General features: G+C 37.7%; 4 protein-coding genes across 4 annotated transcripts; 1 reads left to right on the forward strand and 3 right to left on the reverse strand.

Moving 5' to 3' along the window:
* Positions 1-30,449: 30,449 nt before the first annotated feature.
* Positions 30,450-80,722, forward strand: LOC142528373 (uncharacterized). Its single transcript, XM_075633415.1, has 6 exons — positions 30,450-30,522; positions 67,663-67,970; positions 68,054-68,271; positions 70,230-70,343; positions 70,449-70,735; positions 80,322-80,722. The coding sequence occupies exons 1-6, from the start codon at positions 30,450-30,452 to the stop codon at positions 80,720-80,722; spliced, it is 1,401 nt and encodes a 466-aa protein (XP_075489530.1).
* A 20,139-nt stretch (positions 80,723-100,861) lies between these two features.
* LOC142528374 (uncharacterized) lies at positions 100,862-101,354 on the reverse strand. The gene is made up of 2 exons (XM_075633416.1): positions 100,941-101,354; positions 100,862-100,876 (listed from the first exon to the last, which is right to left on the reverse strand). The coding sequence occupies exons 1-2, from the start codon at positions 101,352-101,354 to the stop codon at positions 100,862-100,864; spliced, it is 429 nt and encodes a 142-aa protein (XP_075489531.1).
* Positions 101,355-125,442: 24,088 nt separating this feature from the next.
* LOC142528375 (uncharacterized) lies at positions 125,443-129,657 on the reverse strand. The gene is made up of 4 exons (XM_075633417.1): positions 129,476-129,657; positions 129,069-129,160; positions 126,123-127,409; positions 125,443-125,972 (listed from the first exon to the last, which is right to left on the reverse strand). The coding sequence occupies exons 1-4, from the start codon at positions 129,655-129,657 to the stop codon at positions 125,443-125,445; spliced, it is 2,091 nt and encodes a 696-aa protein (XP_075489532.1).
* A 12-nt stretch (positions 129,658-129,669) lies between these two features.
* LOC142528376 (uncharacterized) lies at positions 129,670-130,119 on the reverse strand. Its single transcript, XM_075633418.1, has one exon. The coding sequence runs from the start codon at positions 130,117-130,119 to the stop codon at positions 129,670-129,672; it is 450 nt and encodes a 149-aa protein (XP_075489533.1).
* Positions 130,120-144,179: the final 14,060 nt, after the last annotated feature.

Raw genomic sequence — 144,179 nt, forward strand, 5'->3', positions numbered from 1 at the left:
TAGGATATCCATACCCGAAGGTAAGTGGTGAATCCCCGACTACAATGCATCGACTCTTATATGTTTCGACAGAACACCAAACCTTGCTACCTGATGACCCCATATGAGTCGATAAACAACTCAAAGTGCAATGCTAGCATATAGAGTGTAAGGTCCAAAATTAAGACGACGTAATCCAACTGCATGCGAATCTAGGAAATTATGAAAAATTGAGTAATTAATTGATTTTAGCTGCTAATTAATTATGTGACGTACTTGTTTATATGCTAAATGAGATTTATTTGTCATCATGCATAAAAAAATGTATTTTTAGGAATATTCAAGTGACGATCGAGGAACGGGGACCGAGGGCTGAAGAAAACGTAAAATATTTATATTAAATAATTATTTTTAATTATTTAAAAGATGGTCGATGCTTTTTAGTATTTTTATGAAATTAAGGGTTTTGAGGTGATTTTATACGCCGGGGCGTAAATTTTATCGGTGTTGGTTTTTCAACTAAAATACGAGCTTTTTGGCAACCCGGCTAATAAATTCACAAATTTATTTAAACAAAAACCTTGTTAATATTTTATTTAATTCTAATTAAAGGCTAATGGGCTTAATTGTTGGCTTAATGGGCCTAAAGCCATGTTAGCAAATAATTAGTATATAATACATGATTTAGTCTCCCCAAAACCCTACACTTTTTGCATCAAGGGATCGGCCACACACTTTTTAAAATCTGAAAACACTCCCATACACACACGGCACTCACCACACCAAGCTAGAAGAGGTTTTCGAAGGCATCAAGCCAAGAGCAAGCCATCGTGGCGTCCCGTTCTTCGTCGTCAACGGTTTTTCGTGCGTATAAAACGCAAAGGCACACCCTAATCTCCCTTTACTCATCCATCATATCATATTAATGCTTAAATTATTGGATGCATGAATAACATGAAAGAAAAACAAGTGCCACTTTTCTAAATTTTCGTTTTGGATCATAGCATGATATGTTAAGCAAGGTTTTTGATTCTTAAAACATGATTGTATGTTGTTTAAGGACTGCCATGATCTAGGCCATGATTTACAAGGGTTTACACGTGAGTTAGGGTCCTGTAAGCGCACCAAACACGCTGGAATTTGAAGAGCACCAAATAAAACGTAAGTTGCTGTCATGGGAAGAACATGGGTTCGATTAGGGGTCCTCACGGCCGGGCTTGGTGCGACTCTTGTCCAGGGGCTAGCCAGGGGCGTGGGGGAGACCAAGGAAGAGCCCTAGCCATGCTAGGACTCGAGAGGAGAGGCGGCGAAGAGTCCATCGTAGGAAGGACTCTACCCGAGAAGCATGGCAGTTCGCGTGCAGGAGGTGCGCGGCTGCAGGGAAGGGAAGGGCTCGTTCCAAGCTTGCTGGGCAGGGTTAGGGCGAGTCCTTAGGATCCTGGGTAAGTGATAGGTACGCTGGTTCGTGGCTAGAGTGTCGGCTAGGGTCCTTATTGCATCAAACATAGAGTCCATGCAGGATATAACTCTCGGCCAGCTTATGGGCAGTAGAGGGGACCTTAGTTTTTGGTTTTGGGGAGGGTTTCTTGTTAGAGTTAGAGTCCAGTAGGCTAAATTATTGTGTTGGGCAAGTTTTGGCTCGACATGGTTCGGGGGTAACTCGTGAAAATCAGAAGTTGGCTCGGGGTCGAAGTTTAGGTGTCAAAATAGGGTTTTAAGTAAAGAAAAAATTGGAAAACGGCTCACGGGGGTCGAGTCGGGGTCCATAAGGGCTAAAATAATATAAAAAGACTAAATTTAGAATTTAAGAATTTTATATTAAAGTTTGGTATTTTTCGGGATTAAAACACTGTTAAAACAATTAAGAAAAGATAATTGAAAAAGTCTAACATTAAGCCAAATAAAATTATGAAAAAAATTCACGTAAGCTTAAATAATTATTTGGGACATGTTAGAGTCATGAAATCAAGGAAAAAGTCGAAAACGTAAAATGTCGAGTCCAGGGGTAAAACGGTCTTTTTACACCTAGAAATTAGTTAAGGTCATGGCAGTGCCCTAAATGCTATTTTATGAAAATATGATTATTTTTAAATGTTTATGAATTGTTCATGATTGAATGATGATTTTTAAATGTCTATTTGATTTTTATGATTGGGGGAAGACATTTAAAATACATGTTGCATGCTTGGTTTCAAAAATGAAAAACGTAATGATATTCATGATTTTTCTAAAGTGATGTGAATGAAAAATGTTGAAGGATGTGAAATAATTGTGACTAATTCGTTAATGTTGGCGACGTCGTGAGGGTTATGGTCCCAGTGGGAGCCCGACGATCGTGTTTCCATCATTGCGAATATGTGGTAACGGATATGTGGTAACGGTTTTGTGGTAACGGAAGAATGGGAATATCGTGAGGGGAAAAGGCCCCAGAGGGAGCCCATTTATGGGAAGAGGCCCCAGAGGGAGCCCCGACGAGCGTATTTCAATTCGAATCATGATAGGCCAGGGCCCAGTTGACCGGTGAGAGTGTTGCTGGTGTCCCCCGTCGCCCAGTACTGTGGTTTTATGTAGATGGATCCATCGACCCTCATGAGCATGATCAGGAAAGTCACAATTAACGATCTGAATTCAACAAAAGGAAAAGGAAAAGGAAAAGGAAAAGGAAAAATGTTTATGATCATGAAAAATGTTTTATGTCATGTCATGTTGAGGAAAAAGGGAAAAGGTTAAGGTTTATGGTTGCATGTCATGAAAAAGTATTTTATGAAAATGTTTATGTTTAAAGTTTATGCATCATGAAAATATTTGTGAAAATGTTTATGTTTATGCATCTTCATGAAAACGATATTTTAAGTACACATATTTTTCACCGTTATATGTTGACTGTATTACGTATTACTCGTTATCAAGATTATGGTGTGTTGAGTATTTAGACTCACTAGGTGTGATGGATGCAGGTGGTATTGAGGGAGGACTTGATGAGTGATTTGACTGGACTGAAGGCGCACACAACCCGAGGACCAGCGCTTCTACTTTTTCCGCATTATGACTTTTGACTCATGCTTTATGATTAAAGATTTTTAAGATTACTTATGTATGCTTTTGAGAGATTTTTGAGAGGTTTAGTATGGGTTTTACTTTTCAAATTATTGCTTTTTAGGTTTAGTAAAATGTTTGACGATTTTATGCTTTAAAATATTTTTCTTTGGATTTTTAAATAGCAGTTGGATGTTTATTTTTAAAATGATGTCAAAAATATTTTATGGTTCGGCCGATGCTAAGTGAGGAAAAAAAAAAATTTTCTAGTACTTTTAAAGCGATAAAAAGAGCAGGACGTCTCAGTTGGTATCAGAGCAAAGGTCCTGCAAAGGGTTGTGCCACCATCAGCGCCGGGAATATCAGTCGTCAAGCCTCAAGTTGTAAGATTTACTTGCTTTATGTGATTTTATATGATTTAACCTGCATGACGTTATGGATATTATGTTTATGATACATGTTTAATAGCTTTTTGAGTAGTATTGCCTTGCATGCTTAAAATGCTAATTAAGTCAGGATGTGTTACATGATTAGAGAACTTAGATTTAAATGCATGTTGGTTACGTTAGAATTTGGAAAACATTCAGATAAAATGCCTCCTAGACGCGTACCCGTTATCGAGAATCAGGCAGAGAACAGTGTTAATCGCAGAGGGAATAGTCAAAGAAATGCACCACCACCACCACCTCCTCCAGGGGATCCTGCTACTCGTGCATTAGAGGGTATGGCTCGTCTCTTCGAGCAACAGTTACAGCAGCAGCAGATACAGCAGCAACAGCTACAGATGCAGCAGCAGCAGCCACAGCAGCCACCTAGGCCACAACATGATATTTATGAGCAGTTCCAGAGGCTAGGGCCGAAGGAATTTTCTGGCACCACCGATCCATTTGCTGCAGAGAGTTGGATCCGATCACTCGAGGTACATTTTCGCTATCTGAACATGGGAGACGCCGACCGTGTGAGGTGCACTACTTATCTGCTTAGGGATGACGCTTCTTTATGGTGGGAAGGAGCCGAGCATGGTGTTGACCTTGCTACACTCACTTGGGCACAGTTCAAGACGAAATTCTATGAGAAATACTTTACTGCTGACGTCAGAAGCCGGATAAAGAGGGAATTTATGACTCTCCGCCAGGGAGACGTACCTGTTGCCGATTTTGTGAAGAAGTTTGATAGGGGTTGCCACTTTGTACCCCTTATTGCTGGAGACGCGGAAGAAAAACTTAGGCATTTCAAGGATGGCCTAAGACCTACCATTCGGGATAAAGTCATGATGATGCGTCCGAAGAATTATGCTATGGCAGTTACTTATGCATATCAGGCTGAGCAGTCCTTAAAGGACATTGTCTTTGAGATTCAGCGCAAGAGGCAGCACTATCAGAATAACAATCAACCCAACAAGAAGCCAAATACGGGTCCTCCTAGACCTCAAGGGCCTCAAAAGCCCCAAGGTCAAGTCAAGAAGCCAGCGCCACCAAAGCCACAGAATCCGGGAGCACCAAAGCCTGCTGAGAGGCAACCATGCAAGGAGTGCAACCGTCTACATCTTGGCAAATGCGAGTTGGGATCATATAAATGTTTCTACTGCAAGGAGGCCGGTCACAAAGCTATTGATTGCCCAAAGAGGAAGCCGAGGAAGAGGCAGACACTACACTCATCACGGGGAGGATCATCATTCTAGGCGTAGCTACCTATGCTTTGCTAGATTCAGGAGCTACACACTCTTTCATATCAGAAACCTTCATCAAAAGACTGAATGTTACTCCTCAAGATATGGGTTTGGGTTTCAAAGTTTCGATTCCATCCGGTGATCAGATGCTCACGTCTAAGATTGTTAAGAATCTGGAGCTTCGTTTATTCAAAGATGTTGTTCGGGCAGATCTTATTGTGCTTCCTATGCCCGAATTCGATATTATACTTGGGATGGATTGGCTATCTGCGAATGGAGCTTCGATTGATTTCCGTCAGCGATCAGTATCTATCAGGCCACCCAGTGGTAAATCTTTTGTTTTCGAGGCGGCAAGAAACCAGCAAATGCCGCACATTATCTCTTGTCTATGTGCGAGGAAGCTTATTAAGCATGGATGTCAGGCGTATTTAGCATATGTCACTACTACACATGAATCCATCAGCCAGAAGCTAGAAGATGTTGATATTGTGAGGGATTTTCCTAGCGTCTTTCCCGAAGACGTTTCTGGCATTCCGCCCGATCGTGAGGTGGAGTTCTCTATTGACCTTATGCCGGGCACTGTTCCTATATCTAAAGCACCTTATCGTCTAGCACCCGCTGAAATGAAAGAATTGAAAGATCAAATTCAAGAATTGCTAGACAAAGGTTTTATTCGCCCTAGTTACTCTCCATGGGGCGCACCGGTTTTGTTTGTGAAAAAGAAAGATGGTAGTATGCGTCTTTGCATCGATTATCGAGAGCTCAATAGGGTCACTATAAAAAATAAGTATCCACTGCCAAGAATTGAGGATTTATTTGACCAGTTGCAAGGAGCTTCGATATTTTCTAAAATTGATCTGCGATCTGGATACCATCAGTTGAAAGTCAAGGAGTCTGACGTGCACAAGACAGCATTTCGCACAAGATATGGGCACTATGAGTTTATGGTCATGCCATTCGGGTTGACCAATGCGCCAGCGATCTTCATGGATCTCATGAATCGTGTATTTCAGCCGTATCTGGATCAGTTTATTATTGTCTTCATTGATGACATATTGATCTATTCCAAGAGCAGAGAGGAGCATAGTCGCCATTTGAGGACAGCACTGCAAGTTTTACAAGACAGAAAGCTTTATGCAAAATTCAGCAAGTGCAAGTTTTGGCTTGATAGAGTGGCGTTCTTAGGCCACATCATTTCAAGGGATGGCGTGGAAGTTGATCCGAGTAAAGTTGAGGCAGTAAAAGAGTGGCCAGTACCGAAGAGTGTCACCGAGATTCGCAGTTTCTTGGGACTAGCTGGCTATTATCGCAAATTCATCAAGGGGTTCTCATCTATTGCAGTGCCTTTGACATCTTTGACGAAGAAAAATGCTAAGTTTATTTGGGGATCCGAGTGTCAAGACAGTTTTGACAAGTTGAAGCAAGCCTTGATATCAGCACCAGTGTTATCCATGCCATCAGGGCAAGGGGAGTATGTTCTTTATACCGACGCTTCTAAGCTAGGTTTAGGTGCAGTTCTGATGCAAAACGACCGAGTTATCGCCTATGCATCAAGACAGTTGAAAATTCATGAAAAAAACTACCCTACTCATGATCTTGAGCTTGCAGCAGTAGTCTTTGCATTAAAGATTTGGAGACACTACCTTTATGGGGAGAAGTGCAAAATATTCACTGATCATAAAAGCTTGAAATACTTCTTCACCCAAAAGGAGTTGAATATGAGACAGCGCAGATGGCTTGAATTGGTAAAGGACTATGATTGTGACATTAGCTACCATCCGGGGAAAGCTAATGTAGTGGCAGACGCATTGAGTAGAAAAGCAGCGGTTATCATTCAATTATCACTCCAAAGACCGTTGCAGTCCGAGATACAGCGGTTTGAGCTTGTCGTGTATGCTAGGGGCGAGGCCCCTAATCTTGCCACATGATCAGTGCAGTCGACTTTGAGAGACAGAATTCGGGATGGACAGCCTACTGATGAGCAGTTGCAAAAGTGGAGAGCAAGAGATGAAGCCAAGGGCCGGAATTTATATTCAGTAGTGGATGGCTTAGTCCGTTATCGAGACCGTCTATGGGTTCCTAGTGACGATTCTTTCAGAGATCTTATTATGAAGGAAGCCCACGACACACCATATTCCATTCATCCGGGCAGTACAAAGATGTATAGAGATTTGCAGTTGTTATATTGGTGGCCAGGCATGAAGAGAGACATCTTGAGATATGTATCCGAGTGTTTGACTTGTCAGCAAGTCAAAGCAGAGCATCAGAGACCAGCGGGAAAATTGAAGCCACTCCCTATTCCCGAGTGAAAATGGGAAAATATCACCATGGACTTTGTTGTGGGATTGCCAAAGACAGTTAAAGGATTTAATGCCATTTGGGTGATAGTGGATCGTCTTACGAAATCAGCGCATTTTCTACCTATTAAGACGACATTCACCATGATTCAGTATGCCGACTTGTATATTCGGGAGATAGTTCGGCTGCATGGGATTCCTGTATCCATCGTTTCTGACCGGGATCCGAGGTTCACGTCGTCTTTTTGGAAAAGTCTGCATGCAGCGATGGGGACCAAGTTATTGTTCAGTACAGCGTTCCACCCTCAAACCGATGGTCAGTCAGAAAGGGTTATTCAGATTTTGGAAGATCTACTGCGAGCATGCGTCATTGATTTCCAAGGCAGTTGGGAACAAAAATTACCTCTAGTGGAGTTCACTTACAATAACAGCTATCAATCATCAATAGGAATGGCTCCTTTTGAGGCACTCTATGGAAGAAAATATAGATCTCCTATTCATTGGGACGAGGTTGGGGAAAGAAGAGACATTGGTCCAGATGTGATTGAAGAAACAGCTGAGCTTGTAGTCAAGATTCGTGATAGAATGAAGACTGCACAAAGCCGACAAAAGAGTTATGCGGACAAAAGACGAAGGGACTTGGAGTTTGCAGTAGGCGACCACGTGTTTGTGAAGATAGCACCCATGAAGGGTGTTATGCGTTTTGGCAAGAAGGGCAAGCTTGGTCCTAGATTTATTGGCCCATTCGAGATTTTGGAGAGGATTGGGACACTAGCTTATAGAGTGGCATTGCCACCCGCACTTTCTGGAGTTCACAATGTGTTCCATATTTCGATGCTGCGGAAGTACATGTCTAATCCGTCGCATGTGCTTAATTATGAACCTCTTCAACTAACTCCAAATTTGTCGTATGAAGAAAGACCTGTCCAGATTCTGGCTAGACAAGAAAGACGATTGCGTAACAAAGTAATTCCAATGGTCAAGGTCAAGTGGCTGAATCACTCGGAAGAGGAAGCTACTTGGGAAACTGAGAGGGACTTGAAGAGTCGCTATCCGGATCTATTCGGTAAGTTCTAATTTCGAGGACGAAATTTTATTTAAGGGGGGAGGAATTGTAAGGTCCAAAATTAAGACGACGTAATCCAACTGCATGCGAATCTAGGAAATTATGAAAAATTGAGTAATTAATTGATTTTAGCTGCTAATTAATTATGTGACGTACTTGTTTATATGCTAAATGAGATTTATTTGTCATCATGCATAAAAAAATGTATTTTTAGGAATATTCAAGTGACGATCGAGGAACGGGGACCGAGGGCTGAAGAAAACGTAAAATATTTATATTAAATAATTATTTTTAATTATTTAAAAGATGGTCGATGCTTTTTAGTATTTTTATGAAATTAAGGGTTTTGAGGTGATTTTATACGCCGGGGCGTAAATTTTATCGGTGTTGATTTTTCAACTAAAATACGAACTTTTTGGCAACCCGACTAATAAATTCACAAATTTATTTAAACAAAAACCTTGTTAATATTTTATTTAATTCTAATTAAAGGCTAATGGGCTTAATTGTTGGCTTAATGGGCCTAAAGCCATGTTAGCAAATAATTAGTATATAATACATGATTTAGTCTCCCCAAAACCCTACACTTTTTGCATCAAGGGATCGGCCACACACTTTTTAAAATCTGAAAACACTCCCATACACACACGGCACTCACCACACCAAGCTAGAAGAGGTTTTCGAAGGCATAAAGCCAAGAGCAAGCCATCGTCGCGTCCCGTTCTTCGTCGTCAACGGTTTTTCGTGCGTATAAAACGCAAAGGCAAACCCTAATCTCCCTTTACTCATCCATCATATCATATTAATGCTTAAATTATTGGATGCATGAATAACATGAAAGAAAAACAAGTGCCACTTTTCTAAATTTTCGTTTTGGATCATAGCATGATATGTTAAGCAAGGTTTTTGATTCTTAAAACATGATTGTATGTTGTTTAAGGACTGCCATGATCTAGGCCATGATTTACAAGGGTTTACACGTGAGTTAGGGTCCTGTAAGCGCACCATACACGCTGGAATTTGAAGAGCACCAAATAAAACGTAAGTTGCTGTCATGGGAAGAACATGGGTTCGATTAGGGGTCCTCACGGCCGGGCTTGGTGCGACTCTTGTCCAGGGGCTAGCCAGGGGCGTGGGGGAGACCAAGGAAGATCCCTAGCCATGATAGGACTCGAGAGGAGAGGCGGCGAAGAGTCCATCGTAGGAAGGACTCTACCCGAGAAGCATGGCAGTTCGCGTGCAGGAGGTGCGCGGCTGCAGGGAAGGGAAGGGCTCGTTCCAAGCTTGCTGGGCAGGGTTAGGGCGAGTCCTTAGGATCCTGGGTAAGTGCTAGGTACGCTGGTTCGTGGCTAGAGTGTCGGCTAGGGTCCTTATTGCATCAAACATAGAGTCCATGCAGGATATAACTCTCGGCCAGCTTATGGGCAGTAGAGGGGACCTTCGTTTTTGGTTTTGGGGAGGGTTTCTTGTTAAAGTTAGAGTCCAGTAGGCTAAATTATTGTGTTGGGCATGTTTTGGCTCGACATGGTTCGGGGGTAACTCGTGAAAATCAGAAGTTGGCTCGGGGTCGAAGTTTAGGTGTCAAAATAGGGTTTTAAGTAAAGAAAAAATTGGAAAACGGCTCACGGGGGTCGAGTCGGGGTCCATAAGGGCTAAAATAATATAAAAAGACTAAATTTAGAATTTAAGAATTTTATATTAAAGTTTGGTATTTTTCGGGATTAAAACACTTTTAAAACAATTAAGAAAAGATAATTGAAAAAGTCTAACATTTAAGCCAAATAAAATTATGAAAAAAATTCACGTAAGCTTAAATAATTATTTGGGACATGTTAGAGTCATGAAATCAAGGAAAAAGTCGAAAACGTAAAATGTCGAGTCCAGGGGTAAAACGGTCTTTTTACACCTAGAAATTAGTTAAGGTCATGGCAGTGCCCTAAATGCTATTTTATGAAAATATGATTATTTTTAAATGTTTATGAATTGTTCATGATTGAATGATGATTTTTAAATGTCTATTTGATTTTTATGATTGAGGGAAGACATTTAAAATACATGTTGCATGCTTGGTTTCAAAAATGAAAAACGTAATGATATTCATGATTTTTATAAAGTGATGTGAATGAAAAATGTTGAAGGATGTGAAATAATTGTGACTAATTCGTTAATGTTGGCGACGTCGTGAGGGTTATGGTCCCAGTGGGAGCCCGACGATCGTGTTTCCATCATTGCGAATATGTGGTAACGGATATGTGGTAACGGTTTTGTGGTAACGGAAGAATGGAAATATCGTGAGGGGAAAAGGCCCCAGAGGGAGCCCATTTATGGGAAGAGGCCCCAGAGGGAGCCCCGACGAGCGTATTTCTATTCGAATCATGATAGGCCAGGGCCCAGTTGACCGGTGAGAGTGTTGCTGGTGTCCCCCGCCGCCCAGTACTGTGGTTTTATGTAGATGGATCCATCGACCCTCATGAGCATGATCAGGAAAGTCACAATTAACGATCTGAATTCAACAAAAGGAAAAGGAAAAGGAAAAGGAAAAGGAAAAATGTTTATGATCATGAAAAATGTTTTATGTCATGTCATGTTGAGGAAAAAGGGAAAAGGTTAAGGTTTATGGTTGCATGTCATGAAAAAGTATTTTATGAAAATGTTTATGTTTATAGTTTATGCATCATGAAAATATTTGTGAAAATGTTTATGTTTATGCATCTTCATGAAAACGATATTTTAAGTACACATATTTTTCACCGTTATATGTTGACTGTATTACGTATTACTCGTTATCAAAATTATGGTGTGTTGAGTCTTTAGACTCACTAGGTGTGATGGATGCAGGTGGTATTGAGGGAGGACTTGATGAGTGATTTGACTGGACTGAAGGCGCACACAACCCGAGGACCAGCGCTTCTACTTTTTCCGCATTATGACTTTTGACTCATGCTTTATGATTAAAGATTTTTAAGATTACTTATGTATGCTTTTGAGAGATTTTTGAGAGGTTTAGTATGGGCTTTACTTTTCAAATTATTGCTTTTTAGGTTTAGTAAAATGTTTGACGATTTTATGCTTTAAAATATTTTTCTTTGGATTTTTAAATAGCAGTTGGATGTTTATTTTTAAAATGATGTCAAAAATATTTTATGGTTCGGCCGATGCTAAGTGAGGAAAAAAAAAAAATTTTCTAGTACTTTTAAAGCGATAAAAAGAGCAGGACGTCTCATAGAGTCTCAATGTTGTCCCGGGTCATAAGGAATAATGGTGTACAACCGTAAACTACGACGTTTCCACTCGATAACTGAGAACCACTTGGAAAGTCCTTTATGGGGGGTTTTTCAGTGCACTCTACAAGGAGCACCTATCTGTATGCTCGGACATCACAATGTCCCCTACCAATGAAACATGATACTCATATCGCAGATACTAGTCTCAAGTTCGAGCGGCCTGTATCCTTCTTGGCGGCGGCTGAATCGACTAGGAACTGTTTAGAATATAGAGTATTCCAAATATGAGTTTCATGATACTCATCATATGAGTATCTCATATTCTTTTTATTATTTGTATATTCAAGGACTTTATCTATGCAACTAGCATGGGTATACAGATAAAGATGTGCCAAAACAATAATTTCAAATATTATTAAAATAAAGATTGTTTATACATAGATTTTCAACGGTAACCCTCGGCCAACACTTGGCTCGACGGGCACCTACTTTAACAAAACCATGCCTAAAACACATCCTATCATCTCTTAAATCACATTTTCTAGCCCACTAAGACCCATGAAAACGAGACCACCTGCTGATGCTATTTTCAGCACAAGCCAAGTTCGAATCCTAATGCGACTAACCTTCAATATTTCGCATCCTAGCTCAAGCCCGAGCGGACCAGCCCCTAACCAACTTCACTTAGACAAATAAAGGGCCCTACTGGACCCAAAAAAAACCAATGAATCAGCCCCATGCACGCTGGAAATCACATCTTCTCGCTAGACATCCAAAACGCTCAAACCCGATTTCACCTCAATTCGACTCTCGTGCGACCCTAGAGTCATGACCAGCAGTGTTCAAGCTTTTCCAGATCATGACTCAGACCCATCAGAGACAAGTCCAAGGCTTGGAGTTGCCCTCACACCGTCGGCTTCACCTTTGGTCTGAAACACAACCCAAAACAAGCCACAACTCCACCCAAACTCTCGGCCCTTACCACCCACGGCCAAGACATGAATCCAGCATGTTTCCCCTTAAGTATTACGTGATTCAGACTTCTAGTGACAGCAGTTGATAGTCCCCTTGCAGAAAATTACAACAAACGTGAGTTGGATGTTCAATAATGCAAGGACTTGAAACAAAACCGAAAAATCTCCATGAATAATGTTGAACCGAGAATTCCACATACAAATAAACACATAAAAACATATATATAGCGTATATGATGCAGAAACAAAAGTACGTGGCATGCCCTGATGTATTAGACTCTAGGAGATCAAAGAACGAGCGCCGGAATGATTTCTTTTGCAAGAACAAGAAGTGACCGAGGAAACCTTCAGCTGTAGGAGGTTGGAAATGGATGGAACCAAGAGAATAATGAGGATTGAAGAGGGTGTCGGTTGGTGTGGAGGGTAATTGGTGTAGGGTAGCCTTAATTAGTTATTAATCAACTAGTTAATGGTCCCTAAATGGTTTAATTAAAAGCTTAAAAGAGTTTTAAGCCCAACGAGCTTAAAAGTTGACCCATTAATTTCAAACGCACTCTCGAAAAATATTTCGTGTTGAAATATTTTTGAAAACATTAGCCTAACCTTTAAAAAGTCCCCCGATTTGATAAAATTTGCACGTCTTTAAAAATAAAAATCATGCGAGTAAAATACCCCAAAAATCTAATTTTTGCAAAACACACTTAAAAATACATTACATTAATTAATAAAAAATAATCTTGTAATAAAATAATTTTCCTGAAAATTCTCTGGTCTCCGTTCCTCGTTTGAGCGTGAAATGAAACTTAAAAATCTTTAATGCATGAACCTTTAAAATTTCATGAATTAAATCCTACCATGAAATAAATATGCATAAAAATAATTAAACACAAATTAATAAAATAAGCATGCATTTTATGCTTTGAAAGAATTTAATAAAATACCAAAGAAATTTAATAATTTGCATGCATGTGGTACACGTCGACTTTCCGATTTTTGGAACGTTATAGCTATGATGTTTTATGATTTTTAAAAAAAAGAAAAAATATTTTGATTGATGCAAATTGACTATGACAAATGATATATTATATGTGGGGGGGGGGGGGGGGGGGGGGGAAGATTCCTTGTCTATTGAGTTGATTTAGTGAAATCGAGTCCATCATTGGCGGATTTGCCAGTGGTGTGTGAGTTTGCTGATGTCTTCCCAGATGAGATTCCTGGATTGCCTCCGATGCGAAAGATAGACTTCAGTATTGAGTTGATGCCAGGTACAGTTCCGATTTCGAAGGCTCCGTACAGAATGGCACCGATTGAGTTGAAAGAATTGAAAGAACAGTTGGAGGATCTACTGGCCAAAGGGTATATCAGACCGAGTGTGTCTCCTTGGGGTGCTCCAATACTTTTTGTGAGTAAGAAAGACGGTTCGATGAGACTCTGTATCGATTACCGGCAATTGAACAAGGCAACGGTAAAGAATAAATATCCCTTGCCTCGCATTGATGATTTGTTTGATCAGTTGCAGGGTTCATCGGTATATTCCAAGATCGATATGAGATCTTGATACCATCAGCTGAGAGTCAGGGATTCTGATATCTCGAAGACTGCATTCAGAACCAGGTATGGACATTATGAGTTTATTGTCATGCCGTTTGGGTTGACGAATGCACCGGCTGTATTTATGGGGTTAATGAACCGTGTCTTTCAGAAGTATCATGACGAGTTTGTGATCATTTTTATTGATGATATTATGATTTAATCAAAGAATATGATTGAGCATGCTGATCATCTGAGAACTGTGTTGAAAATTCTGAGGGCTGAGAAACTGTATGCTAAACTGTCGAAATGCGAGTTTTGGTTGAGACAGGTTGTATTTCTGGGGCATATTATATCTGAAAACGGTATATCAATTGATCCCAGTAAGGTTGAGACAGTGATTTCTTGGCCGAGACCGACATCAATGCCCGAGATTCGCAGTTTTATGGGTTTGGCAGGATATTATCGTCGATTCATCAAAGATTTTTCTAGTATTGCCCAACCGATTACACAGTTGACTCAGAAAAATGCTCCATTTGTTTGGTCTGAGGAATATGAGACCAGCTTTCTTGAATTGAAGAAAAGACTGACCAGTGCACCGATACTGACTATCCCATCAGGTACTGGTGATTTTGTGGTTTATTGTGATGCATCTCATCAAGGATTTGGTTGTATTCTGATGCAGCGAGGTCATGTTATTGCTTATGCCTCGAGACAGCTGAAACCACATGAGACTCGTTACCAAATTCATGATCTTGAATTGGCGGCCATTGTCTTTGCATTGAAGATATGGAGACACTACCTATATGGGGAGAAGTTCGAAATCTTTTCTGATCATAAAAGCTTGAAATATCTGTTTTCACAGTCAGAGTTGAATATGAGACAGCGAAGATGGCTTGATTTATTGAAAGATTTTGATTGTGAAATCAAGTATTATCCAGGAAAATTCAATGCAGTAGCAGATGCACTAAGTCGAAAGGTATGTTCTTTATCCTTATCGACGATTGGTGTTTCAAATTTGATAGAAGATTGCTGCTTGTCGGGAATAGCTTTTGAAGCAGATTGTCAGCCTATGAGATTATGTACGATTCGAGCTGAACCGGCATTGATATTGAGAATCAAAGAGTGACAGAAAGCTTACCAGAATGTACAGAATTCGATCGCTAGGGTCAGAGCTGGACATCACTCGGAATATCATGTTCGTGACGGTGTTCTGTATGTGAATAATCGTATTGTTGTGCCAAATGTTTCGGAATTGAGACAACAAATACTGACAGAAGCGCACATCAGTCGTTTTAGCATTCATCCTGGTGGCAGAAAAATGTATAATGATTTGAAGACACAGTATTGGTGGAAACAAATGAAATCTGATGTTACTGAATTTGTAGCCAAGTGTCTGAATTGCCAACAGGTGAAAGCTGAAAGGAAGAAACCCGGAGGATTGTTACAGAGTTTGTCCATTCCTGAATGGAAATGGGATCACCTTTCCATGGATTTTGTGACACAGTTACCGAGATCCTCCAGAGGTTGTGATGTGATTTGGGTCGTGATTGATTGATTGACCAAATCTGCATGCTTTATTCCATACAAAATGACATACAGATATGACCAGATGGCCGATATATATGTCCGAGAAGTGGGCAGATTGCACGGAGTGCCGAAGTCGATTGTTTCAGAATGTGATCCTCGGTTTACTTCGCACTTCTGGCAAAGTTTGCAGCAGGCTCTAGGTACAAAGTTACATCTGAGTACCGCATATCATCCACAAACTGACGGACAGTCAGAGCAGACGATTCAGACATTGGAAGATATGCTGAGAGCTGTAGTGCTTGACTTTAGCACTAACTGTGTTAGGATCGGTTAACGTATCAAAAGTATTTAGAAGGGGGGGGGTTGAATAAACACTCACAATTAAAATTGATCTTTTCAAATTTTGAGTTCAGTTTGGTGACAAACAGATTCTCGGAATCTTGTTGATCAATATCAATCAGTTAAACTGAATCAGTTGCGGAAGGTAACTGATTGAAAGATAGAATACAAAAATAAAATGCGCAAGGGTTGTTTCTGGATGTTCGGAGATTTCAATTACTCCTACGTCACCCCTTCTATCTCATGGATATGATATCCACTAAAAGACTTTGATCAAATACAAGAGTTGTACTAACCCACTTCAGTTTGGACTTAACACTGCCTAAAACTGAAACTCTTAGTATAAAAGAATGTTCTCAGTGCTTAACTGATCTTAACACTATCAAATTTCAATGATTATTACAACTTGCTTGTAAGCTCAAATTGTAGCCTTAACTGCTACGAATAAATCAAATAAGAGTGAGCTGAGATTTTGAAAGAGTGACAGCAAGCTTTTGATTAAAGTAATCTCGTTGTTGTTTTCAGCTGCTCTTCTGTCATATTTATATGCTTCTTTTCCAACGGTAACTTGAGATAAATTTAAATCTATGTATCCGTTGATTTCCACTTCATTATTCTTTGGACTTTGTTTGCGGCGTCTTAATTGCTTTAGCTGGAATGCGTTGTTCTAGGTAGTCTTGGTTGTGGTGCGGCGTTTCATATTCAGATGTAATCTGTTATGTCTCTTTGTCGGTTGAAAGTTCTTTTCCCGGTATATCTTCAGCTGAGAGATACTTAACTTTAAGGCATTCGGCTGGATGTATTAACTGATCGGTTTCCAACTGATCAGACTGTCGATTTATGTTATTAAGTCCAGTTGCTGAGTTCAGTTGGTTCGTATTTTCAGTTTGTTGATCAGTTTGTCAAACTCCAGAATTTAGTTTCCAACAATTTCCCCTTTATAGTGTTTGACAAAATTAAGTAACTGAACCCTTTGTAGATAAGAGATTGATCAACTGAATTTCACGATTGATTGGACTCTTTGTAGATAAAATAAGAAACTGATCAACTGAATCAATAACTTGATGAGTACAGTGAAGACTGCTACTGAAATGAGAATTTCTTCTGTTGTTCTAGCATTCCTTTGATTTCTTCCCCATTTTTGTCAAACAACTCCATCTTCTCAGATAATTTTCGAACATCAGTTGAAAGAATTTTGACATCTGCTGAAATACTTGAGACAGCAGTTTGCAAACAGGTCTGCAGCAATTCCATTTTATTAGAAACAGAAGTTTCTAATCGTTGAACTCGTTGTCTAACTATATCCTGAGTTGTAAATAGGCTTTGAGCTAGACCTTTCTTCATCTCATCTACAGTTTTGGTGAGAGAATCCATGTTTGCTTGAATTGCTTTCAGTTTTGCAGAGTCATATTCAATTGAAGAATCCAATTTGACAGTGTGAGATAATTGTGTAGAGTGAATCTTCTTGATGTCAGTGATTATCTGCTGCATATTGTGCAGCATATCTTGGATCTCTTCAAGAACAAGATCCATTTCTGTGGATTGAGGAGGAGGTGACTGATGAGGGAATTCCGGTCCCTTTGTGGTTTGATCAAATATAACCAACTCTTGTTTAGTTGCTACTGTTTCAGCAACATTCTGAACTGAAGTGATTGTTGCAGCAATGTCTTCTGGAACTTGAGGCGGAGAAAGTGGATGTTGATCAGCAGATGAGCTGCCTGGAGGAATAATAGAGTCTGATGAAGCCAAAATTGGTTCCTCTAGAGGATGATCTTGGGGATCAATTGGCACAACAGTTGGAATAGTTTGTTCAGCAGATGAATCTAGCTGAACTGGTGCTTCTGAAGAGATATGAGGCTCTGGATTGATTTGATCAACGGGATGATCAACTTTATCAGAAATGGGTTCACTCAATTGGGATTCTTGCACCACTATCTGAATAATTTCATCAATGTTTGCGAAATATAATTCTGCTTCAGTGTACATTTGATGTTCACCAGTTGGTGATTGAGATACATCCTGAACTGGCTCTTCAGTTGGAATAATAGCCTGTTCTGAGGATGACTCTTTCTGCTTTGTGGGAGGTTCTTCAACTATTTGCTTTTCATCATCTTCTGAATCTCCTTTATAAAGGACTAACTCTTGATCCATTTCCCAAAAATTTATCTGAGATAGCAATCCCATCAGATCGGTGTCTAGCTGAGTGATCACCGCATGATCAGCATACGCAGTAGGATTTGTTGGAACGTAGTTAGCCTTCAGTTTGTCAATAATTTGTGTTAACTTCTTTGCTCTCATCTGATCGAACAAATATGTTTTTCTCTCCATAGCTTGGGCAATGGTGGCAGCTTTGACTATCTTGAGGACAGAAGCTTCCAGTTTGATGAACTTGTTCAGCTGAGATTTCTTTCGCAGTTGCTTGGCAAAAATATGTGTACGATAGGCTGTCCAAGCATCATATAGTTGAAGTTTTGATGCTACAAAATCATTAACCTAGTCCCAAACAAGGTCAATGTGGGTGTGAATGGGATTGGATGGCCTTGGTTCTTCGGTCAATTTTCCTTTTCCTTTGTCAGAACTGAGGATGTGTGGAATTTCCAGACCAGTTCGAGTAGTATCCACTCGTTCTATAATACTAATGCCCTTGGGTCGGGTAGGTGCCAGAGGAGTGGGACGAGTAATATTAATCAGAGGGGCTTTGATCCTAACTGTTTCTTTCTTTGTACCAATTGATTTTTCTGGTGGGATGATCTTCAGAGGGACTGCTTCAATTGGCTGCTGAGCATCTGAAGATATTGGCTTGTCAGTAGGAATAGATTCCTCTGTAGTTATTGGTTTAATCCTCTGGGTTCTCGGTTTCTTGGTGATCTTTGGGGAAGGAGTTTTCTCTGGATCGGATTCTTCCATAATTAATTTTCTTTTTGCTGACTTCAGTTGAACCAATGTCTTGGCCTTTTTTACTGATTTAGGAGCCGCCTGTTGAATCCCAATCTCCTGTTTTATCTTTACAAACTGATCAGGAGAGATGTCCAATTTTGTCTTGGGTGACATAGTATTCTTCGCATTAAAGACTTTGAATTTTGATGATTTTTCTGTATTATCTGCTACTAACCCCTTCACTTTCAGCAGATAGCTCAGTTGCACTGCAAAACCTTTGGACTGTTTGGATGATAGAAACATATTCTTTAAAATATTGAATATAAGATGCTTCCAGTTAAATTTATGTTCAGCCATAATGATAGAAATAGCTTGAAATTTTTCCAATGTAAATGCAGCAAAAGATCCAGCTTTCGCCAAAATCACTTTGGCGACTATATCAGCAAGTAACTGAACTTCGTGCTTCAGTTCCTTCTTTGGGTCGGAAACATTGATTTTCCGTCCTTCAGCAGAAAGTGAGGTTTGCATCTTTTCAATATCAGATGCCTTAACATCAGATAAGTGTGCTAGTCCATCAGATGGTAAAGAAAAGATTTCTCCAAAGGAAAATCTTCGGAAATGGCCAGCAGCTGACCATTGATAGTAAAAGCGATGTTTCCATCAGAATTGATCGGACCGTTAGAGTGGATTTCCTGAAGTTCTTTGGGGTAGATCTCTTGTGATGATTGTCCCAAGAATGTCCTTAACCCAGTAGTTTCGAGTTTTTGAAAAACGTTCTTGTCATCAGCGTCGCCAAAAGATAGAATGGATCCGAAGTTGATAGCCATTGCATTCAGCATATAAGCGGGAATTTGATTCGCCATTTTGATAGATAAAATGATCTGCAATTTGTAAACGAGAGCTCTGGAATTAGTGTTCTCTTATAAACTGATTGTACGCGTAAGAAGAAAAACTGAATTGAAGCGGGCTTAGTACAGTTGTTCGTGACTGTTTAAATTCGGGACACGTGTTAGCACATTAAAAATTTGAGTAAAAATGTGTGTACGTGTGCTATAAGCGTGTGTACAATTTAAATGGTTCAAATGCTTCCACGTTTTCAAAATAGGATTCATCATTAGATAGTAGACAGTCACGTCATTTGATTTGGAATATAATTCGTTTTAATCAGTTAACTTATATGAGAAGATTAGTGAAATTCCCAACTGAAATATCAGTTGAAAGACTGTGTCATTTCAGTTTGAGAATTTACTAACATTTGTCTTCTCAGTTAACCTCTTAAAACCATTATTCCCCCTTAATTAGTGCATAAGATAATTAAAGCGAATAAATTCAAAGATTAGAAAGATTATCGGTCTGCTGAAATGTTGACGACTCTTCACTTTCCTTGTTATTCTGCTATAAATAGACATAACACGGTTAGTTTCAGTTATATTCGTGAAAAATATTCAAAACTAAAGAATGGCAGATGCGAGTAGCTCGAGTGCTTCGCCATTTTCTCTAGAAGCTAGGAAGACTGTCATAGAAGACGAATTCTTCTATAAGAGTCTTCCCTACTGGGAAAGGTTACAGGATCTAGAGTTCCTGTATAATTCTGGAGAGGCTACTACTCCCAAGCTGATGGCAGAGTTGAGAGAAGTGCGGGAGCACTTGAACATAGCTGTATGGGTGGACGTCTTCAAGGAAGGTCATATCTATCAGCTGATGCTTCAAAAGGAACTGGAGCTCCTTAATCACATAGCTTCTTCTCACAGCTTTTGCAAAACATCTTCCTCAGCTCTATCTTTTTGGTTGAGAATGTGGATAGATGATATAGAGGAAAAATATGAAAATGTAATTCAGGCAAATATTTATTGTTGAATGAAGTATTTATTTTGGCTTATCTTTGTTTTTCTTTTTCCTGCAAATAATAAATTATGATCATAAACAAATGAACTGATGAAAGACTAACTGATATAAGTTGATTAAGAATTGAAATCAGTTAATTGTTGAGTTGTAAATGGTAGACTGATATCAGTTGACAATGAACAACTGATAGTTAAGAGGCCTCGGTAAATGAGAAAAACGCTTCGGTTGACTAGAGTCTCTTCAGTTTCTTTATCATTCAAATTCTATCTATCTATAAATAAGATGATAGAATGTGAGACAACAACAGTTCAAAATGTCGGATTCAAGTGACTCTGATGCATGCAACAGTACACACATTCATGTTACTGAACAATCGAATCCACGTTTAGAAGAGATGAAGAGAAGGATGGAGGAATATGTTTTCAAAAAGGTGATGTCAACATGGTTTAAGATTCATGAGTTGCAGGGAGTGAGTAGAAGTGGTGCGATTCCTACTTTTGCTCAGGAAGCAACAGCAAGAAAGTATCTTGAACGTTTTGAAGTTAGGCATGTTACAGATTTGATTGAGGACAAATGTTTGTTGGAGGCTATGTTATGGAAGGAGTGGCATGTGGTTGATAAGATTTCTAAAACTAGGGCATTTTCTAGAATTCGGATTTATGAGATGAATGATTGGGTTAGGGATTGGCTAGATACAGTTGGTTCTATGATTTCAGCTGTAAACTGGGAACGGTGGTATTCTTAATGAATTATTATTTTCAATTTGTTGTGTTCTTATTTTCTGCGGATAATTCTATTAGTGAAAGTAACATTAGTAATAATTTTAAGACAAATCAATTAAACCAAGAATATTGCGAAAGTAAGAAAACTTAGTCTCGGGTAATGGTTTGGTAAAGATTTTGGCTGCTTGTTGTTCAGTTGATATATACTCCAGTCTAATGTCCTTCTTCAAAGCATGATCTCTGATGAAGTGGTGTCTGACATCTATATGCTTTGTTCTTGAGTGGAGAACTGGATTATAAGTGATGGCAATTGTACTCGTGTTGTCACAAAATATGGGCGAATTATTTGTAATTACTCCATAACCTTTCAGTTGTTGCTGGATCCAGATCAGTTGTGCACAGCAACTACCAGCAGCAAGGTATTCTTCTTCAGTTGTTGAGGTAGTTATAGATGTCTGCTTCTTGCTGAACCAAGAGATCAGTCTGTCTCCTAGAAACTGACAAGATCCACTTGTACTTTTTCGATCAAGCTTACATCCTGCATAATCTGCATCTGAATATCCAAGTAAATTGAAAGTAGAGTCTTTAGAATACCATAACCCAACATTTTGTGTGCCCTTAAGATATCTCAAAATTCTTTTAGCAGCTGAGAAATGTGATTGCTTAGGATTTGCTTGAAATCTAGAACACATACACACAGCAAATACAATATCAGGGCGACTGGCAGTTAGGTATAATAATGACCCAATTAAACCTCGGTATAGTGTCGCCTCAACTGATATTCCCCCTTGATCAGTGTCCAATTTAACTAATGAGCTCATGGGAGTATTTGCAGCTGAACATGATTCCATGCCAAATTTCTTCAACAGCTCCTTTGTATATTTGGTCTGACTGATGAATATGCCAGTCTCCAGTTGCTTCACTTGCAGTCCAAAGAAGAATGTCAGTTCACACATCATGCTCATTTCGAACTTTCCTGCATCAACTTAGCAAATTTCTCGCATAATTTGGGGTCAGTTGACCCAAATATGATATCATCAACATAAATTTGAACTAATAAAATGTGATTATTCTTAGTAAATTTGAACAAGGTCTTATCAACTGATCCAACATCAAAATCATGATCAGTTAAAAATTTTGAAAGAGTTTTGTACCAAGCTCTGGGAGCTTGTTTAAGACCATATAATGCTTTGTTCAAATGATACACATGATCAGGAAAGATGTGATTTACAAAACCTGGGGGTTGTTCAACATATACTTCCTCTTGCAATTGGCCATTTAGGAATGCACTTTTTACGTCCATCTGAATGACCTTGAAATTCTTGTATGATGCATAGGCAAGAAACATTTTGATTGCTTCCAGTTTTGCAACTGGAGCATATGTCTCATCATAGTCAATTCCTTCTTCTTGTCTATATCCTTGTGCTACTAATCTTGCTTTGTTGCGTCCAACCGAACCATCTTCGTTCAGTTTGTTCCTGAAAACCCATTTTGTACCTATGACAGTTTTTGAAATTGGTCTTGGAACTAAGTTCCAGACATTGTTATGAGTAAACTGATTTAGCTCTTCTTGCATTGCATATATCCAGTTAGGATCAGCAAGAGCTTCATCAGTTTTCTTTGGTTCTATTTGTGAAACAAAAGCTGAATAGATAAATAGATTTAGCATTTGATTGCGAGTTCTTACTGGATCAGATGGATTTCCTATTACCAATTCAGGTGGGTGTGATTTTCTCCATCTGTTCTCAGTATTTGTTGTATCAGCAATTTCTTCAGCTGGTAACTGAATATCATCAGTTTGCTCTATCAACTGATCATTAGGAATGGCTTCTGGTTCAGTTGATTGATCTGACACTTCTGGTTCGGGTGTTTGAAGAGTGTTTTGATTAATATGATTGTCTTCTTCATTATCATCCTCCAAACTGATATCTTTCAGTCGATCAACTAGCTCAACTTGATCAGTTGTCTTATTAGTTAGTTCAGTTTCATCGAAGTCAACATGAGCAGATTCTTCAACATTTAGGGTTTTCTTGTTAAAGACTCTGTAAGCTATACTAACTGATGAGTATCCAAGAAATATTCCCTCTGTAGATTTCGCATCAAACGCTTTTAAATAATTTTTACCATTTTCAAGGATAAAACATCTGCACCCGAATATTTTGAAATAAGTGATTATACTTTTTCTTCCATGCCAGATCTCATATGGTGTTTTCATATGATTCTTATTAATCATTGATCTGTTCTGAGTATAACACGCAGTGTTTACTGCCTCTGCCCAAAACCTTTGAGAAATACCAGAATCAGCAAGCATTGTTCTAGCAGCTTCTTTAAGGGTCCGATTTCTTCTCTCAGCTACACCATTTTGCTGAGGAGTTCTAGCTGCTGAGAGCTCATGCCTGATTCCAGCATTTTCTAGAAAATTTGAAAGAGTTTGATTGATAAATTCAGTTCCTCGATCTGATCTGATTCGATCAATTCCAACTGATTTTTCATTTAAAAGTCTTTTGAAAAGCTTGATCAGTTGTGCAGCAGCTTGGTCTTTTGATTTGAGAAAGATAACCCAAGTAAATCTTGAAAAATCATCAACAATCACCAAGGTGTATTTCATTCCCCCTAAACTCATGACTGTATAGGACCGAAGAGATCCATGTGCAATAGTTCTAAGCATCGGGATGAAGATTTACAGCCCTTGTTTTTTAAAGACGATTTTAATTGTTTTCCAAACTGACATGCTGAGCAAAGTTTTTCTTTTGAAAATTCTATTTTGGGCAAACCAGTTACAAGTTCATGTTTACTCAGATAGACAATGGATTTAAAATTTAGGTGACTTAGTCTATTGTGCCACAACCAGTTTTTAGATGATTTGGAAGCAATAAAACAAACTGGTGCATTAGTTTGATCATTCCAACTGACTTTATATGTGTTTCCACAACGTTTGCCAGTAAGTATGATTTCATCAGTTGAAGTTTTAACTAAGCATGAGTTTTTGTCAAAATGTACTGAAAATCCACTGTCGCATAATTGACTGATGCTGATCAAGTTATACTTCAGGTTTTCTACTAGTAGAACATCTTTAAAAGTAAAATTACCATGGATAAGCTTACCCTTACCCACAGTTCTACCTTTGAAATTGTCCCCGAAACTGATATTTGGACCACTGTATTTGATCAGTTGAGATAGCACACTTGCATCTCCTGTCATATGTCGCGAGCATCCACTGTCCAAATACCATATTGAGTTCTTGTTTGTACCTGTTACCTGCAGTCACACACATAATATAATTTGGTACCCATATCTATTTGGGTCCTGAACTGATTAGTCCCTTAGGAACCCATACCTGAATTAGTCTAACAGACTTTCCAGTAGCTGTATTCCAAAAGGTTTTTCTCGGCTTTTGTGTGCTTGTGTAGTGTATGGATGATACAGTATGAGTTTTAGCTTTATTCAACTGATTGTTCAGTCTATATCTCTTCTGAACTGGCTTGCAGTTATAGTAATTGGAATAGCCATTCGAATAGTTTTTGTAAAAGCTTTTTGGTGACTGACTACATGAATCTGTTACCACTTTTGGGCTATAACCAATACCATATCTTTTGCCCTTGTTCATAGTTTCAATTGGCTTTTCAACCAGTTTACTTGGTTCTGATTGTTCTTGTATCATAACTGATTTGACAAAGTGAATGTATTTTCCTTTGCTCATATTCAGTTTTGGTTGAGTATCATTGTTTGACATTTCATCTTGGTTAAAGAACCCCAAACCAGTTTTATCAGTTACTGATTTTTTGGAGTTCTGTATATCAGTCAATGCGATAGATGATTTGTTCCGCGACTGAATAAGCTCAGTCTGTTTTGTGTTCTCAAGCATCAACTTCTGTATTAATGACTGATTTTTAATTCTTTCTGCTTTTAGCTCAGCAATTTCCCTTTTTAGACTCAATCCTTCAACTGATTCATCAGTTTTGGTTTTATTTTCTGTGGGATCGGTTTGCTTTTCTTTGAATTTTATAAATGATGATGCAAGTTTCTGATACTCATCTACCATGTCATGTAATGTGAAAATGAGTTCTTCTCGGGTAAAATCAGTTGAACAAAAATCAAATACATGTTGGCTAGATGATTCTTCTACTGCATCATTAGCCATCAAGCACTTTACTTCCTCATCATCACTAGAACTGCATGAGTTTTCTGGTTCCGACTCTTCACTGTCAGTTTCTGCCCATTTTGATTTGTTTTCTTCAGCTAAGAGTACTTCATGTTTCTTTCTGAAGAACTTTTATCTTCTTTGGGTCTTCTTTTGTGTTCATATGATTTCTTTCTTCTATCAGTTGAGCCTTGAACATCCTTCTTAGGTTTAGGACAATTAGCAATAAAGTGGCCTGATTTGCCACAGTTGTAGCATGCATTTGATTCATCCTTGGCGTTGTTTCTTTGATATGGTTTCTGGAAGTTCCCTTGATTCTTTCTCATGAACCTTCCAAATTTTTTGATAAACAATGACATAGCATCGTTACTCAACTGATCAGCAGATTTTTCAACTGAACTGATTTGTTCAGTTCTGACAGCGGCTAGAGTAGTTGTGGCTGCAGAAGTAGATGGTTCTCCTTCTCTGGTCTGCAGCTCAAATTCATAGGCTTTTAAATCAGCAAATAGATCATGGAGTTCGATTTGGTTCAGATCTTTGGACTCCCTCATTGCCATGGTCTTGACATCCAATTCTTTGGGAAGACCTCTCATTACCTTTAGTGCAATTTCTTTGTTGGTATACACTTTTCCAAGTGCATTTAACTCATTGATGATACTACTTACTCTTTCATCATACTCGTGCATCGATTCTCCTGCTTTCATTTTGATGTTATCAAACTTTTGCACAGCAACAGAAAGTTTATTTTCTTTGGTTTGATCATTTCCTTCACACAGCTGGATCAGCTTTTCCCGAATTTCTTTGGCTGTTTTACACATCTTTATTTTGCTGAATGTTACTTTGTCCAGCGTTTTGTACAGAATGTCTTTAGCCACATTGTCAAGATTTGCTTTTCTTTTGTCTTCAGTTGTCCATTCATCTCTGGGCTTTTCTATTCTTTGTGGTGCCCCTTCTGTGATGGCAATTGCTGTATTTGCTTTTATAATCTTCATGGGTCCATCAGTTATGACATACCACATGTCATCATCTTGTACTGCTAAATGAGCTTGCATTCTAATTTTCCAATCATTGAATTCTTCTCTGGAGAACATAGGAATTTTGTTGAATGAAGTCATGCTAGCAAGTTTTTATATCAAAAGTATTCAAGAACAAGATTCACCCGCTTTGATACCACTTGTTAGGATCGGTTAACGTATCAAAAGTGTTTAGAAGGGGGGGTTGAATAAACACTCACAATTAAAATTGATCTTTTCAAATTTTGAGTTCAGTTTGGTGACAAACTGATTTCTGGAATCTTGTTGATCAATATCAATCAGTTAAACTGAATCAGTTGCGGAAGGTAACTGATTGAAAGATAGAATACAAAAATAAAATGCGCAAGGGTTGTTTCTGAATGTTCGAAGATTTCAATTACTCCTACGTCACCCCTTCTATCTCACGGGTAGGATATCCACTAAAAGACTTTGATCAAATACAAGAGTTGTACTGACCCACTTCAGTTTGGACTTAACACTGCCAAAAACTGAAACTCTTAGTATAACAGAATGTTCTCAGTGCTTAACTGATCTTAGCACTATCAAATTTCAATGATTATTACAACTTGCTTGTAAGCTCAAATTGTAGCCTTAACTGCTACGAATAAATCAAATAAGAGTGAGCTGAGATTTTGACAGAGTGACAGCAAGCTTTTGATTAAAGTAATCTCGTTGTTGTTTTCAGCTGCTCTTCTGTCATATTTATATGCTTCTTTTCCAACGGTAACTTGAGATAAATTTGAATCTATGTATCCGTTGATTTCCACTTCATTATTCTTTGGACTTTGTTTGCGGCGTCTTAATTGCTTTAGCTGGAATGCGTTGTTCTAGGTACTCTTGGTTGTGGTGCGGCGTTTCATATTCAGTTGTAATCTGTTATGTCTCTTTGTCGGTTGAAAGTTCTTTTCCCGAGATATCTTCAGCTGAGAGATACTTAACTTTAAGGCATTCGGCTGGATGTATTAACTGATCGGTTTCCAACTGATTAGACAGTCAATTTCAGTTATTAAGTCCAGTTGCTGAGTTCATTTGGTTCGTATTTTCAGTTGGTTGATCAGTTTGTCAAACTCCAGAATTTAGTTTCCAACAAACTAGCAAGATGCTTTGCCACTTTGTGAGTTTTCGTACAACAACAGCTATCAGACGAGTATTGAGATGGCTCCTTTCGAAGCGTTGTACGGAAAGAAGTGTCGATCCCCTCTGTATTGGGACGATATCTCTGAAGTTCTAAAGATTGGACCTGACATGATCAGAGATATGACTGAAAAAGTGAAAATGATTCAGAAAAGAATGAAGGCAGCACAGGACAGACAAGCCAAATATGACAACATTCGACGTAGACCGTTGGTATTCGAGGCAGGAGACAGGGTATTTTTGAAGATTTCACCTTTCAGAGGAGTTGTCAGATTTGGAAAGAAAGGGAAGTTGTCTCCACGATACGTTGGTCCATACAAGATTCTCGAGAAGATAGGAGATTGTGCCTATCGACTCGCATTACCGCCTTCATTATCGGGAATACATGATGTCTTTCATGTATCTATGCTGCGGAAATATCTCCCCGATGATTCTCATATTATTCAGCCAGATGAGGCAGAACTTGATGAGTCTCTGAGTTATGTCGAGAAACCGATCCAGATTATCGATCGTATAGAAAAGCAACTCAGAACGAAGACTATTCCTCTTGTGAAAGTGCAATGGACTCGTCATGGCATTGAAGAAGCAACTTGGGAGACAGAATCAGAGATGAGACAAAGAAATCCCGAGTTATTTACATGATGTGAGTCTTTATTCAGTTTTTGATGTATTGCCTGCGAGTTCGAGGACGAACTCATATCTAAGAGGGGGAGAAATGTAAAGCCCGAGATGTGAGTTGGTAATCAGCAATTATTAATGCATGATTTGATGTATTTATCGAAGGCCGAAGAAGCGATGTTGCGATTCGATTTTAGTTGCAAAATATATTGTTGGGACAGCAGAGACAGTGCACCTGCAGTTCAAAAAACAGTGCACCCGCGGTCGTTTATCATGAAATGTTGAAGGTTTACAGTACGCTCACCGCACCCGCGCCATAAAAGCTACCGCACCCGTGGTATTGGTAGAGTAGAGGCACCGCACCCGCGGTACAAAATGCACCGCACCCACGGTCGTTTATTCTGATTTTGTGGAAGTGTTACAGTAGGCTCAGCGCACCCGCGGTCCAATTGGTAGCGCACCCGCGGTGAAACGTGTTTTATGAAGAATAAGCCACTTGCCCCTTTTCATGCATGAGATGTATATATATATATATATATATAAATCGGTCCCTTCTCCTCAGAACAAGAAGAAAACGGAAGTCCAGGGAAAGCTTTGATCCTTGATACTAGGATTCGATTTGCGAGAAATATGCCCGTCTGATTTTGAATCCGACTTCAGTACTGTACTCCTATCAACGCAGGCTACAAATGGACGTAAGTTTTGTTACGTTTTTATATGTTTTGAAATTATGATGTTGTTGGAATCGAGTACACTTCATATATGATGTTCTTGGCATGTTAGACATCATAGAATCAAAGTCAGATTTAGAAACAGATGAATTATGGAATTGTTATGATTTTTCAGAATATATCGATTGATATTGGACAGATTTTAATTATGGATTGATTACAGATTATATTGGATATGGGTCATTGATTGAAATTGGTATATGTTGATGTGGTATTGACCGGGATATCGGGATTGTGCCATTATACCGTTGATTTTGAATTAAATCCAGATTAATCAGATTGGTATTGATTTGAGCAGTATATTGATATGGTACTATTGATATTGTCCTTGCCAGATTGAGGGTTGATAGATTTTAAACTCCAGACAGGAACGATATCCGAACTGCAATAAAAGAAAGGTATAAGTCAATGTGTTACCGGGAGAACGACTCGAGTAGGATATACTTGAGTTTCCCTAAATCACATACTTCTTGTTATTATTTACATTGATTTGAATTGATATGCTTGTTTTATTGATTTATAGAAGCATGTATTAGATGAGTATGACAAGAGTGATCTTGTGACATCAGTGCCGATAGTGATGGAATCGTCACTGGCACATTGCACGTTGTCACAAGATAGTTGAATTGGCGATAGTGCCACAGTCTGTGACGGATAGGTCAAGACATCGGATGTTTGGTTATATCGAAGTGGATAGAATTGGATTTGCTTCTATTACTAATGTTCGATATAGGAATACCACATCTAGAAACCGGGATCCCTAGACTAGGATTGAGTCTAGTCTGAGCCGTGGAGTCACGAGTCTGATTTATGATTTCATATTGATTATGTTTCAGATTTGATACATGTCATTGATACTTGTTACATGCTTTTACATTGTTTATATGATTGCATGTTTCATTAATTTATACTGGGATTTTATTCTCACCGGAGTTATCCGGCTGTTGTCGTGTTTGTATGTGTGCATGACAACAGGTGGGACAGGTTCAGGGTCGAGGAGATGAAGATAGATCGTGATTAGAGTGGAGACTACGGACTTGGATTAGAGATAGGGTTTTGACACTTGACATTTAGTTGTTAAACCTTAGTTGAATGATTTTATATTCAGTACAAGACTTGTACTTTAATATTGATATGTATAGTAGATTGAATCTCATTACATTCCGCATTTTAAAAAAAAAATGTAGACCCTGTTTATTATAATTGATTAAATTGTCCTAATAATGATTAAGAGTACGATTAGCGTCCGGGTCCCCACACTTTATGTATTTTGTTAATTTTTTTAATGCATTAAATGAATGTTTATTGCATAAACATGTGTTTTAATTCATGGGTTACTAAAGTTTCATGAATTAGGGTTTTAAGTTGCATTTCACGCTCGAACGGGTAACGGAGACCGGGGATAATCAAGAAAAATATTTGTTGGAATAGGGGTGTGCAACGGTCGGTTTGGTTACGTTTTAATAACATTCGGTTCGGTTTTTAGGTTTACGGTTTTTCGAATGCCTAATCCTAAACCAAACAATTATAATTCGGTCCGGTTTGATTTTTTTGTATTACGGTTTGGTTATTATGGTCGGTTATTACGTTTTGTGTAAATGGGTATCCTTCATTTTTTTTAAATGATTAAAAAAAAACTCCATACCTGTGTTTCAATATTTTAAGAAGAAAACAAAAAGATGTTAAGAACATTGATATTTAATATGGTGGCTGTAGAGAGATTGGAGTGGAAGGTGAAAAGTTTAGAGGTGAAAAGTTTAGAGGAAAGGCAAGGCGGTAAAATAGTAAACCTAATGAGATCACTTATATTAATTTTTTTATTATTTATTATATTTTAAATGGTCGGTTCGGTTTTTTCGATTTTAAATTTTCAAAAACCGATAACCAAACCGAAAAATCGAAAGTACAAAAAATCAAAACCATAACCGACCGAAAAACTGTTTAAACCAAACCAAAAAAACAGAAATTTATGGTCTGGTCGGTTTTTTCGGTGTAAACCGTTTAATGAACAACCCTGTAAAGGGCCTAAAACTCCTTTCTTGAAAATTTGCGGAAAATTAAAATTTTTTCTTTTTTAAAAGAACTTAAATGGCCTCATTCATAAAATCGACTGATGAATCAAGTTCAATGTTTAAAATAATAGCAGCAGAAGAAAATAAAGTTTTGCCAACAATAACAATTTAAAAATTATCCAACGACTGATAAAAATTGTTTGCGGAATAAAATAACAACTGCTGCACTGAGGTCCTCGGGTGCCACTACTGCCGACCCAAGCTGGCTCACTGGTCCCCGCCCTCGGCCCTGGCCTCATCAGTACCTACAAAAATCAAGTCTAGTGAGCCTAAAGACTCAGCATGCATATATCGCAAGTAACGAGTAAAAATCTGAATTAAAATATGCATGGGATAAAATATCATGTCCTGAGGCATGCTGAAAATAATCTGTACTGAGCAATTATAATACGTGCATAACTGAACTAATAATCACAGTAAAAATGTTTGCTCCTTGGAGCCTGTACTGAAATAACTGGTAAAATTTTCTGTTGAGATTATGTTTTACGCATGTGGCCACTGCACTAAGCTGAACTGATCGGTAACTGGCTACCGAGGAGGCTGAAACTGAACTAAGCTGGCCGGTCACTGGCGACCGGGTGGTACCATACTGAACTGATCGGTCACTGGCGACCGTATAAAATAACACTCCCACATAGTGAATGAACCACAAGCCATATCGCATAAATCTCAAAAATAATCATTTTCTATTTAATGCACGTAAAATAATTAACTAGCGTAATGAAAATTCCTGTAATTTTACCAACTGGATTGGATTGGATCGTCCCCAGGCTCGCTGCAACTTAACTGTGCCATGAAAAATATGCAATAGCTTAAACTTGACCAACTATGCAATTTACGTTCAAAAGATGCGACTATGACGCCTATTGACTTCGCATTTAATCATGACTCCGAGCCAACCTGAACCGACACCGAACCGATGTATAGTCTTGATTAAAATACGCTGAAAAATCATAAAATAATGCTCCTAAAATGATAGGGTCGAAATCTAGGTGGAATGGAGGCCAAAACACGAAACGCTCTTTCGAGAGTCAATTTGGCACATTGCACCGTAAATTCTCGTACGACCTCAAAAATGATCCGAATCACGAACGGTCAAAAACATGACCTTCTCAACTCAATGAGGCACTTTCCAGTCTAAGGCCATGGTCTAAAAGCCAACCAAGAACTCAAACGAGCCTTCTAAATGACACAGCAACTTGCTGTAAATTTCCAGCAGCTGCACACCCGTGTAACTTGTGTTGTTTTCGAGACTACCGGCCATTGGGGCGTGAACCACCAACCAGAGACTCTTACCAACATCCCCAGGAATGATTTGAACCATGGCTAAGGGCCCTAGGCCAGCCACAATCCGCATCACACCATAACTCAACCGAAGGGTCCAACCGAGAGCCAACGTGCATGCGTGTGTAGTGTTTTGCTTAGATCGATGTCTTGCGTCGTTCCAGTGGCCATTTGATTGACCATGGCACAATCTAGACATCTAGGAGCATGATATGAACCGTGGCTAAGGGCCATAGGCCAACCAAGATCCATACCAAGCAACAAAAGAAACGAAACCATATGCTGAAAAATGGAAGGGGCCGAATGGGGAAAGGGCCTGTTCTTGTTAATTATTTAAAAACCAATGAGCCATGGACCAAGCCACCAAAAGGGCAACTTAGTCACATCTTAGACATGCTAGTGGAGTGATCCAACCATGGCTAAGAGCCCTTAGGGCAGCCAAGATCAGATCCAACCCCTTGGCAACCAAACTGAAAATTTCGAACTCAAAAAGGGACACAAATGGTGTTGCTGACATTTCTTGCTTTCCAGCGAACATGGGCTGAAACTGATGAACAAATGTGGTCCTAATGCATCCTATTACATGTATATAAGTCACCTTGGGAGCCTGGAGTCGAACCAATCACCTGAAACTCACAAACCAAGAAAAACGTGAAGCTTGCCAAGGAAAAACGAAAATTCTGCATGTGTTGTTTCAAAATGTTTTGACATGTATATCGGTTTTTGCTTGAATAAACATGATCATGTACTGAAAAATAAATGATAATATGACTTGATTGAGGTTTGAAAGAAATCTAGACATGCCTGGTTTCGTTTCGAAAGAAAACGAACGAAACGACGACGACGCGGCACGGAGGAGATGGAGCGCTTCTCTTGTTCTTTCTAGTTCTCGATTTTTCTCCCTTTCTCCCTAGCTATTATTCACGTTTTTTCTACTGAAAAGGGGTCTGATTTCGGTGGGGAGGGAGTGTGATGGAGTGGTTATGAGGGGTGAGGAGGATGGTGCAAGATATAAGGATCATATCAAGACCAAGTCTTCATGCATTTGAATTTTGAATTTTGAATTGCTATCAAATGATCTCTTGGGTGATTCTACAGTATAGTGGCCGATTTTATCATGCCAAACAACGGTTAGGATAGTGGTCTTGTATTAATTAATTAAGGTGGAAAAATAGCTAAAATAATTAGCATGCTAATCAACCAAAAATGGGTCAAAGGTGAGTTGGCAAGTCCTAGTTTGTTCTTCTAGGGGTGTGGCCGAAAATGCATGATAAATGGTAGGGGGAAATTGATTATCTAGTAATTTAATAACCCTTAAAAGCCTTACTAATCATTTAATTAATTTAGTGAGCTAACCCCTTAATTAAGTAACTTAAATGAGCTCATTTCTTAATCACCTCAAATAATTAAATTAAATCCTCAAACCTCCCTTTCTAACTTAAATGAACTTACTTGCTAGCTAAATTAACTTCTAGAAATATTTTCTGGATCTTAAATTCTATCTCAAAACTCCAACTCCGGTCCGGCCTCACTGAAATAACTGAAATGCTAAGAAATCAAACTACTGAACTGAAATAATAAATAATTAACTTCAAACAAATGCATTTAAAATAATTATGCAATGAAGTCAATTAAATTTAAAAATCTAGAATTATGCATGGCTTATACGTCTACTGATTTACGGGTTCTACAATCCTTCCCCCCTTAAAATAAATTTCGTCCTCGAAATTAGAACTCACCGAATAACTCGGGGTATCGATTTCTCATCTCCGGCTCAGACTCTCACGTAGCTTCCTCCTCAGAATTGTTGAGCCATTTGACTTTGACTCGCTTAACCAGCTTGTTCCGAAGCTTCTTCTCCTGTCTGTCTAGGATCTGCACGGGTCTCTCCTCATAAGATAAGTTCGGAGTAAGCTGCAACGGCTCGAAATTCAGCACATGCGAAGGATTTGCCATGTACTTTCTCAGCATGGAGACGTGAAAGACATTGTGTACTCCGGCCAGATTCGGCGGAAGAGCCACACGATAAGCAAGCGTCCCAACTCTGTCAAGGATCTCAAACGGTCCAATGAATCTCAGACTGAGCTTCCCTTTCTTGCCAAACCTCATGACACCCTTCATAGGTGCCACTTTAACAAAGACATGATCGCCCACTGCAAACTCTAACTCTCTCCTCCGCCGATCGGCATAACTCTTCTGTCGGCTCTGAGCAGTCCTCATCCTATCACGGATCTTGACTACTACATCTGCTGCCTGCTGAACAATCTCTGGACCCAACTCTGCTCTCTCTCCTACTTCATCCCAATGAACAGGAGATCTACACTTGCGGCCATACAGTGCTTCATACGGAGCCATACCTATAGACGACTGGAAACTGTTGTTATAGGTGAACTCAACCAGTGGCAAGTTCGTCTCCCTACTCCCTGAGAAATCGATGATGCAAGCGCGAAGAAGATCCTCCAAAATCTGAATAACTCGCTTCGACTGCCCATCTGTCTGCGGATGGAAAGCTGTGCTAAACAGCAACTTCGTACCCATAGTCGAGTGCAAACTCTTCCAAAATGAGGAAGTGAATCTGGGATCTCTGTCGGATACGATAGAAACTGGAATACCATGGAGTCGGACTATCTCTCGGATATACAGCTCTGCATATTGAATCATGGTGAAAGTCATCTTAATAGGCAAGAAGTGCGCTGATTTGGTAAGACGATCTACAATCACCCAAATAGCATTCGATCCCCTGGCTGACTTCGGCAATTCGGTCACAAAATCCATGGTAATGTTCTCCCAATTCCACTCAGGAATAGGAAGAGGCGTGAGCAAACCTGCTGGTCTCTGATGCTCGGCCTTCACTAACTGACAGGTCAGACACTCGGACACAAACCGTCTGATGTCCTTCTTCATCCCTGGCCACCAATACAATAGCTGCAGATCTTTGTACATCTTCGTACTCCCAGGGTGAATGGAGTACGGGGACGTATGGGCCTCTGATAAGATGTCTGCTCGGATAGAATCACTGCTAGGAACCCATATCATATCTCGGTATCTCACAATACCGTCGCTGACTGTATACAAAACACTGCCCTTGGCTTCATCTCTCTTCTTCCACTGTGCCAACTGCTCATCTGCTGCCTGACCGCTGCGAATACGGTCAATAAGAGAGGACTGGATAGTCAAGGTAGATAAACGAGGAAATCTACCTCGCGGATAAGTCTCAAGATCGAACTTCTGCATCTCAATCTGAAGAGGTTTCTGAATCGTCAAGTGAGTCATCACTGCGACTTTCCTGCTCAAAGCATCCGCAACTACATTAGCTTTACCCGGGTGGTAGCTAATGTCACAATCGTAGTCTTTCACAAGCTCCAACCAACGCCTCTGACGCATGTTCAACTCCTTCTGCATAAAGAAATACTTGAGGCTCTTGTGGTCGGTAAAGATCTGACACTTCTCTCCAAAAAGATAGTGCCTCCAAATCTTCAAAGCAAAAACTACGGCCGCTAACTCCAGATCATGGGTAGGGTAATTCTTCTCGTGGATTTTCAGCTGTCGAGAAGCATACGCTATCACTCTCCCATGCTGCATCAAAACTGCACCTAAACCAAGCTTCGAAGCATCGGTATAAAGGACAAACTCGCCGGATCCTGACGGTACAGCCAAAACGGGTGCTGAGATAAGAGCTTGCTTCAAAGTATCGAAGCACTTCTGACACTCCTCGCTCCACACAAACTTCACATTTTTCTTTGTCAGTGCTGTGAGTGGAACGGCAATGGATGAGAATCCCTGAATGAACTTCCTGTAATATCCTGCTAGCCCAAGAAAACTGCGGATCTCCGATACATTCTGAGGCACAAATCAATCTCTGACTGCTGCAACTTTCGCCGGGTCTACCTCAATGCCACTGCTAGAAACAATGTGGCCCAAGAACGCCACCTTCTCTAACCAGAATTCGCACTTACTGAACTTTGCGAATAGTTTGTGTTTCTGCAATGTCTGCAACACTGTGGTCAGATGCCTGCTGTGCTCCTCCCGACTCTTGGAGTAGACGAGAATGTCATCTATGAACACTATCACAAACTGGTCGAGGTACGGCTGAAATACGCGATTCATTAGATCCATGAAGATCGCTGGCGCATTCATCAGACCGAACGGCATCACTAGGAACTCGTAGTGGCCATAACGAGTCCTGAAAGCTATCTTCGAGACATCAGCATCTCTCACCCTCAACTGGTGATAACCGGAACGCAGATCTATCTTGGAGAAAATCGAAGCTCCCTGCAACTGGTCAAACAGATCCTCAATCCTCGGCAGTGGGTATTTATTCTTCACTGTAACCCTATTCAACTCCCTGTAGTCAATGCAAAGCCTCATCGAGCCATCCTTCTTTTTCACAAATAAGACCGGCGCGCCCCATGGGGAAAAGCTCGGGCGAATGAACTCCTTGTCGAGAAGTTCCTGAATCTGCTTCTTAAGCTCTGCCATCTCTGTCGGTGCTAGTCGGTATGGCGCTTTGGATATCAGAGCCGTACCTGGCATAAGCTCAATGGAAAACTCCACCTCTCTCTCGGGTGGCATACCAGAGACGTCTTCGGGAAAAACGTCTAAGAAATCTCTGACAATCGGAACATCTGAGGCTGACTGGCTGGGTTCCTCAGGGACAGATAAAAAGGTCGCTAGAAATGCCCGACACCCTCTATGCATGAGTTTCCTAGCCTGAACATAAGGAATAATGCGCGGTAAAGGAAAGTACCTGTCCGGCTCAAATAAGAACTGCTCCATTCCAGGCGGTCGGACAAGAACAGATCTCCGCTGGAAGTCTATCAACACTCTGTTCCTCAATAGCCAGTCCATCCCTAGGATGATGTCGAATTTCGGCATCGGTAGCACAATCAGATCAGCACAAACAAGATTACCGTGCAGCTCAAGGTCTATATCTCGGATAACATTGGTTGCTGCCATCTCCTCGCCTGATGGCAACACTACTGAAAAGGCTGTATCTAGCCCAATAGTCTGAATCTTGAGAAAGTTTGCAAAGACCTCCGAAATAAATGAGTGAGTGGCCCCTGAATCTATCAAGGCCTTGGTAGCGGAACCAGATATAAAAATTCTCCCTGAAAGAGCGGAGCTCTAAGTTGAATCCCACTACAAGATCTAAACTTATAGACATGCAAAGGTCAAGGTTCCTCTAGCTTAATTCCCCTGAAATAAATCTGAGTAGAGCATGCAATCTTATAACAGTTCTAAGTTCAAAAATCTAAATCCCGATTCCCAAAATGCTGAAATTCGAAGAATAACTTAAAGTTTAAAGGTACCTGTCAACAACATAGTCTCCGGGTTGGTTTCCGCGGCATGGAGAGCAAAAACTCTTCCTTGGGTAGGCAGATTCCTCTGAGGGCACTGCAGCAACATGTGGTCTGGACTGCCACACTTAAAACACTTTCCTGAGCCAGCCATACATGCTCCAAGATGGCGACGTGAGCACCTGTGACAGACTGGGTGCTCCTGAGTCCTCAGGGCTGGGCGTCCCCGCTGCTGCTGCTGCTGCTGCTGGCCTCGGTTCCTGGGCGGTCCATGAAAAGGCCTCTTATTCTGCTGCTGATGCTGATGAGGAGGAGGGCGGTGCGGTGCCTGGACTGGGCGCTTGCCCTGGCGATCCCTCTCGATATCCCGCAAATCCTGCTCTGCAGCTAAGGCCTTGGAGACGGAAATCTCATAAGTAGCAGGGTCAGATACCCTAACATCCCGGCGCAAGATCGGCCGTAAACCCACCAGGAAGTGCATCAGCTTGGCTCTGGCATCATTCGCGATCAGGGGCACAAAGTGACAGCCCCTCTCAAACTTACGGATAAACTCCGTAACCGTCATATCCCCCTGTCTCAGGCTCATGAACTCGGTGGTCAGCCTGGTGCGAACCTCCTCAGCAAAATACTTGGAGTAGAAAACCTCCGTAAAGCGGGTCCAAGAAAGTGTAGCCAAGGTCAGGGCTACCGAAGCTCCTTCCCACCATAAGCGGGCGTCTCCAGTGAACAGGTAGGTGGCACATCGGACTCGATCTGCGTCTCCCAGCTCCATGAACTCGAAGATAACCTTGAGGGATTTGATCCATCCCTCGGCAACCATGGGGTCAGATGTCCCAGAGAATTCCTTCGGACGCATCTTCATGAATCGCTCATAAACAGCCTCGGGCCCTGTCGGCCTGGCTGCGGCTGCGGCTACGGCTGCGGCATTGCCCCCCGCAAACTGTGCGAAGAACTGTGCCATCCCAGCTAACATCTGGTCACTCATGTCCGGTGGGGGCGGTGGAGGAGGTGGTAGGTCTCCCTCCGGTCTACGCTCCTCCCTGTCTTCTCGGCGAGGCTCCTCCTCTCTGTTGCGCTCTAAAATGCGTCTAGGGGGCATACTGTTCCAACATAACCCATACGTAACTAACATGCGTAATTCCATAATTTATTTTAAATGAACCCTGAAATACTGAAAATCTGGAAGCATGCTGACAAACTAATTCATGCTTTAACTAAAATGCTGAACAAAATGCTGAACTGGAAAACTTACAGACCGAAGACGTGGCTTCGTGAGCTTCTCGCGGTCAGTAGTAGTGAAACCCTATACAGAACCACCGCTCTAATACAAATTGTAAAGGGCCTAAAACTCCTTTGTTGAAAATTTGCGGAAAATTAAAAAATTTTATTTTTTAAAAGAACATAAATGGCCTCATTCATAAAATCGACTGATGAATCAAGTTCAATGTTTAAAATAATAGCAGCGGAAGAAAATAAAGTTTTGCCAACAATAACAATTTAAAATTATCCAACGACTGATAAAAATTGTTTGCGGAATAAAATAACAACTGCTGCACTGAGGTCCTCCGGTGCCACTACTGCCGACCCAAGCTGGCTCACTGGTCCCCGCCCTCGGCCCTGGCCTCATCAGTACCTACAACAATCAAGTCTAGTGAGCCTAAAGACTCAGCATGCATATATCGCAAGTAACGAGTAAAAATCTGAATTAAAATATGCATGGGATAAAATATCATGTCCTGAGGCATGCTGAAAATAATCTGTACTGAGCAATTATAATACTTGCATAACTGAACTGATAATCACAGTAAAAATGTTTGCTCCTTGGAGCCTGTACTGAAATAACTGGTAAAATTTTCTGTTGAGATTATGTTTTACGCATGTGGCCACTGCACTAAGCTGAACTGATCGGTAACTGGCTACCGGGGAGGCTGAAACTGAACTGAGCTGGCCGGTCACTGGTGACCGGGTGGTACCATACTGAACTGATCGGTCACTGGCGACCGTATAAAATAACACTCCCACATAGTGAATGAACCACAAGCCATATCGCATAAATCTCAAAAATAATCATTTTCTATTTAATGCACGTAAAATAATTAACTGGCGTAATGAAAATTCCTGTAATTTTACCAATTGGATTGGATTGGATCGTCCTCAGACTCACTGCAACCTAACTGTTCCATGAAAAATATGCAATAGCTTAAACTTGACCAACTATGCAATTTACGTTCAAAAGATGCGACTATGACGCCTATTGACTTCGCATTTAATTATGACTCCGAGCCAACCTGAACCGACACCGAATCGACGTATAGTCATGATTAAAATACGCTGAAAAATCATAAAATAATGCTCCTAAAATGATAGGGTCGAAATCTAGGTGGAATGGAGGCCAAAACACGAAACGCTCTTTCGAGAGTCAATTTGGCACATTGCACCGTAAATTCTCGTACGACCTCAAAAATGATCCGAATCACGAACGGTCAAAAACATGACCTTCTCAACTCAATGAGGCACTGTTCAGTCCAAGGCCATGGGCTAAAAGTCAACCAAGAACTCAAACGAGCCTTCTAAACGACACAGCAACTTGCTGTAAATTTCCAGCAGCTGCACACCCGTGTAACTTGTGTTGTTTTCGAGACTACCGGCCATTGGGGCGTGAACCACCGACCAGAGACTCTTACCAACATCCCAAGGAATGATTTGAACCATAACTAAGGGCTCTAGGCCAGCCACAATCCACATCACACCATAAGTCAACCGAAGGGTCCAACCGAGAGCCAACGTGCATGCGTGTGTAGTGTTTTGCTTAGATCAATGTCTTGCGTCATTCCAGTGGCCATTTGATTGACCATGGCACGATCTAGACATCTAGGAGCATGATATGAACCGTGACTAAGGGCCATAGGCCAACCAAGATCCATACCAAGCAACAAAAGAAACGAAACCATATGCTGAAAAATGGAAGGGGCCGAATGGGGAAAGGGGCTGTTCTTGTTGATTATTTAAAAACCGATGAGCCATGGACCAAGCCACCAAAAGGGCGACTTAGTCACGTCTTAGACATGCTAGGGGTGTGATCCAACCATGGCTAAGAGCCATTAGGGCAGCCAAGATCAGATCCAACCCCTTGGCAACCAAACTGAAAATTTCGAACTCAAAAAGGGACACAAATGGTGTTGCTGTCATTTCATGCTTTCCAGCAAACATGGGCTGAAACCGATGGACAAATATGGTCCTAATGCATCCTATTACATGTATATAAGTCACCTTGGGAGCCTGGAGTCGAACCAATCACCTGAAACTCACAAACCAAGAAAAATGTGAAGCTTGCCAAGGAAAAACGAAAATTCTGCATGTGTTGTTTCAAAATATTTTGACATGTATCTCGGTTTTTGCTTGAATAAACATGATCATGTACTGAAAAATAAATGATAATATGACTTGATTGAGGTTTGAAAGAAATCTAGACATGCCTGGTTTCGTTTCGAAAGAAAACGAACGAAACGACGACGACGCGGCACGGAGGAGATGGAGCGCTTCTCTAGTTCTTTCTAGTTCTCGATTTTTCTCCCTTTCTCCCTAGATATTATTCACGTTTTTTCTACTGAAAAGGGGTCTGATTTTAGTGGGGAGGGAGTGTGATGGAGTGGTTATGAGGGGTGAGGAGGATGGTGCAAGATATAAGGATCATATCAAGACCAAGTCTTCATGCATTTGAATTTTGAATTTTGAATTGCTATCAAATGATCTCTTGGGTGATTCTAGAGTATAGTGGACGATTTTATCATGCCAAACAAGGGTTAGGATAGTGGTCTTGTATTAATTAATTAAGGTGGAAAAATAGCTAAAATAATTAGCATGCTAATCAACCAAGAATGGGTCAAAGGTGAGTTGGCAAGTCCTAGTTTGTTCTTCTAGGGGTGTGGCCGAAAATGCATGATAAATGGTAGGGGGAAATTGATTATCTAGTAATTTAATAACCCTTAAAAGCCTTACTAATCCTTTAATTAATTTAGTGAGCTAACCCCTTAATTAAGTAACTTAAATGAGCTCATTTCTTAATCACCTCAAATAATTAAATTAAATCCTCAAACCTCCCTTTCTAACTTAAATGAACTTACTTGCTAGCTAAATTAACTTCTAGAAATATTTTCTGGATCTTAAATTCTATCTCAAAACTCCAACTCCGGTCCGGCCTCACTGAAATAACTGAAATGCTAAGAAATCAAACTACTGAACTGAAATAATAAATAATTAACTTCAAACAAATGCATTTAAAATAATTAAGCAATGAAGTCAATTAAATTTAAAAATCTAGAATTATGCATGGCTTATACGTCTACTGATTTACGGGTTCTACAACCCCTATGTTGGAACATTTCATGTTCGCAATCTTGATTTTGATGTTAACAAAACTTGTCATTATATTTCTAACATATTTACTCACGTGTGAAGTGGCAAACACAAGAAGCAAATTGAAACTGAATTTAGCCAAACTGAGTTTCTGGCGAGCTTTGGTATTCTGATGATATCTCTCACCTGGAAGATTCAAATTACAATCCGCCAACTTTGATGATTAGAAAACACAATTTGAAACAAGTCGTATCTCAGGTCAGTTGGGCAAAATCGAATGGTATCTAGGCCAAATCGGTTGTTGAATGACCAAACTGACTGCACGAAAATAGCAATGAGCAGTTGCGGTATTTTGGTCATATATCTCAGCTTGATTATTGTAATGAAGCGATTCAATATGCATTGGAAAGATAAGACGATGATCTACAAATCATCTTCAGAAGTCAAAGTCTGAATCGAAGCTTGAGATGCTGATAAATGGAGATGAAACTACTGGTTCTGCACATCACACTAGTGGAGCTGCGATTGAGACGCGGATCAGTTTTCAACCACTTACCAGTGTTCAACTGCTGATCAGTTTTCAACCGCTAATCAGCTAACCAGTTTAAACCGTTGATCGACCAGTTTAAGCTCGGGAAAAGGTCCAGAAAAGCTAATTTGACAGTTGCAATTTCAGAAATAATACAAAAACTTTTCAAACGGTCATATTATTGTGTTTAACGTATATATAATTGTTGGGGCCTATAAATACAACATCTTGAAGATCAAACAAGAGCTTTGCAAGAGGATTCAAAGCATGGGCAGTTAGAATGAAGAAATCAGCTAGTTGAGAGCACAAGCCCTTGTATGAGGATATATTTGAGATGTACATTTTAAAGGATAAATTCCTCACACACAATCACTCACACATATACAAGAGAGTTGAACTTTAAAGTTTAGTTGAGTGAGTCTTCACACAAAGACATTAAAGATTGTGTTTGTAATTTTTGCATAAGAGACGTTAAATATTACGCAGATTGTGAGGTTGCGGCCTACAATCGAGAGTGTGCTAGGAGTTTCAATTAGGCAAAAGATAAGTCCTAAGTTTAAATGAGTTTGTACAAGGTGTTGTATAAATCAAAATCTTCTAGCGGATCCTTCCTAAGTGCTTAAATTCTTAATTGTAAAATGTATGTTTTAATAATTTAAGCACTGTTAAGCCTAAACTAAAAGATTATTAACCAATACACACCCATTCACATCCCCACTCCATCGATTTGATCACCCAACCAACTGAAACCCTCTTCATCCCTTTATTATTCCCTCGGTTCAAGCCATTTTAAGTTTCACCCAGCTGCACTTTCCCCCGATTTGCACAGCAGAAACATCAAGAAGGTTCGGCCACCACTTTTCATGCAAGGGAAAACTCTTCCGGGTTTCCATCGCATTGTTCTCGTTATTCGATCATCAAGGCACGCTTTGTATTATCTCTTGCTGCATCATACTCGTTTTTATATGCTGGAGAGTGCATTCATGCATGACAATTCCGATCTAGCTTAGTTCATGAAGAAATTTCTGTTTTTACGTAGGTTCTTGCACTTTCTTGATTGCTACTCACTAATTCCTTAATATTTTTGCAAGGTGGCTGCCGTGTGTCATGTTGAGGGGTTCCTTATGCCAAGGGTATGCTGTCATATGGTTGGGTCTGAGACGTAAGGGAGGTACGCTAGGAATGGTTAAGACAGAATGGAGTTTGTATCGGTTTTGGGGTAGAGCGTGTGCCAAGGACCGATCCAGCAACACAAAAACTGATCTGAGCCATGGATTGGATCCTTGAGGATCTGAGACAAGACCTGAAAGGGTCTCGATACTTGCTGGAAGGACGGATCGATCGGGTGAAGGGTAGGATCGGTAGGTGCTTTTGGTGGCTTCTCGGTTTTTTTGTTTTTGTTTTTGAGGCTAGAGACTTGCATGGGGGCGGTGGTTTGGTTCTGCTAGGTGACTTGGGGTCTGGTCTAGGTTCTCGTTAGGCTGTCTAATGGCTGGTGCGAATGGATAGCTTGAGGCGTGAGTTGGGAGAGGAAATAAATACATGAGGTGGTGAACTATGATAGGACCGATGGTTGGGCAAGTTCTGGAAATTCAGCCTTGTGTTTGGGGGGCCTACTATCATTGTTTTAGGACCTCTTAAGTGTTTTAAGTTATGACAAAAGGTTGAAAAAAATTTGGTAGAGTTTCGAGTCGATTCGGGTTAAAACTGGGACCTCGGTTTAAGTTTTAAAACGAATCGGTTAAGTTGTAATATGGGCTCGAGTTTACGTCTAGGAATGCTTATAAATATGTTTTGGAATATTTTAAGGAGTTTGGTAAGCTTCTGGTCAATTTTAGAGGTCCAAGGGTGAAATGATAATTTTCGGGTTTCCAAGGCAAAATGGTCATTTTGCACTCGGAGTGAGATTTTGGTCAAGGCAGCGCCCTGAGAACAAATATATGATATTTTGAATGTTTATGCATCATTTTCACGATCCTCACGCAATTATGATAAATACTTTGCATGCTTGGTTTAAATGAAAAGTTACGCATATACATGTTTTTATTAAATGATGAAAATGATGATATTTTTGAATGATGGGAATTGGTTGTGACTGACGATGTATATGTATACTATGACATGAGATAAGATGAGCCAAGGCCCGGGCTCAGTGAGCGGGTAATGCTGTCGCTGATGTCCCCCGCCGCCGGGTACCACGGTTTTTATAGATGGATCCATCGATAGAGCTGATACGATTGAGCTGATAAGAAAGTCACAACTAATGAACTGAATTCAATTAAAAGAAAATGTTTAAGTTTATGATGACACGATGAGCTGTCTTGACACGTATATGATGATATGAGATGACATGATTTGACATGATATGATTTTACACGACACGTTTACGAATATGATGATATGAGATGACATGCTTTGACACGATATGATTTTACACAACACGTTTATGTTATGATTTTAAGTTCATGAAAGATACGTTGAGTATGATATTTTTCACTGCTGTGTGCAATGTATATGTACTTGTTATTCCTGGTATAGGTGTGTTGAGTCTTTAGACTCACTAGGCGTGTGTGATGTTGGTGAGCTTGATGGTGAGGGGCAGGAGGTGCCGAACTCTGAGTAGGCAGACATGGTGCAGCAACACGACCCGAGAACCACATGTTTTCCGCATTACGATTTATGAGATTGATAGGAGATGAAAATTTTTATACGTTGATGATTTTAAGATTTTACTCATTTATGTTTACGCATGATTTTGAGATGATTTTGGTTAATTTAACCTGCATTGTTTTTACTGTCAAATAATTACGATCATTTTTAAATGTTATTTCAAAACTACGAGCTTTAAAAAAAAGATTTCCGCACTTGTAAAATGAGTAGACGTTTCAGTTGGTATCAGAGCAAGGGTTCTGTATAGGGTTGTGCCCTTGCCAGCATCTGCCGCTCAGTCTTCAAGTCTCAAGTCTGTAAGCTTTTATGTTTTAAATGTTTTAAATATTTTTTTATGCTATCACCTGCATGTTTACATGATATATGCTTCACAGTGCATGTTTATGTGTCGTTATGTTTTGAGATTAGATACTTTAAAATTTTTATTCGTGTTACGACATGAAACGAGAAATTATATGATTTTCATGCATGCTGGTTTTGTGGTGGAATTGGACATGATTAAGATAATGACTAATTGGGCGTAGGGAAAGGTTGGGAATGAATTGACTATACTAATATTTGGATCAGTAGTACTGATGTCCTCTTTATGGGTCATAAGTTAAACTTGACAATTATGAATGCTTTTGGGACTTTTAGATTTTCTAAAAATTATTGATGGTTCGTGGATGCTAGTTGAGTTAATTTTGTGGAATTCCGTGTAAGGGTTAATGATTCGAAGACTACGATGATCTTGAGCAGTATAAAAACGTAGAATTTATTTAGGATGCATGTTGTACCTAGTTGGATTTAAGGATTTAATTGCATGAATTGAGAACTTTAAGGATCTAATTGTAATAACCAATAATTTGAGGACCTAAGTGCAAAAATAAAATTCTAAGGGACAATTTTCGAATTTACCGAATTTTGGGATTAAATTTTGAGTTCGAGAATTTTAAGGTTAATGGGGTTAAATCGAAAATTTTATGGGGACAAAAATGCAAATTTCGAAGAGTTGTAGGGCCAAAAATGTAAACTTTGAGAACTTTAAGTGCCAAATTGCAAAGTCCGAAATTTTGAGGATTAAATATGAACTTTTGAGGAACACTTGGGATTTTAAGTATTTATAGAAATGTAAGGCGGGTTATGGAAGTTAATTTTGAGTTTAATAAACTTAAGGCTATGGAACATTATGATACGGGAAACATACATAATGAAATTGGGAACACCGATGACTTATGAATAATTGTGGAATTTTCGAGATTGAGAAAAAATTGGATAAATTTCGAGGAAATTAAGAATTAATTTTGTAATTTTTTTAAAAAAATGAGATTAGTTTATCAATAAGTGAGAATCGAACGGTTTAAAAGATAGAAATTTTCCATGATTTAGGCTCGAAGGGATATTTAGAACCTCGAAACATTTGGGTTATAATGTTATAAGGAATGATAATCAAGGACATTGTAGCATGAATCTATATTGGGCTCGAAAATCTAAGCGTTAGTAGAATAATGTTGGGACAATTAAGAATTTAAAACGATAACAACTTAAGATAAAGTTGATCGGTTAGTCAAGTTATAAGAATAAACATTGATTTCGCAAATTTTTGGGAACTTAAGTTTGATGTGTCATAAGTTTTATTCATGATCTTAACAGTTAAGATTCTACCTTGTTGGAATTTAATTTTGTTAGCAAGTTGGGTATGATTGATGGTTGGGCTATTTGATAGATGAATGTAAGAGGTGAGGTAGACAACTTGTCCTGAGGAATTTTGAAAGTCATTAAGAAACTTGGGACTAAGCAGATATGTGTGTTGGAGTTATACTATCTGATACTACTTGGGTTGCGTAAGCTTGAATTTTCAGTTTATGAGATAGGTGTTCATACAAAATTTTTGGGTGAAAAAAAACAAAAGAGAATTAAGGGTATTCAACATAGGTTATCAATGGACGAATGTTAAGATTTTTATCTAGTAAGAAATCTAAAATCATGATATGGGGTTCTAGAATTTTATGGGTTATAAATGAAGATGATTTATTAGAGTTAGTCTAAGGCTACCATGGGGTAACCTATTAACTTTTATACGCTAGACTTAATTAAGCATAGAGGATACTTAAGAATGCGACATTTGTTCAATGAGGAAAGTCCCGAGTCTTAGGCTTCAACTATATTGTAATTGGAGAGACAATAGTTGAAGCATGTATTTGATACTAGAATGGTTTTATTATTAAGGTAAAAGATCGATATTCCCTATCTTAGGTTTTATGGATTAACGTTATACAAATTTAAGATTTGCAACAATTTTATATTGGGATATACTTGTAAATAGTTACATTACGTAAGTTTGGTGTCGTAAGATAAAGATTCGATTCAAGGATCTTAGGCTAATTTTGTTTTGGAGTTTAGATAAGGTTTAACTTTTAAATGTATCACCGAGGATATAAGTCGGTCAGTGAATTTTTGGGGCGAATATTTCTTAAGTTGAACAGCATATAGGACAATGTAATAAGTTGATGAACAATATGGTATTGTATAAGAAAAATGAAGTGCGATAAGTTTGGACATCAATTTCTACTATGAGGAATCGCGAGAAAGTCAGAAATTCAAGGACATAGAAAAAATAGAACTAAATCACTGTAAGTTCTTTTAAGTTGTGATCCGCAAACGAGAATTTTGATAGGCAAAATAATTAGGATCGAGGAGACATAAGGACATCTTAAGATTTATTATTTTAATCAGAGTAGCACCGCGGAAGCGTGGACTATTGGGATACTAAGACTAAGTCTAAACTTTTTGATTATCAAGGATAAGCGAATTTTGGGGACGAAATTCAATTTAAGGGGGGTAGATTGTAACGTTCTTTGATATTTTATTTAATTCCTTTAAAGCATTAAATGTATGTTTATTTCATTACCACGTGTTTAATTATTTTATGCATTTTATGCATAAATCATGCATGATAGGATTTAATTCATGAAATTTTAAAAAGTTCACGCATTAGGGTTTCTAGATGCATTTCACGCTCGAACGAGGAACGGAGACCGGAGAATTTTCAGGAAAATTATTTTTATCACACGATTTATTTTATAAATTAATAAAAGGTGAATTTAAGGGTATTTTTCCAAAAATGAGACTTTATTGGGTATTTTAACCGCGAGATTTTTATTTTTAACGGTACATAAATTTTATCGAATCTGGAGAATTTTATTTATGGTTTGGCTCATATTTGCGAAATCCTCCTGGCAAGAATTATTTTCCGGGACCATGTTTGGGACTAATGGGCCTACAAAACCTTTAAAATAAAATGGTGGCCCATTATCAATCATTAATTTTACAATTAAGAATTTAAGCACTATTAATCCTAAACTAAATGATTATTAACCGATACACACCCATTCACATCCCCACTCCATCGGTTTCATCACCCAACCAACCGACACCCTATTCATCCCATTATTATTCCCTCGGTTCAAGCAACTTTTAGTTTCACCCAGCTGCACTTTCCCTCGGTTTGCACAGCAGAAACATCAAGAAGGTTCGGCCACCTCTTTTCATGCAAGGGAAAACTCTTCCGGGTTTCCACCGCATTGTTCTCGTTCTTCGATCATCAAGGCACTCTTTGTATTATCTCTTGCTGCATCATACACGTTTTTATATGCTGGAGAGTGCATTCATGCATGACAATTCCGATCTAGCTTAGTTCGTGAAGAAATTTCGGTTTTTACGTAGGTTCTTGCACTTTCTTGATTGCTACTCACTAATTCCGTAATATTGTTGAAAGGCGGCTATCGTGTGTCATGTTGAGGGGTTCCTTATGCCAAGGGTATGCTGTCATATGGTTGGGTCTGAGACGTAAGGGAGGTACGCTAGGAATGGTTAAGACAGAATGGAGTTTGTATCGGTTTTGGGGTAGAGCGTGTGCCAAGGACCGATCCAGCAACACAAGAGCTGATCTGAGCCATGGATTAGATCCTTGAGGATCTGATACAAGGCCTGAAAGGGGCTCGATACTTGCTAGAAGGAGGGATCGATCGGGTGAAGGGTAGGATCGGTAGGTGCTTTTGGTGGCTTCTCGGTTTTTTTGTTTTTGTTTTTGAGGCTAGAGGCTTGCATGGGGGCGGTGGTTTGGTTCTGGTAGGTGACTTGGGGTCTGGTCTAGGTCCTCGTTAGGCTGTCTAATGGCTGGTGCCAATGGATAGCTTGAGGCCCGAGTTGGGAGAGGAAATAAATGCATGAGGTGGTGAACTAGGATAGGACCGATGGTTGGGCAAGTTCTGGAAATTCAGCCATGTGTTTGGGGGGCCTACTATCATTGTTTTAGGACCTCTTAAGTGTTTTAAGTTATGAAAAGAGGTTGGAAAAAATTTGGTAGAGTTTCGAGTCGATTCGGGTTAAAACCGGGATCTCGATCTAAGTTTTAAAACGAATCGGTTAAGTTATAATATGGGCTCGAGTTTACATCTAGGAATGCTTATAAATATGTTTTGGAATATATTAAGGAGTTTGGTAAGCTTCTGGTCAATTTTAGAGGTCCAGGGGTGGAATGATAATTTTCGGGTTTCCAAGGGCAAAATGGTCATTTTGCACTCGGAATGAGATTTTGGTCAAGGGAGCGGCCTGAGCACAAATATATGATATTTTGAATGTTTATGCATCATTTTCACGATCTTCACGCAATTATGATAAATAGTTGCATGCTTGGTTTAAATAGAAAGTTACGCATATACATGTTTTTATTAAGTGATGAAAATGATGATATTTTTTAATGATGAAAATTGGTTGTGACTGACAATGTATATGTATACGATGACATGAGATATGATGAGCTGAGGCCCGGGCTCAGTGGACGGGTAATGCTGTCGCTGATGTCCCCCGCCGCCGGGTACCACGGTTTTTATAGATGGATCAATCGATAGAGCTGATACGATTGAGCTGAGAGAGAAGTCACAACTAATGAACTGAATTCAATTAAAAGAAAATGTTTAAGTTTAAGATGACACGATGAGCTGTCTTGACACGTATATGATGATATGAGATGACATGATTTGACACGACCTGATTTTACACAACACGTTTATGTTATGCTTTTAAGTTCATGAAAGACACGTTGAGTATGATATTTTTCACTGCTGTGTGCTATGTATATGTACTGGTTATTCCTGGTACAAGTGTGTTGAGTCTTCAGACTCACTAGGCTTGTGTGATGCAGTTGAGCTTGATGGTGAGGGGACTGGAGGTGCCGAAATCTAAGTAGGCAGACATGGTGCGGCGACACGACCCGAGGACCACATGTTTTCCGCATTACGATTTATGAGATTGATAGGAGATGAAAATTTTTATACGTTGATGATTTTAAGATTTTACTCATTTATGTTTACGCATGATTTTGGGATGAGTTTGGTAAATTTAAACTTCATTGTTTTTACTGTCAAATTATTACGATCATTTTTAAATGTTATTTCAAAACTGCGTGCTTTAAAAAAAAAAGATTTCCGCACTTGAAAAATGAGTAGATGTTTCATGATTTATAATGGGCCACCATTTTATTTTAAAGTTTTTGTAGGCCCATTAGGCCCAAACATGGTCCCGGAAAATAATTCATGTTAGGAGGATTTCGCAAATATTAGCCAAACCATGAATAAAATTGAAACGTCTACTTATTCGTTTTCTTAAAAGTACTAGAATTTTTTTTAAAAAAAACCTCACTTAGCATCGGCCGAACCATAAAATATTTTTGACATTATTTTAAAAATAAACATTTAACTTCCATTTAAAAATCCAAAGAAAAATATTTTAAAGCATAAAATCGTCAAACATTTTACCAACCTAAAAACATTAAATTTGAAAAGTATAGCTCATACTAAACCTCTCAAAAATCTCTCAAAAGCATAAATAAATAGTCTTAAAATCTTTAACATAAATCATGAATCATAAATCGTAAATGCGGAAAAAGTAGAAGCGCTGGTCCTCGGGTTGTGTGCGCCTTCAGTCTAGTCAAATCATCCGTCAAGACCTCCCTCAATCTCACATGCATCCATCACACCTAGTGATTCTAAAGACTCAACACACCATAATCTTGGTAACAACTAATACGTAAAACAGTCAACATATAACAGTGAAAAATACTTGTACTTAAAATATCGTTTTCATGAAGATGCATAAACTTCAAACATGAACATTTTCGTAAACCTTTTATGATGCATGAACTTTAAATAGAAACATTTTCATAAAACATAAACATATTCATATTCATATTCGTATTCATATTCATATGCATATCCATATGCGTATCTATATTCGTATTCGTATTCATATTCATGTTCGTGTTTGTTGAATTCAGATCGTGATTGTGACTCGTATTCTTGATCGTATTGGGCGATGGATCCATCTAAAGAAAACCACCGTACTGAGCGACGGGGACACCAGCGACACTCTCACCCGTCAACTGGGCCTTGGCCAATGTATTAACATATTCGTATTCGTATCCGTATCCAAGGAAACACGATCGTCGGGCTTCCACTGGGACCATAACCCTCACTATATTTCCAACATGTAGTAGTCACAATCCCTTCACGTCCTTCAACATGTTATCATCACTTAATAAAAACATGCATATAAGATCATTTTATTTTGAAACCAACCATGCAACATATCTTTTAAATGTCCAATTTAATCCTTAATAATTCATGAACATTTAAAAATCATATTTACTCATATAAAAATTCATAAACATCCATAACCATTGAAAATAATCATATTATCACATAAAACAGCATTCAGGACACTGCCATGACGTTTACTAATTTCTAGGTATAAAAAGACCGTTTTACCCCTGGACGTATAATTTCTCGTTTTTGACATTTTCTTGAATTCATTGACTCTAACATGTCCCAAATAATTATTTAAGCCTAAATTAATTTTCTCATATTTTTATTTGGCATAAATCGATGACTTTTAATTTAATCTTTAAATGTGACGTATTAATGCGTTTTAATCCCGAATTAAACCAAACCTTAATATAAAATTCCCAAATTAAAAACTTAGATTTCTAATAATCATTTGAGCTTAAATATAATTTTTCATAATTTTATTAAGCTTAAATCTAGGTGTTTCCCTATTCATTTTTAAACTTAGACGTACTTCCCAGTTTTGACTCGTATGGACTCGAAACTTAACCAAACTTTACCAAACTTGAACCAAAGCTTAATAACACCTAACTAACCCTTATACAACCAAATACAAGCCCATTAAGTCCCTTGAATATGCCTAGGAAGCTACTGAATTTTTCTGCACAAGAGTCCTAGTCCTAATATGATTCGAACCTAGGCTAGCTTCGTCTCTAGCCCTTAACCACCATGTCCAGCTTCTACCCATCCCTCCTATGCAGCCTAATTAAGTCTAGTGGACCCTCCCTAACCGCATCTAGCAGCCGTGACCCTCAAAGACTTCTAGTCGAAGAGTCCTTCCCTTAAGGAGTCTATTTTCGTTTTTATTCCTTCCCTATTTTTTTCAGCCTTTAAACATACACCTAGGGACCCTTAAACATGTGGAAAAACATCCCTTCAAGTACCCCTACCATGGCAGCCCCTTTGTGCATCATTATGGAGAGTTTTAAAAAAGAAAAACTCTTGTTTTGTGCATGTATAACCATAAAAACGAAAATATAAATGTTGTATCATGTTTTTCGTGCAATCATGTATCAAACACATAATATGTTGTGAAAGATGAGAAAAAAAAGATTAAGGCGTGCCTTTGCGTTTTAAATGCACGAATATTCGATGACGATGCGAAGAACTTTGACGTAGGAGACTAGGTTGAATTTTTCTTCAAAAGCTCACAATTTTTCTTCCAATTCACATGTGGTGTGTGCTTTAGGGTTGCTAGGAGTTTGAGTGTGTGGATTGTGTATGAGGCGTGAGTTGAGTAGGGTTTGGGGTGGGTTTTTGAGTATTAAATAGTTAATTATTTACTAATTAGGCTTAAGCCCACTAATAAACTTAATTAAGCCTTCTAGCCCAATAGTATTTAATTAAGATATCAAAAATAATTTTGCTTGAATAATTTTGTGAATTTATTAGCCGGGTTGCCACAACGTTTGCATTTTTGTTGAAAATCTAACACCGATAAAAATTACGTCCCGGCGTATAAATTCACCTTAAAACCCCTTATTTTAAAAATAATAAAAAAACATCACCCATATTTTAAATAATTAAAAACAATTATCCAATAAAAACATTTTCTATTTTTTTAGTCATCGGTCTCCGTTCCTCGATCGCAACTCGAATAACCTTTAAAAATACATTTTAATGCAATCATGTAGAAAAGTATATTTTAAACATGCAATTATGCACAACATAATTAATTAATGTAATTAAAATATTTAATAAAAATATACAAAGAATTTAATCACTCGTATGCTTGTGATTCGCGTGGACTCTAGAATTTTCGCGGCGTTACAAAAATTCTCCTGATTCGATAAAATTTACTTATCGTTAAAAATAAAAATACTGCGGTACTGATTCGATAAAAATCACATTGTATTAATTTATAAAATAAATCGTGTGATAAAAATAATTTTCCTGAAAATCCCCCGGTTTTCGTTACTCGTTCGAGCGTGAAATGCATCTAGAAACCCTAATGCGTGAAATTTTTAAAATTTTATGAATTAAATCCTATCATGCATGATTTATGCATAAAATGCATAAAATAATTAAACATATGATAATGAAATAAACATACATTTAATGCTTCAAAGGAATTAAATAAAATACCAAAGAAATTTAATAACCTGCATGCATGTAGTTCACGTGGACCTTCAAATTTTCGGAACGTTACACCTTAAGTCCAGAGGTGTCCTAGGATTGTCTAGGGAAGGTAGATTCATTGCTGGTCCAGCTGGGTTTGAGATAGGGACGTAAGTTATGGTAGGGGTGCAACTAGAGTTCAAGTGAGTTCTTTTGGAAAACTTTTCCAGCAGTATATGGTTCATGGCCGAGGGGTGTAGAGGTCTGATTTGGATGTTTTTAGAGTGTTTTTTAATGTTTATTTGGTGTTGGAGAAAGTTGGGAAAAATTGGGTTGAGTTTTGGTTCGATTCGGGTTAAAACCGGGACTCCGGTACCTGTTTTAAAATAATTCGCTTAAGTTATGAAATGGAGTCGAGTTTACATCTTGGGATGCTTTTAAATATTGTTTGGGACATTTTTAAGAGTTTGGTAAGTTTCGGATCAAAATAATGAGTTTTGGATTTATACGGATTTAATTGCCGCACGAAACGTTAATTAAAAAATTAATTTAAACGCCTAGATTTAAGCTTGATAAAATTATGAAAAATTATATTTAAGCTCAAACAATTATTAGAAGTCTAAGTTTTTAATTTGGGAATTTTATGCTAAGGTTTAATTTAATTCGGGATTAAAATACAGTAATATGTTATATTTAAAAATTAATTTAAAATTCATCGATTTAAGCCAAATAAAAATATGAGAAAATTTATGTAGGCTTATATAATTATTTGGAACATGTTAGAGTTAATGGAATTAAGAAAATGCAAAAAATGTGAAATTTTACGTTTAGGAGCAAAACGAAAATTTTTGGGTGTCCAGGGACCAAATGGTCATTTTGCACCCGGGGTGAGATTTTGGTCTTGGCAGCGCCCTGAGCATATTTTATCATGTTTTAAATGTTTATGCATCACTTTTATGATTTTTATGAAAATTATGATAAATACGATGCATGCTTGGTTTTAAGGAAAAATTTACGTATATGCATGTTTTTATTAAGTGGGGAATATGATGATGTTTTTGAAGGATGAGAATTGGTTGTGACTAACGATGTATATGTATACGATGATATGAGATATGATGAGCTGAGGCCCGGGCTCAGTGGACGGGTAATGCTGTCGCTGATGTCCCCCGCCGCCTGGTACCGTGGTTACATGTAGATGGATCCATCGATAGAGCTGATACGATAGAGCTGATACGAAAGTAACAAATAATGAACTGAATTCAATTAAAAAGAAAATGTATACGTTTATGATGACATGAGATGACATGCTTTAATACGATATGATTTTACACGACACCTTTAAGTATTTGATGACATGAGATGATATGCTTTGACACGATAAGATTTTGCACGGCAAGTTTAAGTTATGCTTTTAAGTTGATGAAAGATATGTTGAGTATGATATTTTTCACTGCTGTGTGCTATGTATATGTACTTGTTATTCCTGGTACAAGTGTGTTGAGTCTTTAGAATCACTAGACGTCTGTGATGCAGGTGAGCTTGATGATGAGGGGACTGAAGGTGCCGAACTCTGAGTAGGCAGACCTGTTGCGGTGACAGGACCTGAAGATCGCATGTTTTCCGCATTATGATTTACGAGTTTTGAGAGAATACAAACATTTTCAAACGTTGACGATTTTAAGATTTCTACTCGTTCATGTTTACGTATGATTTTGAATGAGTTTGGTTGATTTAAACTGCATTATTTTTACTATCAAATAATTACGATTATTTTAAATGTTATTTCGAAAATGTGAGCTTTTAAAAAAATATATATATTTCGCACTTTTAAAATGAGTAGATGTCTCAATTGATATCAGAGCAAGGGTCCTGTATAGGGTTGTGCCGCCGCTAGCTTCTGCCGCTAAGTCTTCAAACCTCAAGTCAGTGAACTTTTTTGATTTAAATGTTTTAAATTATTTTGTGGGGACCCGGACGCTAAGTCATTCCTTAATCGTCTTTAGGAATAATTCAAACAATTATAATAAACAGGGTCTAAATTTTTTTTTTTTTAAAATACAAAGCGGAAACGTAATGTAATTCAATTCAAATTACATATTAAATATAAACATACAAATCTTGTATTATCTACAAGAATTCAACTAGGTTCAACTATATATCAGTGCTGAATCCTATGTTGCTTCGAAGCCCGGATCTCCACGCTATCTAGTCCAGCCTCTTTCTCTTCTTGACCCTAATCCTATCCCACCTGTTGCCATGCATACATACAAACAAGACAACAGCCGGATAACTCCGGTGAGAATTATATTCTAAGTATAAATCATGTATACATGCAATCATAAAAACAATATAAAAGCATATAACAGATATGTCTTACATGTATTCAAATCAGAATATAAATCCATATCAAGAATAAATCCTATTCTAAACATGTACCATTATCAGGAACACAATTCATCATGTACCATATTCAGGAACATAATCAACATAACTCCATATAAACTGTCAATTAAACTCATGACTCCACATTTAAGACTAGACTCAATCCTAGTCTAGGGATCCCGGTTTCCAGATGTGGTATTCCTATATCGACCAACAGTAATAGAAAAGACTCCAGTTCTATCTACGTCGATATAACCATAACACCCAGATATAAAGATGTCGGTATTCCTATATCGACCAACAGTAATATAAAAGACTCCAGTTCTATCCAAGTCGATATAACCAAACATCTAGTGTCCTGACCTAACCGTTATGGACTGTGGTCCTAACGCCAATACACTATCTTGTGACATCGTGCAATGTACCCGTGGCTATCCCGTCACTATCGGGTACTTCTGTCACAAGATTACTCGTCTAATGCTTGCTCCTATAACTCCATAGAACAGGCATGTAATCAAATCAATAATCACAATAATAAAACATAATAATAAGTATGTGATTTAGGGAAACTCAAGTACGTCCTACTTGAGTCGATGTCCCAATTCCACATTGACTTATACATTTATCTTCTCGGTCCGACGAAGACGAAGTATCGAAGTCAACTCTGTCCATACCCAATCTGATAATAACAATCGAATAGATACAATATCAGTATATAACTCATTTCAAAACCTGTTCTGATTAATACTCAAATCAAAACATAATCTGATCAATGCCAATCGACATATGATACCACAATACCATCTCAACCAATATCGAGTCTGATCAATATCAATTTACGGATGTTTCGACGGTATAAAAATACAGTCTTGATAACCCCGTCAATTCCAACACCACAGATATAATACCAGAACTCATAATCAATATCGGTGCAACTCATAATTTCAATAACAATACAACTCTGATATCGAATCTCAATTAATCAATTCCAAAAATCATAACAATTGCATAACCAGTCTGTTCTTTAATCTGACTTCGATTATACGATGTCCACTGTATAAGAAACACCATATATGATTCCTATTCAATTCTGACAACATCATAATTTCAAATCGTACCTAAACGTAACAAAATTTACGTCCAGTTGTAGCCTGCGTTGATAGGAACTCGGTACTGAAGTCGGATTCAAAAACAGTCGGACGGATTTCTCGCAACTCAAAATCTAATATCACAATCTTGAAAATTCTCTGAAGTTTCGATTTTTCTTTCTTCTTTTTTTTGAGAATTATCGTTTGTTATATATATATATATATATATATAACATATCTTGCATGCCAAAGTAACGTGGCGACTCCTCAATCTGCATGTCTCGCGCATATGCGTGACTCCAAATGGCGCATATGCGCGAGACCTACTAGTCTCAATGCTCGGCTTCGCAACTACTAGCGCATATGCGCGCCTCAATCCGGTGCATATGCGCCAAAGCTTCTGTTTCAAAACGTTGGCTACTGGATTGCTCGCGCATATGCGCGCACATAAGTCGCGCATATGCGCGAGACCTACTGTCTCGGCATTTCAATACTCGCGCATATGCGCGCCTTCCGCCACGCATGTGCGCGCCTTCCGCCACGCATGTGCGCCAAACTCTCTGGACGTTCCGCGCATGTGCGCGCATTCAAACCGCGCATGTGCGCGCATGGTTCTGTCTTCCTCGCGCATATGCGCCGAACTCTTCTTGCACAAAATGTCAAATCTTCTTCCTCTCCCGGTCTGATCCGTTTCATCCATAATCATCTCAATTAATAAATAAATCATTTCAGATTAATCTCGGATTACAGTAATTAAAATCTCGGGCCTTACATTTCTCCCCCTCTAAGATATGATTTCGTCCTCGAAATCACAGGCAATCAATTCAGATAAGAAAGAAATGTGTATTAGAGGTTACTTCAAAAAATTTATTCTATAAAATCATTCTGAAATCTCAATCTCATATCAGATTCTGTCTCTTTTAATACCCTGCTAACTTTACCGTATTTCCAACAACAGAATAGTCTTCATTCTGAATTTTCATTCTTTCACGCATCCCTGATTTTAATTTGAAGAAGAATTCAAGAAGTATAATAACATCATACTACTTAAGATCATTTTGATAAAATCAATTGCGAATACTGACTATACAACATCCGTATATACCAATCAATAGATCTTAAGAACTCAATCTCGGCTTCAAATACCAACAGTCATCACCTGACGTTGGCATATTTCATATCAACTTCCGAGCTACCTTCCTTTGCTCCTGAATCAGTTTCATTTTCTTTATCAGATCTTTGATCCCATCAAATCCAATCTCAGGTATCACCGCAGTATCATCCCCATATGAAGGAAATTCGCAGTTCTCACTGTACAATATCTCGAATAAAACTATTTCGATATTCATCTAATAGCTATTATTGTACAATAATTCATAAAGTGACAAGACATCAGGTCACTAGTGCTAAAATCCAGCACTACAGTTCCTGGATATCCTCCAGTATCTAGATAGTTCGCTCCGACTATCCATCAATCTATAAACCATAGATGAAAAATCATGCTATACATTCTTCCAAAAGTATAAAATCAACCAAAAATCACGGTATGATATAATTAACTCTGGCATTCAATACAATCTGGCCCCTTTTCTGACATATCTCTCAGTCGTCTTGTCATATCTGTACGTCATCCTGTACAATATACATATGCAGATTTGAACAATCGTTCAATCATAACCACATCCTGGTACATTCTTAGCAATATTTTGGTAAGTATCACCAGATCCATAGAATTGTACTCCTATTTCTATTCAGGAATCGATAATCTGTATCACCAATCTTCTGGTTTCTATCTTCCTGTCTTCATCTGTTAGAATTTGTAACTGATTTCGTTTGTTTACATAAAAACTGTCCGTTCGAATTATCACACATCTCGTGTTATCATAATAATACTGACTCTACTACTGTGTGCCTCTAACAATACATGTTATTTCAAATTCGAAATATCTGGCACAAACAAATCGGCTAATTATATAAAATAAAGCATTACCTACCTGGTATTCTGATTGACACACTGTTCTGACTATCGAAATCAAGTTCTGAACAATCTGATCAAACTTCGGAATTGCTGTAATTTTCAACATCAGCTCTGAGCCGGCTTGATTGTTCTGAAGTTCTGCCATTATTAATGTCGTTTTCAGCCACTGATCACTGTCTCAACTGTACTACAATCAATCAGTATACTATCTTCAGATATCACAGACTCTGAATACAATCTGTTGCAATCAGGATTCATAGCCGAACAATTCTGTATACAACAATCTAAGTTCCCAGAATATTCAATACAAATTTCAACTGTTCGATTCAATCAATCATACGCTGCGAATATATCAAAATATCATAGATAAAACGAGCATAAGGTCATCAGAACATTTCGGAACACAGGATTTATCAACCCATACACAGAACTGAAGTATTTCACAGAGAAACACATAATCAGATGTAACTCTAATTCTCAGGCAGTAAATCTTCTAACTGACATTTCAATTCTTTCAATTCAATCAATATCATTCTGTACAGAAGTCTAAAATGAAATCCATACCTGATATCAAATCAAGGCTGAAGTCGTTCTCCCTAATATAAGACAAACCCGGAATTTCATCTGGAACGACTATAGCAACTCTCCTGCTACTGACAAATCATTTCCAGATAGGCTCAACTTCAGTAATCAACTGAATACATAAGGAATTACTCCATTCTTTTCGATAATCATCGAATCATACATAATACGGATATCAAGGAATTCAAAATCGAGAATCCTTACCGTATATCATTCATTCATCGGCCATTTCAGGTCTCTTACCATCTCCTGGCAAGAATCTATAATAGTTATGTACTTGCTAATACATCAATATCAATAATGTGGTCAGAATCAGATAACACAAGTACAATACAATCTAATTCAATCTCATTCTCTTTTAAATGCAGTACACAATATATCACAGAATTCACTGATATCAATTCCTTTCTCCAAAAAGTACCAAGATCAATACTACAGTAATACAGACCCAGCAGGTACAACATATATCAATACAACTCAGTCAAAGATAATCGTAGGGAATGCATTAGTATATGTCAAGACATATGCAACATAATCATAAAAGATTATTACCTGCCACTATATCATCACGTGTGTCCTGGGTCTGTTCCTCGATTACTACCACCAGATGATTCTACTCCCTGAAATCTTCGGGAACCTTTCTGTGGACAGACTCTAGCAAAGTGTCCCTGCTGTTTACAGACATTGCACCTACCAGTCACTCCCTAGCACTGCTCCATGGGATGTCTCCCTCCGCAAGTCCTGCAATAAACTCCAGTATAACTCGGGCTAGAACCACTGGAGCTAGATGAACCGCTCCCTAACTTCTTGAACTGCTTCTTTCGAGCTTTCAGCGAATCTTGCTTCCCACTCGTACTGTCACTATCCAATCGGAGAGGGGATTGTTGTGTCTGGGGTTGCATTGTACACAACCTTTCTTGTTGGCTAATCAGACTCGCCTCAGCTCTTTTTGCTTTATTCAAAGTATCAGCAAAATGGTAAGGTCGCTGCATATTTATCAATGCAACTATCTCTGAATTCAATCCTTTGATGAATTGCTCAGTTACAGCTTCATCATTCCCAGCTATCTGAGGAATAAAACGCAGTAGAGTAGAGAATTTAGCAACATATTCTTCAATATTCAGTTGGCCTTGTCTCAAATTCTCAAACTCTGCTCTCTTGTCCTCTCGCTACGATCCTGAGAAGAATCTTCGATAAAATTCAGCTTTAATGACTTCCCACGTCATCACCGTACCCCGCTGTTCTAATACTCTTTTGGTTGTAATCCACCAACTCCTAGCGACCTCGTGTAACTGATTGAGCACCAGTTTAATTCTCTGTTCAATTGGATAATCAAGTGACTCAAACAGTATCTCTATATCATCTAACCAATTCTCACACTCCACTAGCGTCTCATTTCCCTTCAGAATCGGCGGTTGAAACGATTGAAACCTCTTCATCTGTGTTTCCATCAAAGTTTCTGTCTCATCCATCTGATCAATCGAAGTACTACCTCTTTCAGAAATTCTTCGAGGAGGTATATCTGCTTACCACAAAAGTTAGCCATCACATGAGATAAATCAATCTCAGTCCCTTTCTGATCAGCTTACCTCTGATCAAGAATTGGTTCCGATTTATTTTCAAATCAAACATATTACCAAAGCAACTCAGGTATTTAGGTAACATGTATTTAAAAGCAGTAAACATAATAGCATGCTAGCATACACAATGTAATTCCACATTATAAGTAAATCACATGCTAGCAATCACATGCAGGAAAGAAAACTCAATCTACCCCGCTCACTCTCTTCTATCTCAATCTCAAGCACCTACAGTTCTAGAACCTACTGTTCTGGAACCTAATGCTCTGATACCACCTGTTGTGGGGACCTGGACGCTAAGTCATTCCTTAATCGTCTTTAGGAATAATTTAAACAATTATAATAAACAGGGTCTAAATTTTTTTTTTTAAAATACAAAGCGGAAACGTAATGTAATTCAATTCAAATTACATATTAAATATAAACATACAAATCTTGTATTATCTACAAGAATTCAACTAGGTTCAACTATATATCAGTGCTGAATCCTAAGTTGCTTCGAAGCCCGGATCTCCACGCTATCTAGTCCAGCCTCTTTCTCTTCTTGACCCTGATCCTATCCCATCTGTTGTCATGCACACATACAAACAAGACAACAGCCGGATAACTTCGGTGAGAATTATATTCTCAGTATAAATCATGTATACATGCAATCATAAAAACAATATAAAAGCATATAACAGATATGTCTAACATGTATTCAAATCAGAATATAAATCCATATCAAGAATAAATCCTATTCTAAACATGTACCATTATCAGGAACACAATTCATCATGTACCATATTTAGGAACATAATCAACATAACTCCATATAAACTGTCAATTAAACTCATGACTCCACATTTAAGACTAGACTCAATCCTAGTCTAGGGATCCCGGTTTCCAGATGTGGTATTCCTATATCGACCAACAGTAATAGAAAAGACTCCAGTTCTATCCACGTCGATATAACCATAACACCCAGATATAAAGATGTCGGTATTCCTATATCGACCAACAGTAATATAAAAGACTCCAGTTCTATCCAAGTCGATATAACCAAACATCTAGTGTCCTGACCTAACCATCATGGACTGTGGTCCTATCGCCAATACACTATCTTGTGACATCGTGCAATGTACCCGTGGCTATCCCGCCACTATCGGGTACTTCTGTCACAAGATTACTCGTCTAATGCATGCTCCTATAACTCCATAGAACATGCATGTAATCAAATCAATAATCACAATAATAAAACATAATAATAAGTATGTGATTTAGGGAAACTCAAGTACGTCCTACTTGAGTTGATGTCCCAATTCCACATTGACTTATACCTTTATCTTCTCGGTCCGACGAAGACGAAGTATCGAAGTCAACTCTGTCCATACCCAATCTGATAATAACAATCGAATAGATACAATATCAGTATATAACTCATTTCAAAACCTGTTCTGATTAATACTCAAATCAAAACATAATCTGATCAATGCCAATCGACATATGATACCACAATACCATCTCAACCAATATCGAGTCTGATCAATATCAATTTACGGATGTTTCGACGGTATAACAATACAGTCTCGATAAACCCGTCAATTCCAACACCACAGATATAATACTAGAACTCATAATCAATATCGGTGCAACTCATAATTTCAATAACAATACAACTCTGATATTGAATCTCAATTAATCAATTCCAAAAATAATAACAATTGCATAACCAGTCTGTTCTCTAATCTGACTTCGATTATACGATGTCCAATGTATCAGAAACACCATATATGATTCCTATTCAATTCTGACAACATCATAATTTCAAATCGTATCTAAACGTAACAAAACTTACGTCCAGTTGTAGCCTGCGTTGATAGAAACTCGGTACTGAAGTCGGATTCAAAAACAGACGGACGGATTTCTCACAGCTCAAAATCTAATATCACAATCTTGAAAATTCTCTGAAGTTTCAATTTTTCTTTCTTTTTTTTTTTTTGAGAATTAACGTTTGTTATATATATATAACATATCTTGCATGCCAAAGAAACGTGGCGACTCCTCAATCTGCATGTCTCGCGCATATGCGCGACTCCAAATGGCGCATATGCGCGAGACCTACTAGTCTCAATGCTCAGTTTCGCAACTACTGGCGCATATGCGCGCCTCAATCCGGCGCATATGCGCCAAAGCTTTTGTTTCAAAACGTTGGCTACTGAACTGCTCGCGCATATGCGCGCACATAAGTCGCGCATATGCGCGAGACCTACTATCTCGGCATTTCAATACTCGCGCATATGCGCGCCTTCCGCCGCGCATGTGCGCCAAACTCTCTGGACGTTCCGCGCATATGCGCACATTCAAACCGCGCATGTGCGCGCATGGTTCTGTCTTCCTCGCGCATATGCGCCGAACTCTTCTTGCACAAAATGTCAAATCTTCTTCCTCTCCCGGTCTGATCCGTTTCATCCATAATCATCTCAATTAATAAATAAATCATTTCAGATTAATCTCGGATTACAGTAATTAAAATCTCGGGCCTTACAGATATACTCTTATCACCTGCATGTTAACATGATTTATGCTTTATGACGATCTACGGCATATGTTTAACTGCTTTTATGATTTAAGGATTTACTGTTTAAAAAAAACAGATTAAATTGCATGTTGGTTACGTTTGAAATTGGACGTGTCTAAGAATTCTAATATTGGGCTTTAGAAGAGGTTGATAATGATTTGACTATATTGATTTTTAGGTCAGTACTACTGATGTCCGCCTTATTGGTCATAAGTTAATTTTGAATATTATGAATTCTTTTGGGGCATGTAGGTATTCTAAGAAAAATATTGATGGTTCGTGGTTACTAGTTGAATTAAATTTTTGAGGATTCCATGTAAGGATCAATGATTCGAAGATTACGACGATCTTTGGAAGTATAAAAACGTAGAATTTATTTAGGATGCATGCTCTACCTAGTTTGATTTAAGGATTGAATCACACGACTTGAGAATTTTAAGAACGTAACTGTATTAACCAATAATTTGAGGACTTAAGTGCAATAATAAAATTCTAAGGGACTATTTCGAATTTACCAAAGTTTGGGATTAAATTTTGAGTTTCGAGAATTTTAAGGTTTAATGAGGCCAAGTCGAGAATTTTATGGGGACAAAAATGCAAATTTCGAAGAGTTGTCAGGCCAAAAATGTAATTTTCGAGAACATTAATGACCAAATTGCAAATTCTGAAAATTTTGAGGATTAAATTCGAACTTTTGAGGAACACTTGGGTTAAATTTGTAATTTTTTGAGGTTATGGGAATTGATTTTGGGTCTAATAAGCTTAAAATTATTGAACTTTATGTTACGAGATATTTATAAAATGGGATTAGGAACGCCAAGAATTTATGGGTAATTGTGGATTCTCGAGATTAAGGACAAATTGGATAATATTCGAGGAAAGTAAGAATTAATTTTGCAAGTTTTAAGATATTTGGGGACTTGTTTAGCAGTAAGTGAGAAGCGAATGGTTTAAAGGGTATGAAATTTTTTTGATAATTTAGACTTGAAGGGATATTTAGAACTTTGAAACATTTGAGTTATAATGTTATAAAGAATGCTAATCAAGAGCTTCGTAGGATAGATCAGTATTTGGTTTGAAAATTTAAGTGTTAGTGAATCAATGCTGCGAAAAATTTAAGAATTTAGAGTGATGACAATTTAAGATAAAGTTGATCAATTAGTAAGTTACTGATATATTCAATGACATGTGATAAAGATAAAAAATTATATATTAATTAAATGTTTTATAATATTAATATATTGTTTTTGTTTTATTAAATTTTTAAATATTATATGTTTTATAATAAACTGTATAAAATATAAGTCGTTGTGTAATTATAAGTTTTTACTATTTTTTACAGGTTCGATAAAACAAAAATAAACTTGGTGTTGCAAATGGGATTAAGATGATTCTTGGACCTGTAGAAAGTTGATGTTAATATCTACAATATTGATGACAAGCATGAGATAAAAATCTTCTCACAAGTGGGATCAAATTAAGCAACAATTAAAGTTACCAAAAAAGTGACAGTTTTACCATGCTCTAGTATTTTGACCATATCTCTCAAATTACTTGGTCAAATGGTTAAAAAAATACCACAATTCAAACAACTCAGATATCTACATGTTTGTTTTTATGTGGAGAAGAAAATTCGGATGGGAAGATTTTCAAAAGTGATGTGTATTAAAATATTAATTTCTTGGAAAACCAATGAAGACTTATGTGTAAAAAATAATATTTTATTTGTGGTTGTCTCCCCAAATTTGGCTATAAATAGGGGTGCATTGTAATGTATTGATATATCCTTCATTTTATGAACAAACCTTTGAGTTCATAATATTTTTCTCTTTGTTTTTCCTTTATTTCTTCATTTAAATATAATTAGCATGTTAAATTTATATTCAAAGTTTTACACTTTGAATAATGAGTAGCTAACTTCCCAAAATTGAGATGAAAAGATGAAACTTTTGGCATGATAATAAGGTTATTAAAAGGTAAGAATCTATGTTTTATATTATTTAATCATTATTTATTGTTTATGTTATATTTATTTCTTTAAGTATTATTATACCCTACTTATAAGTGGGAGTTTTGATTTATTGTTGCTATATTTTACACTAAATTCTTGGTACCATTTAAATGTTTGTTTGGTTTTACCAACCATTTAAAGTGGATGCCTTGATTTATTATATATGAATATATCATAATATTAATTTCTTGGTACCATTTAAATGTTTGTTTGGTTTTACCAACCATTTAAAGTGGAAATCTTGATTTAGTGTTTACAAATATATATATAGCACAATAAATACTTGACAACATTTACAAGTTTTGGTATATATTATATAGTTATAAGATAATAATATATAATATAATAAAAATATGATTATTTAACATATATTGGAACCATTTTATTAAGTGGATTTCAATAATGTTCATTAATGTTAACTTTATTAAAATACCAAGAGTGGATCCTTTAATCTCAACTACTTAAATTAAAATTTGAACAATTAAAAATTACCAATTAAAGATTCAAACCATTAAAAGAAAAAAAACAAAAACAAAAACAAAAACAAAAAGACATTGTAGTGGACTTGTAATTACCTTAGCTTCCATGTGGATACGATATTCGGACTCACCGAATTATACTACTTGTGGACAACCTGCTCTTGGGAGTGCAACAATCAAAGTCGCAACAAGTTTTTGGCGCCGTTGCCGGAGAAGTATAATTTAATTTCAAGTCTATTTGATTTTTTTTATAGTTTATTTTTCTTTATTTGAATTTTTATTGCTTTTGTGTGTTTTTATTCTTTTGCATTTGCATTTGCATGAGCATTTGGTCACGTACACTTAGTGGTCGACTTATTCGAAATAACCCTTTATTTTTACAAAACATGGCGGAAGAACCCATCCAAGAAAATGAAGATGAAATTCAATCTCAACATGATCATGATAGACGAAGAACACTTAGAGATCACATGAATCCTACACGTACTAGTATACCTTCATGTCTAGTTTTTCCCCCTGATGCATCTCATTTCAATTTTAAGCCTGGTATTATCCAACTTTTACCTAATTTTCATGGCTTAGATTCTTAAAACCCATACAAGCATTTACGAGAGTTTGTAGAAGTGTGCAACACATATAATGATCTAAATTGTAGCATGAACACCATTCGACTTAAGCTTTTTCCTTTTTGTTTAAAAGATAAAGCTAAAATTTGGCTACAAAATCTTAGATCGGGATCCATTCGAACTTGGGATGAATTGCAACAACAATTTTTGAAAAAGTTTTTTCCATCTCATAGAACAAATTCTTTCAAAAGGCAAATCATCACTTTCACTCAAAAACAAGGAGAATCTTTTTATCAGAGTTGGGATAGATATAAAGAATTGCTTAATCTTTGTCCATATCATGGTTTTGAAATTTGAAGAGTTGTTTCTCAATTTTATGAAGGCTTAACACCTAAAGATAGGCAAATGGTTGAATTTGTGTGTAATGGAACATTTGAAGATAAAGATCCAAATGAGACAATAGAGTATCTCGATTCATTAGCTGAAAATGCTCAAAATTGGGACACTATAGGTACAATCGAACAATCAAACAAGATTCAATCTCCCACATCTAGTGGAGATATGTACACCCTCAAAGATGAACATGATCTCCAAGCTAGATTTACCTCTTTGGCAAGAAAAGTTGAGCCACTTGAATTGAAAAAAATGGTCAAATAAAAGCTATTCAAGAAATTGCGTGTCACATCTGTGATACAAGTGATCATTCTATAAAAGATTGTCCCACTTTGCCCTCTTTTAAAGAATGACTCCATGAACAAGTCAATGTTTTGAACAATTTCAAAAGACCAAATTTTGAACCATTTTCTCAAAATTACAATCCAGGTTGGCGAAATCATCCAAATTTTAGTTGGAGGAATGATAATGCTGCACAATTTCCGCAACCACATTTTCAAAATCAACAAAATTTTCAAAATTATGCACCTTATGTTCCTCCACCTAAAAAGAATTTGGAAGATTTATTGAATTTTTTCATTGCAAAGCAAGAGTCTATCAATACTCAAACTGCTCAAACCATGACAAAGATACTCTTGCTAAATTTGCATCTGCACTTAATGTTCATGAAAAAGGTAAATTTCCTTCACAACCACAGCCTAATCCCAAAGATCATCATTCACAAACTGGAACTTCTGGAACTCAACCGATGGATCAGGTAAAATCTGTTATTACCCTTCGAAGTGGTAAGGTTGTGGAAAAATCCATTCCTGAACCTTGTGAAGATGATGATAAATCAACTCCAAAGGGTAAGGTTGTGGAACCCATAACTTGCGAAGAGGAGGTTCAACAGACAGTGTCACCATCATTCCCTCATGCATTGAAAAATACAAAAAAATCAAATTTGAATTCTGATATATATGATATTTTTAAACAAGTAAAAGTTAATATTCCTTTATTAGATGCAATAAAACAGGTACCATCATATGCCAAATTTTTGAAAGACTTGTGCACTGTGAAAAGAAAATTGAATGTGAAAAAGAAAGCATTTTTAGCCGAACAAGTAAGTGAAATCATTCAAAATAATAATACTATGAAATACAAAGACCCTGGTTGTCCTACTATTTCATGTATTATTGGAGAACGAAAGATTAAAAAAGCCTTACTTGATCTTGGAGCTAGTTTGAATTTACTTCCATATTCAGTTTATCAAGAACTCAATCTAGGCGAGTTAAAATCTACTTCGATAACACTTTTACTTGCCGATAGATCTGTTAAAGTGCCAAGAGGTATGGTAGAAGACGTGTTGGTCCAATTTGATAACTTTGTATATCCTGTCGATTTCATAGTTTTAGATACACAACCTATCGAAGCTTGTAATTCAATTCCTGTAATTCTGGGTCGTCCATTTTTAGCACATTCTAATGCTCTTATAAATTGCAGGAATGGAATAATGAAGTTGTCATTTGGTAACATGACCTTGGAGCTCAATGTTTTTAATCTTTGTAAGCAACCACATGACAAAGGAGATGAAAGTGAAGATGAAAATCTTATTGAAACTCTTGTGGAAAAAAAAATTCAAGAAGGGAGTACTCGTGATCAATTAGATATTTGTTCAATTGAAACTGTTAAAGAAAATATTGAAATTGATCTTGATGATTTTATCAGGTATCACTCGTTACCAGGATCAGAGAAAGAATTTGAGGCAAAAATGAGAACAAAGACGAACCACCCATATTGGAGTTAAAACCCTTGCCAGAAGAATTGAAGTATGCATTTCTTGGAGAAGATGAAACATATCCGGTGGTAATTTCTTCCAAACTAGCAAGTGATCAAGAAGGTAAATTAGTTGATATGCTTAAAAGACATAAAAATGCAATTGGTTGGACATTAAAAGATCTCAAGGGCATTAATCCACTAATTTGCACTCACAAAATTCACTTAGAAGAAAATGCAAAAACATCTCAACAACCACCAAGGAGATTAAATCCACACATGAAAGATGTTGTGAAAACTGAAGTCCTCAAACTACTTGATGTTGGGATTATCTACCCTATTTCTGATAGTAAGTGGGTAAGCCCAACACAAATAGTTCCAAAAAAATCTGGCATCACAGTGATAAAAAATGAAAAAGGTGAATTGTTAACAAGTCGAGTCCCATCTAGTTGGCGGATGTGTATTGATTATAGAAAATTAAATGACGTCACTAGAAAAGATCATTTTCCATTACCATTTTTGGATCAAATTTTAGAAAGAGTAGCTGGTCATCCATACTACTGTTTTCTTGATGGATATTCAGGTTATTATCAAATTCTCATTGCACTCGAAGATCAAGATAAAACTACATTCACATGTCCTTTTGGAACATTTGCATTTAGAAGGATGCCATTTGGATTATGCAATGCCCCAGCAACATTTCAAAGGTGTATGCTAAGCATTTTTAGCGACATGGTTGAAAATTGTTTGGAGATTTTCATGGATGATTTAACTGTTTTTGGGAATACATTTGATAAATGTCTTGAAAATTTGGAAAAAGTTTTAAAAAGATGCGAGGAAAAAGGTCTTATTTTAAATTGAGAAAAATGTCATTATATGATTACTTCTGGGATTGTTTTGGGACATGTCGTGTCATCTCATGGAATTGAAGTTGATAAAGCCAAAGTTGATGTCATTGCAAATTTACCCCCTCCAAAAACCATTAAAGAAATTCGCTCATTTTTGGGACATTTTGGATTTTATAGGAGGTTTATAAAGGACTTTAGTTCAATCTCTAAACCCATTTGCAACCTCTTAACAAAAGACACTGCATTTGAGTGGACTCAAGACTGTCAAAATGCTTTTGATAAAATCATTCGACATTTAAAATCAGCTCCTATCATGCAACCTCCTGATTGGTCTTTACCATTTAAAATCATGTACGATGCGAGTGATTACGCAGTCGGTGCAGTACTGGATCAAAGAAGAAAGGATAAGCCTTACGTGATATATTATGCAAGTAGAACTTTAAACAATGCTCAAATGAATTACTCCACAACTGAAAAAAAACTACTTGCTGTAATATTTGCATTAGATAAATTTCGTTCTTATTTGATTGGATCAATGACTATTGTGTTTACTGATCATTCTGCTATTAGATATTTGTTGACCAAACAGGATGCAAAGCCACGACTGATACGATGGATTTTGTTGCTCCAAGAGTTTGACATTGTGATCAAAGATAAAAAAGGAACCGAGAATGTCGTAGCCGATCATTTATCGAGACTAGTAACAGGATCATCTTGTGAAATGACACCAATTAACGATAATTTTCCTGATAAACATTTATTTTCAGTTACTACTACACCTTGGTTTGCTAACATAATAAATTTTCTTGTGACAGAAAAAATTCCACCGCAATGGAGTTCCCAAGATAAAAGAAAATTTTTGAATGAGGTAAAAAACTTTTATTGGGATGATCCGTAGCTGTTCAAGTATTGTCCAGATCAAATTTTTCGACGTTGCATACCCGACAATGAGGTAAGTAGTGTCATTAAATTTTATCATTCAGAAGCATGCGGAGGACATTTTTCTTCAAAGAAAACGGCTGCAAAAATCTTGCAGTGTGGATTTTATGGGCCTACTTTGGTTAAAGACACCAACGAAATCTGCAAGATCTGTGAAAATTGTCAAAAATTGGGTGCGATTTCAAAAAGAAACATGATGCCTTTGAATCCTATAATTGAAATTGAAATCTTTGACTGTTGGGAATTGATTTTATGGGACCATTTTCACCGTCATTTGGATACTTGTATATTTTAGTTGCAGTTGATTATGTTTCAAAATGGATAGAGGCAATTCCATGTCGAACAAATGATCATAAAATCGTCATCAAATTTTTGAAAGAAAATATTTTTAGTAGATTTGGAATTCCTCGAGCCATGATAAGTGATGGGGGAACTCACTTTGTTAATAAACTATTTGCTTCATTAATGAAAAAATATTGTATTACTCACAAAGTAACTACTCCTTATCATCCTCAAACAAATGGACAAGTTGAATTAGCTAATAGGGAGAAAAAGAAAATTTTGGAAAAAACTGTTAACTCAAATAGAAAAGATTGGTCTCAACGACTTAATGATGCACTTTGGGCATATCGAACAGCTTTTAAACCATCATTAAATATGTCTCCCTATAGGTTGGTTTACGGAAAACATTGCCATTTGCCTGTGGAATTGGAACATAAAGATTATTGGGCGATCAAAACTTTTAATTCAAGCATGGATGATTGCAACAAATTGCGCAAATTGCAAATTAATGAACTTGATGAACTCAGAAATGATGCGTATGAGAATTCAAGGATTTATAAAGCAAAAATCAAATCATTTCATGATAAAACAATTCTTAGAAAATCTTTTGAAATTGGTAAAAAAGTTTTGCTTTATAATTCTCGACTTCACATATTCCCAGGAAAATTACGATCAAGATGGACAGGCCCATACGTAAGGCCCGAGATTTAGATTGCCGTAATCTGAAATGAATTAGGGATTAATTGATGTCATTATAGACGAATTGGATCGGACTGGAAGATACGGAAGAAAACACGAAGTGGGTGCTGAGTCCAGAAGGCTGGGCGCACATGCGCGACCTAAAGACGCGCACATGCGCGAAATGTCCAGAGAAGTTGGCGCATATGCGCCGGATAGAGGCGCGCATATGCGCGAGTTGCATTGCACGAGACAGTAGGTCTCGCGCATATGTGCGACTTATGTGCGCGTATATTCGCGGACCTTCCGGCGCATATGCGCGGACCTTGGGCGCGCATATGCGCGCGGCATGCAAAACAAAAACAAGCCACTTGCCCCTCATATGCAATGTTTATAGATATATAAATATACACATATATCAAAATTTGGCTTCAGAAGAAAGAAAGGGAAAGGAACGAGGAAATTCAAACTCTAATTTTTGATAGAGACTTGAGAACGATCAGGTTACCTGATTGTAAATCTGAATACAGTACCGAGTTCCTAGCAACGACAGCTACAACTGGACGTAAGTTTTACTACATTTCGATATGTCTTGAAATTATGGAATTGCCAGAATCGGATAGAATTCATATATGTTGTTCTTGCGATATCAGATATTGTATAATCGAAACCAGATCGAAGAACGGAGACCGTATGAAATTGTTATGGATTTTCAGGGTTGATTTATTATGATTAGACCGATTTGATATCAGAATTGAGATTATAATCTATTATCGCTGGGGTTATGAGTAGTATTGATATCAATTATGCCTCATGGTATTTATATATGTGATGTTGATATTGCTGGGGTTATTGAGATTGTATGGTTATACCGTCGAAACATCAGTGGGTTGATATTGATCAAATTCAGTAGTGAATTCGATTATATCGTGATATCGTCGATATGGATTAGATTGTGTCTTGATTCGATATTGATCAGATTATGTTTGATTTGAGTATTGATCAGAATAGATTTTGAATTGAGTTGCATATTGAAATTGTGCCTATGTTATATTGTATTTCAGATTGATATGGACAGATTTGACTTCGAGACTCCGACTTCGTCAGACCGCGAAGACAAAGGTATAAATTGATGTTGATGCGGGATTGCACAACTCGAGTTGGATTCGAATTGAGTCTCCCAAAATCACATACTTTATTTTATTGCATTGTTATTTGCAACTGAATGATATTGATATCTTTGATCTATTGAATTGTGTATTGAATCATAGGCGGATACGCCTAGTCGTAAATTAGTAATCTTGTGACAGTAGCGCCGGATAGTGATAGAGTCGTTACTGGCACATTGCACATTGTCACAGGATAGGATATTGGTGAAAATGCCAAAGTCTGTGACGGATAGGTCAGGACACCAGACGTTTGGTTATATCGAAGTGGATAGAATTTGAGTTTCTTCTATTACTTATGTTCGATATGGAAAGAACCAAAGTCCGTGAATAAGAACATACCACTACCCCGATCGGGAGTGTAGGTGGGTGTATGTTCTTATTCCAATCGGGATCCCTAGATTAGGACGAGTCGAGTCAGAGTCCAGGAGTCACTGAGTGTGATTCAGTGTTTGTGTTGATTCATGTGTCGGATTTGATTCATGTTATATTCAGAGTTTATATTGATTCATTCTTCTGATTTTGATACATGTTATGAATGTTTATTTCATGCCTTTATATTTTTTATATGAAATGCATGTATACATGATTTATACTGGGAATATAATTTTCACCGGAGTTATCCTGCTGTTGTCTTGTTTGTATGTGTGCATGACAACAGGTGGGACAGGATCAGGGTCAAGACAAGAAGAGAGAGAGATCATGATTAGAGTGGAGACTACAGACTTGGATTAAAGATAGGGTTAAACACTTGATAATTAGTTGTTAAACCTTAGTTTTTATTGAATGTAGACTGTACAGGACTTGTACTTTATTTTATACGAATATGTATATTAGTTTCATTCCATTACGTTTCGCGTTTAAAGAAATTTTTTTTATGACCCAAATTACTTGAATTAGTAAATTGATCCTAACGATGATTAAGAATTGGATTAGCGTCCGGGTCCCCACAACAGGTGGTATCAGAGCAATAGGTCCAGAACTGTAGATTTTTGAGACTGAGATAGAAGCTAGTGAGCGGGGTAGAATGAATTTTCTTTCCTTGCATGTGATTGTAAGCATGTGATTTATTATAATGTGAATTACATTGTGTATGCTAGCATGATATTATGCTTTATTACTTTTAACTACATGTTACCTGAATATCTGAGATGATTTGGTAATATGTATTATTTGAAAAGGGATCAGAACTAATTCTTGATCAGAGTTAAGTTGATCGGAAAGGGACTGAGACGGATTTGTCTCATGTGATTGCTAACTCTTGTGATTATCAGATATACCTCCTAGAAGAATTCCGGAATGGGATAGTACTGTGACCAATAAGATGGATGTGTCAGAAACTCTGATGGAAACAACGATGACGAAGTTTCAGTCGTTTCAACCGCCGATTCTGAAGGGTACTGAGACGCCATTCGGTTGTGAGAATTGGTTAGAGGATATAGAAATGCTATTTGAATTTCTTGGTTTCACAGATGATTGTAAAGTTAAACTGATTGGGCACCAGTTACGGGAAGTCGCAAGGAGTTGGTGGCTGGTAACCAAAGAAGCCTTAGAACAGCGTAGTTCAGTGATTACGTGGAGAATTTTTAAAGTTGAATTCTATCAAAGATTTTTCCCCGTATCATACAGACAAGATAAAGGTGCAGAGTTTGCCAATCTGAGACAGGGTCAGTTGAATGTTGATGAGTATTTGGCCCAGTTCTTCACCTTGCTACGTTTTGCCTCTCATGTGGCTAGAAACGATGCAGCTATGTTTGATCAGTTCATCCAGGGATTGAATCCGGAGATACGTACATTGGTAAATGTGAAACAACCGAATAACTTTGCTGATACTCTGAATAGAGCCAAAAGAGCAGAAACAGTTCTGATGAGACAAAAAAAGCTTCGTATGTTCTTCCAACACCGAGACCACAGCAAGTGCCTCCCAGAATCGAGATTGGTAGCAGCAGTAGTGAAAAGAAAGAACAATTAAAAGCTCGAAAGAAGCAGTTCAAGAAGTTAGGGAGCGGTTCATCTAGCTCCAATGGTTCTAGACCGAGTTATACCGGAGTGTATTGTAGAGCCTGTGGAGGGAGACATCCCACGGAGCAATGCTAGGGAGTGACTGGTAGATGCAATATCTGTAGACAGCAGGGACATTTTGCTAAAGTATGCCCACAGAAAGGTTCCCGGAGGTTTCTTGGAGCAGAATCATCTGGTTGTAGTGACCAAGGAACAGACCCAGGATGCATTTGATGAGATAGTGACAGGTAACTGTTCTTTTATGATTATTTCGAGTATGTATTAAGAGATACTTATACATCCTATACATGATTTCTTAATGAATTGCATTGATGTATACTTTATCTGTTAAGTCTGTATGTACTGTAGTATTGATTTCTTTATCTTTTGGGGGAAAGATTGATATCAGTGAATTCTGTAAATATCGTATACTGCAGTAAAATGAGAATGAGATTGAGTTATATTGTGTTGTACTTGTGTTGTCTGATTTTGACTGCATTATTGATATTGATGTGTTGACAAGTACAGAACTATTGTAGATTCTTGCCAGGAGATGGTAAGATTCGGACCTGAGATGGCCGAAGAATGGATAATATACGGTAAGGATTTTCGATTTAAAATTCCTTTGATATCCGTATTAATTATGATTCGATGATTATCGAAAGGAATGGAGTAATTCCTTATGTATTCAGTTGATTACTGAAACTAAGCGTATCATGGACTGATTTGCCAGTAGCAGGAGAATTGCTAAAGTCTTCCTAGATAAGATTCCGGGTTTGCCTTATATCAGGGAGAGTGATTTCAGCCTTGATTTGATATCAGGTACTGTTCCTATTGTTAGAATTCCATACAGAATGATGTTGATTGTATCGGAAGAATTGAAATATCAGTTAGAATATTTACTGCCTGAGAGTTGGAGTTACATCTGATTGTGTGTTTCTCTATAAAATACTTCAGTTATGGTTGGATGAATCCTGTGTTCAGAGGTATTCTGATGATTTTATGCTCGGTATATTTATGATATTTTGATTTCTTGCAGCATATGACCGACTGAATTGAATATTTTGTATTGAATATTCTGAGAATTGGAAAGTTGTATGTAAGAACTGTTGAATTGTGAATCTTGATTTGGACAGGTTGTATTCAGAGCCTGTTATATCTGAAGATGGTGTATCTGTTGAACTAAGCAGAATGAAGCCGTGATCAGTGGCTGAGATTGATATCAGTGTCAGATATTTGTGGTTGTATGAATTTAGCAGAATATTATATACGATTGTTTTATTGAATCTGCTTGAGGCTTGTTATCTTTTAACTCAGTATTTGATATAGATTACATATTGTTGAGATTCTATACGGTGTGAGTTAAACCAAAGCTGATTTCGGGAATTAAAGCAGTTCAGAAGTTTGATCAGAATGTTCGGAATGTTTAGACCTTGATTTCAATAATCAGAATAGAGGATTGATCAGAATATCAGGTATGTAATACTGTATGGCATATGAATAACCGATTGTGGTGTCAGATGTGTTGGATTTGGAAACGACAGGTATGATCAGAAGTGTGCCATCTTTGATTCAACATTTATTCTGATGATAGAAAAATGTATAATGACTTGAAATGACTGATGTTAGGGAAACAGATGAGATCAATTGCGGTAGAGTTTATACTGAGATGTCTAAATTGGCCACTAATAGGAGAGAAAGAGAGGAACCAGGAGATTGGTTATATAAATTATTGATTCCTGAATAGAAATGGGAGTACATTTCTATGAATTTTGTGATATGATTGTGATTGTCATATTGCTCGAAGCTGTATATGTTATTTGTACAGGAAGATGTACAGACATGATCAGACGACTGAGTTGTATGTCAGAAAAGTAGGTAAATTGCACTGAATGCCAAAGTTGATTTTATCATACCACGATTTTTGGTTGATTTTGTACTTTTGGCAGAATATACAACAAGATCTTTCACCTATCGTTTATAGATTAACGGATAGTCGGAGCGAACTATCCTGATACTGGAGAATATCCAGGAACTATAATGCTGGATATAAGCACTAGTTGACATGATTTATTGTCACTTATAAATTATCGTATAACGATAGCTATTAGATGAGTATGGAGATCGCATCATTTGAGGTATTGTACAAGGAAAACTGCAGATTTTCTTCGTATGGGGATTATATCTCGGTGATACCTGAGATTGGATTTGATAGGATCAGAGATATGAACAAGAAATTGAAACTGATTCAGAAGAGAATAAAGACAACTCAGAATAAATAGACTGAATATGTCAACGTCGGATGATGACTGTTAATATTTAAGGTTGAAGACTGAATATAACCCTGATTGAAATTATCAGATTGATAGGAGATGATAGTATTGATATGTTATGAGCTGTTAATTTGTATATACGGATGTTGTATAGCCAGTATTGTGAGATTGATTCTATCATCAGTTATTTCGAGTGGTGTGATGAGATTATACTTCTTGAATTATTATTCCAGATTGGAGTTAGAGATCCATGAAAGAAAATAATCTAGAATAAAGACTATTCTACTATTGAATATACAGTAAAGTCGTCAGGGTATCGAAGAGACTATCTGAAAGACAGAATCTGATATGAGACTGAGATTTTAGAATTGTTTCATTGCAATGAGTTTTCTGATTAACCTCTATTATATATTCTTTCTTTATCACATTTGATTGCCTGTGATTTCGAGGACGAAATCGGATCTTAGAGGGGGAGAAATATAAGGCCCGAGATTTAGATTACCGTAATCTGAAATGAATTAGGGATTAATTGATGTGATTATAGACGAATTGGATCCGGACTGAAAGATAAGGAAGAAAACATGAAGTGGGTGCTGAGTACAGAAGGCTGGACGCACATGCGCGACCTAAAGACGCGCACATGCGCGAAATGTCCAGAGAAGTTGGCGCATATGCGCCGGATAGAGGCGCGCATATGCGCGAGTTGCATTGCACGAGACAGTAGGTCTCGCGCATATGCTCGACTTATGTGCGCGCATATGCGCGAGCAGTCCAGTAGCTAATTTTTCGGATCGAACTTCTGACGCATATACGCGGACCTTGGGAGCGCATATGCGCGCGGCATGCAGAACAAAAACAAGCCACTTGCCCCTCAAATGCAACGTGTATAGATATATATATATACACATATATCAAACTTTGGCTTCAAAAGAAAGAAAGGGAAAGGAACGAGGAAATTCAAACTCTAATTTTCGATAGAGACTTGAGAACGATCGGGTTACCTTATTGTAAATTTGAGTACAGTACCGAGTTCCTAGCAACGACAGCTACAACTGGACGTAAGTTTTACTACGTTTCGATATGTCTTGAAATTATGGAATTGCCAGAATCGGATAGAATTCATATATGTTGTTCTTGCGATATCAGACATTGTATAATCGAAACCAGATCGAAGAACGGAGACCGTATGAAATTGTTATGAATTTTCAGGGTTGATTTATTATGATTAGACCGATTTGATATCAGAATGGAGATTATAATCTATTATCGCTGGGGTTATGAGTTGTATTGATATCGATTATGCCTCGTGGTACTATATCTGTGATGTTGATATTGCTGGGGTTATTGAGATTGTATGGTTATACCGTCGAAACATCAGTGGGTTGATATTGATCAGATTCACTAGTGACTTCGATTATATCGTGATATCGTCGATATGGATTAGATTGTGTCTTGATTCGATATTGATCAGATTATGTTTGATTTGAGTATTGATTAGAATAGATTTTGAATTGAGTTGCATATTGAGATTGTGCCTATGAGATATTGTATTTCAGATTGATATGGACAGATTTGACTTCGAGACTCCGACTTCGTCAGACCGCGAAGACAAAGGTATAAATTGATGTTGATGCAGGATTGCACAACTCGAGTTGGATTCGTTTTGAGTCTCCCAAAATCACATACTTTATTTTATTGCATTGTTATTTGCAACTGAATGATATTGAAATCTTTGATCTATTGAATTGTGTATTGAGTCATAGGCGGATACGCCTTGTCGTAAATGAGTAATCTTGTGACAGTAGCGCCGGATAGTGATGGAGTCGTTACTGGCACATTGCACATTGTCACAGGATATGATATTGGTTAAAATGCCAAAGTCTGTGACGGATAGGTCAGGACACCGGACGTTTGGTTATATGGAAGTGGATAGAATTTGAGTTTCTTCTATTACTGATGTTCGATATGGAAAGAACAAAGTCCGTAAATAAGAACATACCACCACCCCAATCGGGAGTGTAGGTGGGTGTATGTTCTTATTCCAATCGGGATCCCGAGATTAGGACGAGTCGAGTCAGAGTCCAGGAGTCACTGAGTGTGATTCAGTGTTTGTGTTGATTCATGTGTCGGATTTGATACATGTTATATTCAGAGTTTATATTGATTCATGCTTCTGATTTTGATACATGTTATGAATGTTTATTTCATGCCTTTATATTGTTTATACGAAATGCATGTATACATGATTTATACTGGGAATATAATTCTCACCGGAGTTATCCAGTCTGTTGTCTTGTTTGTATGTGTGCATGACAACAGGTGGGACAGGATCAGGGTCAAGACAAGAAGAGAGAGAGATCATGATTAGAGTGGAGACTACGGACTTGGATTAAAGATAGGGTTAAACACTTGATAATTAGTTGTTAAACCTTAGTTTTTATTGAATGTAGACTGTACAGGACTTGTACTTTATTTTATACGAATATGTATATTGGTTTCATTCCATTACGTTCCGCTTTTAAAGAAATTTTTTTTATGACCCAAATTACTTGAATTAGTAAATTGATCCTAACGATGATTAAGAATTGGATTAGCATCCGGGTCCCCACACCATATGTTGTAAAGCATGTGTATACTTATGGAGTTGTGGATATTGAAAATCCTAAAAATGGTGATGTTTTTAAAGTGAATGAACAAAGGCTTAAACCATTTTTGGAAAATGAAATTTTTCAAGAAGAGTTTATTTACCTTTCTGATCCTTAAATTTTTATGTTGCATTTAATTTTGTTTGTTTTTATTTCAGATTTCCTTAATCTTTTTATTTTCCGAGTTAAATTGCGGATAACGGTACTCGGTGACTCTCATAGTCGGTTAAATCAGTTTCCCACAATTGCTGATACAAAAATTAAAAAAAAAAATCATTTCTTTTCTTTTCAAAATGGATGAAAATCTCTCAAAAATTTGTAAATATTTTCCCTCTGTTTCTGAAAATGTTCTAAGAAAAATTTATGCAGGTAGGTGTGAAAGATTGAGATTGTTAATGCAAAAAAGAATTCCAGAAGATATTCGTCTTGTAATAGAAGCTAAGATCCGTTTAGGAGGAGAAGTTCCACAATCATTGCTCATTCGGTATTTGCCTGGATTAGGAAAAAGCACTTATGCGAAAAAACGAAGGGCCAAAAGGTTAGGGGTTTGTCATAAGTGTGCAAGATGGACTTGTGACAAAAGATGCAGATCTTTGGGATGTGTTTCCGATAACAGAGAAGATAAAATTGGTTTCATTAAGAATGGGCTGAGTAAGGAGTCTTTAGATAACATCTTATTGACTCTTGAGACGCATTCTAGTGGACATGTGCATATTGAACTTCTCCGTTTATGGAAACAATTTCAAGATGAGCGTCATAGTCTTGGGAATCCGACTAAAAAAGACCATGCTTGCCAATTTATAAGAATATTGGATGGGAAGTATATCTTCGACTCATAGAAGGCGTTGAAGCCGTTTCTGGACGTAAAACCAGAGGAAAATTGTGAGCCACAATCACACTACTGTTTATATGCATGTGTGTCATTATTATTTTTACTGTTTATTCTGCTTACAGGTATGACCCATAGTTTTGTCATGATAACATATTACCCCTATAAAATCTCTCATCTTTCTCTCTATTTTCGCAGACCAAAAAGAAAGTAAAAACATGGTTGGATCCTCTGCACAAACATTGAAAAATATTAGTGTATTTTGTGGGTCGAGTTCTGGAGAAAATGAAGTATTTGTAGAAGCAGCGAATAAACTTGGAAAGATATTGGCTGAGAGAAAAATTCACTTGGTATATGAGGGAGGTAATATTGGGCTAATGGGATCTGTTTCAACATCTGCTCATCTTGGAGGTAGTCAGATTTTAGGTATTATTCCTACAGCTTTAGCTGAAGGAAATATTACAGGTGTTACGATTGGGGAGGAATTAAAAGTTTCTTTTATATATAAAAGAATCACCAAAATGATTGAAAATTCAGATGCTTTTATCGTACTACCAGGTGGTTTTGATACATTAGAAGAAATTTTTCACACTGTTTCTTGGGCACAACTTAATATCCATAATAAACCTGTGGGCTTGTTTAATATCAATAATTATTATGACAGTTTGTTGACATTTCTTGATAAAGCTGTGGAACAGAATTTCATTTCAGAAAATTCACGACGGATGCTCATTTGTGCTTCGACTGCCAACCAATTAATTGATGGTTTGGAAGCTTTTGTTCATAAGCCTGATCCGATGATAAAAAATATCAATTGGCCGCAATCAAGCAGTAAGAAAAAAAAGTTGGATCGTTGATTCAAAAATCGTAGATTGGTTTGCGTTTGTTTCAGTTTGTTATCTTCAATAAAATTCCAGGTGATATCTCTTTCATTATATACTCTTTATTAATAGTTATTTTGACATTAGGGACAATGTCATATTCTGATTTGGGGGAGAACAAACTTAAAATTTTTTTAAAAAAACAAAAATTAAAAAAAAATTATTTTAAAATAAAAACATGTTTATTGTTTGTATGTTATTAATTTTTGCAAAAATATCATAAATTACATGTTTGAAAGGTTTAGATTAGAAATTGTAATAATCTATCTAAGGATGTTTAAATTTTTATTTGAAAAAAAAGTCAATTTTAATATTTTGATCACTATAAAAATATGATTTATGAAATCTTTTTGAATGATTAACCATTGTGATAAAACCAGTTATTAAAGTACATGGCCCAAGATATACCTGATAAGAGTGCCTAAAATTTTTAAACTCACATATATTTTGTGAGTGAGTGGAGAGGATTGAGAAAACAGCTTGCGAGCCTTTATTGATCATCAGAGAGGCTATCTATTGTTTAGATCTTGTGTTCTTATTTTGAAAAAAAAATTGATATTTCCTGAAAAAAAGAAAAAAAAAGAAAGATGTTGAAGATTTATGTAATTTTTAAATTATATGCTGCGACCCATTTATCTCTCATAAAAATACAAATAAAAAAAAAAGAAAGAAAGAGAGAAATACATTGTACAAATTAAATAAATATGTGGTCAAGAAGCATAAACTTAGTCTGATTCCATAATGTAAAAACAAAATAGGAAAAAATATATAATAAGAACAACTGGATTTTAAATCAATGGATTTCCTATCTTTTGATTAGTTTGGCTCGTTTGTCTGTCTGCATTCTGTAAACCATTTTTCTGAGCATTTATCTGTATTCCAACTTCATGAGAGAAATCATTTCCATAAATTGAAACACTTATTAACCTGTGAGAATATGGAGTTGAGACTCTTATTAGGAATTTCTGAAGGCCATGTACATTTAACTACCTGAAAATAAGCTTTGAATTGATCAGTTCAGATTATTTCATAAATTATAATTATAATGCTCTTGATATAACTTTGACAGTTTTCAAATTTAATTTAAACACTTGGATAGTTCTGATTACATTTCTATTTAAATTAATCAATATGTTTTGTGTTGCTATTAACGCTTAAATTGCTAGGGACTAGCAATAAGCTGGTTGGGGAGTGTGATAAAGATAAAAAAAATTGTATATTAATTAAATGTTTTATAATATAAATATATAGTTTTTATTTTATTAAATGTTTAAATATTATATGTTTTATAATAAATTGTATAAAATATAAGTCGTTGTGTAATTATAAGTTTTTACTATTTTTTACAGGTTCGATAAAACAAAAATAAACTTGGCGTTGCAAATAGGATTAAGATGATTCTTGGACCTGTAGAAAGTTGATGTTAATATCTACAATATTGGTGAAAAGCATGAAATAAAAATCTTCTCACAAGTGGGATCAAATTAAGCAACAATTAAAGTTACCAAAGAAGTGGCAGTTTTACCATGCTCTAGTATTTTGACCATATCTCTCAAATTACTTGGTCAAATGGTTAAAAAAAATACCCCAATTCAAACAACTCAGATATCTACATGTTTGTTTTTATGTGGAGAAGAAAATTCGGATAGTAAGATTTTCAAAAGTGATGTGTATTAAAATATTAATTTCTTGGAACACCAATGAAGACTTATGTGTAAAAAATAATATTTTATTTGTGGTTGTCTCCCCAAATTTGGCTATAAATAGGGGTGCATTGTAATGTATTGAGATATCCCTCATTTTATGAACAAATCTTTGAGTTCATAATATTTCTTTCTTTGTTTTTCCATTATTTCTTTATTTAAATATAATTAGCATGTTAAATTTATATTCAAAATTTTACACTTTGAATAATGAGTAGCTAACTTCCCAAACTTGAGATGAAAAGGTGAAACTCTTGGCATGATAATAAGGTTATTAAAAGGTAAGAATCTATGTTTTATATTATTTAATCATTATTTATTGTTTATGTTATATTTATTTCTTTAAATATTATTATACCCTACTTATAAGTGGGAGTTTTGATTTATTGTTGCTATATGTTACACTAAATTCTTGGTACCATTTAAATGTTTGTTTTGTTTTATCAACCATTTAAAGTGGATGCCTTGATTTATTATATATGAATATATCATAATATTAATTTCTTGTTACCATTTAAATGTTTGTTTGGTTTTACCAATCATTTAAAGTGGGAACCTTGATTTAGTGTTTACAAATATATATATAGCACAATAAATACTGACAACATTTACAAGTTTTGGTATATATTATATACTTATAAGATAATAATATATAAAATAATAAAAATATGATTATTTAATATATATTGGAACCATTTTATTAAGTGGATTTCAATAATGTTCATTAATGTTAACTTTATTAAAATACCAAGAGTGGATCCTTTAATCTCAACTACTTAAATTAAAATTTGAACAATTAAAAATTACCAATTAAATATTCAAACTATTAAAAGAAAAAAAAAACAAAAACAAAAACAAAAAGACATTGTAGTGGACTTGTAATTACCTTAGCTTCCCTGTGGATACGATATTCGGACTCACCGAATTATACTACTTGTGGACAACCTGCTCTTGGGAGTGCAACAATCAAAGTCGCAACAACATAGATCAAGTATGGATGTGTAGCATGGAAATTACATGCAATGTGATCAACATGCGTAATTCCAACTAGTCCAACATTATTCTTTAATGAGATCAAATAAATCATAAGTAACATTCAAAGTTTAAGAATTGAACCAAATAATTTATTCTGCAGAACACAAACATAAAAATGTATATATGTACCAAAGAACATCAAAATACAAACTCCCACTAAACATGTACATCATCAAATAGTACAACACCCATATGAGCAGTTTGCTCGTGAAAGACCTTAGGTGGTAATCCTTTTGTAAGCGGATCCGCAATCATAAAGTTTGTCCCAATATGTTCTATAGTAATTTGATGACTCTGAACTCTTTCTTTAACAACAAAAAACTTGATGTCTATATGCTTCGATTTGGAAGAGCTTCTGTTGTTATTGGAATAAAGTACTGCCAAATTATTGTCACAATATATATTTAACGGTCTTTCAATGTTATCCACAACATGCAGCCCAGTGACAAAATTTCTCAATCATATCCCATGATTAGATGCCTCGTAACAAGCAACAAACTATGCCGCCATAGTCGATGAAGCTATGAGTGTCTGCTTAGCACTTTTCCATGAAATAGCCCCTCCGGCTAACAAGTAAATATAGCCTGAAGTGGATCTTTTACTATCTTGGCATCTAGCAAAATCAGAATCACAATACCCAATTATCTCCAAATTATCTGATTTCCTATAAGTGAGCATGTGATCTTTTGTTCTTTGCAAATAACGCATAACTCGTTTGGCTGTTTTCCAGTGATCCATCCCTGGATTACATAAATATCTGCCTATTATTCCCACAATGAACGCAATATTTGGACGCGTACATACTTGGGCATACATCAAACTTCCTACAATTGATGCATAAGGAATTTTGTGCATATCCTTTTGTTTCAACTCATTTCTGGGGCACTGACTCAAACTAAATTTATCCCCCTTAGCAACAGGGGTGTCTCCTAGAGAACATCCTTTCATGCCGAATCTATCAAGAATTCTTTCAATATAGCTCATTTGTGATAGCCCAAGAATGCATCGATGGCGATCTCGATGTATTTGTATACCTAATACAAAAGAGGCGTCCCCAAGATCTTTCATCTCAAAATTCTTGGTCAGATATCTCTTGGTTTCGTGCAATAAGCATATATCGCTACTAGCAAGTATGATATCATCGACATATAATACCAGAAATATGTATTTACTCCCACTGAACTTATGATATACACAATCATCAACATTGTTTACCTCAAAACCAAATGAGATAATTACTTGGTGAAATTTGTGATACCATTGACGAGAAGCTTGTTTGAGACCATAGATGGATTTTTTTAGTTTGCAAACCATTTTCTTTGGGTCGCCTGATACAAAATTTTCTGGTTGCGTCATGTATATCGTTTCATCAATGTTACCATTAAGAAACGCAGTTTTAACGTCAATCTTATGTAACTCTAAGTCAAAATGAGCTACAAGTGCCATTATGATTCTAAAAGAGTCTTTTGTTGAAACAGGAGAGAAAGTCTCTTTATAATCGATGCCTTCCTTTTGAGTGAACCCCTTGGCAACTAGACGTGACTTTGTTGGAAACTAAATTCCGGCGTTTGACAAAATACGAACCAACTGAAAATACGAACCAACTGATCGAGTAAACTGAACAAAGAAACTGGACTTAACAACTGATATCACCTGATCTAATAAAGAACTGATCAGTTGATATATTCAGCCGTATGCTAAGCACCCTTCAACAAAACATGTCTCGGGAAAGAACATTCAACCGTCAAGAGACAGAAGATTGCAACGCCGCACTTCAATCAATACAGCTTAGAAAAACGCATTTTGGCGAAAGCAATTAAGACGACGCATCACAATAAATGAAGCAAACAATGTCCAAGGAATAATCAAGTAGAAATCAACGGATACAAAGATTCAAATTTATCTCAAGTTACCGTTGGAGAAAAGAAGCTTATAAATATGACAGAAGAACAGCTGAAGGATCAGGGGAGTCAACACTATTCAAAATGTTGCTGTCACTCTGTCAAAATCTTAGCTCACTCTTACTTGATATATTCGTAGCAGTTAAGGTTACAATTTGAGCTCACTAGCAAGTTGTAATAATTGTTGAAATTCGATAGTGCTAAGATCAGTTACGCACTGAGAACATTCTGTTAAACTAAGAGTTTCAGTTTTTGGCAGTATTAAGTCCAAACTGAAATTCTTGTATTTGATCAAAGTCTTTTAGTGGATATCCTATCCTTGAGATAGAAGGGGTGACGTAGGAGTAATTAAATTCTCCGAACATCCAGAAACAACCCTTGCCTACTTTATTTCAGTTTCGTATTCTATCTTTCAATCAGTTATTTTCCGCAACTACTTTAGTTTAACTGATTGTCATTGACCAACAAGATTCCGAGAATCAGTTTGTCACCAAACTGAACTCAAAATTAGAAAAGACCAGTTTTAACTGTGAGTGTTTATTCAACCCCCTTTCTATACACTCTTGATACGTTAATCGATCCTATCAAGTGGTATCAATGCGGGTGTTCTTGAAAGAACATTGAAACTGATTTTGATGTTTAAAAGTCAAAATTTCAGATTTTTTACACATATATATATGCAAAACTGAATTTTCGCGCAGCTTGCAGCGACCGTGGGAAAAATGGCATATCTCCTTGCTCGAGTGTCCAAATGACGAACCGCTTTTTGCATTGCAAACTAGACTCGTAGAGGTTTACAGCAGTATAAAATTTGCAGCCTAATTATTCACGAAAAAATACAGTTTATTTGTTGAAGACAGAGCATATGTGCTGCAGCAGAAAATGAGCCATGGAGAAAATTGGTTAGTTATCCTTCTTCTTTTATAATTTTCAAAATTTCAAAAATATAGGGGGAGAACTCATTGTAATTTTAATGGAGTTATTATTTTTAAATATTGAGGGAAGAAAATTTTGTTTAAAATATTTTGAAAATATGACTTTTTGATTCACACAAAAAGGGGGAGAAATATGTTAGTTGAGTTGATTGTTTATCCAAGTTTTGTGATCATCAAAAAGGAGGAGATTGTTGGAACTTTTCAAGTTCGCAATCTTGATTTTGATGTTAACGAAACTTGTTATTGTGTTTCTAACATATTTACTCAAGTGTGAAGTTGCAAACACAAGAAGCAAGCTGAAACTGAATTTTGCACAAACTGAATTTCTGGCGAGCTTCGGTATTTTGATGATATCTCTCAACTGGATTATCTAAATGACAATCCGCTATCTGGACTGATTAGAAAACGCAATTTGGAACAAATCGTATTTCACGTCAGTTGGGCAAAATCGAATGTTATCATGGTCTAACTGATCGCTCAATTACCAAACTGATCACACGAAAACAGCAATCAGTTGGGTTTGAGAAGCTACGGTATTTTGGTCATATCTCTCAGTTCGGTTATCAAAATGAAGCGATTCAGTATGCGTTGGAAATATAAGACGATGATCTACAAATTATCTTCAGAAGTCAAAGTCTGAATCAAAGCTTAAGATGCTGATAAATGACGATGAAGTTACTGGTTCTGCACAAACTGAGATCAGCTAGGCTGATTTCAGCACACCAGCTGAAGACTAGTTGAACTAGACCAGCTGAACTGAACCAGCTGAAACTGAACCAGACCAGCTGAAGACCAGTTGAACCAGTCCAACTTAACCAGTTGAACTGAACCAGATCAACTGAACCAGTTGAACTGATTGACCAGTTGAGTTGACCAGTCGAGAAAATGTCCAGCAAGACGAATTTGACCGTTGCAATTCCAGAAACAGTATAGAAACTTTTCAACGGTCATATTCTTGTGTCTAACGTATATATCAGTGTTGAAGCCTATAAATACAACATATTGCAGATCAAACAAGAGCTTTTGAAGTGGATTCAAAGCATGGGCAGTTAGCATGAATATATCAGCTAGTTGAGAGCACAAGCCCTTGTGTGAGGATACATTTGAGATATATACTGTAAATGATAAATTCCTCACACACAATCACTCACACATATACAAGAGAGTTGAACTTCAAAGATTAGTTGAGTGAGTCTTGCACAAAGACATTAAACTTGTGTATGTAGTCTTTGCATATGAGACATTAAACAATATGCTGATTGTGAGCTGTTGCCTACAATCTTGAGTGCTAGGAGTTCTAGTTGGGTGCTGCCCTTCTGGAATGGGTTTGTACAAGTAGTTGTATAAATCAAAGTCTTCTAGTGGATCCTTCCCAAGGGGAAGAAGGGGTGATGTAGGAGTGTTTGAAATATCCGAACATCCATAAACAAATTCGTGTCTATTTGTTTATTGCATTTACTTAACATTTCCATTAGTTTTAAAGATGCATTGTTGAAGCATTTTATGTGTTCTTCAAATACCAAAATATTGCATACAAGTGTTTGATAAAATGCTTCAACCAAAATATTTTTACTCATTCAACTTGCATATATTTTAAATGCTTTACAAAATATTTAATCAGTTTCTACGAAGGATTATTTCGAATATTTCCCGCTTGGTTTGAACATCAAACTCGATTTAATTCATCGGTGTTCAATATTTTAAGAACCGAGCTATTGTAGCTCAACGGTGATCCCCCTAACCGATCCTAACAAGTGGTATCAGAGCGGTTGAATCTTGTTCTTGAATACTTTTGATCTATAAATTTGCCAGCATGACTTCATTCAACAAAATTCCTATGTTCTCCAGAGAAGAATTTGATGATTGGAAAATCAGAATGCAGGCTCATTTAGCTGCGCAAGATGACGACATGTGGTATGTCATAACTGATGGACCCATGAAAATTCTGAAAACAAATACAACACTTGCTATAACAGAAGGGGCATCGCAAAGAATAGAAAAGCCCAGAGATGAATGGACAACTGAAGATAAAAGAAAAGCGAATCTTGATAATGTGGCTAAAGACATTCTGTACAAAACGCTGGACAAAGTAACCTTCAGCAAAATAAAGATGTGTAAGACAGCCAAAGAAATTTGGGAGAAGCTGATCCAGCTGTATGAAGGAAATGATCAAACCAAGGAAAATAAACTTTCTGTTGCTACTCAAAAGTTTGATAACATCAAAATGAAAGCAGGAGAATCAATGCACGAGTATGATGAAAGAGTAAGCAGTGTCATCAATGAGTTAAATGCACTTGGAAAAGTGTATACCAACAAAGAGATTGCACTAAAGATAATGAGAGGTCTTCCCAAGGGATGGGATGTAAAAACCATGGCAATGAGGGAGTCCAAAGATCTAAACCAGATTGAACTTCATGATTTATTTGCTGATTTAAAGGCTTATGAGTTCGAGCTGCAGACCAGAGAAGGAGAACCATCCACCCCTGCAGCCACAACTGCTCTAGCTGCTGTCAAATCTGAACCAATCAGTTCAGTCGAAAAATCTGCTGATCAGTTGAGTAATGATGCTATGTCATTGTTCATCAAAAAATTTGGAAGGTTCATGAGAAAGAATCAAGGGAACTTCCAGAAGCCATACCAAAGGAACAATTCCAAAGATGAACCAAATGCCTGCTATAACTGTGGCAAATCAGGTCACTTTATAGCTGATTGTCCTAAACCCAAGAAGGACAGTCAAGGCTCAACTGATAGAAGAAAGAAATCATATGAACACAAAAGAAGACCCAAGAAAGATAAGAAGGTCTTCAGAAAGAAACAAGAGGTACTCTTAGCTGAAGAAAACAAATCTAAATAGGCAGAAATTGACAGTGAAGAGTCGGAACCAGAAAGCTCATGCTGTTCCAGTGATAATGAGGAAGTCAAGTGTTTGATGGCTAATAATGCAGAAGAAGAGTCATCTAGCCAACAGGTATTTGATTTCAGTTCAACTGATTTTACACGAGAAGAACTCATTCTAACACTACATGACATGGTAAATGAGTATCAAAAGCTTGCATCATCATTTGAAAAAATCAAAGCAAAGCAAACTGATCCCACAAACAATAAAACCAAAACTGATGAATCAGTTGATGGGTTGAGTCTAAAAAGGGAGATTGCTGAGTTAAAAGCAGAGAGAAATAAAAATCAGTCATTAATCCAGAAGTTGATGCTTAAAAACTCAAAACAGTCTGAGCTCATTCAGTCTTGGAACAAGTCATCAACTGCACTAAGTGAGATGCAGAATTCAAAAAAATCAGTTTCTGATAAAACTGGTTTAGGGTTCAACTACTCAAGGAGAAATGTATCCAAATGATACTCAACCAAAGCCAAAAATAGACAAAGAAAAATACATTAACTTTGTCAAGGCAACATTGGTACAAGAACAAAAATGTGCCCAGTAAACTGATTGAGCAAACTACTAAGAATATGAGTAAGACTAGAAGATATGGGATTGGTTATAGCCAAAAAGTTTCAACTGATTCACAAAGTCAGTCATCAAAAAGGTTTCACAAGAACTATTCGAATAGCTATTACAATTACTATAACTGCAAGCCAGTTCAGAAGAGATATAGACTGAACAATCAGTTGAATAAAGCTAAATCACATATTGTATCATCTGTACACTACACACCAAGCACACAAAATCCGAGAAAAAACATTTGGAATACAGCTACTGGAAAGTCTATTAGACTAATCCAAGTATGGGTTCCTAAGGGACTAATCAGTTCAGGACCCAAATAGATATGGGTACCAAATTATATTATGTGTGTGATTGCAGGTAACAGGTACAAACAAGAACTCAATATGATATTTGGACAGTGGATGTTCGCGACATATGACAGGAGATGCAAGTGTGCTATCTCAACTGATCAAATACAGTGGTCCAAATATCAGTTTCGGGGACAATTCCAAAGGTAGAACTGTGGGTAAGGGTAAGCTTATCCATGGTAACTTTACTTTTAAAGATGTTCTATTAGTAGAAAACCTGAAGTATAATTTGATTAGCATCAGTCAGTTATGCGACAGTGGATTCTCAGTACAATTTGACAAAAATTCATGTTCAGTCAAAACTTCAACTGATAAAGTCATACTAACTGGGAAACGTTGTGGAAACACATATAAAGTCAGTTGGAATGATCAAACTTATACACTAGTTTGTTTTATTGCTTCCAAATCATCTAAAAACTGGTTGTGGCACAAGAGACTAAGTCATCTAAACTTTAAATCCATTGCCTATCTGAGTAAACATGAACTTGTAACTGGTTTGCCCAAAATAGACTTTTCAAAAGAAAAACTTTGATCAGCATGTCAGTATGGTAAACAAGTACGATCTTCTTTTAAAAACAAGGGTTGTAAATCTTCATCCCGATGGTTAGAACTGTTGCACATGGATCTCTTTGGTCCTATACAAGTCATGAGCTTAGGGGGAATGAAATACACCTTGGTAGTCGTAGATGATTTTTCAAGATTTACTTGGGTTATTTTTCTCAAATCTAAAGACCATACTGCTTCACAAATGATAAAGCTCTTCAAAAGACTTTTAAATGAATAATCAGTTGGAATTGATCGAATCAGATCAGATCGAGGAACTGAATTCATCAATCAAACTCTTTCAAATTTTCTAGAGAATGCTGGAATTAAGCATGAGCTCTCAGCAGACAGAACTCCTCAGCAAAATGGTGTAGCTGAGAGAAGAAATCGGACCCTTAAAGAAGCTACTAGAACGATGCTTGCTGATTCTGGTATTGCTCAAAGATTTTGGGCAGAGGCAGTAAACACTGCATGTTACACTCAAAACAGATCAATGATTAATAAAAATCATATTAAAACACCATATGAGATCTGGCATGGAAGAAAAAGTATAATTACTTATTTCTAAATATTCGGCTGCAGATGTTTTATTCTTGATAATGATAAAAATTATTTAAAAACATTTGATGCTAAATCTGCAGAATGAATATTTCTTGGATATTCATTAGTTAGTATAGCTTATAGAGTTTTCAACAAGAAAACCTTAAATGTTGAAGAATCTGCTCATGTTGATTTCGATGAAACTGAACTAAGTGATAAGCCAACTGATCAAGTTGAGCTAGTTGATCAATTTACAGATATCAGTTTGGAAGATGATGACAAAAATGAATGTCATAATAATCAAAACATATTTCAAACACCTGAACCAGAAGTACTGGATAAATAGGATGCACAAGAAGTCGTTAGTGGTGATCAGTTGATAGAGCATAATGAGAACACTCAAATACCAGTTGACGATGCACCAAATGAGACTGAAAATTGTGTTCAGTTACCAACTGAAGGAATTGTTGATACAACAAATACTGAGTACAGATGGAAAAAATCACATCCACCTGAACTGGTAATAGGAAATCCATCAGATCCAGTAAGAACTCGAAATCAAATGCTAAACTTATTTATCCATTCAGCTTTTGTTTCACAACTAGAACCGAAGAAAACTGATGAAGCTCTTGCTGATCCTAACTGGGTAAATGCAATGCAAGAATAGCTAAATCTGTTTACTCATAACAATGTCTGGAACTTAGTTCCAAGACCAATTTCAAAAAACTGTCATAGGTACAAAATGGGTTTTCAGGAAAAAAATGAACGAAGATGGTTCAGTTGGACGCAACAAAGAAAGATTAGTAGCACAAGGATACAGACAAGAAAAAGGAATTGACTATGATGAGACATATGCTCCAGTTGCAAGACTGGAAGCAATCTGAATGTTTCTTGCTTATGCATCATACAAGAATTTCAAGATCTTTCAGATGGATGTAAAGAGTGCATTCCTGAACGGTCAACTACAAGAGGAAGTATATGTTGAACAACCCCCAGGTTTTGTAAATCACAACTTTCCTGATCATGTATATCTTTTGAACAAAGCATTATAAGGTCTTAAACAAGCTCCCAGAGCTTGGTACGAAACTCTCTCAAAATTCCTAACTGATCATGATTTTTCTGTTGGATCAGTTGATAAGACCTTGTTCAAATTTGCCTAAGAATGATCACATTTTATTAGTTCAAATTTATGTTGATGATATCATATTTGGGTCAACTAACCCCAAATTATGTGAGAAATTTGCTAAGTTGATGCAGGAAAAGTTCGAAATGAGCATGATGGGTGAACTGATATTCTTTCTTGGACTACAAGTGAAGCAACTGGAGACTGGTATATTCATCAGTCAGACTAAATATACAAAGAAGCTACTGAAGAAATTTGGCATGGAATCATGCTCATCTGCAAATACTCCCATGAGCTCATCAGTAAAATTGGACACTGATCAAGGGGAATATCAGTTGAGGCGACATTATATCGAGGATTAATAGGTTCATTCTTGTACCTAACTGCCAGTCGTCCTGATATTGTATTTGCTGTATGTATGTGTGCTAGATTTCAAGCAAATCCTAATCAATCACATTTCTCAGCTGCTAAAAGAATTTTGAGATATCTTAAGGGTACACAAAATGTTGGGTTATGGTATTCTAAAGACTCTACTTTCAATTTAGTTGGATATTCAGATGCAGATTATGCAGGATGTAAGCTTGATCGTAAAAGTACAAGTGGATCTTGTCAGTTTCTAGGAGACATGCTGATCTCTTGGTTCAGCAAGAAGCAGACATCTATAGCTACCTCAACAACTGAAGCAGAATACCTTGCTGCTGGTAGTTGCTGTGCACAACTGATCTGGGTCCAGCAACAACTGAGAGATTATGGAGTAATTACAAATGAATCGCCCATATTTTTTGACAATACAAGCACAATTTCCATCATCTATAATCCAGTTCTTCACTCAAGGACCAAGCATATAGATGTCAGGCATCATTTCATTAGAGATCATGCTTTGAAGAAGGACATTAGACTGGAGTATATTTCAACTGAGCAACAAGCAGCTGACATCTTCACCAAACCATTACCCGAGACTAAGTTTTCTTACTTTCGCAATATTCTTGGTTTAATTGATCTGTCTTAAAATTATTACTAATGTTGCTTTACTAATAGAATTATTTGCAGGAAAAGAGAAACAAAGTTAAGCCAAAATAAATGTTTCATTCAACCATAAATATTTGCTTGGATTACATAAGTATATTTCTCTTCTACAAAAATTATCCACATCTTCAACCAAGAAGATAAAGGTCCAGTAGATGTCTTGGAAAAGCTGTGAGAACCAGCTATGCGCTTAAGGATCTTCAGCTCCTTTCGAAGCATCAGCTGATAGATATGACCATCTTTGAAGATATCCACCCACACAGCTATGTGCAAGTGCTCCGGCACTTTTCTCAACTCTGTCATCAGCTCGGGAGTGGTAGCCTCGCCAGTAATATACAGGAACTCAAGCTTCTGAAGCTTCTCCCAGTAGTGAAGACTCTCATAGAAGACTTCATCTTCTATCACAGCCTTCCTAGTCTCCAAAGAAAATGGAGAAGCACTCGAGCTACTAGCATCTGCCATTCTTTTTACTTCGAATATTTTTTTCAATATGACTGAAACTAACCATGTCACTTCTACTTATAGCCAAGAGTCATGGAAGATGAAGGGTCGTCAATGTTTCAGCAAACGATAATCTTTCTAACCTTTAAATTTATTTTATATCGTCGCTTTAATTATTTTATGCATCGATTAAGGGGGAATATCAGTTTTGAAGAGGTTAACTGAGAAGACAATTGTTTGTGAACTCTAAACTGAAATGAATCAGTTTCCCAACTGATCGTTCAGCTGGATATTTTACAAATCTTCTCACATAATTTAACAAATTTAAAACTTATTATATTCCAAATCAACTGACGTGACTGCAGATTCATAACGTGGCCTATTTTAAACCGTTCTTTTTTTTTCACAAACGCCCACAGCACACGTACACATAGTTTTACTCAAAATTTTTAATGGACTGACACGTGTCCCGAATTTGAGCAGTCACAAACAACTGTACTAAGCCCGCTTCAATTCAGTTTTCTTCTTACGCATACAATCAGTTTCTAATAGCATACTAATTCCAGAGCTTATCGTTTACGAATTTCAGATCATTTTATCTGTCGAAATGGCAAATCAAATCCCAGCTTACATGTTGAATGCTATGGCCATTGATTTTGACTCAGTTTTATCAGTTCAAGAAGCTGAAATTAAGAACGTCATTCTGAAGATTGAATCTGCTGGTCTCAGAATGTTCTTGGGGCAATACTCGCAGGAGATTTACCCAAAAGAACTCCAGGACCTCTACTCAAATGGATATATCAACTCTGAAAGAAGCATCATTGCCACTATTAATGGTCAGTTGGTGACCATTTCTGAAGATTCTTTCAGAGAAATCTTTTCATTACCCTCTGATGGATTAGTACACCTTGCTGATGTTAAAGCATCAGATATTGAAGAAATGCAAACTGCACTCTCTGCTGATGGACGGAAAATCAAAGTTTCCAATCCTAAGAAGGAACTGAAGCATGAGGTTCAGTTGCTGGCTGATATCATAGCCAAAGGGCTATTGGCCAAGGCAGGATCGTATGCTGCCCTGACTTTCGAGAAGTTTCAAGCTATTACGGTTATTATGGCTGGAAGAAAATTCAACTGGAAGCAACTTATTTTTAGTATCTTGAAGAATATGTTTTCCTCCACCAAGCAATCCAAAGGATTTGCAGTGCCGCTAAGCTATTTGATGAAAGTCAAAGGGTTGGTGGCTGATGATTCGGAGCGATGATCTAAATTCAAAATTTTCAATGGGAAGAATGTCCTGCCACCTAAGACTAAATTAGATATCTCTCCTGATCAATTCGCGAAGATCAAGAAAGAGATTGGGACACAACAGGCTGCTCCCAAATCAGTTAAACAGAGGAAGACATTGGCTCAACTGAAGACAGTTAAAAGAAAACTGATTATTAGTGAATCCGATTTTGAGAAGACGCCCTCTCCAAAAGTTGCCAAGAAACCAAGAACACAAAGGACAAAATTACCAACCACAGTAGAATCTATTCCTACTGAAAGACTGAAATCTTCGAATGCCCAACAGCCTATCAAAGCAGTTCCTCTGAAGATCATCCCACCAGAAATCTCAGCTGGTGCAACAAAGGAAACAGTTAGGATCAAAGCTCCTCTAATCCATATCAATCGTCCTGCTGTTCTAGCACCTTCCAGAACCAAAGGTATAAAGATTATAGAACTGGTGGATACTACTCGTACTGGATTGGAAATTCCACACATCCTCAGTACTGAAAAAGGCAAGGGCAAATTGATTGAAGAGCCAAGACCATCTAATGCCATTCAAACTCATATTGACCTTGTTTGGGAACAGGTTAATAATTTTGCAGCATCAAAACTTCAAACCTATGACGCCTGGACCGCTTACAGAACTCAGATTTTTGCTAAGCAGCTGAAAAATAAATCCCAGCTGAACAAGTTTATAAAACTAGAAGCAATTTTCCTCAAGATGGTTAAAGCTGCCACAATTGTTCAGGCTTTGGAAAGGAAAACCTATTTTTTTGACCAAATTCGAGCTAAGAAGCTATCTCAATTGCTTGAGAAATTGAAGGCAAACTACATTCCCACAAATCCAACTGCCTATAATGATTGAGCTGTGATCACTCATCTAGATACAGATCTTACTAGCTTGCAAGCTCAGATAAAAATGTGGAAAATGGATCAGGAGTTAGTTCTTCCTGAGGAAGCCTCTGAAGAAGAAGAAGAAGACCCCTCCTCTCAGCAGAAAGAGCCATCCTCAGAACAAACTATTGTTACAACTGAAGAACCAGTTCAGGATGTGCCACAATCATCTGCTGTGGAACATCAGCTGTACTCTGTAAATATGGAGGCATTGGTATCAGTTCATGATCCTTTCACTGAAGATCTTATTCAGCAGGAAAGCCCAATTTCTGATCAACATCAATCTTCATCTCCTTCAGTCCAAGTAGCAGTAACTGAAACAGATGTTCCAGCACAGACTGTTTCTGAAACGATATTATCTGATAGGACCATGGTGGTCTTTGATCAAGTCTCACATGAACCAAGAACATCTAATCAGTCACCTCCTCTTCAATCCACAGAAATGGATCTTGTTCTTGAAGAAATCCAGAATATGCAGCACAATATGCAGCAGATGATTACTGAAATCAAGAAAATTCAATCCACACAATTGTCTCATACTGTCAAATTGGATTCTTCAATTGAATCTGATTCAGCAAAACTGAAAGACATTCAAGCAAACATGGATTCTCTTACCCGAACTGTACTTGAGATGAAGAATAACATAGGTCTAGCTCAAAGTCTCTATACAACTCAGGATATAATCAGTCAACGAGTTGAGCGATTGGAAACTTCTGTTTCTAATAAAATGGAGTTGCTGCAGACTTGTTTACAAACTGCTGTCTCAAGTATCTCCGCAGATGTCAAAATTCTCTCCACTGACGTTCGAAAATTATCTGAGGAGATAGATTTGTATGATAAAAAAGGGGAAGAAATCAAAGATCAAAGAGCATCTTGAGAAACAGCAGAAGCAGTTAATCAGATTATTAGATTCAGCTGTTATTAAATCAAGATCCCTTTCAGTTCAAGAAATTCAATCTCTTATTTTATCTACAATGAGCTCAGATGTTCAGTTATTATTTATTTAGTTTTTTCAAACACCATAAAAGGGGAAATTGTTGGAAACTAAATTCCGGCGTCTGACAAAATACGAACCAACTGATCGAGTAAACTGAACAAAACAACTGGACTTAACAACTGAAATCACCTGATCTAATAAAGAAGACTGATCAGTTGGAAACTGATCAGTTGATATATTCAGCCGTATGCTAAGCACCCTTCAACAAAACATGTCTCGGGAAATAACATTCAACCGTCAAGAGACATAGAAGATTGCAACGCCGCACTTCAATCAATACAACTTAGAAAAACGCATTTCGGCGAAAGCAATTAAGACGCCGCATCACAATAAATGAAGCAAACAATGTCCAAGGAATAATCAAGTAGAAATCAACGGATACAAAGATTCAAATTCATCTCAAGTTACCGTTGGAGAAAAGAAGCTTATAAATATGACAGAAGAACAGCTGAAGGATCTGGGGAGTCAACACAATTCAAAAGGTTGCTGTCACTCTGTCAAAATCTTAGCTCACTCTTACTTGATATATTCGTAGCAGTTAAGGCTACAATTTGAGCTCACTAGAAAGTTGTAATAATCGTTGAAATTCGATAGTGCTAAGATCAGTTACGCACTGAGAACATTCTGTTAAACTAAGAGTTTCAGTTTTTGGCAGTGTTAAGTCCAAACTGAAGTGTGTCAGTACAATTCTTGTATTTGATCAAAGTTTTTTAGTGGATATCCTATCCTTGAGATAGAAGGGGTGACGTTGGAGTAATTAAATTCTCCGAACATCCAGAAACAACCCTTGCCTACTTTATTTCAGTTTCGTATTCTATCTTTCAGTCAGTTATTTTTCGCAACTACTTTAGTTTAACTGATTGTCATTGACCAACAAGATTCCGAGAATCAGTTTGTCACTAAACTGAACTCAAAATTATAAAAGACCAGTTTTAACTGTGAGTGTTTATTCAACCCCCCCCCCCCTTCTAAACACTCTTGATACGTTAATCGATCCTATCAGCCTTATATTTCTCGATATTTCCTTTTGAATTACTTTTTATTTTAAATATTCATCTACGACCAATAGGTTTGACACCTTCATGCAATTCAACGAGATCCCAAACGTCATTTTCCATCATGGATTTCATCTCAACATTCATTTCATCTATCCACTTTTGAGAATTGGGACTTTGTTTGGCTTGATAAAAGTTGATTGGATCTTCCACCATGCCTATATCGTTTTCATGTTCTTGGAGAAAAACAAAATAGTCATCCGAAATTGCAGTTCTCCTTTCTCTAGTGGATCTTCGTAATGACATATTTTCTTCAGATTGTTGAGTTTGCACTACAAGAGTTGTTTCTATATTTTGTGTTTCTTCTATATTGCCTTGATTATCAGAATTTGCATTTTGAATAACTTCTTGACCATTATCAATTGCAATAAAAGGAATATTAACAAATTCCTCTTCAAAGGAAATATTTCTAACCTTATCTCCCTCCACAAACTCAACCTCCTCAAGAAATCTTGCATTTCCTGTCTTGAAAATATTCTTAGTAGTAGGAACATAAAATTTAAAGCCCCTTGAGCGCTCAGAGTAACCAACAAAGTAGCAACTTATAGTTCTAGAGTCCAGTTTCTTTTCATGAGGCTTGTAAGGTCTTGCCTCTGCTGGACAACCCCAAATATGAAGATGCTTAATGCTTGGCTTTTTGCCTGTCCATAGTTCACAAGGGGTTTTTGCTACTGCTTTGCTAGGAACCCGATTGAGGATATAAACTGCAATTTTTAAAGCTTCTCCCCAGAGAGATTCTGGCAAAGGAGAATGACTAATCATACTTCTTACGATATCCTTAAGCATCCTATTTCGTCTTTCAGCAACACCATTCATGCCGGGTTTACCCGGCATTGTGTATTGCGGGACGATACCATATTCCTCTAGGTATTTTGCGAAAGGTCCTTGACGTTGTTCACCAGATCCATCGTACCTACCATAGTATTCTCCACCACGGTCAGATTTGACAGCTTTAATTTTCTTGCCAAGTTGATTTTCAACTTCAGCTTTGAATATCTTAAATACGTCTAATGCTTGAAACTTCTCATGGATTAAATATAGGTACCCATATCTTGAATAATCGTCTATGAACGTAATAAAATACCGTTGGCCATTCCATGAAGCTGTAGGAAATGGTTCAGAAATATCAGTATGAATTAGTTCTAAGACATCCAAGCATTTGTTTGCGCCTAATTTTCTTGTGTTTATCCGTTTCCCCTTTGTACACTCAATACAAATTTGAAAATTTGTAAAATCAAGAGGATTAAGGATTCCATCTAACACAAGTCTTTGAATTCTTTCTTTAGAGATATGACCTAAACGCTTATGCCATAGTGTGACAGAATCTTTATCAATTAATTTTCGTTTTGTACCACGTGAACTTGTGTGCAAGGTTTCATTAAATGAGACAATAGTATCCAATAAATATAGGTTGTCATGTAAAGATAAAGAACCAGTACCAAGAGATTTTAATTATGAAAAAGACTAAATTTATTATTTCCAAATGAACAAGAGTAGCCAAATTTGTCCAAAAGAGAAATTGAAATTAAATTCCGTTTAAAAGACGGTACAACATAAGTCTCTTCCAAATTCAAATAATGACTTGTCTTTAATAACAACCTAAAAGTTCACATAGCCTCTACTGCCGCTGTTTCACCATTGCCCACATAGATGAATCTTTCAGCATCATTTCGCCGTCGGCTCCACAGGCAACCCTGAATAGACACACTTATGTGAGTAGTCGCACCAGAATCTATCCACCAAGTGTGTTTAGGTATAGAACTCAAATTAGCTTCAGAACAAACTAAATTGAGAAGCAAACCTTTCTTGATACGCCAGTTGGCGTACTATGGACAATCTTTCTTTAATTGATCAACTTTGCGGCAAAAGAAACATCTAATTTCTGTATTCTGTTTCTTTTGCTTCTTGTTATTTGATGTCCCAACAGCAGATTCTTTTTCTCTTTTTCTTTTCTTGTCCTTGAAGGCAGTTGCTAAGTTTGCACTTTCAATTCTTTCTCGGTTTATCCTCTCCTCTTCTTGCACACAGTGAGATATGAGCTCATTAAGAGTCCATTTATTCTTTTGAGTATTATAACTTACCTTAAAATGACTGTATTGCACAAGGAGAGAAATCAAAACTAAATGCACCAGCAAATCATCGGATAGTTGTAGCTTCAGTGCTTTTAGTTTGGAAGCGATATGAGACATCTCCATTATGTACCCCCTTATGTTCCCTTTTCCTTTATATTTCATGGACACGAGATTAGGCAAAAGAGTACTTGTCTCGGCTTTTTCATTCTTTGCAAAACGTTGTTCTATTTCCTCTAAGAACTTAGTAGCAACTTTTTCCTCGGACATAGAGCCCCAGAACGTTTCAGGAATAGAGCGTTTCATGATCATAAGACTCATTCGATTAGAACGATCCCATTTATCCATGTTTGCCTTTTCATCGGCAGAACCCCCTTCAGTAAGAGGTACATGTCGTTCCTCTCGAAGCGCAAAGTCCAAGTCCATACAACCCAAAACAATCATGACATTCTCTTTCCAGTTCTTGAAGTTTGTGCCATTAAGCACATGAATGGAATTTATACTAACAGATATAGTAGAAGTAGAAGTATTGACTGAACAAATAAAAGAAAATACATCATGCTCGCAATTCATAATCATATCATCATTATAAAAGAAATAAATAAACATACATATGATATGATTAAATACTTTACATAATGGTGGGCCCTAAAACAAGATACCTAACACAACATTGATATTTAATCTTTGGACAAAATATCAATTGCAAATGGTACTCTTGACATGGTAATCAAATACTTAATTAATTCAATTTACTCAAATAGTAAGTCTTTCTTTGGACCGACTTATTATTTATAATTTAAAATAATTAAAAATTACCGTACACTAATTAACATGTCTATTATTTGACCAAATAATAATCTTCCTTTGGGTCGATCATATTTTCATAAATAGTAGACACACATTATAATATTTCAAAAAAATATAAATCTACATTACAGAGGTTACTTTGGCAACATATAATTTCAATCAATTTATATTGAAATATTATAATACAATAATCCACGAGATTGGACAATATATGAATTGAATTTGACATGGAGATTTAAAAATAATCCAATTCATATAATAATTATGATTAAAGAGAAACAAATCATTTTATGGTTAATTAATTAATCAATCAAACTAGTAATTAATTAATTAATATTTATTTGATTTCTATGCCTTAACCCTCACCCACTATGACCACCATTGCCGCCCCATACCGGCCAAATCGATAGTCGACGATCATCCTTATGGCTGTCCGAACACTAGCAGCCACTGATCGACATTTGAACTTTTCAATTTTGAATTCTAAGTGTTAAACTTAAAAATCCGAATTCAAGAGTATATATCTTGTAAAACTTGGATTTAAGCGCAATTTCTTAAAAAAATCGAAACTAGAAGATAACTCTCGAATTTAGTTCTAAAGTTCGAATTTAAGCGTATAAGCTTAGAAAATCCAAACTCAAGAGTTTATATCTTGAAAATTTGGATTTTAAGCGCTGAGGCTTAAAATTCTCATGTAGAACTAAATTTAAGAGTAACAATAATTGATGTGAAAATGCAAATGTAAATAATCATTTATAAAGCTTGAAAAGCCTTGAACAAAAGACATGACTCCATGAATTGATGCATCTTTCACCTGGCCACAACTTATGAAATGGTGCAACCATTGGTGATGGATGAGCGGTTGGAATAATATGCATGAAACAAGTTATGTTTAGCAATTATTAATCTATACTCAAATTAAATAAATAAATAAAAAATTACGGTATAAAAAAGATGGAAAGGAATTCTCCCAACAGTAATCAAATTTCAAATCATGCATGAGATCCATCATAAGGCCATATACACAGCAGTAATAGGACACAATACTTAAATTGCATATGTGCTAACCCACTGTGAAGCGTAAATAGGTAAGGAAAGTAGAAACAACAATGCACATAGAATGTGGAGGCCCGAAAATCCTTGCTTTGAAAATTTGCGGAAAATTTAAAATTTTTTTTTAAAAATAAATGGAGTGCCTCATCCATAAAATCAACTGATGAATCAAGTTCAATGTTAAAAAAAATTATAGCAGCGGAAGAAAATAAAGTTTGCCAAAAATAACAATTCAAAGAATGTCCAACAACAGGTAAAAATGTTTGAGCATAAAATGACATGTGCTGAAACTGAGGTCCTCGGGTGCCACTACTGCCGACCCAAGCTGGCTCACTGGTCCCCGCCCTCGGCCCTGGCCTCATCAGTACCTACAACAATCAAGTCTAGTGAGCCTAAAGACTCAGCATGCAAATATCGTAGGTAACGAGAAAATGTAATTTGCATGGATAAAATATCATGTCGTGAGGCATACTTAAAATAACTTGTACTGAGCAATTATAATACATGCATAACTGAACTGAAAATCATAGTGAAAATGTTTGCTCCTTGGAGCCCTGTACTGAAATAACTGATAAAAATTTTCTGTTGAGATTATGGTCTACGCCTGTGGCCCCTGCACTGAACTGAACTGATCGGTAACTGGCTACCGGGGAGTATAAAACTGAACTGAGCTGACTGGTCACTGGCGACCGGGTGGTACCAAACTGAACTGATCGGTCACTGGCGACCGTATAAAATAATGCCCCCATAATAGTGAATTAACCACAAGCAATATCGCATAAATCTCAAAAATAAGTATTTTCTATTTTCATGCACGTAATATAATTAAATGGCATAATGAAAATATCCTGTATATTTTACCAACTGGATTGGATCGTTCCCAATCTCGCTGCAACCTAAATATGCCATGAAAAATATGCAATAGCTTATACTTGACCAAACTATGCAATTAAGTTTGAAAATGCGACAATTACGTCTAACGACTTCGTATTTAATCATGACTCCGAACTAACCCGAACCAACACTGAACCGACGTATAGTCATGATTAAAATACGCTTAAAATTGTGAACTAATGCTCCTAAAATGATGAGGGTCGAAATCTAGGTGAAATGGAGGCCAAAACAAGAAACGCTCTTTCGAGAGTCAATTTGGCACATTGCACCGTAAATTCTCGTACGACCTCAAAAATGATCCGAATCACGAACGGTCAAAAACACAAACTTCCTAACTCGATGAGGCACTGTCCAGTCCAAGGCCATAGGCTAAAATCCAACCAAGAACTCAAACGAGACTCCGAACCAACACAGCAACTTGCTGTAAATTTCCAGCAGCTGTACCATCGCGTATCTTGTGATGTTTTCGAGACTACCGGCCATTGGGGCGTGACCCACCGACCAGAGACTCTTACCAACATCCCAAGAAATTATTTGAACCATGGCTAAGGACCCTAGGCCAGCCACAATTCGAATTATTCCAGCAACATCAGAAAAGTTACACCCGAGAGCACCTTTGCGCGCATGAGGGGTGCTTTGCTTTGCTTGCTGTCTCGACTCGTTCCAGTGGCCATTGATTGACCATGGCACGATCTAGACATCTTGGGGCATGGTATGAACCATTGCTAAGGGCCATAGGCCAACTAAGATCCATACCAACCCAACCAAAGCCGAACTCATACATGCTGTCAAAACCGAGGGGGGCCGAGAGAGGTGGGGACTGTTCTTGCATTTGATTTAAAAACCGATGAACCATGGACCGAGCCACCAAAAGGGCGACTTATTCACGTCTTAGAAATGCCAAGGGAGTGATCTAACCATGGCTATAGGCCCTTAGGGCAGCCAAGATCAGATCCTTTCCCTTGACCTCAAAACAGAATTTTTGAAGCTCAATATGACACTCATGGGGGATGTGCTGTCATTGACGAATTCTAGTGTGTATGGGGCTGGAACCAACGTTCAATCATGACCCTAACATGTCCTAGTACATGTTCATATGCAGCTTCGAGCCCCTGCAACGAGCCATCCCTGAAATCGAAACAAAACATACCAATCGTGAAGCATGGTAGAACCAAAAATCTGCATGTTAAATTTTTCTGAAAATTCTTGGTGTGTTTCGGTTTTTGCATGGAAATGATGATCATGTAATGTAAAAATAATGATAATAGGACTTGATTGAGGTTTGAAAGAATCTAGACATGCCTTGGTTTTCGTTTGAATGAAAAACGAAAGAATACGACGACTCGGCGCGGAGGAGGTGGAGCTCTTCTTTCTTTTACTTTTCTTGCTCTCGACTTTCACTCTTGTTCTAGGCTATGGTGCTCACGATTTTTAATCTGAAATGGCTGCTGATTTCGGTGGGGAGGGAGAGGAATTAAGTGGTTAGGGGAGTGAGAGGAGATCCCATAATAAAGGGATACAAAGGGTGACCAAGTCTACCATTATTTGAATTTTGAAATGTTGTTTACTATCAAATGAATTGTTGGAGGGATTGGATGGGGTGGCCGATTATCCTTCATGCTAACTAGACTAGGATAATACTAATTGGTTAATTAAATGGTGCTAAAGAGATTGAAGAATTATCCTACTTATTAAATAACAAAGAAAGGGTCAAATGTGTTGAGTTGGCAAGGGATAATCTAGCAACTAAGGGGGGCCGAAAATTCACTAATAAATGGAGGGGAAATGTTGATTATCTAGTAAATTAATAACCCTTAAAAGCCACACCAATCCTTTAAATAATTCAGTGAACTAACTCCTTAATTAAGGAACTCAAATGAATTTATTTTCTACTCACCTCAAGTAATTAAATTAAATCCTCAAACCTCCTTATTAACTTAAATAACTTACTTGCTAGCTAAAATAAAGTCTGGAAATATTTATCGAATCTTAAATTCTATATCAAAGCTCCAACTTCAGTCCGGCCTCACTGAAATAACTGAAAATTCAAACTACTGCATGAAATAATAAAATAATTAACTTTAAATACTCAAGCAACAAAATCATTTAAATACTAGAATTATGCATGGCTCGTACGTAGTCTAATTATGGGTTCTACAATCCTTCCCCCCTTAAAAGAAATTTCGTCCTCGAAATTAGAACTCACCGAATAACTCGGGGTATCGATCTCTCATCTCCGGCTCAGACTCCCACGTAGCTTCTTCCTCTGAATGATTGAGCCATTTGACTTTGACTCGCTTAACCAAATTGTTCCGAAGTTTCTTCTCCTGCCGGTCTAGGATCTGCATTGGCCTCTCCTCATAAGATAGGTTCGGAGTAAGCTGCAACGGCTCAAAGTTCAGGACATACGAAGGGTTCGCCATGTACTTCCTCAGCATGGAGACGTGGAACACATTGTGTACTCCGACCAGATTCGGCGGGAGAGCAACACGATAAGCTAGCGTCCCAACTCTGTCAAGGATCTCAAAGGGTCCAATGAATCTCGGACTGAGCTTCCCTTTCTTCCCAAATCTCATGACACCCTTCATAAGTGCCACTTTCACAAAGACATGATCGCCCACTGCAAACTCTAACTCTCTCCTCTGCTGATCGGCATAACTCTTCTGTCGGCTCTGAACAGTCCTCATCCTATCACGGATCTTGACTACTACATCTGCTGCCTGCTGAACAATCTCTGGACCCAACTCTGCTCTCTCTCCTACTTAATCCCAATGGACAGGAGATCTGCACTTGCGGCCATACAGTGCTTCATACGGAGCCATACCAATAGAAGACTGGAAGCTGTTGTTATAGGTGAACTCAACCAATGGTAAGTTCGACTCCCAACTCCCTGAGAAATCAATGACGCAAGCACGGAGAAGATCCTCCAAAATCTGAATAACTCGCTCCGACTGCCCATCTGTCTGCGGATGGAAAGCTGTGCTAAACACCAACTTCGTACCCAAAGTCGAATGCAAACTCTTCCAAAATGAGGAAGTGAATCTGGGATCTCTGTCGGATACGATCAAAATGGAATACCATGGAGTCGGACTATCTCTCGGATATACAGCTCTGCATACTGAACCATGGTGAAAGTCGTCTTAATAGGCAAGAAGTGCGCTGATTTGGTAAGACGATCTACAATCACCCAGATAGCATTCAATCCTCTGGCTGACCTCGGCAATCCGGTCACAAAGTCCATGGTAACATTCTCCCACTTTCACTCGGGAATAGGGAGAGGCTTGAGCAAACCTGCTGGTCTCTGATGCTCGGCCTTCACTAACTGGCAGGTCAGACACTCGGACACAAATCTTCTGATGTCCTTCTTCATACCAGGCCACCAATACAATAGCTGCAGATCTTTGTACATCTTCGTACTCCCAGGGTGAATGGAGTATGGGGACATATGGGCCTCTGCCAAGATGTATGCTCGGATAGAATCACTGCTAGGAACCCATATCCTGTCTCGGTATCTCACAATACCATCACTGACTGAATACAAGACACTGCCCTTGGCTTCATCTCTCTTCTTCCACTGTGCCAATTGCTCATCTGCTGACTGACCACTGCGAATACGGTCCATAAGGGAAGACTGAATGGTCAAGGTAGATAGACGAGGAAATCTACCTCGAGGATAAGTCTCGAGATCAAACCTCTGTATCTCAAACTGAAGAGTTTTCTGAATAGTCAAATGAGCCATCACTGCGACTTTTCTGCTCAATGCATCCGTAACTACATTAGCTTTACCCGGGTGGTAGCTAATGTCACAATCGTAGTCTTTCACAAGCTCTAACCAACGCCTCTGACGCATGTTCAGCTCCTTCTGCGTAAAGAAATACTTGAGGCTCTTGTGGTCGGTAAAGATCTGACATTTCTCTCCATACAGATAGTGGCTCCAAATCTTCAAGGCAAAAACTACGGCGGCCAACTCTAGATCATGGGTAGGGTAGTTCTTCTCGTGGATTTTCAGCTGTCGAGAAGCATACACTACCACTCTCCCATGCTGCATCAGAACTGCACCTAAACCGAGCTTCGAAGCATCGGTATAAAGGACAAACTCGCCGGGCCCTGATGGCATGGCCAAAACTGGTGCTGAGATAAGAGCTTGCTTCAAAGTATCGAAGCTCTTCTGACACTCCTCGCTCCAAACAAATTTCACATTTTTCTTGGTCAGTGCTGTGAGTGGAACGACAATGGAGGAGAATCCCTGAATGAACTTCCGATAATATCCTGCTAAGCCAAGAAAACTGCGGATCTCTGATGCATTCTGAGGCACAACCCAATCTCTGACTGCTGCAACTTTTGCTGGGTCTACCTCAATACCACTGCTAGAAACGATGTGGCTTAAGAACGCCACCTTCTCTAACCAGAATTCGCATTTACTGAACTTTGCGAATAATTTGTGCTTCTGCAATGTCTGCAACACTGTGGTCAGATGTCTGCTGTGCTCCTCCCGACTCTTGGAGTAGACGAGAATGTCATCTATGAACACTATCACAAACTGGTCAAGATACGGCTGAAATACGCGATTCATGAGATCCATGAAGATCGCTGGCGCATTCGTCAGACCGAACGGCATCACTAGGAACTCGTAGTGACCATAACGAGTCCTGAAAGCTGTCTTCGAGACATCAGCATCTCTCACCCTCAACTGGGGATAACCAGAGCGCAGATCAATCTTGGAGAAAATCGAAGCTCCCTGCAACTGGTCAAACAGATCCTCAATCCTCGGAAGTGGGTATTTATTCTTCATTGTAACCCTGTTCAACTCCCGATAGTCAATTCAAAGTCTCATAGAGCCATCCTTCTTCTTAACAAACAAGACTGGCGCGCCCCAAGGTGAGAAGCTAGGGCGAATGAACTCCTTGTCCAGAAGTTCCTGTATCTGCTTCTTAAGCTCTGCCATCTCTGTCGGTGCTAGTCGGTACGGCGCTTTGGATATCGGAGCCGTACCTAGCATAAGCTCAATGGAAAACTCCACCTCTTTCTCGGGTGGCATACCAGAGACGTCTTCGGGAAAAACGTCTAAAAAACTCTGACAATCGGAACATCTGAGGCTGACTGGCTGGGTTCCTCGGGGACAGATAAAAAGGTCGCTAGAAATGCCCGACACCCTCTATGCATGAGCTTCCTGGCCTGAACATAAGGAATAATGCGCGGTAAAGGAAAGTACCTGTCCGGCTCAAATAAGAACTGCTCCATTCCAGGCGGTCGGACAAGAACGGATCTCCGCTGGAAGTCTATCAACACTCTGTTCCTCAATAGCCTGTCCATCCCTAAGATAATGTCAAATTTCGGCATCGGTAGCACAATCAGATCTGCATAAACAAGATTACCGTGCAGCTCAAGGTCTATATCTCGTATAACATTGGTAGCTGCCATTTCCTCGCCTGACGGCAACACTACTGAAAAGGCTGTATATAGCCCAATGGTCTGGATCTTGAGAAAGTTTGCAAAGACCTCCAAAATAAACGAGTGAGTGGCCCCTGAATCTATCAAGGCCTTGGTACCGGAACCAGATATAAAAATTCTCCCTGAAAGAGCGGAGCTCTAAGTTGAATCCAGTAGTTACAAGAACTAAACTTATAGACATGCAATGGTCAAAGTTCTTCTAACTTAAATCTCCAAAATACTACTGAGTAGAGCATGCAATTCTATCACAGTTCTAAGTTCAATCTTAATCCTTATTCCCAAAACACGGAAATTCAAATAATAACTTAAAGTTTAAAGGTACCTGTCAACAACATAGTCTTCGGGTTGGTTTCCGCGGCATGGAGAGCAAAAACTCTGCCTTGGGTAGGCAGATTCCTCTAAGGGCACTGCAGCAACATGTGGTCTAGACTGACACACTTAAAACACTTTCCTGAGCCAGACATACATGCTCCAGGATGGCGGCGTGAGCACCTGGGACAAACTGGGTGCTCGTAAGTCCTCGGGGCTGGGCGTCCCCGCTGCTGCTGCTGCTGCTGCTGGCCTCTGTTTCTATGCGGTCCGTGAAAAGGCCTCTTGTTCTGCTGCTGATGATGATGAGGAGGAGGGCGGTGTGGTACCTGGACTGGGCGCTTGCCCTGGCGATCCCTCTCGATATTCCGCAGATCCTGCTCTGCGGCTAGGGCTTTGGAGACAACAATCTCATAAGTAGCAGGGTCAGACACCCTAACATCCCGGCGCAAGATCGGCCGTAGACCCACCAGGAAATGCATCAACTTGGTTCTGGCATCATTCGCTATCAGGGGCACAAAATGGCAGCCCCTCTCGAACTTACGGATGAACTCCGTAACCGTCATATCTCCTTGTCTCAGGCTCATGAACTCAGTGGTCAACCTGGTGCGCACTTCCTCAGCAAAATATTTGGAGTAGAAAACCTCCGTGAAGCGTGTCCATGACAGTGTAGCCAAGGTCAGGGCTACTGACGCTCCTTCCCACCATAAGCGAGCATCTCCACTGAACAGATAGGTGGCACAACGGACTTTGTCTGCATCTCCCAGCTCCATGAACTCGAAGATAACCTCGAGGGATTTGATGCATCCCTCGGCAATCATGGGGTCAGACGTCCCAGAAAACTCCTTCGGACGCATCTTCATAAACCTCTCATAAACAGCCTCGGGCCCTGTCGGCCTGGCTGCGGCTGCGGCTGCGGCATTGTTCCCCGCAAACTGTGCGAAGAACTGCGTCATCCCAGCTAGCATCTGGTCATTCATATCCGGCGGAGGAGGAGGAGTAGGAGGAGGTGGAGGTCCCTGCCTCTCTTGTCTCTGATCATCACCGTCCTCGCGACGGTGCTCGCCACCACCTCTCGGGCGTCCGACTTGACGTCTAGGGGGCATACTTTTCCAAACATAACCCATACGTAACTAACATGCATAATTCCATAATTTATTTTAAATGAACACTGAAATGCTGAAAATCTGGTCGAAATTATTTCATGGAAGCATGCTGTCAAAATAATTCATGCTTTAAATAAAATGCTGAACTGTAAAACTTAGAGACCGAAGGCGTGGCCTCGTGAGCTTCTCGTGGTCAGTAGTAGTGTAACCCTATACAGAACCACCGCTCTGATACCAACTGCGGAGGCCCGAAAATCCTTGCTTTGAAAATTTGCGGAAAATTAAAAATTCTTCTTTTAAAATAAATGGAGTGCCTCATCCATAAAATCAACTGATGAATCAAGTTCAATGTCAAAAAAAATTATAGCAGCGGAAGAAAATAAAGTTTGCCAAAAATAACAATTTAAAGAATGTCCAACAACCGGTAAAAATGTTTGAGCATAAAATGACATGTGCTGAAACTGAGGTCCTCGGGTGCCACTACTGCCGACCCAAGCTGGCTCACTGGTCCCCGCCCTCGGCCCTGGCATCATCAGTACCTACAACAATCAAGTCTAGTGAGCCTAAAGACTCAGCATGCAAATATCGTAGGTAACGAGAAAATGTAATTTGCATGGATAAAATATCATGTCGTGAGGCATACTTAAAATAAGTTGTACTGAGAAATTATAATACGTGCATAACTGAACTGAAAATCATAGTGAAAATGTTTGCTCCTTGGAGCCCTGTACTGAAATAACTGATAAAAATTTTCTGTTGAGATTATGGTCTACGCCTGTGGCCCCTGCACTGAACTGAACTGATCGGTAACTGGCTACCGGGGAGTATCAAACTGAACTGAGCTGACCGGTCACTGGCGACCGGGTGGTACCAAACTGAACTTATCGGTCACTGGCGACCGTATAAAATAATGCTCCCATAATAGTGAATTGACCACAAGCAATATCGCATAAATCTCAAAAATAAGTATTTTCTATTTTCATGCACGTAATATAATTAAATGGCATAATGAAAATATCCTGTATATTTTACCAACTGGATTGGATCGTTCCCGGGCTCGCTGCAACCTAAATATGCCATGAAAAATATGCAATAGCTTATACTTGACCAAACTATGCAATTAAGTTTGAAAATGCGACAATTACGTCTAACGACTTCGTATTTAATCATGACTCCGAACCAACCCGAACCAACACTGAACCGACGTATAGTCATGATTAAAATACGCTTAAAATTATGAACTAATGCTCCTAAAATGATGAGGGTCAAAATCTAGGTGAAATGGAGACCAAAACAAGAAACGCTCTTTCGAGAGTCAATTTGGCACATTGCACCGTAAATTATTGTACGACCTCAAAAATGATCCGAATCACGAACGGTCAAAAACACGAACTTCCTAACTCAATGAGGCACTGTCCAGTCCAAGGCCATAGGCTAAAAGCCAACCAAGAACTCAAACGAGCCTCCAAACCAACACAGCAACTTGCTGTAAATTTCCAGCAGTTGTATCATCGCGTATCTTGTGTTGTTTTCGAGACTACCGGCCATTGGGGCGTGAACCACCGACCAGAGACTCTTACCAACATCCCAAGGAATTATTTGAACCATGGCTAAGGACCCTAGGCCAGCCACAATTTGAATTATTCCAGCAACATCAGAAAAGTTACACCCGAGAGCACCTTTGCGCGCATGAGGGGTGCTTTGCTTTGCTTGCTGTCTCGACTCGTTCCAGTGGCCATTGATTGACCATGGCACAATCTAGACATCTAGGGGCATGGTATGAACAGTGGCTAAGGGCCATAGGCCAACCAAGATCCATACCAACCCAACCAAAGCCGAACTCATACATGCTGTCAAAAACGAGGGGGGCCGAGAGGGGAGGGGGCTGTTCTTGCATTTGATTTAAAAACCGATGAACCATGGACCGAGCCACCAAAAGGGCGACTTAGTCACGTCTTAGACATGCTAGGGGAGTGATCTAACCATGGCTATAGGCCCTTAGGGCAGCCAAGATCAGATCCTTTCCCTTGACCTCAAAACAGAATTTTTGAAGCTCAATATGACACTCATGGGGGATGTGCTGTCATTGACAAATTCTAGTGTGTATGGGGCTGGAACCAACGTTCTATCATGACCATAACATGTCCTAGTACATGTTCATATGCAGCTTTGAGCCCCTGGAACGAGCCATCCCTGAAATCGAAACAAAACATACCAATCGTGAAGCATGGTAGAACCAAAAATCTGCATGTTATATTTTTCTGAAAATTCTTCGTGTGTTTCGGTTTTTGCATGGAAATGATGATCATGTAATGTAAAAATAATGATAATAGGACTTGATTGAGGTTTGAAAGAATCTAGACATGCCTTGGTTTTCGTTTGAATGAAAAACGAAAGAATACGACGACTCGGCGCGGAGGAGGTGGAGCGCTTCTTTCTTTTTCTTTTCTTTCTCTCGACTTTCACTCTTGTTCTAGGCTATGGTGCTCACGATTTTTAATCTGAAATGGCTGCTGATTTCGGTGGGGAGGGAGAGGAATTAAGTGGTTCGGGGAGTGAGGGGAGATCCCATAATAAAGGGATACAAAGGGTGACCAAGTCTACCATTATTTGAATTTTGAAATGTTGTTTGCTATCAAATGAATTGTTGGAGGGATTGGATGGGGTGGCCGATTATCCTTCATGCTAACTAGACTAGGATAATACTAATTGGTTAATTAAATGGTGCTAAAAAGATTGAAGAATTATCCTACTTATTAAATAACAAAGAAAAGGTCAAATGTGTTGAGTTGGCAAGGGATAATCTAGCAACTAAGGGGGGCCAAAAATTCACTAATAAATGGAGGGGAAATGTTGATTATCTAGTAAATTAATAACCCTTAAAAGCCTTACTAATCCTTTAAATAATTCAGTGAACTAACTCCTTAATTAAGGAACTCAAATGAATTTATTTTCTACTCACCTCAAGTAATTAAATTAAATCCTCAAACCTCCTTATTAACTTAAATTAACTTACTTGCTAGCTAAAATAAAGTCTGGAAATATTTATCGAATCTTAAATTCTATCTCAAAGCTCCAACTCCAGTCCGGCCTCACTGAAATAACTTAAAAATCAAACTACTGCATGAAATAATAAAATAATTGACTTTAAATACTCAAGCAACAAAATCATTTAAATACTAGAATTATGCATGGCTCGTACGTAGTCTAATTACGGGTTCTACATAGAAGGCGGCGACACATCCAAAAAAAAAAAATTTGTTCAATAATTTGTCATGAATGATGGCTCTGATACCATTTGTTGTCAATTTAGATTTCATAACCACAACAAGATCTTTAAACATTCATGTCAAATTATCAGAATAAATACTATAAAACATACCGAAATCCATAATAGCAAATGTGTTTTGGATGAAGCCTTCCACAACCAAATCTCCTTAATTCCTTAATGGATCAACAAGTTTCTCACTTTTGATTCCTATTAGAATTTCCTTAATCCTCTCTTGAATGGGGAAGGAAGAATGACTACATGTATATATATAGATTTGGTTTGGGGACTACAACCATTCAACATGCCACAACAAGATCTTTAAACATTCATGTCAAATTATAAGAATAAATACTATAAAACATACTGGAATCCATAATAGCAAATGTGTTTTGGATGAAACCTTCCACAACCAAATCTCTTTAATTCCTCAATGGATCAACAAGTTTTTCACTTTTGATTCCTATTAGAATTTTCTTAATCCTCTCTTGAATGGGGAAGGAAGAATGACTACATGTATATATATAGATTTGGTTTGGGGACTACAACCATTCAACATGTCCCTTCAATGTGGACTTAGCAAAGCAATGTGTCCCTTGCCAAACACCACATTAAATGGCACCCTTTCATTAGAATCCCATCAATCCTAATACTATATGATTTCTACACATTAAATTCCATACTTTAAATATATAATTTAGTGGACTTTATAAATCACTTATTAGACTCAAAATTAATTAGATAGTATATATAATATAATTGTTATTTAAATATGTAAGTCCATTGTAGAAAATAATATTTCTAACAGTTTTCGTTCAAATAAACCAAGGCACGCTCTGTAACATCCTTTTTTCAACACCCACGTTATATTACTGATGTATGTGTGTTCATGTAAGAAAAATTTTGATCTAAGCATGAGTAAGAATGGCTTTCGTTTTTTTCATGTATTTGTCCATTCCATGCTTCGAAACTCACGATTTTTGATCTTGTGTAAGGGGCTGCCGGTCTCTGTTCATTAAGGGACTGCACATGATGGTTTGATGGAGTTAAGAAGGTAGTGGGAGAGGTTAGTTGATCGTCGTGGAGTGGAGATCGAGAGGTGTTGTCTCTAAGATGGCACGGTGGGAAGGAGATCGCGTCGAAGGGAGTGACCGGCTGTGCGATGATCTACCCAAGGCCTATACCAGATCATGGAAGGTCTGAGTCATGGCTAAGGAGGGTGTGAACGCTGCTGGAACCACCTTGGAAGCCGATCGATGAGGAGGGAGGAAAAGCCGCGGGTTGGCTCATCTTGTGGTTTAGCGATCGGGAGGGAAGGGTGTAGTGCATGGGAGTGTAGGCATGAGTTCCTTGAGTCCAAAGGTGTCCTAGGATGGTCTAGGGAAGGTAGATTCATTGCTGGTCCAGCTGGGTTTGAGAAAGGGACGTAAATTATGGTAAGGGTGCAACTAGAGTTCAAGTGAGTTCTTTCGGAAAATTTTTCCAGCAGTATATGATTCATGTCCGAGGGGTGTAGAGGTCTAGTTTTGATGTTTTTAGAGTTTTTTTTTATGTTTATTAGGTGTAGGAGAAAGTTGGGAAAAAATTGGTTGAGTTTCGGTTCGATTCGGGTTAAAACCGGGACTTCGGTACAAGTTTGAAAATAATTCGGTTAAGTTATGAAATGAACTCGAGTTTTTGTCTAGGGATGCTTTTAAATATGGTTTGGGACATTTTTAAGAGTTTGGTAAGTTTCGGATCAAAATAATGAGTTTTGGATTTTTACGGGATTTACTTACCGCACGAAACGTTAATTAAAGAATTAATTGAAACGCATAGATTTAAGCTTGATAAAATTATGGAAAAATATATTTATGCTCAAATAATTATTAGTAGTCTAAGTTTTTAATTTGGGAATTTCATGCTAAGGTTTTGTTAATTCGAGATTAAAACGCATTAATATGTTGTATTTAAAGATTAATTTAAAATTCATCGATTTAGGCCAAATAAAAATATGAGAAAATTTATGTAGGCTTAAATAATTATTTGGAATATGTTAGAGTCAATGGAATTAAGAAAATGTCAAAAACTGTGAAATTTTACGTCTAGGAGCAAAACATAATTTTTTTGGTTTCCAAGGGCAAAATGATCATTTTGCACTCGGGGGTGAGATTTTGGTCCTGGTAGCGCCCTGAGCACATTTTATCATGTTTTAAATGTTTAGGCATTATGTTTATGATTTTTATGAAAATTATGATAAATACGGTGCATGCTTGGTTTTAAAGAAAAAGTTACATATATGCATATTTGTATTAAGTGGTGAATATGATAATGTTTTTGAAGGATAATAATTGGTTGTGACTGACGATGTATATGTATACGATGACATGAGATATGATGAGCTAAGGCCCGGGCTCAGTGGACGGGTAATGCTGTCGCTGATGTCCCCGATCGCCCGGTACCGTGGTTACATGTAGATGGATCCATCGATAGAGCTGATACGAAAGTCACAACTAATGAACTGAATTCAATTAAAAAGAAAATGTATACGTATATGATGACATGAGATGACATTCTTTGACACGATATGATTTTACACGACACGTTTACGTATATGGTGACATGAGATGACATGCTTTGACACGATATGATTTTACACGACACGTTGACGTTATGCTTTTAAGTTCATGAAAGATATGTTGAGTATAATATTTTTCACTACTGTGTGCTATGTATATGTACTTGTTATTCCTGGTACAGGTGTGTTGAATTTTTAAACTCACTAGGCATGTGTGATGCAGGTGAGCTTGATGATGAAGGGACTGAAGGTGCCGAACTCTGAGTAGGCAGACCTGGTGCGGTTACAGGACCCGAGGACTGCATGTTTTCCGCATTATTATTTATGAATTTTGAGAGAATACGAACATTTTCAAACGTTGGCGATTTTTAGATTTCTACTCGTTCATGTTTACGTATGATTTTGGATGAGTTTTGTTAATTTAAACTACATTATTTTTACTATCAAATAATTACGATTATTTTAAATGTTATTTCGAAAATGGAGCTTTTAAAAAACAATATATTCCGCACTTTTAAAATGAGTAGACGTCTCACCATTTCTAAAACTTCTTCTGGTATTGCTTACTGTTGTAGTTTAGGAGGAAGAAAGAAAGTCAGAAGATCAGTTGAGCTGGAGGGCTCTTCAGCTCTCTTTTCTGTTAAGATTGTAGCTGGTTCTTCAGTTGGTTTAACAACTGTAGGTGGCTGTTCAGTTTGCACTTCTTCAGATTGTTCCACGTGCATCTGAGCCACGTCAGTCTCAGCCAGAACTTATTGTTCAGTCGTGGCAGCCGACTGAACTGGTTCTTCATTTTGTTGCAAAACAACTGCTGCGGCTGGTTGTTCAGTTACTATTGGTTCTTCAGCTGCTTCTGTAGCTAAAATATTTAGCTGAATAACAGTGGCGAATGATTGCATGACTTCGTCGATGTTTGCCAATGACAACTCAACATCAGTGTAGAGCTGAAGATCTGTAGTAGAGGATGGAGGAACTGAAGGAGATGAATGAGCATCCTTAGAGGGAGGAGCAATTGGTGGTACATTCGATGCAGCTGGTTCCTGGGATTGCTCTGGATCTGGAACAGATTGTTCAGCTTGCTTTTCAGATGAAAGACTGAGCATTTGTTGGGATAATCAACACTTGATCCATTTCCAAACTTTTTATCTTTATCTGCAGTGATTGAAGATCCATATTCAGTTGATCATGCACTGCTTTGTCAGTGAAAGTGTTAGGGCCGGTTGGATCATAGTTTTGGCGCAGCTGAGTGATCAGTTGTACAAGCTTCTTGACACACACCAGATCAAAGAAATAAGTCTTCTTTTCCAGTGCTTGAACAATTGAAGCAGCATTGACCACCCTCAGAATCACAGTTTCCAAAGCAATAAATTTCTTCAGAACTGCTTCGCAAAAAATTTAGTTCTAAACCTGACCCACTGATTGTAAGTTTCCTGCTTTGATTCAACAAAATCATTGACCTTTTTCCAAATCAGGTCAATGTGAATTTGAATAGAGTTTATTGGTCGGGGCACTTCAGTCATCTTGCCCTTCCCTTTTGGGTCAGTTAGGACATGAGGGATACTCAGTCCTAATGCAGTTGCATCTATTTTCTCCCTGATGACCACTCCTTTTGGTCTGGCAAATGGGAGAGTAGTTGGAGTATTGATGGAGATCATTGGAACTTGGACTCCTGTTGATTTTTGTTTATCACCATACTTGGTGATAATCTTCTTGGATGGATCAGTTGGTGGAGGTAACTGACCCTCAGTTGAAGACTTAATTGGAACTGCACTTAGAGGTATGGCGCTGATAGGCTGTTCAGCTCCAGTCAGTTTCAACTGATCAGCTGGGATATTGTTCAGAACAACTGCCGGTTTGGTCTTTAGAGTTCTTGGATTCTTGTGGATTTTGGGAGATGGAGTTTACTCAGAGTTAGTCTCAGTGACAATCAGTTTCCTTTTGATTGTTCTTTTCTGACTTGTCTTCTTGACTGATTTGGGAGCATCATTTGTCCTAATCTCCTTTACTTTAATAAACTGCTCAGGTGACATGTCCAGTTTGACCTTTGGCAGCTGAACACTCTTGGCATTGAAGATTTTGAATTTAGATGACTTCTCAGACGAGTCATCCACCAAACCGTTGTTCTTTAAAAGATAGCTGAGTTGTACATCATATCCCTTGAACTGTTTGGATGATTGGAGCATGTTGGAGAATATAATGGTTGACCAATTCAGTCTGCGTCTAGCCATAATCGCAGTCATCACCTGTAAGTTTTCCAAGGTGAGAGCAGCAAATGAACCTGCTTTAGCGAGCAGTCCCTTGGCCACGATGTCAGCCAACAGCTAAATCTCATGCTTCTGCTCCTTTTTCGGATCAGAACCTTGATCTTCCGTCCTTCTGCAGATAACAGCGTTTGCATCTCCTCCACATCAGATGTTTTGACCTCAGAGTTCAAATTTTTGGACACGTGTCAGTCAAAGATAAAATCGTGTGTACGTGCGGTGAAAACATGAACATAAGTTTCAATGAACTACGTGGGGCCAAGTTTCAAATTACTATTCAATGAGTGACATTAAAGATGTCATTTTAACAGTCACATCATTTAATATGGAATATTTATTGAATAATCATTTAACTTATTGGACAAGATCAGTTAGGTCAGTAAATGAGTGATCAATTAACCATTTAGTTCGATATTCCCCCTCAATAGATGCATATAAATAAAAGGATAGAAGAAACCTAGTCTGGATCAGTTAAGTGCATTCTGTTAACTGATGTCTCTTAGTCTTCTTCTATTTCTTCAATAAAAGTCTGTCTATAAATAAGATCACTGTCATTAGATAATAACAACACAAGTTAATCACAGATGGATAAAGCAAGAAGTTCCAACAACCCTTCTCCTTCAGTAATGCTTTGCCGTTTGAAGAGACTGAAGGAAGCTATTGAGTTATTTGTCTTTGAAAAAGTCATGTCCACCTGGACCAAAATACATGACTTCCAGACCATACAGCGGGATAGATTTGTTGCTATTGATAAACATAGGGCAACTGAGATCAAGTATAAAAGGCGTCTCGATTTCATCCATACTTCATATCTTGCTACTGATGAAGGTCTTATAGAGTTGTTGCTATTGAAAAAAGCAGAGAGTGCTGGAAAAGATTATCTTCTCGGAAGGCTATAGATGAATTTCCTGTAATGAATTGTCTAGTTGGATGTCCCTGTGGTGAGATGCTCTAGAAAGGTAAATAACTAGTGTAATATGTGAAAAATATTATCAATAAATTTGATATTTTGATTTATTATTGTTTCTTTTCTCCATACTAAGTGATATCAATTGAATAACTAACAGTTGGCTAACTAGCAATTGAATAACTGACAAATAATTAACTGCATAATAATTAGAAATAACTTACATATCATCCTTAAAAGAAATATATTTAAGACAGATCAATTATACCAAGAATATTGCGAAATTGAGAAAACTTAGTCTCGGGTAATGGTTTGGTGAAGATGTCAGGTGCCTGTTGATCAGTTGGTATGTATTCCAGTCTGATTGCCTTTTTTAGAGCATGATCTCTGATGAAATGATGGTTGACATCGATATGCTTGGTCCTTGAGTGAAGAACTGAATTATTTGTAATTGCAATTGTGCTTGTGTTATCACAAAAGATCGAAGATTCTTTTGCAATGACTCCATAGTCTTTCAGTTGTTGCTGAGCCCAGAGCAGTTGAGCGCAGCAGCTTCCAGCAGCAAGGTATTCTGCTATAGTTGTGGAAATTGCTATAAATGTTTGCTTCTTGCTGAACCATGAAATCAGTCTGTCTCCAAGAAACTTACATGATCCACTGGTGCTTTTTCGATCAAACTTACACCCTACATAATCTGCATCTGAGTATCCAACTAAATTGAACGATGAGTCCTTAGCATACCATAAGCCCACATCTTGTGTGCGTTTAAGATATTTCAATATACATTTGGTAGATAAAAAGTGTGATTGCTTAGGATTGGCCTGAAATCTGGTACACATGCAAACAGAAAATACAATTTCAGAACGACTAGCAGTTAGGTATAATAAAGAACCTATTAGACCTCTGTAGAGTGCCGTCTCAATTGATATTCCCCCTTGATCATTATCTAATTTAATCAATAAACTCATGGGAGTAGTTGCAGCTGAATATGTTTCCACGCCAAATTTCTTTAGCAATTCCTTCGTGTATTTTGTCTGACTATTAAAGATACCAGTTTTCAGTTGTTTCACTTGCAGACCGAGAAAGAATGTCAGTTCACCCATCATGCTCATCTCAAATTTTTTCTTCATTAACTTGGAAAATTTCTCGCATATTTTGAGGTTAGTTGACCCAAAAATAATATCATCAACATATATTTGTACGATTAAAATATGATAATTCTTTCAAATTTGAATACAGTCTTATTAACTGATCCAACAGTGAAGTCATGATAAGTTAGAAATTTTGAAAGTGTTTCATACCAAGCTCTTGGAGCTTGTTTAAGACCATATAGAGCTTTGTTCAAATAATAAACATGATCAGGAAGAGAGTGATTAATAAAACCTGGTGGTTGTTCAACATATACTTCTTCCTGCAATTGACCATTCAAAAATGCAACCTATCACTTCCATTTGGTAGACTTTAAAGTTTTTGAATGAGGCATAAGCAAGGAATATTCTGGTTGCTTCAAGTCTTGTAACTGCTGCATATGTCTCGTCATAATCTGTTCCTTCTTCATGCCAGTATCCTTGTGCTACAAGCCTCGCTTTATTGTGCACAACTAAACTATCTTCGTTTAGTTTGTTTTTGTATACCCATTTTGTACCTATAACAGTTTTAGAAACTTGTCTTGGAACTAAGTTCCATACATTGTTATGGGTAAACTTATTTAGCTCTTCTTGCATAACATTTATCGGGTTAGGATCAGCAAGGGCTTCATCAGTTTGCTTTGGTTCCAATTGTGAAACAAAAGTTGAATGAATAAATAGATTAATAATTTGATTTCGAGTTCTTACTGGATCAGATGGGTTACCTATTAATAATTCTGGTGGATGAGATTTCATCCAGATGTATTCAGTATTTGTTGCAGCAATCTCAACAACTATTTTAGTTGGCAACTGAATGTTTTCTTCATTTTCAGTTGCTGCTGCTTTAGTTGGTATTTGAATATTATCATTTTGCTCTACCAGGCGATTGTCAGGAACATTTTCTTGTTCAACTGATAGATCCATCACTTCTGGTTTTGGTGTTTGAAGGATATTTTGTGTAAGGCTCGAGATGTATTAGTCTTCATTGATGTGATATTCGGAAGATATGAGTATGCATGACATGTAATGAGAAGCACTAAATGAGATTATGAAGTGGTGCATAAAGTCTAGACCGCACCCGCGCTACGAACAAGACCGCACCTGCGGTTGATGGACAGAGAGTTGGAGATTAATTATGGAAGTGACACCGCACCCGCGGTGCTAGACAGACCGCACCCGTGGTTCTGCTACTGTGAGGTCAGCGCACCCGCGTTATAGGACTGAGCGCACCCGCGGTCGAAGCTTTCGGAAAAGTTGATGTATATCATTACACTGAGCGCACCCGCGGTTATTGAATGAGCGCACCCGCAGTGCGACGTGCAGCATGAAAAATAAGCCACGTTTCCTGGTGTTGCATGCAATATATATATATATAAGAATTGCACGACTTTCCTTCACAAAATTCAGAAAGGGTTGAAGCTTTTGAGAGAAAAATCCTTACGCCTTTTGTGAGAAATCCGCCCGTCTGTTTTTGAATCCGACTTCAGTACTGTGTTTCTATCGACGCAGGCTATAACTGGACGTAAGTTTCGTTACGTTTAGACATGATTTGAATTTATGATATTGTCAGAATTGAATATGAATCAGATATGATGTTTCTGCTGCAGTAGACATTGTATAACTGAAGTCAGATTAAAGAATAGACTGTTTATGAAATTGCTATGAATTTCAGAGTTGATTTAGTTGAGATTCTATATCAGAGTTGTGTTATTATTCAGATTTTGAGTTGTACTGATACTTGTTATGAATTCTGGTATTATATCTATGATGTTGAGATAGACGGGGTTATCGTGACTGTATTATTATGCCGTCGAAACATCAGTAGATTGATATTGATCAGATTCAGTAATGATTTCAATTGTATCGTGATATCATTGATATGAATTAGATTGTACCTTGTTCAGATATGGATCAGATTATATACTGATTTGAGTATTGATCATAACAGGTCTTTAATTGAGTTATATACTGATATGGTATTTATATGATCGTCATTATCAGATTTGGATATGGACAGATTGGAATACAAGACTTTTTCTTCATCAGACCGAGAAGAGAAATGTATAAATGGATGTCAATTGGGAGATCGACTTGAGTTAGATTTAACTCGAGTTTCCCTAAACCACATACTTGTATGGTATTGTTTTTATACCTTTGTGTTTTAATGAGTATGTTTATTCTATTGAATTAGAAGTAGAAAGCAGAGAGCTATTAAGTAAGAGTCACTGACAGAGGGGTAAGATTTTGACAGACATGTCACTGACCCATTGCACATTGTCAGAATAGGCTTAGTCTTGGTAGATACGCCAAAGCACTGGACGTTTGGTAGATCGTTATGCTTCAGATACAGATAGAATTCTATTCGATATAGATTAGACCAAAGTCCAGAAATAAGAACGTACCGCCACTGCGACTGGTAGTAGTAGGTGAGAGACTTGTTACGTTCTTATTCACCGGGATCCCTAGATTAGAATGAGAGATGCATCGAGTTTTAGATATTGAGACTAGAATTTGATTTACAGATCCGTATTGATTTATGTTTCGTAGATTACGATTCATGTTTTATTTACAGACTGGTATGGATACATGTTGTTTGATTATGCTACATGTGATAAGATATAATTCATGCTTTTATGTTAATTCAGTTAAATGCATGTATACATTATTTATACTGGGATTTATTCTCACCGGAGTATCCGGCTGTTGTCTTGTTTGTATGTGTGCATGACAACAGGTGGGGCAGGATCAGGGTCAAGAGGATGATGAGAGATCGAGATTAGAGTGGTAATTCCGGACTTGGATGTAGACTTGGTTTAATACTGGAAATTAGTAATTGAACCTTAGACTAGTTTGAATAATTGTTGTACATTATTGTACTTTTATACTGAGATGTATATTAGTTAAATTCCATTACGTTCCGCACTTATATTTTAATAAAAAAATTTTTAGACCCTGTTTATCTTAATTGATAATTAAATCCCAAAGATGATTAAGAAGATGATTAGCGTCCGGGTCCCCACATTTTGATTGATGTGATTTTCTTCTTCACTATCATCCTCCAAACTTATATCTGTAAAGCGATCAACCAGCTCAACTGGATCAGTTGGCTAATAAGTTAGTACATTTTCATCAAATGCCCACATGAATTGACTCTTCGACATTCAAAGTGCATTTGTTAAATACTTTGTAAGCTTTACTAAATGATGAGTAAACAAGAAATATTCCCTCTTCAAATTTATCATCAAAATTTTTTCATTATCGAGAATAAAACATCTGCAACCGAATATTTTAAAATAAGATATCACAGTTTTACGTCCATGCCAAATCTCATGTGGCGTTTTCAAATGATTTTTATTAATCATTGATCTGTTATGAGTCTAACATGAAATATTTACTGCTTCTGTCCAAAACCTTAGAGAAATACAAGAATCAGCAAGCATTGTTCTAACAGCTTCTTTAAGGGTTCGATTTCTTCTCTCAGCTACACCATTTTGCTGAGGTGTTCTAGCTGCTGAGAGCTCATGCTTGATCCAAGTATTTTTTAAAAATTGTGAAAGAGTTTGATTGATGAATTCAGTCCCTCGATCAGACCTGATCCTATCAATAACAACTATTTCATTTAATAATCTTTTGAAAAGTATAACCAGTTATGCATCAGTTTGGTCTTTTGATTTTAAAAAGATAACCCAAGTAAATCTTTAAAAATCATCAACGATCACCAAGGTGAATTTCATTCCCCCTAAATTCATGACTGGTATAGGACCAAAAATATCCATATGCAGCAGTTCTAAGAATCTCGAGGATGATTTACTCCCCTTGTTTTTAAATGAATATCTTATTTGCTTACCAAACTGACATGTTGAACAAATTTTATCCTTTTTAAATTTTATTTTGGGCAAACCAGTTACAAGATCATGATTTATAAGATAAGCAATATCTTTAAAGTTGAGGTGGTTCAACCCTTTATGCCATAACCAGTTCTTAAAAAATTTTGAAGCTATAAAACAAACTGATGCATTAGGTTGATCAGTCCAACTTACTTTATAAGTGTTTCCACAACGATTGCCAGTTAAGATTATCTCATCAGTTGAGTTTCTAACTGTTCACGTGTGTCTGTTGAACTAAACTGATAAATTGTTGTCGCGTAACTGACTGATGCTTATCAAGTCATACTTCAAATTCTCAACTAGTAAGACATCTTTAATAGTAAAGTTACCATTAATAAGCTTACCATTACCCACAGTTTTACCATAGGAGTTCTCTCCAAATTTGATGTTTGGACAAGTGTAATTGATCAATTGGGATAGCAAATTTGCATTCCCTGTCATATGCCGCGAGCAACCACTATCCAGATACCAGATTGATTCTTTGTTTGTACATGTCACCTGCAATCACACACAATGAATAGTTTTGGTACCCATATCTATTTGGTCCTAAACTGATTAGTCCTTTAGGAACCCAGACTTGGATCAGTCTAACTGACTTTCCAGTTGCTGTGTTCCAAATGCTTTTTCCCAACTTGTGTGTGTTGTGTGCACATAAAACAATATGTGCTTTAGCCTTGTTCAACTGGTTTTTCATCAGATATCTTTTCTGAACTGGCTTACAATTATGGTATAAATAGCCATTTTGAGAAATCAGGTGTTTATTGTTGAACCTTTTAGGTTGCCAGCAGGGACGGATCCAGGAATAAAAGTTGGGGGGGAGGGGGGGGGCTTGAAGTCAATATGATAAGTTATATATTATTAAAAAAAAATTTACATTATATCGTTTAACGAAGTTGTGCCCTACGAGATTTTAAAACATAAAATTCATCAATAATAGAATTTACATCAATATGTTTAGCTAAATCTCGTTCAATATAGAGTGTCAAACAATCGGCAAGAAAGTCATCCTCCATTTTATTGCGAAGTGCCGTCTTCACATGCTTCATTGCTGAAAAAGCCCGCTCAGTAGTGGCAGTAGACACAGGTAATGTCAAAACAAGATGAATCAATCTAGTCAACATAACATAAACACTTGACCGTCTACTCTCGGTCAATTGCTGACACAACTCAACAAGTGTAGAAACCTTTAAATTCTGCATCACATCAAGTTTATAATGTATCAATTCATACTCCAAAGCAACAATTTCTTGATCTGTGAAATCTCCAGGATAAAACTTCTTCGCAAGCTTGCAAATATCATCACTGTTAAATGAGTCAAATGAATTTTTAGGATCTAAAGCTGTACTAAGAGAAAGAAGTTCCACCGATGACTCATTGAACCGAGTATTTAACTCCATCAAAATGAAATCTATTGCTGCATTAAAAACATCAAAGTGGTAATGATGTTCTATTGTAGTTTGCCGACAGGAACGTCCAATCTTATATAGACAATCAAGGTCAGGTACATCAATTTCATTTCTTGAGCAAAAAACTTTAACTTACTGAAGAAATTCATTCCACCCACATTCTCTAAATTCTTGAAGGCAAGTTTTGGTAGTAATGACAAATGTGATAGCAGTCAAAATGTCTTGAGATTTTCTTTGAAGAATTTGACAAAGAGTATCTGTTGTTCTCATAATTTTATGCATTAAGTGCAAAATAAACACAAATTCAAAGCTTGCCATGTTTCTGTAAATCCCCCGAACTTCAGCCTTAACTCTTCCATTTAGAGAATAATCACTGAGAACTTCAAAAACTTTGCAAGTTGCAGTGTACATACCTATCAAGCTTTTTACCGAATCATAGTGAGAACTCCAACGAGTAGCTCCTGCTCGTTGCAAATTACCAATCTGGTTTGCACCACTTCCAGAATCACGTTCTCCAATTGACAACATATACTCAATTTCATTTCTCTGTGCAGTATGTAATTCAGCAATGCGCTTAGTAGAAGAAGTGACAATATTAACAATATTGTCCAAATGAGAAAAGAATTCCCAAATAACACTAACATCCTTAGCTGCAGAAACCAATGTCAGTTGTAAACGATGTGCAAAACAGTGGACATAGTATGCATAGGGACAATCTTTGAGAAATAATGCTTGAAGTCCATTCCACGCTCCACGCAAATTGCTAGCACCATCATATCCTTGGCCTCTGATTTTCTTAACATGGAGATCATGATGAACAAGAACATTTGATATCTCATTTTTCAAATTCATTGAGGTAGTGTCACTAACACTTTTGATGGCAAAAAATCTTTCTGTCAAAATCCCATGATTGTTCACAAACCTCAATATAATGGCCATTTGCTCTCGTTTAGATATATCTTGGGCTTCATCAACAAGAATACAGAAGTATTTATCTCCAACTTCTTCATGAACCATCTGTCGTACTCTATTGGCCATAATATGTAAAATCTCTTTCTGAATTTCTGGAGCGATATATTGGGCATTTTTTGGAGCATTCTCAAGCACAACTTCATCAATTTCTATATTCTTTTTTGCAAAAGCCTTCACCAATTCAAGAAAATTTCCACGATTAGATGAAGATAGATATTCATCGTTACCTCTAAAAGCACAACCTTGAAGTGCTAGCCAACGAACAGCTACAATTGAGGTGCTCAAACGCAGACGATTTTTCTCTTTTTCCTCTTTAGATTGTGCATGCATCACTTTATCAATATGTTGTGAGGGCCTCATCAAATTTTCAGCCCTTCTCTCACACATAGTATGAGGTGAAGAAGCTGCAGAACCAATATGGACAAGAAAAGCACATGTTTTTCCTTGGTTTACCCTTTCCCAATTGTCAAATCCTTCATTGACCAATGCCGAGATATTAGATGAATTAACATCATTCAGGAAAAGAAAACAATAGAAACAATATGCCTTATTTGTTGAAGGCGAATAACCCAACCAATAAAATTTCTGAAACCATTTTTTCTGAAAACGACGATTCTGGCTTCCAAATTTTGTACCTGGATACTCCAACATATCTGGTTGATAAGGCCCCATATTTAGATATGAACGTCTTATCTCATCTCGTACATTAACATGATACTCACATATTTGTTTTCTTTTTCCTGGATCTCGTTCAATAAAAGTAGACGAAGACTGATGATCGTCTCTAGGAGAGGAACATGAAGGAATTTGGATATTGGGAAATAGAAGACTTTCACTGGATTGATGTTGCATTGTAAGGACAGTAGGAATTGAAGTATCTTCACTAGCTTGACGATCTCTCTTCTTAAAGAAAGAGGATATCAATGTTTTTCCTTTCTTTGCAGCAGATTGATATTCCATTTTGAAATAGTTCAATTTATAATCCTAAACAAGAATAAAATAATTATTAACCAAATAAACAAGTAATAGTCACTCAACAACTCAACAACAAACAATCAAGAAACCACAAATCACACACAGAGAAGCTATACAAAACAAAATAAAAAATGTATAGCCGATTCTTACTTGGATTGTTGCCTTGCCGATGAGCAATTCGATTTCTTCGGGAGTCCGCAATTCTATTCTGTCGCTAAAGGTCTTGGGACTTGGGAGAGAAATTTTGTAGAATTGAGGTGGGGCGGATCAGAGGATAAATTTGGTCTCATCCTTGTAAATGGACGGGACTTGATTGGACTAAGACATTGATGTACGACGGTTTTTGAAACAACCGACGCTATTAGCGACGGTTTTTCAAAAAACAGTCGCTATATTAGCGACTGTTTGAATAAACCGTCACTAGTAGCGACGGTGCAATTAAAACCGTCGCCGATCCAGATCGGCGGCGGTTTTACTAAAACCGTCGCAAATATTAGCGACGATTTTTGAAAAACCGTCGCTAAATTATTAAAAAAGTGGGCTGGGCTACAGCCCAGTACAGCCCTAGAATTCATCCGTCTCTGGTTGCCAGCTACACGAATCGGTTGAAGTTTTAAGGCTATAAACAATTCCATACCTTTTAGCTTTGTTCTTATTTTCAATAGGTTGCTCAACTGGTCTACTTGACTCAGGTTGTTCTTGTACCACAACTTATTTGACAAAGTGAATGTATTTCCCTTTACCCATGTTTAGTTTTGGCTGAGTATCACTGATAGAAGTTTCATCATGATTGATAAAGCCTAAACCGGTTTTATCGGTAACTGATTTTTTCATATCTTGTATTTCAGTTAGTGCAACTGATGATTTATTCCATGCCTGAATAAGCTCAGTTTTCTTTGAATTCTCAAGCATTAACTGCTGAATCATAGATTGATTCTTGCTTCTTTCAGCATTCAGATCAGCAATCTCCTGTTTAAGACTCAACAGTTCAACTGATTCATCAGTTTCAGTTTTATCGTCATTGGGATCAGTTTGCTTTGCTTTAGCCTTCTCAACTGAGAGAGCTAACTTGTGATACTCGTTGACCATGTCATGCAATGTAGAAATAAGTTCATCGCGTGTAAAGTCAGTTGAACTAAAATCGAATACCTGCTCACTGGAATATTCAAGTTCTGTGTCATCAGCCATCAGACACTTGTCTTCCTCATCATCACTATAGGTACTCAAGATCTCAGGTTTTGATTCATCGCTGTCAGATTAAACCCATTTGGATTTACTTTCCCGAGCTAGAAGAACTTTGTGTTTCTTTCTGAATAATTTCTTATCATCTGTGGCTCTTCTCCTGTGCTCATGAGATTTGTTTCCCTTCTCAGCTAATACTCGACTATCCTTCTTTGGCTTAGGACATTCAACAACGAAGTGTCCAGTTTTTCCACAGTTGTAGCAAGAATTTGGTTCTTCCTTGGTGTTGTTCCTTTGATATTGTCTTTGAAAAGAACCTTGATTTCTTCTCATGAATCTTCCAAAATTTTTGACAAATAATGACACTGCCTCATTGCTTAACTGATCAGCAGTTTTTTCAATTGAACCAGTTGGTTTCAGTTTGGCAGCACTAAGGGCTGTTGTAGCGGCTGGTGTGGAAGGTTTTCCTTTTCTCGTTTGTAGCTCAAACTCGTAAGCTTTTAGATCATCAAATAGGTAGTTAAGTTCGATCTTATTTAGGTCATTTAATTCTCGCATGGTCATGGTCTTAACATCTCATTCTTTGGGAAGACCACGAAAAACTTTCAGTGCAACTTCTTTATTTGAATACACCTTTCCAAGTGCATTCAGTTCGTTCATAATGCCACTGATTCTTTCATCATATTCGTGCATAGATTCACCAATCTTAATTTCGATGTTGTCGAATTTTTGAACAACAACTGAGAATTTATTCTCTTTGGTTTGCTTATTTCCTTCGCATAGATGGATCAGCTTCTCCCAGATTTCTTTTGCAGTTTTGTACATCTTTATTTTGCTGAAAGTGATTTTATCTAGCGTTTTGTACAAGATATCTTTGGCTACATTGTCCAAATTTTCTTTTATTTTGTCCTCTGCTGTCCATTCTTCTCTTAGCTTTTCAATGCGATGGGGTGCACCATCAGTTATAGCCACAACAGTATTGGCTTTCAGTATTCTCATTGGTTCGTCAGTAATGACATACCACATGTCATCATATTGTGCAGCTAGATGAGCCTGCATTCTAACTTCCAATCATCGAACTCTTCTCTTGAGAACATTTGAATTTTGTTGAAGGAAGACATGGTGATCAGATTTTGTAGATAGGAATATGCAGGAACAAAATTCAACGGCTCTGGTACCACTTGATAGGATCAGTTGGTAGGTGAAAGTGTGTTTAGAAGGGGGTTGAATAAATACTCAACAATTATAACACCTTTTTGAATGATGAGTTAGTTTGGTGAAAAACTAAGCTCGGGAATTTTGTTATGTCAATATAAATCAGTTAACTTATGAAAGTGCGGAAATAAACTGACTAACTGATAGAATATAACTGAGATTTAGAGACTCAAGATTTATGGATGTTAGGAGATTTCAATCATTCATACGTCATGCCTTCTATCTATTAGATGATAAATACTAAAAGACTTTGATCAATACAAGACTTGTACAGACCCCCTTCAGTTTTGGACTTAACAATGCCAAACTGAGACTCTTAATTTCAATAATGTTTATAAGTTATCAACTGATATGAAACTACTTAGCACAACTGATATCTTTAGCATCGAATAATACAACGATATATGTTTCTGCTTGTAAGATCAATGTATAGTCTTTGAATGCTATGGATGTATAAACTAATTGTGAGCTTTTGAAATATTTGAGTAAGAACAGAAAGCTTAGTGAGAATTTCAACAGAGTAGCAACTTGGTTCTATGTGTCTATATTTTTCAGCTACTCTTCACGGTTATTTATAGTCTTTGCTTCAAATGATGACAATGAATGTGTTTGAATCTTTCTATCCGTTTTTTATTACGTCAATATCCTTCTGACAGTCGTACATTGTAGCATTGCTGATATGCGGCATTCCCACTACATGTTACAGTCTGCTTTTGTACTGTTGTCAGTTGATAGTTACATTCCATAACTGATGACGTGTCAAACTATCAGTTTGAAACAGCCGATGGAACTAGCTGATTGCTCACAACAGATTGCAGTTAGACTGATCAGTTCCCATTGATCACCCCAGTCGACTACCAAATTCAGTTAGCTTAGTTCAGTTGCCTTGTCTGCGCACTAATCTTCAGTTAGGCAAATACATTTTGCGTATATTTTGGATAAGTTCTATTCAATCATTTTGATAAGTTAATTCAATTTTTAATCGCTCTGTTTGTCAAACTTCCGAAATTAAGTTTCCAACAGTATTTTTACCCGTCGGAGCATATTTCTAATCAGTACGTAAATTTTATCGAATCGGGAGACTTTTTGAGGGCTCGGTCAACATTTTCAAAAACTTACCTTAACGAAATATTTTCAGGGAGTGTTTTAGGCTTAATGGGCCTATTTTTTAGATTGGTGGGTCAAGACTCTTTTTAAACTCTTTAAAATTAATTAAGGCCCCATTTGTGTTGTATTTTCTAATTCATAATGTATTAACCTAACCCTAAACCTAATTCCCACATAACAATATAGCAGCCCTCATTCTTCCATTTTCCTTCAAGAAAAGATCAATCCCGCTTATCTGGTGACTCCTCGACGCGCATTCTGTAAGGTCAAAAATTAATACGACGTAATCCAACTACATGCGAATCTATGGAATAAGGAAAACAGTTAATTAATTGATTTTAATTGCTAAATTGATTATGTGATGTGTTTATATGATTTTTAAGTAGTTGTCTACTTGAATGCATTAAAAGGTATTTTTAAAATGGTATTCGAGTTGAGATCAAGGAACGGAAACCGATGGCTGAAAAATGAAAAAAAAATTTATTAAATAATTATTTTTAATTATTTAAAATAAATTTGATCTTTTTTCTTATTTTTGAAAATAAGGAGTTTTTAGGTGATTTTATACGTCGGGACGTAAATTTTTATCGGTATTCGATTTTCAATAAAAATACGAACGTGTTGACAACTTGGCCAATAATTTCACAAAATTTCCTACACGAAATATTTTAATTAAGTACTAAGAGGCTAAGTGGGCATAATTAACTTAGTTGATGGTCCTAAGCTACCATTAGTGTTTATTTACTATTTAAAATACAAAACCCTCCCATAACCCATCTGAATCGCACGCCCCACACCCCTTGATCATTCAAACTCCTTTTCTTTCATTATTCACGGCACACACAAGCTTAAGAAAGGGAAAAAGCTTCGAAAGTTGCAAGATTTTCAAGCCAACGCCCCTTCGTCGACGTTCTTCAATTCGTCAACGTAAAATTGTGCGTTATATACGCAAAGGCACGAGGTTAGCACTTTGGTTCGAATAGGGTTTGTTATTTGTTTTTAAAAAATTCGAAACATGGCTCAAGGGGGTTGAGTCGTGGTTCACGAGGGCTAAATTAATATAAAAAGTCTAAGTTAATTTGGGAATTTTATATTAAAATTGGAATTAATTCGGGATTGAATAATTAAAAAGTCTAGAATTTAAGCTAAATAAAATTATGATAAATTTAATTTATGCTTAAATAATTATTTGGGATATTCCAGAGACAATGAAATTAAGAAAAAGTCAAATTCGAAGATTTTTACGTCTAGGGGTAAAATGATAATTTTACACCCAGAAATTAGTAAACGTCATGGCATTGTCCTGAATGCTGTGTTATATGTTAATATGTTTACATTAAATGTTTATGGATTTTTATGAATTAATATGGACAATTAAAAGATATGTTGCATGCTTGGTTTAGAAGAAAAACGTTATATGCATGTTTAATTTTTATTAAGTGATGAGAATATGAAATGTTGGAGGAAATAAAGTAATTGTGACTAATACGAATACGATGATATGTTAATACGTAGGCCAAGGATCAGTTGACGGGTGAGAGTGCCGCTGATGTCCCCGCCGCCTAGTATTGTGGTTACATGTAGATGGATCCATCGCCCAATACAAATATGTAGTCACAATTAACGATCTGAATTCAATGAAAATGAATTTGGACATGTTTAATATGAATATTAATATGAATATGGATATGGATATGTTATGAATATGTTTATGATGAATATGAAAATGTTGTTATGAAAACGTTAATGAAAATGTTTTTGTTTAAGTTTATGCATCATTATGAAAATGTTATTTTTTGTAAAAGTATTTTCAATGTTGCATGTGTTCTGTATATGTATTACTTGCTTTCAAGATTATGGTGTGTTGATTCTTTAGAGTCACAAGGTGTGATCGATGCAGGTGCTTATGAAAATAATGATAATGGAGGTCTTGATGGTTGACTTTGCTGGACTGAAGGTGGACATAACCCGAGGACTAGCGCTAGTTTTCTGCACTAGTTTATGAATTATGATTTCAAGTTATGTTAATGATATTTTAAGACTCTTATTATGATTATGAGTGTTTTTTAAGAGGTTGTTAGTTTTAGCAATTTTGCTAAGTTAGGAAATGCATACAATTGACGATTTGCTGATTTAAACTAATTTTCTTTGGATTTTTAAATGTTAGTTGGTTGTTTATTTTTAAAATTGTGCAAGGTATTTTTAAAGTAAATATATATGTATATTTTCCAATCGGACGAATTGTGGGAAGTTTATTTTTTAAAAAAATTCTAGTACTTTTTAAGAAAACGAGTAGTGGACGTTTCACATTCCTTCAAGTATTTTTGCATAAAATCGCAAAGGCATGCCATATACCATTGTTTTTGCATCACTCACGTCATATACTGTTGATATGTGTTTATTTTATGTGAGGATTTCTCGATCAAACTTAGAGCATGAAGATTTTTCGGTTTTGTTCATGTTCATGTACTCTTTTATGTTCATATCAAGTTTCTATTATTTTTCTTGCAAGGGGCTGTCAACTTCTGGTTGTTAATGGTGAGATTGCTGTGTTTTTAAGGTTATGTGAAGATGGGAGACTAGGTGTGCTCGGTTTTTGGGTAAGGGTCGAATCCTTCTATCCTAGGCGGTTAGGGTTTGATTCATGGTTGGGATTTATAGAGGAAACTCGACTGTGGGAGGGTTACACCAGGCTGAGGTGAGATCCAGGAGGGTTCAACTGAGGCTGGGCTAGGTCCTTAACCAGCTAGTCTCTGCTAGGAAGGAAATGGCTCGGGTTGGGGCCGATGGTACTCCAAATGGTGTGTGGCCATGCAGGCTTGAGGGAAAATTGAGTGGTGCGCACTCTTGGGCTGACGGTGTGTAACGCCCTAGATTCGACGACTGTCCTCACTGTATCAAGATGAGTCTTTTCAGCGTGCTTATGTCCTCACTCACACGCACCCTGGGAAACTTCCCAGGAGGCCAAACATCCCAAAATTGCCCCAAGTCAAACACGCTTAACTTTGGAGTTCTTATTTGATGAGTTACCGAAAATAAGATGCATCTTCGTGATATGAGTAGTACAAATCAAATCTTTTAAGCCCTCTTCAACTATACAGTCCATTACATTTAACAGTCTCGGAATCCCTCTCATTCCGGTATGGGATCGGTTCATTCATGTTCCCTCCACCTAGAAGCCTGCCAGGAGCCGCTCATTGTCCGTGCAACTGATGGCACCGGCGATCACCCCCCAATCTCTTCGGCCCCGGGCCTCACATGCCCACCAGCTTCCGCTTGGTTCGTCCCCGAACCACACCGTACTAAGAGAGGTCGGCTCTGATACCAACTGTAACGCCCCAGATTCGATGACTGTCCTCACTGTATCAAGACGAGTCTTTTCAGGGTGCTTATGTCCTCACTCACACGCACCGTAGGAAACTTTCCAGAGGGTCACCCATCCCAAAATTGCCCCAAGTCAAGCACGCTTAACCATGGAGTTCTTATGTGATGAGCTACCGAAAAAAAGATGCATCTTCGTGATATGAGTAGTACAAATCAAATCTTTTAAGCCTTCTTCAACTGTACTGTCCATTACATTGAACACTCTCGGAATCCCTCTCATTCCCGTGTGGGTCGGTTCATTCATGTTCCCTCCACCTAGAAGCCTGCCAGGAGCCGCTCATTGTCCGTGCAACTGATGGCACCGGCGATCACCCCCCGCCCCCGTGGCCGAAGAGGGCGGGGGGTGATCGCCGGTGCCATCAGTTGCACGGACAATGAGCGGCTCCTGGCAGGCTTCTAGGTGGAGGGAACATGAATGAACCGACCCACACGGGAATGAGAGGGATTCCGAGACTGTTTAATGTAATGGACAGTAAAGTTGAAGAAGGCTTAAAAGATATGATTTGTTCTACTCATATCACGAAGATGCATATTTTTTTCGGTAGCTCATCACATAAGACTCCATAGTTAAACGTGCTTGACTTGGGGCAATTTTGGGATGGGTGACCTTCTGGGAAGTTTCCTACGGTGCGTGTGAGTGAGGACATAAGCACCCTGAAAAGACTCGTCTTGATACAGTGAGGACAGTCGTCGAATCTGTTTTAGTCTTGGTACAGTGAGGACAGTCGTCGAATCTGGTTTAGTCTTGGTACAGTGAGGACAGTCGTCGAATCTGGGCGTTACAGTTGGTATCAGAGCCGACCTCTCTTAGTACGGTGTGGTTCGGGGACGAACCAAGCGGAAGCTGGTGGGCATGTGAGGCCCGGGGCCGAAGAGGGCGGGGGGTGATCGCCGGTGCCATCAGTTGCACGGACAATGAGCGGCTCCTGGCTTGCTTCTAGGTGGAGGGAACATGAATGAACCGACCCACACGGGAATGAGAGGGATTCCGAGACTGTTCAATGTAATGGACTGTACAGTTGAAGATGGCTTAAAAGATTGGATTTGTACTACTCATATCACAAAGGTGTTTTTTTCGGTAGCTCATCACATAAGAACTCCAAAGTTAAGCGTGCTTGACTTGGGGCAATTTTGGGATGGGTGACCTCCTGGGAAGTTTCCCAGGGTGCGTGTGAGTGAGGACATAAGCACGCTGGAAAGAGTCGTCTCGATACAGTGAGGACAGTCATCGAATCTGGGGCGTTACAGTTGGGATTGTAGAACCCGAAATTGGACTGCGTATAAGCCATGCATAATTCTAGTATTTAAAATTAAAATGATTTTTATTGTATGAGTATTTAAATTCTTTTCTTTAAATTTATTTATTTTACGCAGTAGTTTAATTGTTATCTTTTCATTTAAATAAGTGAGGCCGAACTGGAGATGGAGTATTGAGATAAGTTAATAAAGACTTATTCGAGAAGGGGTAATTTAGAATGTTAGTAAATATATTTTAAAAAGTTGGCATGCATGCAAGTTATTAAACTTCTTTTATATTTTATTAAATTCTTTTAAAACATAAAATGCATGTTTATTTTATTAATTTGTGTTTAAGTATTTTTATGCATTTTATGCATAATTCATGGATGGTAGAATTTAATCCATACATTTTAGAAATTCATGCAGTAGGGTTTTCTAAGTGCATTTTATGCTCGAATGAGGAACGAAAACCGGAGAATTTTCAGGAAAATTATTTTATTACACGATTTATTTTTATAAATTTATTTAAAGCATTTTTAAGTGTATTTTTTTTTTGAAAATGAGAATTTTTGGGTATTTTTATCCGCATGATTTTAATTTTTAACGGTACGCAAATTTTATCGAATTGGGGGACTTTTTAAGGGTTCGGCTAATATTTTCAAAATTTTTTCAACTCGAAATATTTTTCGGGAGTGGGTTTGAGCTTAACGGATCTATTTTTGAGTTTATAGGGCTTAATTATCTTTTAATCATTTAATTAAACAATTTAGGCCCATAAAATATTTTGTTATCTATATAATTAAGCCCTAAGCATCCAATTAACCCTAAACCTAAAGTCATTATCCGACACCTCATTCAGAACTCGCCCCTCCCCTCGGTTTCAGAGAAAAGCTCCAGCTGAAGGCTCGATCTTGAGCTTGTTTATACAAAGAAAATTCACCCGGGTTCCTTCCCTTCATCCTTGCACTCCAACCATCTTAAGGCACGTTCTGTAACATTCTTGCTGCATCATTCACGTGAATTATGTCTGAAATATTTGTGTCTTGCATGAGATTTCCCGATCCAACCATGTGTGTGTGGGTTTTTCGGTTTTCATGTGTAAAATGTATTCTTGTGTTTTGTCACTCATGTTTTTCTGTATATTGGTGCAAAGGGGCTGCGGCTTAGGGCTGTTTAGAGGCTGAGGGTTGTATCACAATGGAACCTTGGAGTGAAACTGCTCGGTGATGTTGTAGGAGACGGGATCGAGAGAGTATGGCTTGGTTTCGTTCGGTAGGGGCTGCAGTCGGACTTGGGATGGGACGGTTGGTGTGAGGGCTGAATCAAGGCCAAGACCAGACCCTAGTGAGTCTGGGTCACGGTCCTGGAAGAGGCCACCGCCGCTGGGACTATCGATGAGTCGGCTGCATGCTTTGTGGAGTGGGAGTTCGGGTATTGTGTGGAGAAGGTTGTGTGCGATAGTGATTTGTTAAGGCTGCATGGGGCTGGTGTCGGGTGTTTAGGGTAATTAGTAGGGTTTCAAGGTGTCAAGGGGAGGGCGGTTCATGGTTGGCACGTGGGGTTTGGGTGGCGGCGAGAGTTTTGGAGGAATGAGTACACGAGGGGTAAGTTTGGGAAAGCACCGAGGATTAAGTTCCTTTTCTGAAATTTCAGCCGATCGATTCTAGACCCCATATTGTTACTTTAGGAGCTTTTAGTATTTTTAAGATATGGTAAAAAGTTGGGAAAAGTTTGATTAAGTTTCGAGCCGATTCGGGTTGAAATCGGGATCTCGGTCCTAGTTTTAAAACGAATCGTTTAAGTTCTGATTTTGGCTCGAGTTTACGTCTAGGAATACTTTTAAAAATGTTTTGGGATATTTTAAGAAGTTTGGTAAGCTTCGGGTCAATTTTAGAGCTCCAGGGTTGAAACGATAATTTTTGGCTTTCCAAGGGCAAAATGGTCATTTTGCACCCGGGGTGAGAATTTGGTCATGGCAGCGCCCTGAGCACAAATCATGTTATTTTTAAATGTTCATGCATCACGTTTACGATTTTTACGCTATTATAATAATTATGGTGCATGCTTGTTTTAAAGGGATTAAGAGAGAAAAAGTGAGAAAGTGAAGAGCACTCCGTCTCCGCCGCGCCGCGTCGTTATTTCGTTTGTTTTCTGTCAAAACAAACCAAGGCATGTATTTTTAAATATCGCAAGTACATGATTTTAATGCAAGAAGATCGAAATTGTTCATATATAATTATGTTGGTTAATTATATTACGTGCATAGAAAATATTCATTTTGAGATTTATGCGATATTGCTTGTGGTCACTTTACTATCATGATTAAATCCGGTCGCCAGTTACCGGTCCGGTCGTCAGTTACCGGTTATGAGAGCATTACTATGTCCTGTCGCCAGTTACAGGCCCGGTCGCCAGTTACCGGTCAGTTCAGTTATTTCACCCAGTACTGTGGCAGTGGTCTGATCAAACGTACATTACTAAGTCCTGTCGCCAGTTACCGGTCAGTTCAGTTCAGGGACCACATGCGTAGACCATAATCTCACCAGAAAATTATTACAGGCTATTTCAGTACAAGGCTCCAAGGAGCAAACATTTTCACAATGATTTTCAGTTCAGTTATGCACGTATTATAATTAATCATGACACGACATTTTTACGTTATGCCTCATGACATGATATTTTCACTTGCATGCAAGCTAATTATTTATTTATTTACTTGCTATTTACGATATATGCATGTTGAGTCTTTAGACTCACTAGACTTGATTGTTGTAGGTACTGATGGTGTCGGGACCGAGGGCGGGGACCAGTGACCCAGCTCGAGTAGGCAGTAGTAGGACCCGAGGACCTCAGTTCAGCATTTATTATTATTTGATGGCTCAAACATTTTAATTATCGTTGGAAAAATCTTTTACTGTTATTTCGAAAATGTTAATTTCTTCCGCTGCCACTTTGAACATCAAACTTTATTTATCAGTTCAGTTATGAATGAGGCCTTTTATTTATTTAAAGAGAAAATTTTCAAATTTTTCCGCAAATTTTCAAACACGAATTTTCGGGCCTTCACACGGTGAGTCTAGGGTTGGTTTAGTAGGGTGTTTTTAGTCTGAACGTGGTCCTAGGAAGCCTTGGTGCGTGTCTGTTGCGAGATGAATAGAGCTAGGATCGATTAACTCAAGAGGGCACCCTAGGGTTCGATTATTGCAATATGCAGAATTTTTCCAGCAGCCTTTAAGGCCAGGTCAAGGGTTTTTAGGGACTATTTTTGAAGGTTTTAGAGCTTTAGTGTGTGTATTAAGTGTGGTAATAAGTTGGGAGAAATTTGGTTAAGTTTCGGTTTGGTTATATTCGGGTTAAAGCTGGGACTCTGGTCCAAGTTTTAAAACAGATCGATTAAGTTGTGAATGGGTTCAAGTTTACATCTAAGAATGCTTATTAATATGTTTTGGGATGTTTTAAGGAGTTTGGTGAGTTTCGGGTCGAAATTTAGAGGTCCAGGGGTAAAACAGTCATTTTGGGTTTCCAGGGGAAAAATGGTCATTTTGCACGCAAGGTGAGATTTAATCCGAACAGCGTTCTGAGCACAAATTTATCATGTTTTTAAATGTTTATGCATCATGTTTATTATTTTATGTAATTATGAAAAATACGGTGCATGTTTGGTTTCAAGAAAAATTTACCTATATGAATGTTTTTATTAAGTGATGAATATGATGACACGTTTTGAAGGATGAGATTTGGTTGTGATTAAAATGATTATATGATATATTATGAGCTGAGGCCAAGGCTCAGTGGATGGATAATGCTGTCGCTGATGTTCCAGCCATCGGATACCGCGGTTTATAGATGGATCAATCGAATAGAACTGATACGAAAGTCACAACAAATGAGCTGAATTCAAGTAAAAATAAAATGTATATGTATATGATGATATGATGGAACATGTTTTCACACGTTATGATTTTATACGACACATTTACATCCATCTTTTTAAGTTCATGAAATGTATGTTGTTTATGGTATTTTCACTGCTGGGTGCTACGTATATGTATTTGCTATTAACGGTGCATGTGTGTTGAGTTTTAAGACTCACTAGATGTGTTTGATGCAGGTGAGCATTTAGATGTTGAGACAAGAGGCGCCGAACTCTGAGTAGGCAGGTCTGGATGTGCGAGTACGACCCAAGGACCACACTTTTTCGAACATTACGTTTTCTTGAGCTTTAACTAGACATGAGCGATTTTATATGTTTTATGTTATGCTGAACTTCAAAATTTTACCTATCTTATTTAAATTATGCGTACAGGTGGGACAAGTTGGCATTATTTTTACTGCAACATTTTATCTGTCGAATGTTTACGGGTGTTATTTTTAAAATGTATTTTCTTTTCAAGGGAGTTGCATGCATGCAAATTATTTGAAGGTTTATTTTCAAAAATGTGACCTTTAATGTAATGCCCGAGGTTTTGACTATTGTAATATGAAATGATTTGTTGATAAATTGATGTGATTATAGACAGCACGGATAAGACAGGGAAAGCCGGAAAGAAGAAGGAAATTATATGCGAGGATGAGCCCTCGCGCATATGCGCGACCCCGCCAGGCGCATATGCGTGAGGTAGGCAGAGAACCTCACGCATATGCGTGACATGGATCCGCGCATGTGCGCGAGGATGGCAGAGAGTTGTGAAGAACCTCGCGCATATGCACCGAGTGAGGACGCGCGTATGCGCGAGTTACCATGATGACACACGTCGAGACAGAATGTCTCGCGCATATGCGCCGAGGAGGGTCGCGTATATGCGTGAGACGTGCTGTGCAAACATGAAGCCACTTGCCGTTTAACATGCATTGATATATATATGTTCCTTCCTCAGAATTCAGAAAAGGGAAAAATGAGAAAAGCTCCAAGGGAAAAGCTCAACATTCCTTAAATCATAGATTTGTGATTGTGCAAAATCCGCCCGTCTGAATTTCAATCCAACTTCAGTACACTGATCCTCTCGTTACAGGCTTCGACAGGACGTAAGTTATATTACGTTTTGTTATGATTTGAGATTATGCTATTGGAAGAATCGGATATGATTCATATATGGTGTTCCTGACATGTTAGACATAGTATAATCCAAACTGAATTGAAGAACGGATACCGTATGAAATTGTTATGAATTTCAGAGTTGATTTGATTGAGATGTGATATCAGATTTATATTGTATCGATTATGAGATGTTGGGATTGTTATCTGATTGATATTGTATTGCTGGGTATATTGAGATTGTATCGTTATGCCGTTGGAACAGAATTTTATTGATTTCTGATTATATCCAGCATTGATTGGAGTTTTATATTGATATTATACTTCTCGATATTGTCATTTCCAGATTGATATTGATAGGCTTTGAATCAGAGACTTCGACAGAGTCATATTGACAGAAAGAAAGATATAAATCAATGTTGATCCGGGATTGCACAACTCGAGTTTGATTTAACTTGAGTTTCCCAAAATCACATACTGAATTGTTATTGCCTCGATATGTTGCAATGTTTGAGATTGATTTGCTTATTTTATTGATTTATAGCAAAGCATGAGTTAGAGTCTTGGGCAGATGTGCCTAGTCTTTGGCAGAACCGCCAAGTCACTGGACTTTTGGGTATATATCGATGTGTTTAGGAGTAGATCGACTTCTATTGCAGATATTAGATAAAGATAGTCAAAGTCTGGGAATAAGAACATACCACCATCTAGCTGGGGAGAGTAGGTGGGAGAACGTTGCATTCTTATTCAACCGTGATCCCTAGATTAGAGATGAGTCGAGTCTGAAATGACGAGTCCAGAGTTTTATTTACAGTTTTATATCGATACATGTCCTTCCGATTTGATACATGTTATTGATATCTGTTTCATGCTTTTATATCTGTTTATATGATTGCATGTATACATTGTTTATATTGGGATGTATTTCTCACCGGAGTTATCCGGTTGTTGTCTTGTTTGTATGTGTCCATGACAACAGGTGGGACATGACCAGTGTCAAGAAGAGGATAAGAGAGGACAAGTTAGCGTGGAGATCCGGACCAGAAGTAGAATAGGATCAGCACTTGATATTTAGTGATTGAATCCTAGATTGACAGGAATGTATTTAGTACAAGACCTGTACTTTTACTTTTGATATGTATATCAGATTGATTACAGTACGTTTCCGCATTTGTATTTAAAAAAAAAAATTAGAACCTGTTTATCTTAATTGATTAAATTATTCCCAAGAACGATTAAGAAATGAATTCATGTCCGGGTCCCCATAGCAGGTCGTATCAGAGCAGTAGGTTCCTTAGACTGAGATAAGAGCTAGTGAGCGGGGTAGAATGAGTTTTCTTTCCTTGCTTTTGATTGCTAGCATGCCTTACTGTTTTGAAATGCATGTTTACCTGTTTATCTGATTTGATTGTAAACATGTGTTATTGAGAATGAATCAGAACCGATTCGTGATCGGCAGTAAGATGATCAGGGGAGGACTGAAACAGGTTTATTGTATTTGGTTGCTAATCCTTTTGGTAATCAGATATGTCTCCTCGAAGAGTACCAGAACAGGGTGGTACTTCTGCTAATCCGATGGATGTGACAGCAACACCGATGAAAACATTAATGAAGATGTTTCAGTCGTTTAAACCCCCAACCTTGAAAGGAACAGAGACTTCTGTTGACTGTGAGTGTTGGTTGTTGATATTGAGATGCTGTTTGATTCCTTGGATTACACAGATGAGCGACGAGTCCGATTGATAGGGCACCAGTTGCATGACGTTGCAAACAACTGGTGGATCACAACAAAGAAAGCATTGGAGCACCGAGGTACGACTATTACTTGGAATGTCTTTAAATCTGAGTTTTATCAGAGATTTTTCCCAGTGTCGTACAGGAAAGACAAGGGGGCAGAGTTTGCCAATATGAGACAGGGTCAGTTAAATATTGAAGAGTATGTTGCCAAGTTCTCTACTTTGTTGCGTTTTGCTCCACATGTCACCGAGAATGACGAAGCTGTTGCTGATCTGTTCATCAATGGGCTGAATCCTGAGATCTTTACATTGGTGAACACCAGGCGACCGAATAACTTTGCTGATGCCCTGAATAGAGCTAAAGGAGCAGAAGCTGGTCTGATGAGACAGAAAGGAGCTTCGTATGTTCCTCCAGCACCGAGACCACAGCAACCCCCTCCCAGATTTGAGAGTGGCAGCAGCAGTGGTGGAAAGAAAGATTTATTCAAAGCTCGAGGAAAGCAGTTCAAGAAGTCAGGGAGCAGTTCCTCTAGCTCTGGTGGTTCCCGATAGAGCCAGAGCTATACTGGAGTGTATTGCAGAACTTGCGGAGGGAGACATCCGACCGAGCAATGCCAAGGAGTATCTGGTAGTTGCAACATTTGCAGACAGCAGGGACGCTTTGCTAGGGTGTGTCCACAGAGAGGTTCCCAGAGATTCCAGGGAGTGGAGTCATCTTGATCAGTGGCTCAGAAAGGTGGACGATCGTCAGCTGTTCATTCCTTTCAGCCACCACCGACTACTACTTCGTCACAGCAGAGGCCAGGAGGAAGCCAGACAGTTAGCCAGCCTCCTAGACAGCAGGCCATAGTATTTGCTTTGACAGAGGATCAGGCTCAGGAAGCACCAGGCGATGTTGTTGTAGGTAACTGTTCTTTATGTGGTTATCCTGCTTATGTATTGATAGATACAGGTGCTTCTCATATATTTATTTCGGAGAGATTTGCATTGAGTCATGCATTGCCTGTTGAGTCTTTATCTGCTGTATTGTCTGTCTCTTCTCTTTTGGGGACAGGTTTGATATCAGTGAATTCTTTGAAACATTGTATGTTACAGTATGACGGACATGAGATTGAGTTAGATTGCATCGTACTTGGGTTGTCTGATTTTGTCTGTATTATCGGTATTGATATGCTGACCAAGTACAGAGCTACTGTTGATAGTTTCCATAAGATTGTGAGATTCAGACCGGATATGGTTGGTGAGTGGAAATTCTACGGTAAGGGTTCTAGATCTAGAATTCCTTTGATATCCTTATTGTCTATGACTCGATTATTACAGAAAAGAGCGGAGGGATTCCTTGTCTATTCAGTTGATTTACTGAAGTCGAG

Source organism: Primulina tabacum, chromosome 16 (assembly GCF_025594145.1).
Source record: "Primulina tabacum isolate GXHZ01 chromosome 16, ASM2559414v2, whole genome shotgun sequence".
Classification (NCBI taxonomy): Eukaryota; Viridiplantae; Streptophyta; class Magnoliopsida; order Lamiales; family Gesneriaceae; genus Primulina; species Primulina tabacum.

Bases quoted from the DNA above. Each gene is read 5' to 3' on its own strand.
- LOC142528374 (XM_075633416.1), bottom strand. From the start codon at position 101,354: ATGGACTTGGACTTTGCGCTTCGAGAGGAACGACATGTACCTCTTACT.
- LOC142528373 (XM_075633415.1), top strand. From the start codon at position 30,450: ATGGTGGCTGTAGAGAGATTGGAGTGGAAGGTGAAAAGTTTAGAGGTG. The intron at 68,272-70,229 runs AGTAAAAGTTAA...ACCTCCTGATTG, and splicing joins ATATATGATATTTTTAAACA to GTCTTTACCATTTAAAATCA. The intron at 70,736-80,321 runs GTTCCCAAGATA...TTGTAATAGAAG, and splicing joins AAAAATTCCACCGCAATGGA to CTAAGATCCGTTTAGGAGGA.
- LOC142528376 (XM_075633418.1), bottom strand. From the start codon at position 130,119: ATGTGGTATGTCATTACTGACGAACCAATGAGAATACTGAAAGCCAAT.
- LOC142528375 (XM_075633417.1), bottom strand. From the start codon at position 129,657: ATGACCATGCGAGAATTAAATGACCTAAATAAGATCGAACTTAACTAC. The intron at 127,410-129,068 runs GTGAGCAGGTAT...TGGTCAATGAAG, and splicing joins CACAGAACTTGAATATTCCA to GATTTGACAATTGGGAAAGG. The intron at 125,973-126,122 runs GTGGGTGGAATG...TTTTTAATGCAG, and splicing joins CCTTCAAGAATTTAGAGAAT to CAATAGATTTCATTTTGATG.